This window comes from Coptis chinensis, chromosome 6 (genome assembly GCF_015680905.1).
Source record: "Coptis chinensis isolate HL-2020 chromosome 6, ASM1568090v1, whole genome shotgun sequence".
Classification (NCBI taxonomy): domain Eukaryota; kingdom Viridiplantae; phylum Streptophyta; class Magnoliopsida; order Ranunculales; family Ranunculaceae; genus Coptis; species Coptis chinensis.
This window is the reverse complement of record NC_141461.1, coordinates 64,359,391-64,502,801: the sequence shown is the minus strand read 5'-3', so window position 1 is coordinate 64,502,801 and position 143,411 is coordinate 64,359,391. Positions and strand designations below refer to the sequence as shown.

The window sequence follows — 143,411 nt, the reverse complement described above, 5'->3', positions numbered from 1 at the left end:
CACTATTTCGCTTCATGCTCCACACGTTCTTCATTTTTTCTCAGGCGTTTCCGGCATAAACACTCCATCGGAGGGGTCGCGGTAGGAGTGATATCCTCATAAAGTTATCATGCACGCGTGTAACATAAGCTTAACTTCGGGATATCGACCTCCAAGACCGACCGCGGAGTAGCTCCTCGAGAACACGTAATGCGCGGCTGTAGTTTAACTTCAAGACATCGACCTCCAAGACCCCCGTGAGTAGCTCCTTTAGGGGTAAGTGGTGCGAACAAAGATGTCTCCGATGCGAACACATGGCCGAGCATTTAACGCCTCGAATAAGGTCACCACCAGGAGTAATCATTACCAAAATCTTACTTGTACTTCCCACCACCGGGAAAGAGGGGCGACCGCGCCAACTCCCAATCATCACATGACTTATAATATAACCAGCCCAACACTCATTCACGATCTCCACCCTACACGTGTGCAAGAGACACACGTGTCTCCCGGATTGACATTTCCTCAAGCCTATAAATACCACCTATTTGAACTACGTCGGGCCTGATTCCTCTCTCCCCTGAAAAGAAAAACCAACAAGAGGATACGTAGGCAGTTCGCTCATAAGCGAACTCGGTCCCTCTAGAAAATCTCAAACCTCTTCCTTCTCCCCTCGCAAACACTAAGGAAAACCAAAATACACCTTTACAGGATCCACAGTTTCTAAGAGATTGTCATGGTATATCAAATTTATGAGTTATATCAAATTTATGAGTAATGCCATTGACCATAGCAAAAAGACAGATAAAGATATATATTTGTACTTGTACAAGAGCAGTAATTGAACTGTCACAACCATGAATTAAAGTATAAACACCACCTCCATACATACATAATAAGAATTTTGTACTCAAAAAAGTTTCATTAAATTAGTTAGTTCTCACGACAGAAATTTTGTCCTTAAATAATGTATTGTACTTAACTACGTATTAGGGAACTTCTCAAAGGGTTGCATACTATTGTAAGACCTGATACCAATCTTTACCAATTCATCTCGCCACTGACATTGTTTAGGCAATTTAACTCTGGGTACAACCAGAAAAGATTGTGTTGAAATCCTTAAGCAGGCATAGGATCATCGAGTGCACTCACTCAATTGTGAACATAGTTTTCAAAGGTGGCCGAGCTTTAAGTTACATACCTACTAACATTACGATGACAAGAAGTTGAGGGTGGTGAGTTGAAGCAACCTTCATTGTGAAACTGGAAGAATGGTTCATTCAATTCCAAGAAGTACGCTCAAAGCCATGGTTCTCAATGGAATCAAAAGTATTACAAACTTACAATAGACGGAAGCTTTACCTAATTCAAATTGAAGGCAGAGCACCATGATACACAGTATAACTTTTAGAAAATTTGTAAACAGAGGTACCTCGACAGAATATACACATGTAACTGTCGTTGTTCTTTAAGAGCACTTTTAATTATTTTCAGTAACTTTGATGTGTAAACCATTTGGAAATGCTATCCCAAGAGTCTGAACTATTTCTCCTCCCTTGATATTGGTCCACCTAAGAATTTTGCAAGGTTAAAGTACTGCTATGTGAATGTTTACACATTCAACGAACCAATTTTACAGAGCACTTTAGGGAAAGTTTTACCTGTATTTCGTGACCAAAAAATGGAGCACCACAGATATTTGCAGCTTTGTGTACTCTGAGCCAGCGCATAATCTCATTCCGCCACCGAAAGGCATGAAATTCTTTGATGCTGTGTTTGATCCTTGGCCCTTTTAAAGGCAACAACAAGAAAATATTTAAAACCAGCTTTGTATTAGTACTGCTATTGCTTATACATATACAAGCAGCAGTCCAACAAATACACTTGAAAAGGCTACAATAAGCACCCACCTCCCATCGCCATGGATTGAAGGCAAGGGGATCTTCGTACTTCTCAGGGTTCAGATGAATGGCAGGAGGGCAGACCACGATTGCCCAACCTGATGGAATTGTGTATCCTGTTGAAATGAATCATCCAAAATGCAGTATCATAAGGTGACTAGTTAATAGTCTGCTATGGCATGTAATGTGCTCACAGTTCCCTTTCAAAAGGGAACTTGATTGCAGGCTTGCTACGGCTTTCATTTGATTAGAGAGATCCTCTTAAAACACAAAAGAATAAAAAATGAAACTGCTAATTTTCTGGATGGTTCACTTACCGCCTACTTGAATATCTTTTGTAGCTCTTCTAAAAATCAACGGAGCAATGTTTCCAAGCCTAAGTGTTTCATCGATTACCTGTGTATAAAAAAGATGAAAAACGAACCAAATTTCTGTTAGACCATGTGACATTATACAACATGAAATAGGATAGATGTTATCTCAATATTTCTGGACTCACATGAGATGTGAAAGTCATGGATTTATATTCATTCCATGTGATTTGAGAATTCACATTTTGCCTGCATCTAAGAATCCTTTCATGTTCATTCTGGAGGGGGAAAAGCCCAACAACAACAACAACCAATACTTCAAATCAAATCGATCAAATTGATCTGACATGGCTGGCAGAAATTTATTATTTGAGAGTTGCAGAACCTTTAATTCCTTCAGCACCACGGGGTGTTCTGAAATAAACTTGATTGCTAAGGTTAGAGCCAGAGAGATTGTCTCAAAGCTGGCTAAAAGAATTGCGAAGACAAGATAAGCTGCCCCTTCTACATTAAAGACAGGTTCATCTTTTTTCATCTCCTCAATGACAACATCAAGGAAATCCTGATGTTGGCTACCGGGAGAATTAAATCTCTCCTCTACCATATCCTTGAGTACTTTCATAGCCCTGCCTTGATCCTGAACAAATTTAGAAGTCAATACCAATTAAGTCCACAGAAAATTGAGCTATGTACACAAAACAATAGACTATAATTAGTACCTAGTAATACCTTGAGACACTTATGGTATGCAGTCCCAGGGACGTTCAATGGAAAGGCCATGAGGCCTTGTAAGAACCCAGTGAACATGTCCTTCAAATTTTCCAAATGATTGTTTGGATCGTAACTTAGTAGTTTCTTCGAAGCCAAACCGAATGCCATCTACCAGTTATAATGTAACAATCAATTAAACAAGAAAAAACAGCAATGGAATAAGAACAGTCTAGGAAGCATAACTCACAGTTGTAGTGACTTCTTTCACTTCGATGGAAGCCTGTTTAGACCAAATGCCAATATTTCTCCGCGCCATCTCTTCCATTTCCATTAGAAGTCTTTCCTTTTGTTTCTCCGTACCAAAGTAATCCAAAACCATGTTTCTGACGTACTTGTGAATATTCAAATTCTTCTTCTCAATAAGGTTCTTGAAATAATCCAAGAACCATATATATAATTCAACTGAATTACCTTCTTGTTGAAAGATGAAATGACTAAATTCTGGGTCTGTGGATATCACAATTGGCCGTCGCGCTAAATTAGTCTTGAAAACTGGCCCATATCTGAGTAATAAAAAGGGGCGTCATCAACGCGTACACATTGTTGATTCCACTCAAACTTCACATATATATCAAATATAGTACTTTAAGGTACAAGATAGATCAACATAACTTTGTAATGTTTAATACTAGTGAATGCCCGTGCCAGTCGGCACTCTAGACGCATTGCTTTTAAACAACACCCCAAGAGAGACCATCTCTATGGTAGCATTGGATCGATGATATAACCATTTCCAACAGTTTTATACTTCATAATCATTTCATATGCATACTCAAGTGAGTTTAATTATTGCAATTCTATGCATTTCATTTATCACAAACCAACTCATTACACATACCCTTATACATTCATTAATTCAATACATATCAGAATGAGAATGATGAAAATAAAGGGAGAGAGTCTTCAATTAAGAGCATCATCATTTTTTTTTAAAAAAAATAAAAAAATCCAGCAGAGTCTCCTTTGTATTTTCAACATTTCAAAAAACCTAAAATCTGTCATAACCACGAAAATCAAACAATACAATTCTCATAGATCAACCATACCAAAATATATAACTTCATATTTATACATAACACAAATTACTTCTAAAACTAAAAAGACAACTCATTAAACATTAAAGAAGACTTTTGCATAATTTTTCACGGGGCTAATTCTAGTAACGAAAGGGAAAAATAAAATAAAATAAATACTCCACCCACTTATCGAAGTTCCTCATTTCTCTCATTCTCCTCTCTATGCACATCGTTTCACACCATTCTCGCTACCATATGGATAAATCCGCCATGGAGCAAAGACTACAATCATGTCATTTGGGAAAAAATTATGGCAATTTAACTTGGTACACCGCAAACAAACCACATACACATGATTTTTTTAGACTTGATACATTTAGCATATTGTTTACAAAAAGAGATGGTTTTCAAAATAAAATAATCTCTATTCTTATTTTTTAAGTATCCACGCTTATCATCAACAAAAAAAAACTATCATAAAACTTACATAGCATATATATGGATACAATATATTATTTATTTTCTAAACCAATAAAAGTAACATTCTTTAATTTCTCACTTGCCTTTTCTCATTGGTATCGATGTCCTTAGAGAAGAACTTCGGGTATCGACATTTGTAGTACAATTTTTCTTGCATTAGGTGGAAGAAAACGGATATTCTTTTGAAGAAGTACATCCGGACATGGCCACATAGAGTTGCCCATGGTGAAAACCGGTGTCCTCAAATCAATGCCAACATATTTCAATCGACCCTTGCGACTTATTAATTGTCATGGCATAAGCTAGTCGAAGCGTGGGAATTGTCGTCTTGATAGTTTGAAAGGCAACTCTGCATTTGAGGGAGCCGAGATATTCTTGGGATGAGTACCGGATTTCCGGCTTTCTCTCCGGTCAAAATTTTAGCTTGAAGGACTTTATCGCACATTGAAGCACCATAAGTCGTGTCCCATTGCAAAGGCCATCTTTAGGTGCTATGTTCCCGAAAGCAACATTATAGGGCATCGGGTTTTAACTTGAGATTGAAAGGTGGTAAGCTAGAAAGGGTCGAGGGAGTTTAGAAACTTCGGTGGGATAGTGAGCCCCACTTGGATTATCAATATCATCTTCGATGATTTTATCTGCCGCCAAATACTCAATGCTTCACCAGAAACAAATTGATTGCAACCTCATTAATTGCACTCACATCATCATTACGGCGGCAAGAATAGTGCGTCGGTTAAGAAATTTGGAGCGGTGTGTCCATAACATCCAATTGGGGATAGGCGAGAGAAGATGAGTTCTTGGATATTGGTACATTTGCGTATTCCATTCGCAATTGTACGCATTCTTTGGGATTCGAACCAATCTAAATGAATCAAAGCAAAAATGAATTCATTAGTTTCTAAAATAGTTAAGTTTATATATGGAACTAATGGAGAAAAAAAAACATTCTAATTAGAAGGCATTAGTAGCACACCTCCAACAAAAAATCGGCGAATTCGACATTCTCGGACTCTGCCATTTCAAGCCGCATGTTACGTACCAAGTGCAAAACTTCTAAATAACTCCAAAGGTTTACCGTAGTGATGCACCAACAAATTGCTCTCTCGCCTAACGGTATAACAGCGGTGTTTGTCGAAAATCACCACCAAGAAGCGTAGTGATACCACCAAATATCTTCTTGTTTCCACAAATATCTTGAAGTGTTCTATCCCTTTGCCTCAACCACGGTATCTATGTTGCATGGGCACCTCGTCCCAAACAATTAGTTTTGTTTCTTTAAATAGGTCGACAAAGGTCGAATGTTTAGTGAAGCCGCCAAAAGTGGTATCCATCACATCAATTGGAATTTTAAATGTAGAATGGCGGTCGTCCACCGCATAATATGCAGAGATGCAATTCGATGATGCCACCATGATGACAATAAGACCCGTCTTTGCGGCCTTTGCAATTGTATTATACAAAAAGTTTTCCCTGTACAACCGCTCCATTCAAAAAGAAAAGTTTGCCCTTGTCACCATATCTTGAATCGGTCCACGTGAAATTATAAGCATGAAGTTGTTCGGCATTAAGGCGACTCACATCAACTCGACCCTCTTCTCCTATGCCTTCATCTTTGAAGTTGGCGTTGCTCCCAAATGAGCCTATTGCCAACAATTTTGCTCCAATCCTCCTTTTGCTTTGGCATGGGCGGGAAATCTTCCAATGTCTTCCCAGATTCTAAAAGGATTTGTTCCACCAGATATAAGCCGTAATCTGTTATTTGCTCATCGGTTGGATCGGGATGTCGTGCTTTGTTGAAGCCGTGTGTCAAGATCATCACATATACTTTCGATGCAAATTTGCTCCAAAGTAGATCCGGTAAGTAACGGATGACACTCTAAAAGAATTACACAAAACAACCTCCGTAGTTGATATCCGGTTTTCATTATCGCCTCTTTCTAGGCATTGTATCCACTCATCATCGACTTCCAACCAGCAGGGGCAATACATGCTTCTTTGTATGTAATTTGTACACGGTATCACCAACTTTATAAAGATATGCAAAGGAGGTAGGCCCTTTTACAACGATGAAAGTAGCAAGCGTAGATAAAACCTCTCCCGGCATTGGGGCTTGCAAAATACATCCTACCAATGGAAGGTCCCCGAGTCCTAGGAGTCCACTCTTGAGAGTCTTTGTGAAAAACATAGTGTCTTGGAAATTCTTGATAGGTAAATGCTCGTGCATTTGGATCTTCAAAGACAACACTTAAAGAAAAGTCCGGTGTTGAGGTTTGGTCTCCGGCTCGGGCAAGAATTGCATCCATGGGCTCTTTGCTATTGAAAACAACCCTATGCATGCCTTCCAAATGAAGCCAATCGTTGGACACTTGGAAACTCTTTATGCATTGGATTCTGAAATAGATGCCATGCGCCTACGGTTGGTCCAATGTACCTTGCATCGATATATTCTTTGAATCTCATCATTTGTTCCCCGCCACCACCTTGTTGCTTTGTCATAGCCTTTGTAGATGTACTTGTTAATATATTTAACAAATTTTTGACACGATGCACAAACTTCAACATTGATATGGCGGTCAAACATTTCGCACGGATATGCATTGTAGGGAACAACATCTCCATTATCAACTTTAACCATTTTATTCCTCCTCTTCACAAAATATTTCTTGCCGATTCGCGCCCGGTAAATGGAGTACCCTTTTTTATCCATAATTGTTTCCTCCACAAACTCTTTTGGATAGGCTTTGGTGCATCGACCATTTTCCATACATGAAGCACTTTCGGATCTCGATCACCACGGGGGCCATGAACCATGCACTTCTTCCGCTGTTTCAAACAATGCGGGGGGGGGGTGTCTGGAGTGCAGGAATCGCACATACAAATTTATCCACTTGCTCATTTTTTGGATCTTGTCATCATGCGCGAGAAATAAAAGGCAATGCATGTGTGGAAGACCGCTTTTGAAATTCAATGGTATAGACATATGCAACCACCCTACCCGAAGATATCATTCTTCAAGATTTCTTTCATAATTGCTTTTCGTTTTATTTCGAATACCGTTGCAACTATTTCAGGGCGAAATTGTCGAAGTCACGGTGTTCCTTGAGCGCATCTTTAATTTCACGCCAATTAGGGTTTGCGATCCACCGTAAGAAAAATATCCGGGTGCTTATAGTGCCTGGGGTGATAGCCATTGAATCACGAAAAATCTCGTACATGTGCCTTGGACTTCCAACATGCGAGGAAGGCAAAATGAACCGTTGGCCAATTTGATCGGGGACTTAATCCCTCAAGTGCAACATCGTCAAGCACTTGTACACATCCGAAGCGGATGGTGTCTTGATTTAGTCTAATGTATCGCAGACGGTTCTCGCTTCATATGCAGCCCAAGCATCAACCAAAAATTCATGCAACAATTTACACCCTAGCAAGATGGATGAGTACTTCGTGGGTCGTTCAAACAAGCGGTAGGCGTAATACAATAATTGGGTGAGTCTTGCATTACTTGGAGCATTTCTCTTGGCCCCACAACTTCAAATCGGGTGACCAACCCAAATCCCCATAAGGAAAAGAAGAACATAATGCAAAAGGCAAATAAAGCGGGATGGCATTCGCTTATCCGTTCCAACTCATGCCCCCTCCTCGAAAGCGAAGTACAATATCACGCATGGCATCAACCTTACTCCCATCTCCGTGCAATATCACCGCAATCTCATCGGTTGTCGGAAGATTGTACCTTCGTCTATCCAACGCGGATCATAGTGTAGATGGACCGGAACATTGTTATTCTCGAAGCATTTTCGATTAAAACCTCAAATGCTTGCTTATAGATATCACAAAACTTGTGGAGTGCGGAAGAGTTTCTTGTACGGTTTTCAACACTTCTCTTGACAAATTCGGGTTGCGATTGTAGCGGTGATCCAAAGCGACTAGGGGATCATAAATATAAAGTTGCGAAAACTTAGGTTCCATCCCCGGATCGGGCAACAATGAACCGATTTGGTGCCGCGAACTCCCCATGGATGAATGAATGAGGTTGGACCACGCCCATGTAACACACGATCGTTAAATTTGCAACCAAGGCGGTAAAGGCATTACACACATTATATTGCGAATCGCTCCGCGGAATAATCTTGCACGTTTATTAGATCCTTCGAATAAAGATTTAAGTGCCAAAGGCAAATGGAGAAAGAAGCGGTAGCTTAACTTTTCCTTTAATGCTTGACAAGTTCCAAATAAAGGTCGGTTCGCCTTGATTTTGATAACGTTCATCTTTCCAATGAAGGGCGAACAAAATGGACAGAGAACATCCATCTTTCCCGAGAAAGAAAGTGGCGATTTGGAGCGAGGAAGCACATGGGCTCTATGAGGATTAAGAATTTCTTCTTCACTTTCATCAAATCCGGTCATATCATGATCACTGCGCAAAATAGACCTATGATATATCACGCTTTTACGGTATGTTGAAACCTAACAAAAGAGTGAGAATTTAAGCACTTGACTTACATAGTGTTATCCTCACAACTTTGCATTGTGACATCTTCCGTGATAGATGAAGAGGACCCAACCGCAGACGTTGACCTCGTTTTCTTAAAGGAATCGATATGTAATCGGGACATAACGTCTTTTCCCTCCTCCGTCTTCGATTTTGTTGTGCTATAGTCCTTTGATCGATATCTTTTTCTCTTGAAGGCGTTGTGCAATAGATCTCCGATTAGGAGGTGCAATAGAAGCTTTGGTGGGAGGCACAATAGATAAGAGATTGGGGAGCCGCGGTAGATCTTCGATTAGGAGGCTTGACGGAGATAACACATTAGGAGCTGCGGGAGATAGTCGATTAGGAGGCACAATGGATAACCTATTAAGAGCCGCAGGAGAGCTTCGATTAGGAGGCACGACGTGATAACCTATTAAGAGCTGCGGGAGATTTTCGATTAGAAGGCACAACAGATAACCAATTCGGAGCCGCATTAGATCTTCGATTAGGAGGCACAACAACAGATAACCTATTCGGAGCCGCATTAGGTCTTCGATTAGGAGGCACAACAAATAAAATATTGGGAGTCGCGATTGATCTTGATTAGGAGGCACATATACCGAGATTAGGAGACACAATATTTCTTCGATGTGGAGGCACATATACCAGATTGGGAGGTTCTGCTATGGAATTGACTGGGTGAACTAACGATTCCCTTCCTCTCTCTTCAATGCGCTCTTTAACCATGATTGCCTAGGAAGCGTCAATTCGCAAAAATTTGGAAACACACAAAGTTAAAGAATCAAAACGGAGCTCTAATCAAAGAGCACAGCGAAGACTCAAAGTAGTAAATATAAAAAAAGGAAACCAACCAGCAATGCTCGTAGACTTTTCACACTGAAGTAAGACCACCAGTGGAACGAAGTAAGAAATTGCCTTCACTTATACGAGCGGTCAATTTAAATAAAATCACTTCCTATTAAATAAAAGGATTCTCCACTTCCTATTAGATATTGAAATTATAACAAATTGGCAAGAGTTTGAGTTGTCGAGATATATCTAGGAATTAACAAAGAAAATTCTAATTCTAATTAAGTCCACGTAAGGCGTTTTATCATATCTAATTCTTTCTAGCTATTGTCAAAAACACCCATTAGCACCAATGACCCAAGGAGCAAGGGTTATTTCTTTTCGGATTACATCCGATTTTATGGCGGCAGTCCAGTCTTTTGGTAGTGGGCAATACCAAGTACATGATATTTATACACTTACAATGCCTGATAATCATTTCATCAAACAGAGGCAGGCAAACTTGTATTGCCCACTACCAAAGTTACCCACAATAAACGCAAGAATGATTGGAAGACATTAAGGTGGACCTCCATGGCTTAACAAATGAGAGGGTCCTTACTCAAAGGGCTACATATTCTGTCGAAGACACATTTAAATGAAATACATGCATTTTAAATGAAATACATGCATTTTAGAGTTTCACGCATAATTAAAGATCATACGTTAAGGGGATTAAATTATGCACAACGATACACAAACCCAAATAAGAAGCATACCTTAAAACGCGAAGGAAGACTCCTGAGAAGTTTCACACGTATACAAAGCCCAATAATAGTAGCCATGCTACAATGTTCAACAGTAGGCGTAAAGGTAACCCTGTGAATTGTACACTTATCGTTAAACACTTGAACATACAATACACAATTTATTAGCAAAATACAAAGTACAGTAAATTATACCGAACATGACTATTCTTGTCATTGACTTCAACTGCATCTTCTGTAATAACTTTCAACTCTTCCAATGAATATGGATGCTCGAATATGGTTTAAGATTTAGTTAAGGACTTGAAAATAAGCATAAAACATTTATTAACATTAAATTGAATTATTAAAAAATAAAATAGGATATCAAAAACTTCTAGCTGATCAATGGCTTCTGGAGAGTACTCGTCTTCTGTTCCAGGCCAAGAGAAAAATCCAATAATTTCTCCATCGGGAAAAAGGAAACGATTCGCTAGGAAGAGGTTTTTCCAAGACAGATTAAACAAATAAGCTAGCAGGGGTTGTTAATTAGATTCTGAACTTGTGAAGTGTTCATGGTTTGACGTTGTACAGTTCTAACAATATCTTTAGATCACATCAGTGTAGAGTACAAAGCAAAATCTTGACACAATACGCAGCCACATGTAAAACAATTTGCATAAAATTTTGAGAGCATGTCAAGTGTTTTTCAACTTGATTCCGTGAAGTCTGATGATCAAAAAATATATGTCAAAACATGACTCATCATCCAAAACCATATTGATAAGAATACAACGGTGGTAAACGTACACTACAACAGCCAAATACACTGAAAGTGTGTATATACACCTTAGTGAGTTTTTCCAATTCACCCAAGATCAGGAACACTTGGTTTTGATGGCTTATTTCTGTTTTTTTTGGATAACCTTTGGTTTTTTTTTTGGATAACTAAACCTTTGTCTGAGGCAGTTTAAGTGAGAGCCGTTCTGTCTCTTTTCAAGAAATTAAAATGAAACCGCATCTCTACCATTAGATCTTGGTCAAACAGATCTGGGCCGTTCTTTATTATAGTTTTGTCCTGTAGTGGGAAAAAAAAACCCTATCTTATTAGATAGATGTAAGCTAAATAACTGACAACTGTGTTACCTTTTAATCCTACTTTTGATGAAAGGGTGAATGTCGAACGACGATTGTGATGTAAAAAGGCAAAGGGTTTCTCCTACTATTGGCAACCCCATGGAACCAGGAGGGAGTTTTCCATTAGAAATGGGATTCTTCCATCTATACACCCAATGAGTCGTGCAAACAATGACCAAAGCTAGAACAATTACAAAAAGAGACCACATCTCTTCTGAATGCAGAGATGGTAAGAGATGCAAGGAAGCGAACAGTAATAGAGTATGGTTTGCTGAAAGTTTGAACAGAGATACTTAAACACAAAATCTGAAATAGACAATGTTTTAGTGCTTGGCTTTGTCACGACCACCTAGGAAGAAACAAAGAAAGTAAGAAACTTTGACTACTTAAGTAACGCATTCTCCAACTACTACAATAGTACAATCCACATTCAGTGTTCCTACGCGCACTCCGAAGTAAAAAATATTTGTACTCATTTTTCCACGAAAAATAACACCGTAATGTTTATAGGCACCCCATATCTCAACTTTTAACCACTCTAACAAATGAAGGGGGAGAGGTGGGGATGTAGGGCTGTGAGGAGGGAGGACTGAGGAGCCGAGGATAGGGTGTTGGGCAGTGGCGCCATGGCGGAGCCAGGAATTGTCTCCAGGGGGCCTAGTAATTAGTACAGTGCGGAACCTAAACAAGCACTTGTTTTTTTTTACACTGGAACAATATACACTGAGTATACATGGTAAGCAAAATAGCTATGCATCTGAGAAGACAAAAGCCTTTGTATTGACAAACAAAGTAGCACTGTGGACTTAACACAAGTACTCCACATAGCCACTGGTGTTGGGTGCATTGTTTTTCATAGCATAGCTTCTAACATTATTTCGGAAGCCCGAAATGTTGTAAGAAATGAGTGGACAGGACAGTTCCTAAATCTCAACAAGATATATTTAAGATGCATTCTAATAATTCACATTATTAAATTTTATAATGCGTTTATTAAGCAAGAGAAAGAAGCTCCCAATGCGCAAAAGATCATATAATATTCGACTTACAAAAAAAACCAAAATATATAGAAAATAAAAACCATCAACAATTTAGCAAGTATGTATGTACATAAAATTTTCCGTTAACAACGTCATCATTTGATCTCTAAAACATGCACGCGAGCATTCATTTCCCAATATCAATGCTGGTATAACATTCGCTGTATAGATCTACTGAACATCGCCTACTGAAAATTGGAACTTCCGGATACAAACAGGGCAGAGCCTACCTCCAAAGCCCAAACAACAACCACTTGAATAAACAGACCCTCACTGAGCAAACTTCACGGCCCACTGAAGATTGGACCACGACAAGAAAGCATTATTTTGATATTTTCTAGTTATTTTCAACGTCAAATTCAAAGATTACCGCCAGGACCTTTTTGAAGTTAGTAAAACCGAAGACGTCACGTCAATTGGATGGGTACTTGGAGATGTTAATGGACCGGCTCAGGACTAAAATTCGTTTTTAGAAAAGATCCCTACTAGACCCAGATTCTACGTTGACTGGATTTGTTGGATCTGCCTAAATATCGGTATAGCATGCATTTAGCTATTAGCAAGGCCCAAAATATCACATTGAATTCGGTGAATATTTCGATATATTTAAAACTGATATATATCAGATATATTAGAAATATCAGAGATATATATTTTTTGTTGACCAATTAAAATTTTGTTTTGTGTTGATATATTAAAAATATCATCGATTATATCGGAAATATTATCAATATATCGGTCAAAATCAATAATATTTGGTCAAAATCAATAATATCGGTCAAAATCAATAATTTATATCGTATATATCAGTCGATATATATTATCATATCAGAAATTATAATATATATCAGAAAAAAAAAATTCAATATTCGATTGAGATATATCAAATATATCCATATTCATATATCCAAAAAACAATATATATCGCCCATATTTTAGCGATATTTTGGGCCTTGGGTGTTGGATTTGGTAGTTTTTTATGGCCTAACTAATAATTGGATAAAGAATCTTCATAATACTGTCCTTCGCAAGCTATAGATTGTTTATTTTTAGATTCCCAATAAGTTAGGATTCTATGAGTTAACAAATTTGACCTACTTTAGTGCATATACACGATTCTGTTAGTTAAAGATAATAACGAATTACGGATTAACAAGTCACACGACTCTTTTCCAGTGACATAAATTGAACTCCTCTTTCTCCAAACTAACACTTTCCTTGTTCTACATTAATTTCGTCTCTCAAAAATATATTTTTTCTACTTGTCTTCCCACAATGAGTGCGCTTGAAATCCACTCTCAAAACCCAGGAACTGGAGAACAAGGTTCCAAAAACATGGACACTTATCTTGATGAAAGCAAACTAGAAGCAAATCAACCTAATTCCAAAGGGGGGACGAAATCTAAGAAGCTAACAATGTTACCTCTTATGTTTCTAATTTATTTTGCAGTTTCTGGTGGTCCTTTTGGTGAAGAACCAACAGTTAAAGCAGCAGGTCCTCTTTTAGCTATTATTGGTTTTCTTGTTTTCCCATTCATATGGAGTATACCAGAAGCCTTAATAACTGCTGAACTTGCTACTTCTTTTCCTGATAATGGTGGTTATGTTGTTTGGGCTGACGAAGCTTTTGGCCCCTTTTGGGGCTTTTCAGATGGGTTCTTTAAAATTCCTTAGTGGTGTTATTAACAATGCTGCTTATCCTGTTCTCTGTGCTGATTATATGAAGCGTCTTTTCCCAATTCTCCAAAGTGGTATGCCTCGAACACTCTCAATCACGGGAGCAACATTGGTATTATCTTTTTTTAATTATATGGGCTTAACCGTTGTTGGTTATGGTGCTGTTTCTTTGGGTATTATTTCTCTTTTGCCGTTTGTTCTTATGGCTTTTATTTCAATACCCAAAATTCAGCCTCGACGTTGGCTTACATTGGGCGAAAAAGGAACGAAAACAGATTGGACTCTATATTTTAATACTTTGTTCTGGAACTTGAATTTCTGGGATAATGCAAGTACTTTAGCTGGTGAAGTTGATAAACCGCAAAGTACGTTTCCTAAGGCATTGTTTTCAGCTGGGATTTTAACATGTCTTGGATATCTAATTCCTCTTTTAGCAGCAACCGGGTCATTAAGTGTGAATCAGAGCGTGTGGGACGATGGGTATTTAGCAGAAGCAGGTTATCTGATTGCAGGTAACTGGTTAAAAATTTGGATAGAAGTAGGTTCGGTGTTGTCTTCAATTGGATTATTTGAAGCACAGTTGAGTAGTAGTTCATATCAGCTCTTGGGTATGGCTGATTTGGGAACTTTGCCTCGATTTTTTGGGTGGAGAGCACGTTATTTCAATACACCTTGGATTGGGATCTTGGTTTGTACTATTTTTACCATTGGTGTATCTTATCTGAACTTCACTGATATAGTATCTTCGGCAAATTTCTTATATAGTTTTGGAATGATTTTGGAGTTTGCTTCATTTTTATGGTTGAGAAAGAAGTATCCAACCATGAATAGACCTTACAAGGTGCCATTGGGAATTCCAGCGTTAACTATTATGTGTTTGATACCAACTGGGTTTATTATCTACGTGTGTTGTATTGCCACTAAGATGGTTTATTTGATTAGTGGTTCACTAATTCTTCTGGGTGTTGTTTTGTACTGGTTAATGACTGTAATCAAGTCTAAAGGTTGGATGGAGTTCACAAAGAAGAATGATGATACTGAAGTGGAACAAGAAGCGAAATAATTGAGGGATGTTTATGTGTTTTTCTTTATTTTAGTTCTAGCCAAAGGCATTACATTCTCTTATTTGATTGTGAATTAATTTTAGTGAATACTAGCTTCTTCTTTTTTTGGCTAGAGTGAATACTGTTATGAATTGTGATGTATTAGGGTATGCCCGTGCCTACGGTCCACGAGTGGCGTCGACGTGTCTGCGGCGCTACCTCGACGCTCGACCGTGCCGAGCAAGGCAGGGAAGTTCATGGGTAGGAGCATTACAGGGCAATCAAGTGCCTCCAAGAAGAGTGGCACCAACACCCCAGTACCCCAGTAACAGTTATTCAAGAAAATGGAAGTGTAAAGCAAGCTTAGCCATTGTCCATATAAACTCTGGTTTGTCTGCCTTTGTATTTGAGAGGGATTTGTAATTTTTTTTTTATGTAATATCCTTCCCAAGTTTGGATTCATTAACTTGTACGTAATTCCCGCCCCCTCCCTAACCCCTATCCTTCCCAAGTTTGGATTCATTAACCTGTACATAATTTTTCCCCGCCATATTTGATGCTGAGAATTCTAGTATCTGCACTCCAACTTATGCAGTAATGGTACATGATTGTTATAGTGTTTAATTTGTAAGGAAAAATAAAATGGCAATGCTTTGTTTTCTTCCTTTTTCAGCTTTTTAGTGAAGGGTACTTATATACCATGTCTAGCAAGCCGGGATGTGTCTCTGATGCATCTTCTCCTAGTTTATCAACCAAATATGTGCATTTTTTATAAGCTGACCGAGCACAGCAATGATAAACGAAGTTTTCTTGCCTTGGTTTTTCTTCTTAAAGTTATTGCTACATATATTCATAATTCATGTTAGACATAAATGAAATACAGAAGGGGAATACATGGGTACATGTCAAATTGAGCCCACTTGGAGTTCTATGATTTTATCACAGATTTTTGGGGCACACACATACAGATGAACACACACCTTTGTGGTGGAGGAAACATATACGGTCAAAAATCATTTCTTTGTTAGTTTAAACTCATAAAAAATAGAAATTGGGAAGAACGTGTTGCATTTGCTTCAAGCATCTTACAGAAGTAGCCGCAGACAATATGTACAGTCAAAAAGCAATCCTTCTTAACAGTTTTACTTTGGTTGTGAGCTTCAGAACCTGTACCTTCAGGCTTCAGATACTTCAACAGGTTATTTTTGCTTAGAAACAAATCCAGATTTCGGCCAAACTTGCATATGAAAATAGAACCTGTCAAGTCTCACAGTTCAAACCAAAAACCAACTTCATTCTAGTGCCTCTTTCACCATAAAAAAATTCTAGTGCCTCTTCAAAGGAAACTAAGACGTGTGAATATGAATACTACGGAAGCTTTGCATCACGACAGCAGCAATCTGCTGAAAATTTCCCAGACAGGGTAAATTGCACCATACAAAGTCACTTCTAATATCCATCAACCAAAACCAGGCGGGACATCGGGATCATCATCAGCACCATCACACGGTGGCTCACTTTTCACAAAGGCGACAAAACCGGGTGGAACACTTAGATCATCGTCCACGGGGAGACAAGATAATCGATTCTCGATGCTCCTTTTCTTCAATACCCGGTTGATCATAGGGAATAACCGGTCGCACATCCTCCTTTTGTTCTTCATTGCCATTGACTTGCCGATTATTCCATGCGAGAGCGATCGGTGCTTCATTTACGCCTTTGGAAGGCAAAGCAACTGCTCGCCGAGGGGACATAAGTAGCAACAGAATAGTTATTTAAAGCTTCCCTGTCACCTAGAGTAGGGTCTCTGGGGGGAAGATTCCGTCACCTTTGGATTCAATAACCTATTATATACAGATTCTACCGTGTCGTTGATTTCACTTTTCATCCCATCAGTTGATCTAATCACTCCCCACAACGCATCAGATACGCATCAGATATTTGGCCCGTCATTGTCTTTCTGTAAATAGCATCACATAATGGTTAAATCCTAAACATCATTCCATCCAATCATAAAAGAGAAACATGAAGTCCTACAACAAACACCAACAACTTATTATGTACTTCCGGATGAAGCAAAAGGCTGTATGCATATATTCCCATTGTGAACCTACCAAATCTATTCGTGAATGGCATTAGAAAGTTGTCTAGGTTTAAATTTCTCAGCTCCTTCACGATTAAGTGCTGCCGATTGCCTCACTGTCAAGACAATATTATTCCACAGTTGTTCCTGGCACAATGTAACGAAATTCCAACACATCATAAAATTAATAATAATTGAATTAAACCCTAAGAAAGAGGTGGGGTAAAGAAGTTACGTTTTCTTTGAGCTTTTGAATGATCTGGGTTCTTTCGGCACATGATATAATATCTCAACTGGTTCAGAGCAAAAATCAGTAGCTGAACCACCGTCCCACCTGTGTGTTTCACAATTAAATACTAAAAAGATTCAACAGTAGAACAAATTATAATGAACAAATAGAGATCCAAAAGTCAAAGGAAAACGTATATAAGAAGAGGAACCAAAAATGTGAGCATACTTCTCAATCAAATCAACTAGGTTTAATAGTTCTTCTCTAGAACATGCTATATAATGAAGTCATCGAACACGGTTGTGAGAACACCATTTTTCGCCCATGCCATATGAGCTTCAGATAACTGTGGAGAAAAAAATGTCGCTGCAGCAGAGAAATAACAGCAAGCCTGCTTTTGCCTAGCAAAGTTTAGCTTGTCGAAACGATTTTCTTCAACCCACCTGCCCATTTAAAACAATGTTCTAAGCATTTTTGCCCAAGCAATAACATTCTCTTCGAGACCGCATGCATTGTTTGAGTTCTTTGCGCTGTATTATTCTAGGAAATAATTGTTGTCAACATTGATAGGCCTGACACCACCAAAGAAAGTAATACTTATGTAATGTGGTCAACTCACCAATTATGCAAACTAAATTCATGGAAAACGAAAAAATATGCCTGAAATCTGAACAATTAATAGTTGAGGCCTTGAGGGTGTTCGCGTCTCTATTGAAAACAAATACCGCTCTTCGTGAATTCATTGAAAATTCCAAGATTCTTATTAACATTTGAATAAAGTTAAGGGTTAACTAGTATTACCCCTCCACTAGATGAGCACTATATGGGAAATTAGGGTCTTTCCTAAACACACGGTCAACTTGGTTTGACTGTTAACTTTCAAGTCAAACAATTGAAAATTACACAAATGTCTTTATTGTTTTCAAAAAGAAAATATTCAATTTTAATTAGGTGGGGGTATTTATGTCATTTTTCAGTTATTTAACTTGAAAGTTAACGGTCAAACCAAGTTGACCGTTTGTTTAGGGGGGAGACCCTAATTTCCCATCTACTCATCTAGTGGGGGGGGGGAATCCTAATTGGCTCATCTAGTGGGGGTAACACTAGTTCACCCTAAAGTTAACTGAAGAAACGCCTATAGAACTTTTGTGGGAGAAGAAAAAGACAGGCGCAGGTCGCGCCCTTGGCTAGGCAAAGTCGAGGGCAGGGTGCGCTCAATCGAATGGAGGTTCGTCAAGGCAAGAGCACAGATTGCGCCTTGCCCAAGACTAATATGAGCGCGGGTTGCGCCCTAGTCGATTTTGACAGAGATTACTGGATTCATATGTTTTCTATAAAGAAAAGTCTTCAATCCTTTTAGAAACAAAAGACACAAATATGCACTCATGTTATGCTATATAAACACCTCTGTAACACAAACCAAAATCAATCAAGCAAAACCTTTCTTCTCACGTGGACGTAGGTTGCTGCATTGGCACCAAACCACTACAATTCTTGTGTGTTGTCTCTTTAATTAGTTGTTTAATTCTACATGGTATTAGAGCAGAGCACTTAATCTCTTCTCTAAATCAATCTAGATAAACACAATACACTATGTCAGATCTAAAATCAAACCCAAAGTCTGCTGTTACAACAAAGACTGATTCTAATCCTGATTGGAAGCTGACATCAATTCTCTTGAATGGAACAAACTATATACCTTGGTCTATGGCTATTTCACTATCGCTTGGTGGCAAGAGGAAATTAGAGTTCATTAATGGTGCAAAGGTGTGTCCTGCCATTGACGATGCCGAATATGAGAATTAGGTTTCCAATGATCAGCTTGTTTGATCTTGGTTACTCAATTCTATATATGGAGTCTACTATTGCTGGTATTTTTACTTTCTCTGATTCTGCAAAGGAGATGTGGGATTCAATTGAAGATTTATACGGAAACCAGAACAATTATGCCCGTGTGTTTGAACTTCAACTCGCAATCAGTGCTTTGCAACAAGGTGAGAAGACTTTTACAGAACACCTTGGGAATTTGAAGAAATTATGGGATGAGTTAAACATATATCGTCCACACACCACAGATGCTAAGACTCTTTTGAAACGGGTTGAAGAGGATAAAATCTTCACAGTATTTTGCAGTCTTAAACCAGAATATGAAAATATGGAAAGCAATATTCTAATCGAAAACACTCTTCCATCAGTTGCTGTTGTTTGTGCAACTATTCATAGAGAGGAAACAATGAAGAAAACTATGAACTCCGAGGTAAAGTCCTCAATCTCTGAATCTATTGTATTACTTGTAGAAAACGATTTTCGAAAGAAGTCATAGGGATTCGAAAAAGGTAAGGGAAAAAGGGAACCGTCTCACTGTGATCATTGTGGAAAGAACTGGCACACCAAGGACCGTTGTTGGGAATTATATCCACATCTTAAAAAGGAAAATGAACTGTCCAAGAAAGAGCATGTAGCTGTTGCCGAGACATAAATGTCCAACTTAGATATTAGTCATCAGTTGAGTCAAATTCTCCAACAACTCACTAAGTTCATGTCATCTAGCAAAGGTCAGTTTGCCTCAACTCATGTGTCAAAGGTAATTTACATGCCTATTTTACTATGCCAGAAAATAGTAACTCATGGATAATTGATTCGGGGGCTACTGGATCATATGGTTAATTTCCCTGCCTCTGTCCATAATTTTGTGTCAATAGCCAAGAGTGACATAATATTTCCATAGCCAATGGCTCCACCATTCCCATTCTAGGTAGTGGTCAAGTGGATTTTTTTTTTATCAAAGTCTCAAGAGTGATGCTCTAGTTGTTCCTTCGTTCCCTGTTCAACTTCTATATGTTGGAAAATTTACCAATTCTTTAAATTGTGATGTCATTTTTTCTCCTAACTCTGTCGTCTTTCAGGATCGAAAGTCGAAGAGGACGATTGGTGAAGGAATTTATTCCAATGGACTCTATTTGTTGAAGTCGCATAAAAAGGCGTGTCAAACTAGTGATTTACTTGAGAGTCAAATTTTGCATAAAAGACTTGGGCATCCATCTAGTCATGTCCTGTCAAATTTGTTTACGCATGTTTCTTTAAACTCTGATGATGTTTGTCAATTTTTAAACAAACTCGTTTATCGATCTTTTCCAAACTCGAATTCTATGTCAAATAAGTTGTTTGAGTTAATTCACTCTGATTTATGGGGACCTGCTCCTGTTAATTCTTATGATGGCTATAAGTATTTTGTGTTGTTTATTTATGATAAATCTCGTGCTACATAGTTATATTTATTAAAATCGAAAACTGAAGTTGTGACCGTTGTATCACTACACCATATCTGTTGAAAAAAGACACTTTTGGATGTCGTTTTTCCAAAAAAAAGACACTTTTGGGTGTCGTATGGTGACCCTTTTTTTTTGCAGTCTTTTTTTTTCTACAACACTTGACAAGTGTCTTTTTTTTTCATTCATTTTTTTAAAAAGGCTGAATCAGGGCCAAAAAATGCCCCTACAGTTATGTAGAGCATCAGTAATAAACAGACATCAATAATAACAAATTTGAAGCGTGCAGTAATAGACAAAGCCCAGTTCTCATCCATCATCAAATGGCTAATAGAAACAATTTTATAGCCTACTCAGCGACTCAGCCTAATAGCAACAGTTAAAAGTTCCCATCAAGAAGTTACTCAGCTCCTACTAACAAACCATCGCAGCTTCTTTTAGTACTATTACAACAGAAAACTCAAAATAGAAAACTCAACCAAAACATTTAGTCGTTAAATGGTACTAAGTTCAGGATATCCATCCATAGAAACAAAACAGAAAATAGTGTATTCTTCTAGTACCAATTGCTTTTAAGATACATCAGATCTTGATGGAATTCTCCATCCTCGACTTCCCGCCTCAACCTGAAACAGATAATAAGATTTCTTTAAAAACAGAACTCTTTAAATGCCTGAGACTGAAAGAACAAAACACTAGTGACAACAACATCTGAAAGAAACTGCGCTTGTTAAAATCTGAAAGAAAATGAATGTAGAGATGCAACCGCTGATCATTCAGGGTTAATGGGTTCTCTGGAAATTGAATCCCCTGGGCAGAAATAAATCTTATCAAAGAAATATTATGAAGAATCAGAGTGCAAAATTGGTTTAAAACATTACAATCTCAATACAGACACCAAACAGACTTTTTCTATATCTGATACATGATTAAATTGAGTTCTAAAGTCAGCTGTCAGAATGGTGCAATTGCCGTAGGGTCATCTGTTATCAAGTTACACACATACACTGGGTTGGATATGAAGTTACGGTCGTGGACAACAATTTTGTAGCACATTCCACTAGGCTGGCGAGTAATCAGCGAAGCAGTAATTGCAAAAAGAATGTGGGCAAAGACGTGGTGAAGTTGGTTCTCCAGACAGTGTACAAACAGATGCACTTGTGAGAAACACAAGTTGGTTCGGAACGGCAGATGCCACTCCTCCAACTCTGCCATAAGCCCAATCTTAAGCTTGTCTTCCCAATAGAATATCACTTTTCATCCAATAAAATTTTCCACTGAACCAAAAAGTCCATAAGAATCAAAACAGTTTACATGCAACAACTCTCACGAGCATGCAAATTAGCAAACTATATCCCTCCGCTGTCCATGAACTCAAAAACTAGTTAAAAGTAGAAAAACTTTGATTCTCTTACAGGGTTCAAAACATCGATGGTCTCCTTCGATTCAGATTCGACAAACTCCCCTCCAATTAGATTCCTTAATCTCACCTTTATATAGAAACATAATTGAAATTGAATCCAAACACAATAATAACAACAGTTTCCTTAATCTCTTTACTTGGCTTGTAGCTTCCCTTTGAACCATCAGGCATATGCTCCATACAATACATTATTGATTCCTCGACAACGTAACGCTCAGCAATACAACCTTCAGGATGTGTTGGATTCTTTACATACCTCTTGTAGTCTCTCATCATCCTAGTACAAATTAACAACATATATTACTCATATCAAATAACAAAATATAGATAGCTCACTCATAAAACTTACCATTCAAAACATACATCCACCGACACCAAACAGGTCCACAAAGTTCTACCTCTTCCGCCAAATGCACAACAAGGTGCATCATGATGACAAAGAATGAAGGAGGAAAATACTTCTCAAAAAGCGACAACGCTTCAATCACTCTTTGTCTAGCAGCTTCAAGCTCATCGAGGTATATTTCTTTGGAGCAAAGGATGTTGAAAAATGTTGACAATTGTCGGATTGCTACTCGCAATTGCTTATGTTCTTTAAAGCAATGCATGAGTAATAACGGCAAAAGTTGTTGCATCATTACATGATAATCATGCGACTTCAAGCCTTTTAATTGAAAATCTTCCTTGCTCACCCGTTGCTTCCAATTGGAACTATATCCTATAGGTACCTTTAATGTGGCTAAGGTCTCAAAGAACAATTTTTTTTCAGATTGGGATAAAGTAAAATCAGCCTTTGGTAGCAACAACTTATTTCCCACTTCTTTTGGCCACAAGTGTTGCTTTATATTCATCTCCTTCAAGTCTAAGCGTGCTTGCAAACCATCCTTGCTCTTGTCCATTTCCAAAATTGTCGCAATAAGGTTCACCGACCACGTTTTTCTCCACATGCATTACATCCACATTGTGAGGACTAAACAAGAACTGTTAATCACGAAAACACACAAATTACAATGATGTATAATGATGTACGACAAACCAAATTAAGAAATGGAAAATTAAGCTACCTCCCAATACGGCAAGTCAAAGAGTTTTGATCTTTTTCGACCATGCGATCCGCCCTCATCATCAACATTTTTTCCCTTTTTCTTTTCGTGCTACCTTTCCATAAACCGTTTCAAAACTTTCCACTTTGCTTTTTACCTCGGAACCACTCAATCTTCTTGGAGCTTCCCCATGTTCTTCCTTCCCATCAAATGTTTTTTTGTAAGCCTAAAAGGATGATCCTCTGGAAGAAATCTCCTAGTGCCCATATATGCATTCTTATTCCCATGTTTTAACCTAATTGAATATGTCTTTTCGCCGCATGGAGGACAACCATAATTTCCACCCGTCTTACAACCCGATAACATGCCAAACGCAGGGAAATCATGTATGGCCCACAACAAAACTGCTTTCATAGTAAATGTGGTGTTACTATGAGAGTCGTATGTTTTGGTGCCTGTAGACCACAACTCATTCAACTCGGAGATTAGGGGTTGCAAATAGACATCAATGTCTTTCCCTGGACTACTTTTCCCAGGTATCAACATGGACAACATAATAAACTGTTTAACCATACAAAGAGATGGCGGGAGATTATATGGAACAATCATAACAGGCCAACACGAATAAGAACTATTAGAATGAGAAAACGGATTAAATCCATCTGTCGCAAGTCCCAGACGGACATTGCGTGGCTCAGCAGAAAATTCTGGCCACTTTGCATCAACTGTGCTCCAATTGAGAGAGTCAACCGGATGTCTCACTCTATTTTCGTCAACCACGGCCCTCGAATGCCATGTCATGTTCTCCGCAATCCATGGAACACTAAAAAAAATATATATACATATATTTCATTAAAAACTGATTGATTCAAAGGGTAAGAAGTAAATGCGATAACGTACAAGTATTGAAGCCAAAGCCTTACCTATACAATCTTTGTAACCTAGGTATTAATGGGAAGTATCTCAAGACTTTTGCTGGTACGGGTTTAGCCTTTTTCTTTGTCTCAGAAGATCAACAGCTTCAACATTCTTCCATCTGCTCACACCACATTTAGGACACTCTTGAAGAGCTTCAAGTGTTTTCCAATACAAAATGCAATTATTGGGACATGCATCGATTGTTTCATAGTCCATACCTAAAGATTTAATCAGCCCTTTAGCCTCATATACAGACAGAGGCAATGTATTATCTTCAGGAAGAATATCTCTTAGCGTATCCAATAATTCTGTGAAGCTATTATCGGACCACTGATGTTTTGTCTTGAGGTTCATCAACTCAACTGTTACTGATAACTTAGTCTTTTCTTGTCTGCATGAGGAATATATTGGTCTCTTCACATCCTCCCACAAATTATTGAACTTCATCTCCTTTTTTAAATTAACTGGATTTTGGTTACATTGTTCATTATGGCAATCGACATCCACATTTTCATCCGAACTAATCTCATCCGAACTTATCTCATCCGCATTGAAATCTTCATCCGAACTAATCTTATCTACGCATTCATCCAAATCATCAAGTTGGACAGTCCTAAGCTCTTCATTCACAAAGTTAATTTCTTGAGGATGGGTATCTTCGGGAGAGTTATGAGAGGATGAACCAAAAGGTTCAAAATTCCCAACATTGTTTACAAATGACTCCCCATGAAAATACCATGTAGTGTAAGACTCATCAAATCCATAACGAACCAAATGAACAAAAATGGTTTTTGGATCAACCATTCCACGAACATTGCAACACTTGGCACACGGACAAGAAGACCAAGTTCCTTTTCCTAAACTATCCCTCATGAATTCAAGGAATGATTCGATTCCATCTAGATATGCATCACTCCCCACTCGATTCCTTCATCCTCTAAATGCGGGCGTGACAAACTCATCCCTACTTAATGCAATATGTAGATAAGTACATATTATTTCACAACATTATGAACAATCAATAACTAAAAACAAAATAATAAGTTTTCATTATCCATTTAAACTCACAAAAACTCATGAAATTTTCGCATGCTCATTCAAAAATCCTCAGTTAAGTGCATGGAAACTAATAAAACATGTCAAAACATCAAAATAAAGTAAACCCAAGTCGGCTAAACAGCATATGCCATTATCTATTCTGAAAATACACGACAAACAAAATAGTTACACTAACAATTCTGAGTTGGATTATCTGCCTATCAACTTCTGAAGTTGCTTCTCTCCCCCATCAGAATCGTACCATGGGATTCCAACTCAGATTTGGCAGTACATTGAGGATTTTAGATTATTGTATCGGTTTGTAACCATTGTAAAACACTAATTATTATGAATATTGCTAGGTGTGACATTAATCTGTAATGTGATTTTAGTCAATGGAATCATATCGGATGTAAAGATTCCATCGATTGACTCTTAAAATGGGAAATATCAAGGCAAATATCAATGGCTTCACACTAACTCTTAAGAGACTAAGACTTCCGGTTGTACAAACCTGAAACAAACCATCGACCCACTTTATTGAGTTATTCCACCATACTAGACACCCCATCGTTGGAAAGAATTAATTTTCCTTTATTGTTTTTATACGAGGGTCGGGGTTGCGAAGTTCCCCGAGTCATAGAGATGTAGAGAGGCGTATGGATAAAATTGGAAAGAAATCCTTCATTGCCAATTTGCCATTCATTTTCATTGCAAGCCTTCAAAATATTATTGAGTTAGAGAAAAGAAATGAAAAGAAGATATAGAAAGACATACTGTGGGAAGATATTGCGAGCAACACGAAGTCCAATAGCCACTCCCCTAGCACACACTGAGCAAGGAAATTATAAAAACAAAACAAGCGTCGCGAATTGTTCGCAAGGAACCGCTTCACAATTAGGATAAGCTTTTGCAGCAGCAGATTCACTATATGCACCAGGCAGTCCCTAAAAACACAAAAAAAAACAATTTAATCTTAAATAAACACATCCTAATTATTTCCAACCATTTAATTTCACATATAATATATATATATATATATATATATATATATATATATATATATATATATATATATATATATATATATATATATATATATATATATATATATTAACACAGTAAGCAACTTCGAAGAAGACGAGATCCCGATTAATCTGAACTTCGACAAATCCGTTCTCGATAACGGCCCCAAAAAAAAAAAAAAAATGTGAATAAATCAATACCGATAAAGATTATATGAATTAATCTTTAAAAAACGTTAAAATCTAAACGAAATCGCTTAGATCTGATAAAGAGATTGTAGATTTGATAAAGAAATAATTGAAATTACCTGAAGAGATTGTAGATTTGCTGAAGATAGCGATTTGAGGATCGATATGAAGATTTTGAGAGTGATTTTTCTTATTTTGAGAGTGATTTTTCTTTTGAGAGTGAAAAATAGGATGAAGAGAACGAAACAAGTTTTTTTTTTATTTTGGTGAGAGAGAACGAAACAGGTTAGGAGTGATTTTTTTTTTTTTTTTATTTTGGTGTGATAATGTGATCCGACGCTTAGAAGAGTTCAACGACACGTGGTGGGCGTACTCACACAAAGACAAAACAAAAGTGTCGGTAGCTTTGTCTTTTTTTTTTAAATCTGGTGTAGTGTATCAGCCTAATTCATGACCACCAAGACGACAGGTGTTAGGAACCGGGGCAGCATAATGTAAGAAGGAGAAGGAGCACAAGATCCAGTCCGCGGAATGGATAAGGGCCGCGGAATCCTTAAGGGCATACGGGTCTGTGGAGTGTCGTGGCCCTAAAGGGATGCTAAATAGGGAAAGGAAGAGCAGGAGCACAGTAGCCAGGACACGTTACCTAGAGAGACAGGTGGACAAGTTGCGGGCGTGGGACACGAACGAAGATCATGGGATAGGAGAATGGTTAGAGAAGACAGAGCGGTTAGAGGATATATAACGAGAAGAGAGAGAGAAAAAAAAGAGTGAAAAAAGAGAGGGAGAGAAGAGAAAGGAGAGAAATAGAAGGTTGAGAGGGTAGTGAGTTCATAGGTTGTAATATTGGAGCATACATTAAGCGTCGTCTGTGGAGAAAGAGGGGCCTACGATCAAGTGATTGATAAGAAAAAGGTTATAGGATTGCAACAATAGCTAAGAAAGTAAGAGGGAGACCTAGAAAAATGAGGGCTGAGGGTGTTGGAGAAGAAACTATGATTGTGGAGATGGAAGAGGTGGAAGAGGAAATTCAAGATGCTGCGGGGGAAGCAACCAGGCTGTTATAGGCTGAGAAATGAGAATGATAGTTTGAGAAAAGAAAGAGAATCCACTTAGGGAGAGGAGGATATAAGAGAATCGGATAATAGTGAGGTGGAAGGCTAGCAAGAGGAAGCGCGTCATAGACCAAGAGGCGATCTGGGGGAAGGCATCACAATGGAGATGGTCCAAGCGATGATTGAAAAGGACAAAGAAATGAATAGGGTGGCGGAAAGGGAAATTCAAGGGGTGGTGAAGAAAGTGGTGGCGGGGATTAATCAGAATCCGTTGGCAGATGCTGTCTGGAATTCCAAGGTGCCCAAGAGGTTCGCGCAACCAAGATTTGAGAGATACGAATGGAAGGGTGATCCTATAGACCACCTACACCATTTTAGGTAGCAGATGCCGCTGTGGCAAGAGAGCAAATATGATGGACTCTGCTGCATGATGTTTCCCGCTAGCTTGAAAGGGGGAACTTCGGACTGGTATTACCGGTTGACTTCGTAGAGTATAACCAAGTTCGAGGAGTTGGAATAGGCATTCGTAGACCATTTTATTCACCAAAAAGGAGGGTAGTGGATATTGCGGATCTGTTTAACGTCAAACAGAAATCCAACGAAACGCTTAGGGAATTCCTATGTAGGTTCAAGGAGGAGACTCTGAGGGTGGAAAGTCTGGATGAGCACACTGCAGTCATCGCTTTCCAGCATGGGCTAAAGCCGGGAACTAGAGTCCACGAATCTGTATCCAAAATCGAGGTCACAACTTTACATGCACTGTATCCAAAAGTTGAGAAGTACATACATTATGAGGATATGTTACAGAGAAATGCCAAGGAGCCCAGGAAGGCAGATAAGTCAGTACAGAGTGTAGAACAAGATGAATGGAAAGATAGAGGTAAGGCTACGACAATAGAGGGGGGATCTTATAGGAAAGAGTCACGCAAATTAGAGAGAGGCAGAGACCAAGTTAGGAGGGACATCCGCGAAAGGAAACCATATCGCGACATAGAGTCCACACCGTTGAATAAACCATTGGAAGAAATCTTGCCACTAATTAAAGGGCTGCAGTATTACAAAGGTCCGCGAAACATCCCCAGGGAATTAGAAGGTAAGCCGTTCTGCGCTTATCACCAGATCAGAAATCACACAACCAATGAGTGTTTCGCGTTGCAATGGTTGATCGAGATAATGATAGAGAAATGATTGTTAAGGGAATTTATCAAGGAGGTACACCCAGTTGAAAGAGCACCGGCCGTGGCCAGAATCCTGGGTACAATCAATGTCATCTTTAGTGGAGAGACATTGGGGAGGAATGCTCACAGGGACAAAGTAAGAAGGACTACCAGCTTACAGCAAATAAATGAGGTTTCGTGTGTTCCGCGACCAGTACCAGGGGCCGCCATGGGGGACGAAAGGATAGAGTTAACCCCAAAGGATCTGGAAGCAGTAACCGCACCTCACGAGGATGCATTGGTGATTACGGTAGCAGTGGGTAATTACATGGTGAAGAGGGTTTTGATAGACTGTGGGAGTCAGTGGATTTGTTGTTTAGGGGCGCGATGGAGGAAATGTGCATTGAAAAGAGGCAGATGAAGCCCCCAAGGACGAAATTGTTTGGATTCAACGACAGCATGACCGAGCCCATAGGGGAGTTACTGCTACCCGTAACTGCGAGACCGGTGACTGTGTTCACTCGTTTCATGATAGTGGACGCCGCCTCACAGTACAATGCGATCTTGGGAAGAAGATAGATTCACAAAATGAAAGCAATTCCATCCACGTACTATTAGGTGATCCGCTTTCTAACTAATGGGGGAACATATGAGATAAGATGGGACCATGTTGTAGCTCAAAACATTCACCAGGTGGTGGTTAGAGAATTGATCCGCGCACTAGAGAAGGGAATGCAAGGGGAGGGTGAGTCCCCGACATAGCAATTACAGTCTGCGATGTCCAACGAAGAGGTGTCTGTGAGGGGGAAAGACGCTGGATGAGACTAAGGTCGTAAACCTGGGTAAGGGGGAAGAAGAGAAAATGGCGTCTGTGGGGGTTGAGTTGCCAAAGGTTTGGAAGGTGAAGTTACATGCTTTGTTAACAGAGAACAGTGATGTTTTCGCGTGGTCGATAGAGGATTTGGTTGGGCTGGTTTCGGAGTTTGCATGTCACAGGTTGCATATGCGAGAAGGTGCAAAACCCGTCAGGCAAAAGATGAGAGGAGTAAGGCCGCAGTATGCACAAGGAATAAGAGAGAAGGTGTAGAGGTTGAAAGCGGCCAGTATAATCTGCGAGTGTCAGTTTACAGAATGGCTTTCAAACATCGTCGTGGTTCCCAAGAAAAATGGGAAGGTGAGAATATGCGTCGATTTCACAGATGTCAACCAACAGTGCCCGAAGGATTGTTACCCCATGCCACGGATAGATGAATTGGTAGACCGAACGGCCGAGTTTAAGTTTTTCTCCTTCATGGACGCCTCGATGGGGTATAATCAAGTGGTAATGTACGGACCGGATCAGGAGAAAACCGCGTTCATAGTAGAGGGAGGAGTGTACTGTTATACATGAATGCCCTTCGGACTAAAGAATGTAGGGGCAACTTTTCAAAGGATAGGGGAGAAGATATTTGAGTGCAAAATCAGGAGGAGTATGGAAATATACATAGATGATATGGTAGAGAAGAGCATGACTGAAGAGGAACATCTGGAGGGATTGAGGGAAACCTTCGCGATACTGTGGAAATACAAGCTGAGGTTGAACCCTGAGAAGTGCACATTTGGGGTGACATCTGGAAAATTTCTAGGTTATATCGTCACATACCGCGGCATCGAAGCCAACCCGGACTAGATCAGGGCGTTGGTGGAAATGCAATCACCACAAAATGTAAAGGAGGTTCAGAGATTAGTAGAAAGAATCGATGCTCTCAACAGGTTCATTTCCAAGTCATCGGATAAGTGTAGGTCATTGTACCTGCTCTTAAGGAAGACAACTGACTTCCAGTGGACTGATGCATACGAACGAGCTTTTCAAGAGTTGAAGGGTTATTTAGGAAAGGCTCCTATCTTGTCGCTACCGAGGCAAGAGGAAAAGTTGTATTTATACTTGAGGGTGTCATATTACGCGATTATTTTTGTGTTGATAAGGGTGGTGGACAAGGTAGAAAGGACGGTGTACTTCTAGAGTAAAATCATGTTAGATGCAGAAACCAGATACAGCAGAATCGAGAAGTTTGTGTTGGCCTTGGTGTTTTCAACATTGAAATTGAAGCCTTACTTCGATGCACACTCTGTGGTCGTGGTGACCAACTTGCCTCTTAAATAGGCGTTGATGGCTGACAAATCAGGGAGAATGTTGAAATGGGCAGTGGCGTTGAGTGCCTATGACATTGAGTATCAAATCAGAATAGCGGAAAAAGTACAGGCTATGGTAGAGTTCTCCACCGAAGACCCAACCTAGGGGGAAGAGATAATCATGGAATGGGAGGGAGATGTCAGCCATGACCTTTTAGACCCTTGGGACATAAGGAATGGGTGGAGTGTGTTCGCAGATGGGTCTACGACTGATACCGGGAATGGAATTGGAGTTGTATTGGTTACCCCAGAGAACAATCGCCTAGAGTTGTCAATGAAGTTGGGTTTTGCGGCTTCTAACAACGAATCAGAGTCTAAAGCGGTGATAGCTGGGTTGGAATTGACCGTGAACCTGGGGGTGAGAGAGCTTACAGTTTACTCCGATTCCAACTTGGTGATTTGTCAGATGAACGGAGAATTCGCTGCCCGATGCCCCAGGATGGTGAAGTACCTGGATGTATTATAGAGAAAGGCTAATAAGTTTTGGTAAGATCTGATTCGCTTGTCTAGGACACAGAGAAAATAGACATGCTAACGCATTGGCATATGTGGTCGTGGTACTTCCTGGGTCCGAAGGCAGATCTATTGAGGTCAGGGTGCTGAGGAAGCCAAGTACCTCCGAGAATGAAGAGGTTCGGGTGACCACGGAGGAAGAGCCAGGATGGATAGAACCTATAAAGAATTTCTTGTCAGGGATAGAGATCGGGGACAAGCGAGAGAGAAGGAGAATGGAACAGGAATCCCAAAGATACCCTTTGCTGGATGGAGACCTATACAAACGAAATATCAACGGACCTTTGTTGAGATGTGTAGGGTCGCGGCAGGCACAAGAGATCTTGGGAGAGATTCATGAGGGGGACTGTGGGAGCCATTTCAGCAGGAAGAACGACTGCACATCGTTTGTTGTCCCAGGGGTATTTCTGGCCACACATGAAGAGAGAAGCAACCAAGTATGCCAAGAGGTGCGAGAAATGCCAAAGATTTGCGCCACTGATACATGCTCCAGTTGAGCCCTTGCATAAAGTGTGTAGTCCATGGTCGTTCGTGATGTGGGCACTTGATATTGTAGGGCCGCTACCGATGGCAAGTGGTAATCGACGGTATATGCTAGCAGTGACTGATTATTTTACCAAATGGATAGAGGGTGTGGCGCTCCAACAGATTAAGGAGGAACAGGTGAAGAAATTCCTGTGGGAGAATATAATATGCCAGTTTGGGTTGCCACATACTATAGTTGCTAATAATGGGTGTAACGCCCGTATTTAAAATACGTAATTATTTATTAATTAATTAAATTATTTATTTAAAAATCGGCTGGATTGGATTTGGGATACGCGGGCCTGATTTTTGGGCCCGAGTCTGTTTTGGGCTTGGGTTTCAAACCCAAGTATATAATCACATTGTTCTAGAGAATAGGGTTTTAAAGAGAATAAAAAATAATAAAAATGGAGGCAGAGCTAGAAACTCGTTTGCTGAAGGGTGGAGCGCAACGATTTGGACTAGGAGGATTCGTGGAGCTGTTAAGACAGGTGAGTAGAGTTTATCTCTCACCACTACTAAAACTATGATTTTCGTCTGTTTAGTATTTATGAATTTACTGTCGAGTGTTTCCGACCAGTTTTTATAATTTTAGTTCTGTCGATATGTTTTTGATTTTAGTCGAACTGCTGAAGCTCGATAGGCGTTAATGGCGGCGAGCCAAAACAAATAGTTGCCCTGTATACGATTTGGACTGTTTGTATACGATTGGAAACTGTTAGATATTAAATCTTTTGGTTGATTAAGGGTTGGACGTCGGGATTGATAATTGGGAACTGTTGGAGCTTTGTAGAGGTCGTTAATGGTAGATAAAGCCCAGGAGACAAAAATCGTCCTGCATAGTTTTACCTCTTTGTTTTGTTGTAGTTTTTAAACTCCTTTTGTTATGAAGTGTTGGGTATAGGGTATTGAATGTGGATGGTTGATTTGATGATTGGGTGGGCTGTTGGAGCTTGGAAGGAGACGTTAATGGCGTCGACAGTTGTGAGCCTGGAGGTTCGGTTTGGGTGTTGATTACACTCCAAAGGTTTGGTTGTGAGGGGGTGTGTTTGAGTGGGTGAGGGAAGTCGAATAAGGGTTGTTGGAAGCTTTGATAGGCGTTAATGGCGGCATGAAGATTCCAGATCCAGTTTTGGTTGAGGATTTTAAATTTAAGAATTGAGTTTTTGGCTTTTAGTAAAGTTGTAGGGTTTGTGTTTAGGAGTGATTTCGGTTGGTTGAAATAGGAGATGGTGGTGGCCAAAAATTTGGGCTGGTGGTGGTGGTAGCTAGTGAGGAAGAAGACCTGTTGGTAGGCTTGGGCCTTGGGCCCGGTTTTGGATTAAATTGGTTGGGCCAAAAACCTTATTTTGTTTGGGCCTTTTCTAATTGGTTTTCTTTGGGCCGAACCAAGTTAAGTTTTGGGCCAGTTCTCTTTGTTTTGTTTTGGGCCGAAATCTAGTAGTGTGTTGGGCCAGTTCCAGATTAAGTTGTGGACCAGTTTTGGTTTAGTTTGGGCCCAATTTAGGTTAAGTTGTTTGGGCTAAAACTAATTGCTTTTCTTTGGACCAGTTTCAAGTTAGTTTTGGGGCCGGTCCATATAACTTAAAATGGATCTAATTGAGTCTTTAAATGTTCGGACTTTTCGGGTTCTAAGGTTTGGGATTGGCGGTTGGTAGAACCATTACCTTAGTCGGGGAGCCCACGAGCTATGCACATTGACCTTTGCCCTTAGCCATGAACCATGGCTATGACCCTGAACCTGTTGAACATAGAAATGACAGTTTGACTTTGACAATGATGTGTTGACTTTGACTTTGACCTTGACTTTGACCATTGACCGTTGACTTTGACCGTTGACTTTGACCTTTGACCGTTGACTGTAGAATATTGACTTTTTCCAGTTTTTCACATATTTTAGAATATGGACAAATGTAGTAATAAAATATTATCGAAATTGTATAACCTTGTTTGTCATTATCTAATTAAGATTTGACGTGAGTAGTACGTAAAGCATATAATGTTTGACACGTAACAAAAGGGGAATTTTTATAGGACTTAGATATATACGTTTTTATGAGAATTAAATTATATACGGACTTAGATTCATAGACTTTAGATTTTTGGGATTTGATTGTGGACTGTGGACTGTGGACTGTTTAATTGTACTACATTTTATGTTGTAAATTGTATAGACAAATCAAATGCTAAAATGTTGTGGAAGCTTGTATAAATTTGGTTGTCGTTATCTAAAAAAATGATTTGACGTTGATATTGTGTATATTTTGACACGTGATGAGATAGAAACTTTAGGAGATATAATATTCCTAAAACGCTATAAAAATGTATGCGATACGTTTGAAGCAATTGTGACGTTATATAATAGGTTGGGATATATATATTAAATGCAATAGTTTTGGAGAAATAAACATATAAACACTCCATTATTATATATGTGAGATGCTACTAGGAGGTAGTAGAGTATTTGTGGATATTTCCCACGGGAGTGTGGCGTAGTGCAATAATATATTGGCACGTGAAAGAATGAAAGTAGTTATAAGATATAATTGAGATATTTCTAAATATTGTGGCTTAGTGCAATAAGATATTTGACCTACACGTGATATAGTGGAATTATTATGAGTCATAAATGTATGACACTTGAATAAATTACGTAACGAAAATCCTAGAACCTAGCTACCACAACTCATGTGATTTGCCCTGTGTGGCTGTGTGCAATTTGATTGGCCCTTCTAGCATTTCAGTGAATCTGAATGGCCCTTCTGGCGTAAGTAATGTGATTGGCCCTTACGGGCGTTTCGGTAAAATTTGAATGGCCCTTCCGCATAGCCGAATAATTAAACTGATTATTCCGTTCACAAAATAGAACGAGACGCGTGATATTTTATGTCGAATAGTGGCAGTACTTACATAATGGCTTTCGTGTGAGGGTTACCTGGTGTGCGGCATCCCACTCAGGGTAGTTACGCACGGAGTAGTTCATTATGTAAGGGGAGGCATGTGGATGTACATGTTCGGCGTTGGGAAATGATTGTGGTAGCCAAGGAAACTAGGTAAGACATAGATATGACGTGATTTTAGGGACACATAAAAGAAAGCCTTAATTAATATAATTATGGTAATATGTTGGTTAATGATATATCTTTAGATATATGATTGTATATGCCTTTCTTTGAAGGGTGGGTCAAACTAATTACTTGGCGAGAGCGACCACTCTATGATTAAGCATGAAATGCGAAGATTATATAATATGCTTTGTTGGTTATTTGTTTTAGTTAGAACCTAAAGCCTCGATGGAGGAACTACATGCCTTATTTATTATGCATTATAGTTTGTTGTGTGGTTAGTGGGAAGTTAAAGAGCCTCGATGGAGGAACTACCCCGCCTTAATTATTATACTTAAGGATGTTGTATTAGTCGTTGAAAGTTAAAGGCCTCGATGGAGGAACTAATTGCCATATGGATTGTGTATATATATATATATATATATATATATATATATATATGTAAGTATATGTTGTATTTTAGGGCTACTCACACCAGCATTGTTTATAATGCTGACCCGATTTGCATGTTTGCTTATCGGGTGTGTTCATTAAATGAACATAGTTGATAAGTCTTGACAGGTTTAGTGTGGAAGAAGATTGGTTCTTTGCTTTCGTGGTTTTGCGTTAAGCGTCGCATTTCAAGATAGGCTTTGTTTTCCTTTGAGGTGATATAGATTTTCAGTTGAGATAAGGTTATTTGCATTTTCATTTGTTAATTTTTGTAATGAAGAGGACTTTTGTTTAAGTTGAAATTTTTATTGGTTTTTAAATTATCTGCATATTTAAACTGTTTATGGGTTTTTGGAAGTGGAGAGTGCGTCACACCTCGGAGATCGAAGAGTCGGGAACAAATAATGTTTTTTCCAAATTCTGTCGAAATTCGGGGTGTGACAATGGGACTCAGTTTACAAGTGGGAAGGTGCGAGATTTCCTCCAGGTGTTCAAAGTAAAACAAGGATTCGCGGCTCCTTACAACCCAGAGAGGAATGGGCAGGCAGAATCCTAGCTCCAACAAAACAATTATGGATAATTTGAAGAAAAAACTAGAGGATAAAAAGGGGTCTTGGGCAGACGAGTTAAATCATGTGTTGTGGGCGTATCGAACCACGCCGCGAATATCCACTCATGAGTCGCCGTTTGCCATGACATATGGGGTAAAAGTGGTGATTCCAGTAGAGATGGTGATGGCCACAACTCGAACAAGAGCGGTGGAAGAAGGGGCCAATGAGACTATACTGGCCGCAGATTTGAATCTTATGGAGGAAAGGAGAGACATAGCACGCATCAGACTGGAGGAATACCATAGAATATTGCAAAGACAATATGATAAGAGTAAAGTCGCGGCAGTTTCAGGTGGGGGATCACGTTCTGAGGCGAGTAACACGAGCAACAAGAAAGGAGATGGACGGAAAACTAGGGCCTAACTGGGAGGGGGCCTATACCGTGGTAGAAAAGGGGAGTGCAGGAACATATCGGTTGCAGACACTACAGGGAAAAGACATTGCGAGGCCTTGGAACATCAGAATATTGAAAAGTTTCCATGAGTGACACCATGTACAGTGTTTGAATCAATGACAAAGACAGCGACTTCTAGAGATGTAGTGACAATTTATGATGTTGTTTATGTTACATATGTTATCAATGAATAGAGTATGTAAGACTTTGTTCAAATGTTGAATTACATTTTTGGCTGCAAATGAGGAAAGAAATTGACCAAGGACGATGAGGTCCAAATCTAACTTAGAGGAAAACTGAGCTACCCCCAAACAGCTTCACGGCTGGAAAGGCTAGCGGGGGGGGGAGCCCTTCACGGACAATGAGGTCCGAATCCAACTTGGGGGAAAACCGAGCTGCCCCCACTTGGGAACACATCAGAGATAGCACCAGGGGGAGGGGGTGAGCCCCCTTTGCGAACGACGAGGTCCAGAACCAAATGGGTGGCAAACTGAGCTGCCCCCACCTGGGAACACATCAGAGATAGCAGGGGGGGGATGGGCCCTCCGCGGACGACGAGGTCCAAAACCAAATTGGGGGCAAACTAAGCTGCCCCCAAGTATCTTCGTGAACAAGACAGGATTATTGTAGTAAGGGGTGAAAATTGTTATGCAATATGATAAAACACCTTGCCAAAGAGATAACAAAGTACGTACAGCAAACCCATTGGCTAAAAATAGCAAAACATAAGTGATTGCCCGCTGGGACCACCCAGAAATACGGGATACAGAGTATGCATACAAAAGGTTTGAAAGCAAAGTATGGCCAAACTAAGTACATGGAAAACTATCTCTAAACTACTGCTGATTGGCCGCCTCTTTCGGATTAGTATCCTCAGCTGTGTCTTTTTGGGGCGTGCCCTCAGAGGTTTCCACCACCGCGTCATCGGCCACTAAGACAGTATTGAGATCTCCATTAGGCGTCAGAGGTGAGGCAACGGAAGGACCAACGGCAGGGATAGAAGTGGAGGAGGGCAAGGGGATAAGTCTCCCAGCAGCAGTGAGATCTTCTAGCTGACGTTGTAGCTCCCTGGCAATCTTCTTTTCAGCCAATTCGCAGAAGCGATCAGATGCAACTTTCAGCGCTTGCTCAAGTGAGGCTTTTTCCGCCACCTCATTGGCGGCCTTCTCACCATCCATCCTGGCTTGTAGTTCAAACATTTGCTGGCGGAAAGTCTCCTCCCCGATCTGGTGCACCTTGTGGGATTTGATAGCTGTGAGACGTGCATCATCGTAGTCTTTCTCCAGACATGCGTAACTCGCTTTCCAGCCTTCAGGCTCGTTAATCTCCTGTTTCACCACACATAGGGTGCCCAGGGTGTTGGTTAAACAGCGGATGACGTAGCCTACATCCAAGCTTAGCTGAACATAAATGAGCGGTTAAGTAGGTTGCAAACAAAAAACGCCAAGGCAACAGGGGAAATAGACACACATTTTCTCATCCAGTGTAGATGGAAGCGCGGTGAGCAGCAAAGGTCCCAAAGTCGTCGTAGGCCTGGTCCCGGGGAAGATGGGGACTGAAGAATAGCGTGGTAGCCACCGCAGCGTTGTCCAGGGCCTAGTCTCGAGTGGTGACCACTCGATCCCTCGCCTTGAAGTTAGGACGCCATACTTCAGGTCCAACTAGGATAGGATCCTTGCCTGGGCAACGTGTAGGAACCCGCAGTGTCGCGTAATGGTCTTTGGGGGCGGGGAAGGGGGGCGGCTGAAGTCCCCATAGTTTTGCATTTCTTAGCTGGCAGGCACTTTGTCGCAGAGTCAGTGTTTCCCTCTTCTTCGTCATTGTCCCATAGTTTTAGCTTGGTGACATCCATGTCTGGGGGTTGTAGAGGGGAACCGGCAACTTCAAAATCGTCCTCCCAATCAACAAGGGAAGAGTAAGGGGCCGCGGCACCTTGTAGGTTGCCCAAAAAAGTCTCCGCAAGGTGAGTGTGTGATTGATCGAGTGGCCGCAGCTCTTTTGGCAGCAGCTTGGGAGTGAGAAAGCTTCTTGGTGTAGCCCCTCCTTTTGGTCTTAGGGGGGGGAAGCTTTGGGCAACCTTTCCTTGGGAGGAGGCAGACGATAGAAAGGGCCCTGGTACTTGCCAAAGTCTTTGAGAAACGGGTCTAGGAGAAGAAGGGTGCCTTTCTCCGGATCAATACCTAGAACGTCGCACTGATCACTACCTAGTTCGCGGAGTTTCTGGAAGATGTTTGAGGATACACCGGCGTATAGCTGTGAGTGCGAGTCTGGTCTCCAACCTGTGCCCAAGAAAGTTATATGGGGTTAGCGATGAGAATGTGAAGAAGAAACATAAGTGGTCTGACTACACTTACCGCTCGGGAGAAAATGTAAATGCCTCAGAGAGATTTTAGTAAGAAGGTCCGCGGACAGGAAGCTCCCAGACACATACAGCGGATAGTGGTGCCATACTTTGTCGGAAGTAGTGATGTTGAGAACAAATGACTTCTTCCGCGGACGGCTACAGAATGATTGGTAGCCTACACTCCCAAATTTGGTACTCTTCTTTATGTAATAGTGGGCGATCATGTCTCAGAGTTAGATTTGGGGGGAATTGGTTTTGTTATAGAAGTTAGCGGCATACATAACATGCCAGAAATTACCAATACCCTGGCATGGTAGAATATTGAAATGGTTGCATACCTCTACATCTAGTAAGGACAAGGGAAAGCACAGATCGGCCACTATCTAACCTACTGTAACGACAAGAGTTCCCGGCTGAGGCTTGACCAAGTGAGGGAATTGAGTAACCCCAGACACATGTTCCAACACCACGTTGTCCGGGATATCATAAGCCGCCTTGACCGCAGCTAGATTGGGTCGACGGTAATGTGAAGGAGGCGGAGGGAGTTTAAATGATCTCCCAGAGGTGGAGGGGACAGCGATAGGGCCATCTAAGTCCGAATCTGCGGACTAAGACCTAACAGTGATGGGGCTACTGGACCTAGATGAGGGGGACCTAGATCTGAGGGATCTAGCGGCGGATGAGCTTGCTGACTTAGAGGCCGACATGGTGCAAACAGTACAAATTGTATAATTTAAAAGGTGAAAGATCTAAATTGCACAAGTGGGAAGAATCCACGGGTCACCAGCGAATAGCAAAGCAAAAATGTATAATAAAGATTTGAAAGAAAGAAGAAAAAGAAAACAAACCTTGTTCACGAGGCAGCAGCGGGCAAAGAAAAAGGTGGTGTTGCAAACTAGTGCAAGAGTAATGGAGATATGACCGGGAGGAAGGAGAGGAGTGAAAAATAATAAAAAAAGTGACTGAACTAAAAAGAACAAAGGAAGAGTGGAGGTTGAAAGGAGAAGGGTGAATGAGGAAACGGAATGGGGTGGGAGAGAAAAGGAAGGGTTTAAACGGGATCCGAAAAGCTAGGGGCACCAAGGTAATTTCCTTGGTGCGAAAGTGAAAAGAATCGGAAGGAGGGGGCGATGGGTGGCGTGCGTGGATGGGTAAAGAACGAGGCATCGGTTCCAGTAGGCCATCATGATCTGTGGAAGCGTGCCTCGCACGTGAGGCATGTGGAACACGCAAACAGAGTTAGGGTGACATGTGGCAGTTAGGAGAGGACACGCGCCGGCCTGGAAAGGACACAATACCCGGACACCGCGGCTTCAGTTGGCGGAGGTTATCTCAGCCCCTGAACCAAGGGTCCAAGGACCGAGAGGGGGCATTTGTATCAGCCTAATTCATGACCACCAAGACGACAGGTGTTAGGAATCGGGGCAGCATAATGTAAGAAGGAGAAGGAGCACAGGATCTAGTCCACGGAACGGATAAGGGCCGCGGAATCCTTAAGGGCATTCGGGTCTATGGAGTGTCGTGTCCCCAAAGGGACGCTGAATAGGGAAAGAAAGAGCAGGAGCACAGTAGCCAGGACATGTTACCTAGAGAGACAGGTGGACAAGTTGCGGACGTGGGACACGAACGGAGATCATGGGATGGGAGAGCGGTTAGAGAAGATGGAGCGGTTAGAGGATATATAAGGATAAGGGATAGAAAAAGAAAGAGAGTGAAAAAAGAGAGAGGGATAGAAGAGAAAGGAGAGAAACAGAAGGTTGAGAGGGTAGTGAGTTCGTAGGTTGTAATTGTCACACCCCAAATTTCCAGACAATATTTAAAACAATTATATTCAATTATCTGGAAACCCGGGGTGAAACAAAACCCAAAACCCTGTTATCAAACACGATATATACAAAACTGAAATCAAAAGAAACCTAAAAGGAACAATCTTTAAATCACATTATTAAACTACAAAGAAACTAACCAACTCTATTACATCGTCTCAAAACAAAACCGTACCCCCGGAAAATCTTAAACCGTAAGACTCCAAGAGCAACTCCAAACCGCGTGTCCTTATCCACTTTGACTCTACCATCTATGTTCCCAAGAACACACCCACATTGCAAAAAACAAAGCAAACATGGGTTAGCAAATTGAATTTGCTGGTATGAGTAGACTAACAACAAAATATATATAAAAGTCTTTCAAATTAATAAATATAACATTACCAACCATTTCAACTTGGAAGACAATATAGTTCCGTTTTCCAAAACGGTGTGTAGTTTCTTCCCAAGTACGATTTCACCCCAATATACAAATTCCAAGAATCTCATATAACAGTACTCATCATTCCCACTTTCCAAAATAACTCACAACATAAATACCATTTACATTCCACTTATTAAATGCACATATGATAATCTAATTAAATATGAGTTTGGTATACCTACCTTTAAAGCCCAACACGCCGCGTCTTAGGGTAGGATATTTCGTCCCTCTGTAAAAGATTAATCGATCCTACCCTCCCATAAAAGCGAGTTAGACATCAATAAAATGCTTTATCTCAACCAGTCAAATTTCCATTCATAACCAAACCTCATTTAAGACATTTAAGTCTAATTGATATAACCTAGTTCGTCCCGCATATTCGAGGAATACCACTTATCATAATACCTATATCAAGGGTAGTCATTCATATGACATCATTACATCATAAAGTTTCTACGTGCATAACTATAGATCTCAGACTATCACAATTCATTAATATTTTCAGAATAATATATCACGTTATAGTTATTTTGTAATCACATAGAAATCACAATCATTTACTAATATTATTCACAGTCACACTTCACATCCATAATATCACACACTTCATATATTTTTACTTAAAAACCACTCGTCTACTTATGAGAACGGGGAAAATATCACACCCAAGGAGTACATTCATCCCGTGTGAGTATCAACTCATACAAACCACGTATATCTTTCTCATAAGATCGAAAACATATACATCATATGCAATAACTCCATCACACGAAAAATCAATATTTTTACTTTGCTTATTAATTATCTTGTTGACTCATTTATTCAAAGACACAGCCCAACCTTTAGTTCCTACTCCACGATTTGCACTACACACATTTGCCAAATCACACATATCCGTGTGCCTCACTCACACCGAGTACCACTACATCAAGACATATGTCCCAAGCGGGATATAAGCCTCTAGAAAACATACTTTCATCTTGTAAACTCGAACTTGTGAGTCCACGACCATCTCGGGCTTTCCATACACACAATCACAAAGCCTCATTTGGGCATAACAAAATATCGGGTCATTCATGGCACATTCAATGAATACCTTGGGTCATTCCCCCACATTCAAGGAATACCCATCATAACACTAACGGGCCATTCATGGCACATTCAATGAATGCCCGAAGTTATTCCGCCACATTCAAGGAATACCCAAACCTACATTCCGTACATTCAAGGAATACGACCAACCCCCAAGGCGAATACCTTAGTTCCTCTCTAGGCAGTCAAACTATTGGGTCATTCATGGCACATTCAATGAATACCCATCTATCACATGACATCACAAGTCATAATATCTCATTACCAAATCCTGAGGCATGGAGAGTTCTAAAGATGTGGGCGACACATTAAAACATTATTATCACTTATAATTATACTAGCATTACTTATGTCAAAATAGACCACACATGCAGAGAGTCATTTTCGCACGTCAAGGCAAATCAAGCACTTAAATATCATTGAATGTTAACAGACTTATAATCAAACAAATACAATTTATCTAACTACACTCATATATACAATATCGTAAACAAATAATTCATTAGCCCAAATTCAAGTCCACACACACTAATGTCCAAAACATATCCACATATACTAAAGTCTATATTCATATACAACTTCTATCTCACACATATATATTTATGTAGTCTCAAAATAACAGTAATTTCTAACACAATCACATAGTTATCACACAAACTAATATATATATTATAGATATAGTGACTGCACTTGTACATAAGGCTGCCTACGTATCCAATCTTTTAAGATTAGAATCAAGTCTTATGTAGCTCTTAACCAATTCTCCAAATATTTTAATAATCACGATAAAATAAAAACATATAGATATATTTTCATTCCACACCAATATCTTCACAATAGTAAGAATATATCGAAAGTATAATAACCACTGACCATCTAATGCCATCATGTAACCACCCAACTATATCTATTTTAAACTTTAGCTAATTCTAACAACCTTGCTAATCCGTGCCTTGACAGACAACCCACCATTGGATCTGCCTAAAATTTGTATATGTCATTTAACTGGATATCAAGAATCTATGGATTAAATTTGAGGTCAATCCGATAATAGGTTGACCTCCATCTAAACAGAAACAAAGGACTGCACCCATCAGTTTTCTGGTGTAGTTTCTACTACGACTAGTCCCATTAATGGAAGCCTCGACAGATATAAAGCCATTGGATAAATCTAAAAATCTAATATGGAAGACTAAAATATGTCAGGAAACTATAGATTAAATTTTATACAAATCCGAGTACTGAAAGGTCACCATCTAAGAAGAAACAAAAGACTGCACACTGCAGTTTTTCTAGTGTAGAAACACTACAACCTATCACGCTTATGCGCACCTCTACAGAAATCCAATCGTTGGATCTGTCTAAAATTGTAATATGTGAGACTAAAATGTGTCAGAAAACTATGGATTAAATTTCATACAAATCCGAGTATGGAAACGACACCATCTAAGCAGAAACAAAAGACTGCACACTGCAGTTTTTCTGGTGTAGAAACACTACAACCTGTCACGCTTATGCGCGCCTCGACAGAAATCCAACCGTTAGATCTGTCTAAAATTTTAATATGTCAGACTACAATGTGTCAGAAAACTATGGATTTGAGAGACATCCGTGTGCGGAAAGATCTCCATCTGAACAGAATTAAAAGACTACGCAGACAACTTTTCTAGAATGGTGTTTCTGTTAATTGTTCATCTTCTTCACAAAACTCTATACAATTTATTAATGGCTTTATCCTCCCAATATACAATGCATATGATCACACATAACAAACAACTATGGAAACAATAAAAGAAAGAAATATAACTCACCTTATTAAGTCTACAAGATGTAAACAACTATGAATATCAATAGTGCGGTGAGCCCAATACTTTGCATTCCCTTTTTCTCTTTTCTTCCTCTTCCCCTTCTTTTTATTGGAGGCTAGGGTTTTGATTTTGAATAATCATATTTTTACAGAGAAAATTCGCATGTCTTCTTTATTCCATGTTTTAAGTCTATTTAAGTTAACCTATGGGCCTCCAATGGGTCTAAAAACACCCAAAGTCCATACCTATATGAATGGGTACATTTTAACAATGTTTTCAAGCCCAAAATGATTATAAAATACCCACATAAGTTCTAACAAACAATTCAAATAAAAACATGAACTTTTTTTTTTAAATCAACAATAGCTAAACAAATTCTAGAATAAGCTAGACTTCATAATATAATAGTTATTTTCAATCAAATAATTTAATTTATGTTGTTTAAAAATTGGGGTTGTTATAGTAATATTGGAGCATACAACTGTATTCAAAGATTTTCATACTATGATTAATAATCAGTTTGGTGCAAACATCAAGATGTTTAGATCTGACAATGGCACTGAGTTTTGTAAAGGTTTGTTACCTGAGTATCTTCGTAGCCAGGGAATAATTCATCAAACTAGCTGTGTTGGCACACCTCAGCAGAATGGCGTGGCTGAAAGAAAGAACATACACCTTTTGGAGACCACTCGTGCTCTTATGTTGGGCATGAATATTCCTAAGCAATATTGGTCTCATGGCATCTTAACTGCTGCCTATTTGATTAATCGTCTTCCCAGTCGGGTTCTTGGTTTTAAATCCCCATTAGAAGTGCTCAAATCTAGACTGCTAGATCTCTCTCATCTGTGAGTGTTTGGGTGTATTTGTTATGTGCATCAGCAAGCTATTCATCGAGATAAATTTGATGCTCGAGCTACTCGATGTGTGTTTGTTGGTTATTTATTCTACCCACGAAGGCTACATATGTTACAATCCGCGACAAGGCTGGTTTGTTCTCTCGTGATGTCCGATTTATGGAATCTGAAGCTTTCTTTCGCGATTCAGCTATGCCTGGGAATCGGTCCCAGGGGGAGTGTTTGGCAGATTTGGCACCTCTCCCAGCTGTTTCGACTGATTTGGCTCCTCTCCCTGCAGTTGGTGAAGGCATTGTTCCTGTCCCAACGGTTGGTGAAGGTATAGTTCCTACCACTGAATAATTGGGTTATACTGAAGCTGAGGGCGGTGCGCGCTCTGGTGCTCCTCTAGCTCCTCCAGTTTCTAGACAATCTGAACAAGAGAGACGACCTCCAGTAAATCTCAAGGATTACTATAAATCTGATAGAGAACTGCATCCTCCAGTGACTCACAGAAATTTTTATTCTTTGCATGATATTTCATATCCTCTATAGGAGTATATAATGTATGCCAATATCACTTCACCTCATCATGCTTTCTTAAGTACAGTCGATGACGTGCAAAAACCCAAGAACTTTAGAGAAGCTAACTCTCATCCAATATGGAGAAAGGTGATGCAAGAAGAACTTCGTGCTATAGACGAGAATAAAACTTGGGATATTGTTATGCTACCATATGGAAAGAAAACTATTGATTGTTGGTGGGTGTTCAAAAACAAGTTCAACAGTGATGGTTCCTTAGAGTGGTCTAAAGCTCAACTTGTTGCAAGGGGATTCACCCAAACTTATTGTCAGGACTACAAGGAGACTTTTGCATCAGTTACAAAGATGAACACGTTTAGATTTCTTGTATCTCTAGTTGTAAATCAAGACTAGAAATTATTTCAGATGGATGTGAAAAATGCATTCTTACACGGAGATCTTAAAGAAGAAGTGTATATGAGCATCCCACCTGGACATCCGAAGGAGACTAAGGTTGGATTAGTATGCAAATTAAAAAAGGTTGTCTATGGACTTAAACAATCTCCACGAGCATGGTATGCCAAGCTCAATTCTGTTCTAGCTATGATCGGCCTTAAGCGAAGTGATGATGATCCTTCCTTATTTGTTAAATCTAGCAGGTCAGGCTTGGTTATTGTTCTTATTTATGTTGATGACATATGTAACGCCCGTATTTAAAATACATGTTTATTTATTAATTAATTAATTTAATTATTATTTAAAATTTGCTGGATTGGATTTGGGATATGTGGGTCTGGTTTCTGGGCCCGAGTCTGTGTTGGGCTTGGGTTTCAAACCCAAGTATATAATCACATTGTTCTAGAGAATAGGATTTTTGGAGAATAAAATAAAATAAAAATGGAGGCGGCTTGTTTGCTCGAGCGTTGGAGCGCGACGACTCGGATTATGAGGGATTAGTCGAGCTGTTTATTATTGTGAGTAGATTAGTTTTTCTATTTCACGTATAATTTTACTGTTCAAAGTTTTCGCTCATTCTTCGGTCATTATTGTTTGTCCTATCGTTGTTAAACACTTGTTAAAATTGTCGTTGTTAAAGATTGGTTAAACTGTCGAAACTCTGTTGAGGCTAGGAAATCGACATTGAACTGTCCAAGCTTTATGGGCGTTAATGGCAGATAATGCCCAATAGCAAGAAATCATCCTCTATGTTTATTTTGAACTCTGTTGGGGTAGTGAACCCTTACTTACTGATGAGGTTAGGATTGAATGACGTTGGGTTGATGTTTGGTTTTGGGTGATTGAGTGATGTCGGGGCAGTGAAGCTTGGAGAAATCATTAATGGCGTCCCCTGTCATAATGTGGTTGGAACTTTTGTAGTTTTGCTTGTTTGGTATTTGTTGGTTTGATGAATTGTTGGTTGTGGATGTTTGATTGAGTGTTGTAGAGTGGTGGGGGGGCTGTTGAAAGCTTGAAGAACCATTAATGGAGGTCGAAATTATTCTAGATCTAGTTTTAAAGAAGATATGGATTGAATGATTTGAGGGTTTCGGTTTTGTTAATGTTGTGGGGTTTTCCCCCTAACCAATTTCGGTTGGTTATTTTTGGGTGGTGTGTGGAGATTGTGGTGGTCGATTTTGGTGGTGGTGGAGGAGAGAACTGTTGGAGAAGATAAACAGTAGGTCGGTTTGGGCTTGGGCAGAAATGTTTTAGTTTTGGTTGGGCCGAAATCTAATTTCAGTTTTTGGGCCTTAGCTTGTTAGTTGGGTTGGGCCAAAGTTCTATTATTTGGTCTTGGGCCTTAGTTGGTTTTTGGGCCCGATTTTAGTTTGTTTTGTTTAGGCTTTTTTCCAATTAGTTTTTGGGCCAGTTTCTAATATTGCTTGGGGCCAATCCATAGGACTTAATAGAGATCCAAATGGGTCTTTCAACATTTAGACTTTTGGGTTATAAGGTTTGGGGCTTGGGCTTAGCTAGTGGGTCCGAACCATGACCTTAGCCATGAGCCCATGAACCATGCACCTTTGACCTTAGCCATGAACCATGGCTATGACCATGAACCTGTTGAACATAGAAATGACAGTTTGACTTCGACCATGATGTGTTGACTTTGACCATGACGTGTTGACTTTGACTTTGACCGTTGACTGTGGAATGTTGACTTTTTCCAGTTTTTCATATATTTAAGAATATGGACAAATATAGTAATAAAATATTGTCAAAAAGGGTATAATTTGGTTGTCAGTATCTAAAAAAGATTTGACGTTGATATTGTGTATATTTTGACACGTGATGAGATAAAAAATTTAGGAGATATAATAATTCCTAAAACGCTATAAAAATGTTATGCGATACGCTGGAAGTAATTGTGACATTATATAATATGTTGGGATATATATATATATATATATTAAATGCAATAGTCTTGGAGGAATAAATGTATAAACACTCCATTATTTTATCGGTGAGATGCTAGTAGAGTATTTGGAGATATTTCCCACGGGATTGTGGCGTAGTGCAATAATATATTGGCACGTGACAGAATGAAAATGGTTATGAGATATATTGAGATATTTCTAAATATTGAGGCTTAGTGCAATAAGGTAATTGACCTGTACATGATATAGTGGAATTATTATGAGTTATAAAGGTATGACACTTGAATAAATTACGTAACGAAAATCCTAGAACCTAACTACCACAACTCATGGGATTTGGCCCTTCTGGCGTTTCAGTGAATCTGAATGGCCCTTCGGGCGTAAGTAATTTGATTGGCCCTTCTGGCGTTTTAGTGAATCTGAATGGCCCTTCGGGCGTAAGTAATTGGATTGGCCCTTTTGGCGTTTCAGTAAAGCTGAATGGCCCTTATGGCGTAGCCGAATAGTGGCTTGATTATTCTGTTCGGAAAATTAGAACGAGATGTGCGATATTTTATGCCGAATAATGACAGTACTCACATAATGGTTTTCGTGTGAGGGTTACCTAGTAATGCATCCATTTCGGGGTAGTTACGCCTGAGGAGTGGTTCATTATGTGAGGGAGGCATGTGGATGTACATGTTCGTTGGGAAGCGATTGTGGTAGCCAGGGAAACTAGGTAAGACATAGATACGACGTGATTTTAGGAACACGCAAAGAAAGCCTTAATTAATATAATTATGGTAATGTGTTGGTTAATGATGTATCTTTAGATAGATGATTGTATATGATTTTGCATAAATGTGGGTCAAACTAACTACTTGTGCAGAGATGACCCACTCTGTAATTGAGCATGAAATGCGGTAAGTATAGAATATGCTTGGCTGGTTATTAGTTTAGTTAGAACCTAAGGCGCCTCGTGGAGGAACTAAATGCCTTTGTATTATTGTCGGAAAGCTAAGGCGCCTCGGTGGAGGAACTACCTGCCTTAATTATGATACTTAAGGATGTTGTATTAGTTGTTGGAAGTTAAGGCGCCTCGGTGGAGGAACTAACTGCCTTATGGATTGTGTATGTATATGTATAAATATATGTTGTATTTTAGGGCTACTCACACCAGCATTTTTATAATGTCAACCGATTTGCATGTTTGTTTATCGGGTGTGTTCATTAAATGAACATAGTTGATAAGTCTTGACAGGTTTCATGTTGAAGAAGGTTGGTTGCTGCTTGTGGTTTGCATTAGTGTCGCATTCAGGATATGTTGTGTTTTCCCTTAAGGTGTAATAGATTTTTAGTTGAGACAAATGTTGTTTTATATTTTCAGTTGTATTTATAACTAAAGAGGGTTGAAAGGAGATTTATAACTTAATCAGTTTTGTAATTTTTTGTAAGGAAGAGGACTTTTGTTTAAGTTAAAAAATTTATTGGTTTTTAATTATCCGCATATTTTAACTGTTTATGGGTTTTTTGGAAGTGGAGAATGCGTCACACCTCGGAGATTGAAGAGTCGGGATTAATATTGTTTTTCCGAATTCTGTCGAAATTCGGGGTGTGACAACATAGTTATCACAGGTGATGACCATATCGAGATTTCTAAGCTCAAGGAGTTACTGCACAAGAAATTTGCCATCAAGGATCTGGGTATTATGAAGTACTTTCTTGGGATCGAAATTGCTTATTCAAAAAGAGATATATTTCTAAACCAAAGAAAGTATGTGTTGGATCTTTTAAGTGAAGCAGGAAAGCTGGGGGTAAAACCATCTGATTCTCCAACTGACAGTGGAGCCAAGTTGGACAACACCGGTGATCTTCTTACTGACATTGGTCGATCAGTATCAGTGATTAGTTGGTAAACTAATATATTTAACTATTACCCAACCAGATATTTCTTATGCAGTAAGCTTGGTTAGTCGTTTTATGCATGCTCCAAGGACTCCACATATGAATGCAGTTTCTAGAATACTGCAGTATCTGAAAGGGTCACCAGGCAGAGGTATTTGGATGAGGAAAAATGGGCATACATCTATTACTGCTTATACAGATGCTGATTGGACAGGATGTCCAGTTGATTGGAGGTTTACTTCCGGCTATTGTACCTTTGTGGGAGGTAATTTAGTCACTTAGAAGAGCAAGAAACAGAATGTAGTAGCTCGTTCTAGTGTAGAAGCTAAGTACAGGGCTATGGCTTCCACCGCCAGTGAAATCATATGGCTTCGGACACTTCTGAAGGATTTGTGTTTTGGGTTGCATTCGCCAACTGCTCTTTACTGTGATAATCAAGTTGTTATGCACATTGATGCAAATCCGGTGTTTCATGAGAGAACTAAGCATATTGAAGTTGACTGTCATTTTGTGCGTGAAAAAGTACAGTCTAACATTGTCACTACCTCCTTTGTTCGAAGTGACTAATAGCTTGCAGACATTTTTACCAAGGGACTTCCAGCTTCCAAGTTCCATGATATTTTCTCCAAGTTGGGTTTGCTGGATATCTTCGCACCAACTTGAGTGGGAGTGTGGGAGAAGAAAGAGACAGGTGTGGGTCATGCCCTTGGCCAGGCAAAGTCGAGGGCGGGGCACGCTCAATCGCCTGGAGGTTCGTCAAGGCAAGAGCGCGGGTCGCGCCTTGACCAAGACTAATATGAGCGCAGGTCGCGTCCTAGTCAGTTTTGACAGAGATTACTGGATTCATATGTTTTCTATAAAGGAAAGTCTCCAATCCTTTTAGAAACAAGAGACACGAATATGCACTCATGTTGTGCTATATAGGGGTGTGCACGGGTCGGTTCAGGTCGGGTTTAGGCTAAAACCAACCACCTAACCGACCCTGTCGGTTTATGTAATAAAGTAACTAAACCGACCCGACCCTATGAACTCAACCGACCCACAACTGACCCGACTAGATTATCTCCTAACCGATACCCGACCAAAATCGACTGTCGTTCGGTTTAACCGATTATAACCAACCCAGCCCCAAATTCTGATAACTGTTTTTTTTTTTGGCTAATCCCAAATTCTGATAACTTGTATGTTATACCAACAATCGCAAAAACTTGTGGTCTTCGATGTCGTCGACATCTTGGAATTGAGGCTTCTCAGCCTGTGGTGATCTTGAATCGGCAATTTTGGTTTTTGAGAAGATTGCTCACCCTGATAACGTTTCTTGGAATGCCATAATTGTTGGATGTGTCTATTATGAGTATCACAACTTGGCATTGGAACTGTTGGTTGACATGAGAGGGTCGGGACTCATTCCAAATATGTTCACTTTATCAAGCATTCTTAAAGCTTGCACTGCTCTGGAGGTGAAAGACTTGGGTAGACAAATACACTCTAGTTTGCTCAAAATGAACAATAAGTTTGACTTGTTTGTGAGCATTTGGCACTTGGGCTCATGGATATGTATGCCAATTGCAATCTCATAGAAGATGCCAAATTTGCTTTCAATTCAATTCTAAAGCCGGATTTAATTGCGTGGAATGCTATGATCTCAGGATATTGCTCAAAAAGGGGATGATAAAGAAACTGTATCCCTCTTTTTTGAGATGCATAAAGAAGGACCTGGTTTCAACCAAACCACTTTATCGACAGTTCTTAAATCCATTGCTTGCTTACAGATCAGGGACATGGGTAAACAAGTTCATGCCCTATCCGTGAAGTCAGGTTTTGAATTCGATAGTTATGTTGTAAACAGCCTCATTGATGCCTATGGGAAATGTAGACTTGTAGAGGACGTGGCAAGGATTTTAGATATGAGCAAGCCTAACTCGTTGTCAGGCCACACACTCTCTCCTTGAGCTTTCCACTTTGGGAGCTCAAAATGGAACTCAGGAGGTATATCATACATAAACACTTTCAGAGGTACCTTACTGGATTTACATATCACGTACCCTAGGCCCCTAGCATTTTCTTGAGGAGCAACTTCTCTATCATCTGCATTGTAAGAAGGGTTGTGTATGAACCCAGTTCATACCCTCTCACCTTACACCTCTCTCTCCTCGATTTTCTCTTGACGACGATAAGTATTCGTGGTTTTCATGGATCAGCTGAACCCATTTGGTTGCCTACGTACCTCCTTCAGGGAGGATCAAGCTGTGTCGTAGTTCTCCTCTTCCCCCTTTCTCCTCTTTCTCCTATTTTATATATCTTCTAACCACCCCTCTCTCTCTAACCGCTAACCACTCCCTTATCCCACGATCTTCTTTCTAGTCCCACGACCACTAATTGTCCAACTATCTCTTGATATATCGCGGCTTTGCTATCATACTCCCGTATGCCCCTTCACTATTCTGCCTCCCTTTGGGTCACTGAAACCACACTGGTCCCTATGCCCCTCCAGATTCCACGCCCCTTACATGATTCGCGGATTGGATCATGTGCTCCCTCTTTCTCCTACCTTACGCTGTCTTGGTCCCGAAGACATGTCATCTTGATGGTCATGAATTAGGCTGATACAGGTTGTGTATCGACGATAATTGGATATCATTACCGTATGGCATTTGAGAACTAACGAACTGTACTGCCATTGTTTCCAATCACTGAAAATAGTTTGGAATTAGGAAGCAAGCGGTGGTCAATAAAATGATGATGCCCTGTCAAACGAAAGACGAAGAACCGCGAATTTACTTCAATAATTCAAACTCCTATATCCTCATCAACTACTAAATGTACTCAAAAAAATAAAAAACACACATCAACCAAAACAACCTCAACACTCTGTCAATTCACAACATGATTCAAAACAACTTTTAATCCATGTTCTGTAAACAACATCCTCAATGCATTACAGCATAACAAATACCATTCCCCTAACAAAGATATAACACTGCAAATACGATACTTCAAGTCTGCAAAGTGCAAACTATTTTACCACTTTTAACAGTTTTAAGTTTCAACAAACAACAAGCGTGGAGAAGGTTGTTTTTTAATATAACTTACTATATAACCAAAAACTAATAACATCCACAAAGGCTAAAACTATCCACACAAGCCACAACTATCAAAACAAAAGCTATCCACATGATCCACATCTATCTGCCTATCCACACCATCAAGCTCTAAGCACAACTGCATTTCATAACAAAAAATATATATAATCCAACTTATTCAAGTTCACAAATAGACATAGTGAATGAACTTCACAAAAAAATAAACTTAAAAACCTGATTATCAATCAATTCTCCGCAGCATTAGGCTCAGAAGAAGTCGATCCAAATAATTCTGCAAAAAAAAAAGAACACAAGCATATACATACGTAAGTCGAACTACACAAGTACATATTTTAACATAAGAAAATAACGATAGACTAAACATTGCAATGCAAATTATTACCTCCATCTAGTTTATCATATTGTACGATATCATCCATTGACTGTCGAAGATTAATTGGAATTGATGGAGAACGAAGCCAATTTTGTGCACAAATAAGGGCTTCCACCGTGTTAGGAGCTAGCGAACTACGGAAAGGGTCAAGTATACCCCCGGTGCTAAATGCAGATTTCGGAAGCTACGGAAGATATCGGGGCCAAAACATCACATGCAACAAGAGAAAGGATCCGGTACCTAGAAGAGTTGATCTTCCACCAACCCAAAATGTCAAACTTATCCCCACCAACTTCATTAGTTTCAGCCAAAACCTCTCAACCTCGGACTTATTCGTAAGTTATCTTCCTCTAGCAAGTGTTCTTTGAAATTCGATTGGCTAGTATAGTAGGATCTTGCTCATCATCATCAACATCCATTCGGCTTGTTGTTTGGCTCACGTTAGCATCAATAGGTGGCTGATTTGAAGAAGGATAGTGCCCAACATACCACTCATACAACGCCTTGACCAAAGCATCTTTCACTTTTTTGCTTCATCATTAGCTTTAGTTTCTTCATATAATTTGTTTGAAGGAATATGACACATACTTCATCTTGAAGCGGGGATCAAACACAACACCAACATATAACAAAATGTTAATCTTATCCATATCCCAATACTTATCAAATTTAGTTTGCATACACAGTGCCATTGATCTCAAATGTGCATCCTCACTTCCATTAAACTGAATCAATTTCTTCTGAAGAATTAGAATTTCACTAAAGAAATTATTCGAGGTAACATAACGAGAACCTAAAAATCGCAATGTTGCCTTATAGAAAACTCTTAGAAATTTCATAAATAATCTAGCACTATTCCAATCAGTTAAGGTTGGAGGCCCTTTGATCTTGTCATCATCAAAGTAAAGGGTGTACTGTGGGTTTTCAAGCTCCAATATCTCAAAGGCACTTTGGAACTTCTCAGCAACTTCTAACATCATGAATGTCGCATTCCATCTAGTTGCCACATCTAAGCATAAAAGTTTGGTGCTCTATTTGTTCTTCCTTCACACACTCCTTGAACACGCCAACCTAGATGGAGATGACCTCACATACCTCACTGCCGATGACGCTTTCAGAAAATAGCATCATTAACATCTTTCAGGCCATCACAAACAATAAGATTCAGGATGTGAGCACAACATCTCATATGTAAATACTTATGTTCCATAACGGTGTCTTTCCCAAAAAAATTTCTTTTCTTCAAGTAATCAATGGCGACAGAATTAGAACTTGCATTATCAACAGTTACAGTAAAAAAGACTATGGACACCCCAATTAAGAAGACATATCTCTACCATCTTTCCAATGGTCTCACCTTTGTGATTTGGAACTAGACAAAAATTTAGAATCCTTTTTGTAAGTTCCAATCACTATCGATGAAATGAGCAGTCAAAACCATGTAATTTAAGTTTTGAATAGATGTCCAAGTGTCAGTTGTTATACATATTCTATTACCATGCAGAAAACTCCTTAACTTGCTTCTCTCCTCCATGTAAAGTTCGATACAATCTCTACCAACTTGAGTCCGATAGGGCAAATTTGTGAACTTGGGCTGTATAACCATCACAAAATGTCAAAACCCTTCACCCTCCACAAAACTAAATGGCAACTCATCAATAATAATCATTCTAGACAGAGCATCTCTACAAGCTTTAAAGCTAAAACTAACAGCAACAAGCTCTTTATATTTGAAAGACAATATTTGTTGTGATTTATCAGCCACCACCTTATTGTTAGGATTCTTCTTACATACTCTCATATGACTCAGCATATTAGAAGTTCTACTACCTTTCGAAGCACAATCATAACTAACAGGGCAATAATTACATTTGGCTCTTGGATTTTTAGGATCACAACCCTCTATCTTATGAAAATGATCCCAAGCAGGGGAAGATGAGGATTTTCTTTCATTATCTGCCATAGTAGGATCGACCGTATCCGTAGGATTTTTGACAGTTGACTGTAGAGATGGACCATCACTAGGAACCTCAGTAGAAGTCATCTAATAAAAATGACACATATTAGCAATCGAGATAAAACAAAAAGTCTGTGACAGATCGATAAATTTAGCAAGTGTGAAAGACTGAAAGTGTACTCATTTATATTTAATTATGGGAAGTGGGGAACCATGTGACAAATAAATTGAATAGAGATATGTAGTCAATGAGAAAGGGGCCACCATTTCATAAAGAAAGGAAATAAAATAATAACTCTTTAAAAGTTTAAAGTGACAATATGACCACTTGCTTTTGTAAACTAGCTCAAATCAAAACAAAAAACTTTGTCTAGATTTTGATATTAATAAACCAACTTAGAATTCAATGAGATATCAATGAGAAAGGGACCAACACTTGATTTCATAAAAAACAATACCCCCAAGGCCCAAAGCAGCTAATTGACTAATACATTCACATCCAATCTTTCACTGTCGAATACCTTAAAAAAATATTGTGCTTGGTAGTTGGGACTCTGCCTCTTTGAGTTGTACTTACTTTGATAAGAAACTACAAATACGATACTTCAAGTCTGCAAACTATTTTACCACTTTTAAGTTTCAACAAACAAGTGTGGAGGGAAAAGCAAAAACGAAACAATAATAACTTGGCCAAACTTCAGATGTGGGAATATTGTTGTAGAAACACGCCATCAATGCTTTTGGCTCATTTAGATGTTGTTGTTAATTCATTAATTAGATTGGTCTACTACTCTACTGTTTTTGAGAGAAACACAGAAAAAAAAATAAGAAAAAAAAATAAGAAAGAAATAAATAAACCAATAATTAGTTATTACCTTTGTTAATGTCTTGATGGTGATGACTGATGGAAGAGTGGTGGAGGAATGGTGGCGGCTAGACTGGTGGGGGGATGTAGCGGCTCAGCCCTAGTTAATGGTTTTTACTAATTGGTAGTTTCACTAGTTTGGTACGATACATTTCTAATTTTCTACTAATTCTAGTATATTAAGATATTGCGGATTGGGTCGGTTATTTTTAGGTATACCCAATCTAAACCGAGCACCGAACCGACCCTGTCGGTTTTGCAATTTAACAAACCGATCCGAACCGTCTTAAATGGATAATTGACTCGTGTGGCTCGGATCGGGTCGGGTCGATCGGTTTAGTCGGATACATCTGTTTTATGCACACCCCAAGTGCTATATAAACACTTCTGTAACACAATCCAAAATCAATCAAGCAAAACATTTCTTCTCCTGTGGACGTAGGTTGCCGCATTGGCACCAAACTACTATAATTTTTGTGTGTTGTCTCTTTAATTAGTTGTTTAATTCTACAACTTTCGAGATCGCACAACTTGATATGATAATCTAATTTTTGAAGAAGAACCACGAATTCAATCTTGTAACTGGAGCATTATCTGAGAAGAGAAAAAAAAATCATAATCATCCGGCTATAAGAATTCAATTGCTTTAAGTACTGAATTGTATGCCGAGATGAATGAATAGTTGTTTTGGGTTCTCGACATGATGAGAAAAGGGGTGGGAGTGGGTGGGAATGATTAACAAAATTAGCTGATAAGAAGCTTTTCACAAAAAGTTAGACGGCTAATTTCCCCAATTTTCATATCAATCGTGCAGAACTCTGGTGGCGAGTCTGCAACTTGGTTAAAGAGATTTGGCATAGATTTTCATGTGCATTTGAAAGTGATAACATCCTAGTGCATTGGCCAGTTGTGTATTTTCACTATTCCTGTCCCCCCCCCCTTCTTCAACAATATATAAGACACGCACAAACTAGTGTGTGGAATTACTTGCTTTCTAGCTTGTAAATGTATTTTAGATATAGGGATATCAAATATTCAAACCTGATCAGATCAGTGAGTGTTTAAGACAATTTGATGCTATTTTGAGGATCTAATATTATAAATTCCTCTTCTCCACACATTTATATAAGATTTTATTTTCCTGTTTAATGAATGTTTTGACTTTTTGATTGATCCTAAAACAATGGGAAATTGGATTCCGTCTATGTATCGTTAGAATTGATATGTATTTATTGTTGACATATATGAGCATCTAATATATTAATAGATTCATATCTCACATAAATTCAAATTTATCAAAAATTTGCAATTTAATATAGTATCAGAACCGTTATTGATTTCTGAAAAGTCTCCGGTTCAATTCCTACAAGATGTTCAGTTCTTCTATATGTGTATTTCCAGTGTTGACATATATGAGCCTCTAACAATTTAACGTTTCTTAGTAGTGTTACTAGTGTACCAAGAAGAAGGCCGCCGGAGGATGAACTTTTTGGACTTTATTTGAGAATTTGAGGTCAACGTTTAACCAAACTGACTATTTTGAGAAATGCGGATTCCAAACAATAACTCGACCAAATTCTAGATCAAGATATTTAAATGAACTTATAAGCACAAAATTGATCTAAAATCCAATACACCATTAACCTTTTAGGCTGGGTTGGCTTTGATTGGGAAAATGAAACCATAACCAGACTTGGGTTAGCTTCGATAAAGAGGGTGGGTAACTCTACCAAAAGCACCTCCAAGATACATTGTAGATTTGAAGTCATGGCTGTTTGAACTTTCGACCCGTGGGTCAGGTTATCTGGTTGTGTGGGTAATTAGGCCTTATAAACCATTAATCAAAATGAGCCAATGCCCAATTCTAGGTCCAACTGCTTGGGCCAGTTTTGCATCCTCGATTCCTCGCATGATGTCTGATTGTATACTTGTATGTGTGTATGTATAACAGACTAACAGTGTCGAAAACATCACCCATTAGGCCATTAGTGTACAACCACATCCTCGCAAGATATGGTTCTTGAGCTCACTGGTCTGAGTTCGTGAGGTGACAAATGCAAACTTACTAACAACATTAGCGTGGTAAATGCCAAAACCGCCAACACGAAAAGGGAGTGCAGACAAATGACATTTGAGAACACAAAATCCAGGGCCATTTGAGAATATGATATCATGTAGAGCTTTTACGGAGGGAGTAAATATAATAATGCTCAAATAATTCAGCCGCCGCTTCCCTGAATTTCGTTGATGGACATGTCCGGACGGTCGAGATAAGTTTAGCTAGCCCTATTGAAACTCATAACAATGCCAATTCACATCGTTGATCCTAATTAAGTTGAGGTAGTAGCCAACTCATAACTCATATGCATGTTAGACTACTATAAAAATGATGCATTAGTTCCAACTCATCTATTGTTTTTATCGACGATGAAATCTTGCAAACAAAGTGTTTTTTTTCGGATACGAAGTATGATGATCTATGTTGCGCGACATTCTGACTTCATGTACCATCTGTGCAACATAAAGCAATTCTTTTGTGTTTCACTTAACTTTTCTGTCCATCCGACAATACCCTTCATTTTGAGTTTTTACGCACTATTACAGCATTACCTGTCCACTGTTTTTGGTCATTTAATACCTGTCCACACTTGTATGACCTTAATTCATTTTTATTACTTAAACTGATCTATCAAAACTTGATGGACCCACTATTTTTACCAATCATGACATAGGTTTGGATAAGCTGATAAGCCAAAAAAAAGATATGAAGAAAGAATCAATGGTCCGCCGACGTTTATACAGCAAAAGTTCGCTCTATCCGTCCACGTGTCAACAAGCTACTTCGAGTTTACTAACTTCAGCTGGATACTGTTGTACTAGACGACAATATTTACATCCATTTCTAGTGGGACCCATATTATCCATAGTTCCATCAATCCATCCTACGTTTTTACAACTTGTCAGGTGGGTTTGTTTTTAACTCTCTAAATATTTCGAAAAAACAAAAACAAACTTGGTCATGTTCTGGACTTCTTCTATATACATGCGGTATTCGACACGTGGCATTTGATTATTGCTTACTTATTAAACTCGGAGATCCTCTTGTTTGTCTATAAATACCACATTTCAGTCTGAAACTCAAGAAACACAGAAAGAGAATCGTCTTGAAAGACAGATGGAAACAATACCAGGTCTACCAGAAGAAATCGGTTTTGAGTGCATGACTCGATTTTCATACACAACTCACCAAATAGCTAGCCAAGTTTGTCGTCGTTGGAGAGAGATTCTAGAGAGTAATGAGTTTTACAAACAAAGAAAGCAATCCGGGTTTACCCATAAACTAGCTTGCCTAGTTCAATCTCTTCCGGTTCAACCCGACACGAAAATTCAAAAACCCACTGCACAACTATCTTATGGGATTACTATCTATGACCCGAAAAATACGTCATGGGCGCGACTCGACCCGATTCCAAAATACCCATTTGGGCTTCCTTTGTTTTCTCAGTTAACTTGTGTGGAAGGCAAGCTCATTGTAATGGGTGGATGGAACCCAGTGAGTTGGGACCCTGTTATGGACGTGTTTGTTTACGACTTCACGACTCGGGAATGGCGACAAGGCAAAGATATGCCGTCGAAGCGATCATTCTTCGCTTCCGCAGCATTAAATGGACAGGTCTACATTGCTGGTGGTCATGATGAGAACAAAAATGCATTAAAATCAGCTTGGTCATACAACGTCATAAATGACGCCTGGACTAAATTGACGCAGATGAATGAAGAACGTGATGAATGTGAAGGTGTGGTGATTGGGAATGAGTTTTGTGTCGTTAGTGGTTATGGAACAGAGGAACAAGGAAAGTTTAGAGGGAGCGCTGAGTTTTATGAACTGGAAACGAGTCAATGGAGGCGAGTTGAAGGGGTGTGGATAGAAGGAAAATGTCCGAGGTGGAATGTGGGTGTGAGTAAAGAACATGAGACTTTGATTTGCTTAGCTGAGTTAGACTCAGCGGTGCGAGTTGGAGTATGTGGAGTTGAATTTGGTGAGTTGACTCTTGTGACTGGCTCGGCTTACCAAGGTGCTAGTCAAGAATTCTACATGATTCAAATGAAGGAGGGGGAAAAGTGTTGTTTGAATAAAATAGAGATGCAAAATGAGTTCTGTGGCTTTGTTCAGTCAGGTTGCTGTATAGAGATTTGAAAACTCGAAAAGTGTAGTTTGAATAAAATAGAGGTGCAAAATGAGTTCTCTGGCTTTGTTCAGTCAGGTTGCTGCATAGAGATTTGAAAACTCTTTTAGTTTTCTTTCTGTAAATTGTAGTACTCTTTTTTATGTAATTATTTCAAGAGGTTTAATTAGCCTAGGCCTTGTTTATTTGACTTATAATTATTGGCGAAATAACAATCCAAAACAAGTTGCCTGTAGTGATAAGAAGGGCGCTAATTATAATTATTGACTTATAATTATTATCTTTCTGTAAATTGTAGTACTCTTTTTTATGTAATTATTTCAAGAGGTTTAATTAGCCTAGGCCTTGTTTATTTGACTTATAATTATTGGCGAAATAACAATCCAAAACAAGTTGCCTGTAGTGATAAGAAGGGCGCTAATTATAATTATTGACTTATAATTATTATTATTGGTGATAAGAAGCAAAAATCATTGTAAACAGAAACCTCGTTCAACGATTAATTAGCGCGCTGTTTGAAAGAAAATAAATAATTAATTAGTCACCACATTTGACGGGCATATGCATCGAGCCATCAAGAGACACGGTAGTGTGGCCTGTCGATACATATCAATATCATTAGAGGTCCCTTTTGCTCTCAAAAAAAAATCAGTAGAGGTCACATTTAAAGTTAATCTACAGACAATTAGAGATAACATCCTTTTTATATCTTATCTGTTCTTCAATTTGCGAAAACAGTTCAGCTATGTACTGTTTGGGTACTCTGAGTTCAACGTGAAATAGACTATATTCATCCAACGACCAAAATATTACCGATATATATCAGTATTTTGGTACACCGACATCGATATTTCTGACATATATCCACCGAAAATAGAATTCTTTTTTTCCGATATATATCGGAATTTCCAATATAAAACTTTATATCACCAATATAATCGATATATCCGATATTTATGATATATATCGATTGATTTTTTGACTATTTTTTAATATAAATCCGATATTTCTAATATATTTCCAATATATCCGATATTTTAATATTTTAAATAGTTTGACTAGTTACCAAAAAATAGATATATCGATATATATATCGGGTTTTGGGTACACCGATATATTCATCGATATCGATATTTTGGGCCTTGTATTCATCCACAAACAACATCTTCTCATTGGTTCAAACACTTTGTTTGGCCTATAAACAGTTTTTTTTTTTTGAGGGGCAGATAAATAGTTTTAAAGGCAGTCTCTCCACCAATCAACACGTGAGGTCTTGCGGACAACAAATAATTGTATGTCCACAAAATTAATCTCTTCATTTTATGAGTTGTGACTTGTGACCATAGTTTGTGATTCGAACGAAACTTGAATTCCATCCAAAATTTCGGTTTTTTCAAAAACGAATTCGAATATAGAATCCAAATATTTGAAATTCTGAAAATATCCGAAATTCCAAATATAATAAGGATTGAAATTTAATAAATTTCGAATTTTGGATTTGTCGGAATTCCAAAAATTCCGAAATTCCAAATTATGCTTGTGACTACATTCAAAAGCATAATAATTCCCTCTACTTTCTTGAGGAGTTTCGGACTGAAGCAATAGAACATATATTTCTTGTGGTACTGCTCTACTTCCTATATTTCGCAATTCCTTTTTGTGATGGATACATGATCGTGGACGCCGCCATGCTTATTCTATCTTATCTTTGAAGTTGGAAATAATGAAACTGTGATGTCAAACACCGACGTTATCGATCTAAATGGATAAGTGAAAACTGGGATCAATTTTTTTTTTTTTTTTTTTTACGAGAGGATCAAATTTTGTTAGTTGACAAAAGCAATGAGTGAGTAATATCATGTTATTGTAAGCTCTTAGTCATGATCACTGAATTATCAATAGCAACGACTAGCATTGGATTCAAAACCAATTGGCCATTGATGAAGGCAATATACATCATAGTATACCATATTGGTATGTCTAAAAGTATGATGTCAATTACCTTAACCCGCCGCCCCTCGTGCTCAGCTATTAAGCAACTTGGATATATCATACTCGAGTCAGATGAAAGTCATGAAACCTTACGTGAGGAAACAAAATTTATATGAACAAGTCTGCCCACGAGATAAGGACATTGATAATTGATATGTCAGTTGCATATCATTACTATCTACTGTTGTTACGAGTTTATGACTGATATTTGCTTTCTGGCAGGAACCGAATTGCTCAGATCAGTTGATCATGCCATGTTCATGTTTATAGTGGTGGGTATGACATACTATTTAGGTTGGAGAGAGACTTGCAGATCTGAGTTTACTCAACGAGTAATAACTAATAACTCAACTGAGTGACTGACCATGCATAATAATGGCCTAGGTTTTTACCAGCAAAATGCCAATAATAATTACCTAATAGAGTATCCGATTGTCTCAACAGACCGGGCGACCATTACTATTTTCAGGCGTACTGCAATGTCTGTTTTTTTCCTATGGTAGTCCAAAAGTACGATGGCCACAGAAGCCAGTGATGTGATAATTCATTTCCCAGTCAATTGTGCTCCTGTGCGGCTGTGCATCATCTTTTGGAAAATCTGCAATTATTTGAAAGCGAGAGGCTGGGAGCAGCCCTAGTGCATGGCCGGTTGTGTATATTCACTATCTCTGTCTCTGTCCCTTTGCCCTCCTTAAACGGTACTGGCCTCTATGCCCGTGTATCCACACGTATTTTTTGTTTCTCAAAATATGGCTGGGTCTCCTGATGTGATAGTTTTTTTTTTTTTTTTTATAAATTTGCCCTGTGAACATATTCTATTTGCACATTTACCATGGTCAAATTACCATTTTACCACTCCAAAAAATAATAATAAATCACGAAATTAAGAAATTGTCACCGTAAAATCACAAAATAACGATTCTACCACCGTACACAAAACAGTGGATCTGTATCCGTTACAAAAGCAGAAATGTCATTTCTTATTATTAAAAAGCATTTTATGACATTTGTCAATCACTGGTGATTTATTTTTGGCAAAAAATAATAAATTATTAAGAAAAATTACTAATTTACCCTTATGATAACAAATCACTATTCCTCAATCCCACATTTTTCTAATATAATAAGATATAATACACGCATAAACTATTGTGTGCTTCAAGATTTGTCAATATAGTTTAGATATATATAGGATTCAAACCTCATATCAATGATCTAATATTATAAATTATTCTCCACATATTTGGATAAGTTTTTTTTTCCCTATTTCATAAATGTTTCCACTTTATGATTGGTTCTCAAACGATAGGAAATAAGATTATGTCCATTGTATTTTGAAAAGAATTGGAGATTAATTTAGTTTCAGTTTGGGTCGGCAGATAATTATAGTTTAAGGACAAACCGGGTTGACTACTGCTGAAAAACGATATTATTCTCATTTAAGTTTTTATCAGTTAAATCAAAATCAAAATGTTGTGGTCAGTGGGAAAAACTCCCACATTACTTTTCAATTTTGTTTTTGACCATCTCAGCACACTCACATTTTATGTTAAAACTAACATGAGAAATTTAATTTATTTCATATTGTACATATGCATAGTGATGTTTGTATGTTTGTTATATACACACATGCATAATAGTGTGTGCATGTGTATATATGTGTGATATATACATCCATAATAGTATTTGTATGTGTGTTATGCACTTGTATAGTAGTGTTTACACATGTATAATAGTGTGTGCATGTTGATATACACATACAATGCATATTATACATGCATAGTGGTGTTTGCATGTATATCAAAAAAGATCATAATTGGTATTAATAAAAAATAACTTGTTGACGTCAACCTGAAAATGTTCTTATAGCGAAATTATTAATGATAGATGCTGATGTCAGCCCGTATTTATCATAAACCCATAATTATTGTTCATCCAACCCTAAAATCGAAATTTTTAGTCAATTTATGTATTTGGGCCTAAATTTATGATCCAACTTATATGCAGAATTGATCCATTAAGGATTTGTTTTGGGCCATACACTACAACGTCAAGAATCGAAATCCTGCATTGTTGGGTCTGTTCTGAGTGGATTGTGAGAGCCTTCACATCTTCTAATTATCTTAAGGGATGGATGGATGTACAGTCGTACAGACATATCACTCTATTAGACTGTTACTGACTTAGATCACCCATCTGAAAAGTTAAACACTACGTAGTTTTGTAATCTCCAACTTAAACAATCCATAAAAATCATTGGATGCACATCCATGAGTTGGAGTAAAAGGAATTTGCATGCCTGGTCTCCAATCAATACCTACCCGGCAGATGATTAATCCAGACACTTTGATTTTATGTACACTGAAAATAACTCGTCTCTACAATTTTACACAATTAGGACTAAAAACAGAAATGGATATACATAATTAATCTGCCCCGGCATACTATAAACTTGACTGCCTTTAACTGTTTTCAGTAACTTTGATGTGTAATCCATTAGGAAATACTATTCCTGGATTCCTGACTATTTCCCCTCCCTTGATTTTAGTCCACCTGAAATAATTCCAACATTATGTTAAAATGTTGAAATATGTAGGCAGTGCTATCAAATTTTGTGCAAGCTGAAAGTTACAAGGCACTCAAAGTTACCTATATTTCGTGACCAAGAAATGGAGAACAACTGACAGTTGCAACTTTGCGAATTCTGCTCCAGCACATTGTCTCATTCCTCCACCAAAAGCCATGAAGCTCTTGGATGCTGTATTTGATCCTTGGCCCTGAATTATGGTAGGGAATCAGGATAGATCGAACTTCAGACTTTGTACTAGTAGTGTATTTAAGATTCAGGAATTGTTTCAGAAATTACTGCTGTGATACATCAAAGCATGACACACCTTCCATCGCCATGGGTTGAAAGTAAGTGCATCTTCGTACTTTTCGGGGTTCAGGTGAAGGGCTGGAGGGCACACCATGATTGTCCAACCTGCTGGAATTGTGTATCCTGAGAATGGAGAAATATCCCCAATTCATTTTAACATCAGATATAAGGCCTAGTCCGAGATTGGCTTAGTGTTTTTTGGTACAAGCTAGCTAGGTATATCCTTCCCATGGGGCCATAGGCTCAGAAGGGCAGATTGATTCCTATAGAAATAACTAGCCTTTAAAAATCTAGTTCTGACAGCTGAGACTTGAGACAAATAGTGTGATCAAGATTGGGACTTTGAATAAGCCAATGATTGCCAGTTGGATGCTCCGTAAGATGGTACTAAAGCAAGTTATTTCAAGATTTGCCCCCTAGAGCCCATGGGTACTCCATGTCAGTAATGAAAATGAAAGTCCTCGTGTTAGGCTCATGTTACGCCGCAAGTTAGGGGGCGTCAGGGCGTGTCGAGATATAAATACTTAAATAGGCCCACACCAGGAGTTTTAAGCCTTGCCTAATGATATGTAAATAAATCCATTTAAGTACTACATGAATGATTTTGCCACTGATGCACTTACCGTCTACATGAATCTCTTTTATAGCTCTTCTGAGAACGAATGGGGCGATATTTGCTAGCCTAAGTGTTTCATCAATAACCTGTAATACGATATAGCCATATAGGTAAGAACTTATCCACTGCCGATTTGACGGCTCCTTTTGTGAAATACATGCAATATTTCAAGACTTATACACTTACATGAGATGTGAAAGTCATAGATTTATACTCATTCCATGTTAGTGAAGAATCCACATTTTCCCTGTTTTTCAGTATCGCCTCATGCTCGTCCTAATAAGAGGAAAAACCAATAACAACCAAAATGAAATGAAAAATTGTTAATTATTAACAGTGGGAAAATAGATGGAAAATTGGAGGACGACAAACCGTTAATTCCTTCAACACTGACGGGTGTTCGGAAATAAAATTAATTGCTAAAGTTAGTGCCAAGGAAACTGTCTCGAAACTGGCAAAGAGAATTGCGAAGAGAAAATAAGCAGCACTTTCTACATTATATAGGGGTTCCTCTTTCTTCATCTCTTCAACTAAAACATCAAGGAAATCTCCATGCTTCTTAGTAGAATAGAATCTCTCATTCACCATGACCTTGATAAATTTCAAAGCTCTTTTTGTCCTGAACATGGTTAAGAAGCCAGCTAAATTAATGTCACCTTAATAAATAAACTGAAAGCAAAAAAGATATCAAGAACAAGTTAATTAGTACATACCTTGAGACATTTATTAAAAACAGTCCCAGGGATATCAAGTGGAAAGGAGATGAGGCCTTTGAGAAAGGTTGTAAACCTATCTTTCAAATTCTCAGCATGCATGGATGGATCATAACTCATTGTTTTCATTGAACTAAGACCAAATGACATCTGCAGAAGTTAAAATGTACGTTTTCGTCAACAAATTAAAGAACAGAGAACACAAACGCTCAAAGGATCTATAAAATGAGAAAGAGTATGGAGCTGAAGTTACCGTTGTAACGACTTCTTTGACTTCAACAGAATCTTGTTTAGACCAAATGGCCAAGTTTCTCCTTGCCACATCTTCAATTTCAAACAGAATCTTCTCTTTCTGTTTGTTAGGACTGTAGTGATCCATAACCATGTTTCTGAGGGACTTGTGCATAGCACCAGTTGACGTTGTCAATTTATCCTGCCCAATAAGTTTCATGAAAGAATCCATGTACCAAAATACAACAGATTTTCCTTCTTCTTGGAAAATGAAATGGCTAAATTCGGGGTCAGTCGATACTACTACGGGATGACACACCAAATTAGTCTTAAAAACTGGGCCATATCTGTATAAACAATAGAATAAAATGTGTTAAAAGTGCACACACATATGTAGAAGTTAGCTATATATGTTCTGTATGCGTGTGTAACCTTTTCATCCTATCTTTGATGAAAGGAGGTATATCGAAAGACGTCTGAGATTTGAAAAACTGGATGGTTTCTCCAAGTACTGGCAATCCCATGGAACCCGGCGGAAGTTTTCCATTACATATTGGATTGCTCCATTTATAGATCCAATTTGTCGTCCATACAATCACGACCAGAGCAACTAAGCACAATGCAAGAGGCCACATCTCTTCTCAAGTTCTCAGTGTGTTGAAATGTTGAGCAGAGAAGAGACTAAATTTTGTATTTCCTCTAGAAATGAAAAGTACTTATATAGGTTGCCACACTACATGAACCTAGAGTTTGGAGGTAGGACCTATTCATTAACAATTGGCAACTATTATGAGCCAAAAATTTAAAATTTAAAAGGAATGCAACCTATTTTAACCTCAAGTGAAGGTCATCCAACGGAATCCTTAATAACAACTAAAAACAAAAGCATGCTGCGTAAACTAGCTATTAAGTTCATTGTTATTGTCCTACTTTCTTTAATGTGAAAATTGCAAAGCTTTAACCTGTAGGTTTTGCGGCTAGGTATATCATATACGTGCTAAGAAAAAGACTAGCATACCCAAGCAACTAGTAGGACAACTTCCAACTAGGTATCCAGCTCAGTGATCGAACTTGATCTTCTAGGATAGCAAGGTTGAGGTATTAAATGAGATCGCTAGCTTGAAGATGACATTACACCCCAGTTGGAGTTTTCGATTCGATTATTTACTAGTGATCATTAATTTATTTACTCACAAGATAATTGTCCTCAGTAACACAGTAACTATCTTTTCCAACGAGCCCAGACCCACTTATCATTATTCCTCGGTGGTTTCAAGAAACCAAGCCCTCCAATCTGCCATGCACCTCTTTTCCATCGCCAAAACCAAACACCATCGCGCCGAAAGTATTTTCCTCCTGTTCTATCGAGAAGGAAAATCTCTTAGCCTAGGTTCCAATATTTCCTATCAACAACTTCTTCTTTTTTTTTTTTTAAAAAAAAAAAAAAAAAATTAAGCTGGGACTAAGGCCGACCCCCACCTGTTATTATTGCAAAAAATTAAACCGTACAAGCCTCCCTAAGAGTTATATCATTAAAAGGAGGAAAACAACCACACTATACCGACAGGCTTCAAACCTAACATACATAAGATAACATCATAGTCATCTTACAGTCGAGCCTAAGAAAGTAGAGATAGTAGTCTTACTTCCTAGTCATGATTTCTTTAACAATCTTAGGATGATCTTTCCTAAGATGAAAAACGACTAAAAAGGGTATCGGACTTTACAAGTTTTGACAATATGAAGACTAGACTATTTTTTCCGTCAATTTGAGAACCAATTTTTTTAATTTTTGCAATGTAAGAACTAGTTACACATGTAGTCTAAATTTCTCACACGGTGTTTCATAATTCACAAATTACATACATTGTTATACACCATGCTAACATTCTACAACCTCATAACCATAGAAATTAATTCGAATTGTGAAACACCGTGTGAGAAATTTAGATGTCATGTTACACATGTCCCCACATTGCAAAAATTAAAAAGTTTGGTCCCCAAATTGTCTGAAAAAAAAAATTTAGTCCCCATATTGTCAAAACTTGTAAAGTTCAATACCTTTTTTAATCATTTTTCGTTCCTAAGAAGAAATTTTCGCAAGCACAACACACATAAGTGAGTCCCAAAGTATCATCCCAAAACTCTTATATACACTTATTTTGTTTATTTGGATTGTTTGCACGCAATTGTTTTTCTTGATCCTGCATTTGTAGTTTTTGCTTACAAATTATTAGTGACTTTCGAGTTCTCGATGTTAATTGATCAAATTTTGTATTCGTTACGTTTTGGCAATTGTAAAGTTTTCGATTGATTTCAAAATAGATCTTTGAAGAAATTTGGGCTAGTATACTAAGCATGAGCAAACAAGGTTTGGGGGCATCGAGTTTGTCATGGAGTACGGGCTGCAAAATTTGGACGAGTCATTTTCATATGTGCAGATTTAATAGCCTTGTTCTATGCTTGATGGTGGTAGGGGCTATGGTAATGTGAATATCGATCAAAAAATTCTCAAGTATGGTTAATGTCATCGTGCATCCGATTCGATTGAATATAGGTATTGGGGGGCGGTTTGCCCCTAAGCTCCATCTTCGGCAACCACTTCGTAAGGCGTTGTATGCATTTTCGAACAACCCGTGGCGATTGTGGCACCAAGAAAATGTCATCACTAGCCGGGATTCTAGGGGGGTCATATGGATCATGATCAACAATTTGAGTTTTCAATGCATCTAAAAAATGTCCATTCTTGATTCCAGATTCATATATAAAGACCCTGTTGGGAGATTTCACTAGAAAGTCACACCTCAATCTAGTTACTTTCTATCCCAAATGATTTCAACTTGGAGCTCACACCAAGAAAATCACCCACCCAAGACTTTGGTAGTTATCACAACAAACTCAAATAAGCAAAGCCACTAATTTATCATCACCCATAGCAAGCAAACAATAAATAAGGAAGTAAATATGCAAAGAGACACAAAGATTTAGGTGGTTCGGTAAATGTTACCTACATCCACACAAGAGCCAAGTTTCCTTTATAGCAAAGATTGGAGAGTTTACAAGAGGTATCAAGAATCAAGAACAAGAGGCCTCACTCAAACCCTAGCTCAATAGAGCTCCCACAATACCCAAGAAATGAATCTCAAAGTTGTCTCAAACCCTAATCTATTTCCTTTATATAGGTGTACATAGAAAAAATGGGAGAAAAGGTTTGGGGCGAAATATCGACAAATCGTTGAAATTCGAAAAGTTTGAACTCTAAAGCTTGCTTTGGTGAGATACCGGAGCTTTCATATTACCGGCGGTTCCACAGCTCAACAATCTCCCACTTGGAACCTTCGAGATTCTACATGCACATCACATCTCAATTGTAACAACTCCATCCAATTCCAATTTACTAAAGAAACACTCAGCTCATCTATCATGGTCTTCAAGCAAGAAGACCCACCGAGGTTGAACACAACTTCAACTTCTCAGTAGGCACGGTCTTGGTCAACATATCCGCCGGATTCTCACTCCCGGATCTTCTCAAGTGCCAAAACCTCATCCTCTATGTAGATCGGATAAAATGATACCGGAGACCAATGTGCTTGGTCCTAGAATGAAAGGCGGAATTCTTAGCAAGATGTATAGCACTCTGACTGTCACTGTGTAACACACTTCTCTCTTGCTTCATCCCAAGCTCTTTCATCAGTCCCTCGTGAAACGGATCATCTCTTTGCTTGCCTCTCAGTAGCGTCCACATACTCGCTTCGTGGTGACAAAGCAACAATCTCAGAATCGAGAAATCCAACTCACTGCAGTAGCACCTACTGTAAAGACATAACCAGTAGTGCTTCTTCTGCGATCTACTTCTCCTGCAAAATCGGCATCCACATACCCTTGCAGGTTCACAACACCCCTTCCATAACATAGGCATTTTCTCAGATTACCTCTCGGATATCTCAATATCCACTTCACGGCTTCCCAATGTTGCTTGCCAGGGATTATACATAAATCTATCTTGTGACTCCCCACCGCTTGGGCTATATCCGGACGGCAGTACAAACCATGGCATACATAAGACTTCTAATGGCAGAGGGTGATGGTACCTTAGCCATGAAGTTTCTTTCCTCAACATCTTGGGAGAGTGTTCCTTGGACAACTTGAAGTGGATCGCCAAAGGTGTGCAAACCGGTTTCTCAGACTACCCATGTTGAACCTCTTCAATACCTTCTCAATATACTCACTGAGACAACTGCTCGAATACCTTTATGCCTATCTCTTCTCGATCCTCATCCCTAGAATCTGTTTTTAGACCCAAGTCCTTCATAGAGAACTCACTTGCTAACTTCTCTTTCAATCTCCCAATTTTCACATATCGAACTTGCTACTAACATATCATCAACATATAGCAACAGGATGGCGTGGTGGAGTCGAACCTCTTCAAGTAGCAACAATGGTCGGCGTTGCACTTATAGTAGCCATTTCCTTGCATGAAGTTATCAAACTTCTCGCATTACCGCTTGCCTAGGGGCTTGCTTTAAACCATACAAGCTCTTTTCGAGCCTGCAGATACCATTTTCTCTTTACCCTTCTTGATGAAACCCTCTCGGTTCTTTGCATGTAAATTTCCTCAACTAGGTCACCATGGAGGAAGGTAGTTTTAACATCCAACCGCTCAAGATACAAATCTTCTCACGCTGCAACAATACTCAACACCGACCGAATAGTATTTGGGCCACTGGGGGGAGAATATCTCTCGGAAGTCGGCGCCTGGTTTTCACAAAAACCTTGACTACTAGCCTCGCTTTGTATCTCTGGGAACCATCATGTTCCTCTTTGACTCTAAACACCCATTTGTTCTGTAGAGCCTTCTTGCCCATGGGTAGTTTGGCTAACTCCCACGTGCCACTAGAGATGAGGGACTTCATCTCATCTTGCATAGCAAGCTCCCACTTGCTTGCATCACTCACCTCTAATGCTTCATCATAGCATTGAGGCTCGCCACCATCAGTAAGTAGCAAGTAATTCACATAGGTGGAGGGTGGATATCTCGTACTCGGTACATGTGGCCTGGATGTCTTCCTTGGGGGACGAGGTGGAGATGGACTCGGTGGTGTAGTATCCTCATTATTCTCTGAGTCACTACTACTGTCATCCTCTGACTGTGGGGCTCCCACTATACCGACTTACATCAAGTCTTCCAACTCAACATACTGTGCGGCTCTGCGTACCCGATTCCTTGGTTTGGCTTCATCTCGTCTTGTACATCACCTTCTCATTAAACACAACATCTCTACTATTTAATGATTTTCCGATTTTGATCATCCCAAAAGCGATACCCAAAATCATCACCGCCATAGCCGATGAAGGTACACTTTAGTGACTTAGCATCAAGCTTGCTTCTAGCTTGGTCACTAATGTGGACATAGGACACACAACCAAACACCTTCAAATGGGAAAGGTTCACATCCTTCCCCCTCCCACACTTCCTCCGGAATCTTAAAATCCAAAGGTAATGATGGTCCTCTATTGATCGTAAGTAAGGCCAGGGTTAACACTTTCTACGCCCAAACTGCTTGGGCAAGCCCGCTCAAGTAATGCGATACACCTAGCTCTCTCTGTCAATGTTCTATTCATCCGCTTCTGCAACCCCATTTGGCTGGAGGTGTCCCCTCGCAAAGTCTTTTCCATCTTGATGCCATTGTCGAGACAAGATTCTTAAAACCTGAATCCTCATACTTCCACCGTTGTCGGATCTCAACTTCTTTACTTTCAAGCTTGTCTCATTCTCAACCATGGCCTTCCAAGTCTTGAATACTTCAAATACTCGACTTGTGTCTCAAGAAATAGACCCACACCTTCCTAGTATGGTCATCAATGAAAGTCACAAAATATGACTTTTCCGCCAAGTGAAGAGACATTAGGCGGCCCCGGACATCTCAGTATGAATCAACTCAAGCCTTCTTGCTTTCCGGTCCCGACCCATTCTCTGAAAACTCACCCGCTTCCTTTCCAAATACACAGTTCTCACGAAGTCAATTTCGGTCGATTTGAAACTTTGAGAGTTTACCGGAAAGAGTGAAGGATTTTCATTCCTTTTCACTCATGTGACCAAGTCTGCGGTGCCAAACATTCGGATCCTCTTTGCCATGTGCCACGACAATCGACTCACAACCATGTGCGGTCATGTAGAAAGTACCATCTTTCTTACCATTTGCAACAATCAATGAACCGCCGGAGACCTTCCAAGTATCACCGGTGAAGATCGTAACAAATCCTTCACTTGCCAATTGCGGTGCCCGAAATCAAATTCTTCCTCAATCCAAACGTGTAATCGGCGTCCCTCAATAACCATGACGAGCCATTCATCTTGACACACCCTTGCCGACAATGTCACAAGGTTGGTCATCACCGAAAGACCGTTTCCAAGGTCACCGCCGGTGTAGTTCTCAGGAACTCGATGTGAGGTAGCATGGAAAGATCGCGGAATCAAGTACCCAAGACTCCTTCTTGTGCTCCATCGAACATATCAAAAGCGTCATCTACCATCTCAACAACATTAGCTTCTTTGATTCTTTTCTTGTTCTTATTAATGTTGTTGTTGTTTTTTGGTGCCGGACAATTGGGGCTATAGTGGCCGGCCTACCACAATATATAGCACACCACTTCACTTATGTCTCGAGGGTTTGTGTTCAACGCTTTGCAATTGGGGGCTTGAGATTTCGATCTCCCCTCCACTTCTTCTTACCACGATTCTGTTTGAATTTCTCCCCTACTTTCGATTGCTCAATGCCAGGCCCGAAGATGAAGGACAATCCTGTCTCGAATTTCCTCGGTTAGTACCATACTAACAACGTGCTCAAACTTCAACTTGGTCATTCATGAGAGCCACTAATAGCCGCGAATTGTAGCCTTCCAACTTGGAGGCATTTGTCCAATATCGCCTAAAGCTAGCACCTCATCACTAAATGTAATCTCAACCGACTCCAATTGATCCTTAGTTTGGTTGAATTCATTTAAGTGATCCTGAAGGATGTCCCTCCGACATTCTCATACTAAATAGCTTGGTGATCAAATAGACTTTGTTCATGTCGGGGTTGTTCATACATCATAGTAAAAGTGCCTCCATGAGAGAGACTTCCACGTCTTCTCGAGGTCTTAATATTGAAGGCTACCGGAGCTTGAAAGACTCAATCGGATTGTGGCCAAGGCCTTTCTATCCTGCAAATCCCATTTGTCTTGCGGAATCTCCTCGGGCTTTCTTATCAACGCGTTTCCATCAAATCCTTTTGATAGAGAGCGTCCCTCAATTTGCATCTTCCAATAGCCAAAGTTTGTTCCATCAAACTTCTATCCTGTAGCTTTCTTTGTCGGGGTCGTCATGACTTTCTTGAATCAAAACCAACAAGCGAGAACCCCGGAGGAATTTCCTCAAACACCTAGCCTCCAATGCTAAAGGTGGAGTCTTTTTCCTCACACACCCGTAGCTCATTATTCTGATCCTCAGTATTCTCATTACCACTTGTTGGGAGATTTCACTAGAAAGTCACACCTCAATCTAGTTACTTTCTATCCCAATGATTTCAACTTGGAGCTCACACCAAGAAAATCACCCCACCCACTTTGGTAGTTATCACAACAAACTCAAACAAGCAAAGCCACTAATTTATCATCACCCATGCAAGCAAACAATAAATAAGGAAGTAAATATGCAAAAGAGACACAAAGATTTAGGTGGTTCGCAATGTTACCTACATCCACACAAGAGCCAAGTTTCCTTTATAAAGAAAGATTGGAGAGTTTACAAGAGGTATCAAGAATCAAGAACAAGAGGCCTCACTCAAACCCTAGCTCAATAGATCTCCCACAATACCCAAGAAATGAATCTCTCAAAGTTGTCTCAAAATCCTAATTTATTTCCTTTATATAGGTGTACATAGAAAAAAAGGGGAGAAAAGGTTTGAGGCCGAAATATCGACAAATCATCGAAATTCCGAAAAGTTTCAGAACTCTAAAGCTTGCTGGTGAGATACCGGAACTTCATACGCTCGACGGTTCCACAGCTCAACAGACCCTGTATCAATTAATCAGAGACTTGTTCATGCTTGATTTATGCATTTACTTTTCATTGAATGTTATATCTTTTAAAGTTCAATGTAATAGTATAGAAAATGGACAATTATTAAAGTATTAACAAGCGTTAGTACTAGTACGGAGAAGTGCTGTGAAGCATGCACAAAGTAAATAAACTCACTTGCTGTGAAGCATGCCATCTCGCATGAGTTTTATATCCCAAATTGCCAACTACACCTACTTCTAATGTGGGAGCTTGTGTGCAATGCATTGAGGATCACCATCTTAATTATACTACATATCCACTATTCCCAAAGCATAGATCAAGTCAGGTCCATTAGTCCGTCTGTACTTTTAAACTAAGGAATCAGTTTTTGGGCGTCCGCGTAGAAGTGCTTCATAGACTCATAGTATTTAGGCACTGAAACATAAATATAAACCGATAGCAAGTAAAAATTCATAAATCATTATTAACTCAACATATCCACGATTCCACGCATAATCACGAAAAAATCATTTCCTATGAATCTATGATTTGTCGATATCAGATGGCTGGTTATTAGACATGTCCTTCAGTGGCATATTAACTCTTGTAATTTTGCACTTTGCCATACTCAGGTATATTTCTGCCATTTTCCATGCATCCGTGTCGTTATTTTATGATGATGGATAACGGTAGGTGGTAGTGTAAATTTGTACTTTGTGTAAATATTTGCTTCATAGGCAAGTTAAGTACATATATACATACACAAATTAAGGAAGTTTGTCATTAGAGAAAACCAAATAAATATTCATCAAGTCATCCCATCAACCGAAGCATACCATGGAAAATCATTTTATGTTCTAAGAAAAGGTTAATACTCGTCACTAACAATCCTAAAAGCATAATAGTGACGTGCTACAAATTAAATGAACTCAAAGGCAACAAGGAGCTGGTCTCGTACCTACCATTTAATTTTAATTAACCCTATAAATGGTCTTTCATGATACCTGTATTTTGCACCATTAAGTTTTATTTTCTTTGGTATTTACACTCCAAGCTCTCACCCATTTTTAATCAATGGCTCCAGCTATATCCGAATCACGGGACCTAACAGAGTTCGTCGCAAAACAGGGCAATGGCGTCAAAGGACTTGCAGAAACAGGTCTAAAAAGTGTTCCAAAGCAATATATTCAACCACTAGAAGAGAGAATGGACATGCAAAATGTAGTAACACAAGAGTCCATACCCGTGATCGATATGTCCAAATGGGATGATCCCCATGTCATGAGATCAATCTGCGATGCAGCCGAGAAATGGGGTTTCTTTCAGGTTACTAATCATGGGGTGCCAGTTGAAGTTCTAGAGAATGTTAAGGAAGCTACCAAGAAGTTCTTCGGGTTACCAGCTGAGGAGAAAATGATGTACACCAAGGAGAACTCACTTACGAACAACGTTCGATATGGAACCAGTTTTGTTCCTGAAGCAGAGGAATCCTTGGAGTGGAAAGATTACCTAAGCCTCTTCTATACCTCTGAAGAAGAGGCTTATGCATTCTGGCCAAAAGAGTGCAAGTAAACAAGCAGAACTTTATTTATAACATCCAGAAGTCATAATAATTTGTGTGTAGATAGGTCTGACTTACTATTAAAAACTTAAAAAGTAACTCGATGGGTTCGGTAGGGTACAAGTGGATATCAAATATTCGAATCCGATTCGAATTGATTAAAAAAAAAATCGGATATTATCCGAAAATTTAGGATATCGGATTCGGATATGGATTCGGATATTGCCATATCGCATCCGAAAATATCCGATCGATTTAAAAATTAATAGTTATTATATATAATTTATTTATTTATTTATTATTGTATAAAATATTATATAAAATTATAAACTAATACTATAAAACTATAAGAACAAAATAATAATAATAAATGACAAATATATATATATTTATAATAGTTTTTATAGTGGTAAAATGAATTATTCAAAGAAAATAAAATTTTAATTAATATTAATTTTCAGATCGGATTCGGATAAATTTTTTAATATCCGTCAGATTTGGATTCGGATTCGGATCCAGTCATATCCGAATCCGAACCTATCCGTTTGCATCCCTAGGTTCTAGCAAAGCTCATTTCGGGCCAAACCAGACCATTAGGAACCCTAGTATTGAAGTAGTGTACATTTGTAAGTTAAAAGGCTAAATGATTGTCCAATTACTGACTAATACATTCATCTGTTTAAATCAGGGAGCATGCACTGGAGTTCATAAAGGGTTCTGAGCTCCTTATTAGGAGACTCTTAGAAGCTCTGATGGAAGGACTAAAAGTAATGAGTATCGATGCGACCAAATCATTGGTGTTGACGGGTTCCAAGCGTATCAACTTTAACTTTTATCCTAAATGTCCTAACCCCGAACTCACTGTGGGAGTTGGCCGCCATTCAGACGTATCCACACTCACTATCCTCCTTCAAGACGACATAGGAGGCCTTTACGTGCGAGGAATCGGTGGCAAGGGCTGGATTCATGTCCCTCCCATGACTGGGTCACTTGTCATCAATGTTGGAGATGCATTACAGATTATGAGCAATGGACATTACAAGAGTATTGAGCATCGCGTAGTTGCAAACGGAAGCAACGACCGGATCTCAGTACCTATATTTGTCAACCCACGGCCTCATGATACAATTGGCCCATTGCCAGAACTACTGGAAATGGGGGAGAAGCCAGTTTATAAGCAGGTTTTATATTCAGACTATGTTAAGCATTTCTTCAACAAGGCCCATGACGGGAAGAAGACTATAGACTTTGCAAAAATATGAGTCTATTCTAAACTGAACAAGGCATCGGTACAAGTATCTTATAATAAAAACTCAATCCACCTAAAAAAGCTTTATTCCAGAATAAGTGCCTGCCAAGGTGTTTGTAAGCAGTTTCTTTTCTCAGGTGTCATCCCTCAGAAAAAGTTGTATTAAGAACGAAATAAATTTCTTCTTACTTTCGATTAATAAACTGAATGTAAAAATTGAAAACTTTACTCACCTCCATCTCCTTGCTTTTTATGTCTTCGTCAAGTATGAGCTATACATACTGTCTTTGCAGTCAACAGAGATACGGAAACTGCCAAAATAGTTACTCATTCATTTACAGGCATGATACTGTTATCCCTCAAGACCCGGACAAATTCAAATTTCGAGTACGATACAACTTAAAAGCCTACTGCCAAAGTCACAAGATGGCCGGCTAAGGGGCAATCACAAAGAAATAGCTGTCTTCCTGATCAGCTCAATCTTCAGCCTTTGTTTTTTTTAGTTCCATGTTGTAATATTTCTTTCATTTATTCCGATAAATGGTAAGGGTTCTTAGCCCCAACATTGCTCTACTAAAGCCTACTGTTGAGAGACAATTCCCGCTTCAGCTGATCCCGCAGAACTCTCCTTAGTAACTTGTTTGAAGCAGTTCGAGGGAACTCCGAAACAATCTTAACATAGCTCACCTGTTTATGTAATAATGAGTACAATACTTGTAGGCATGAAATGCAATTCCAGAATGAACTTTAAGTCTTTACCCAAGAAATAAATGATACCTTGAACAAAGGGTTGAGGTTGCTATGAATGGCTCTTGAGAATTTCATCTTTAACTCCTCTGGTTCACAACCAGGCTCTTTCTTTTTGGTACAACGAAAATTGCCAATTGTTCAGGTCCACCACTTACAGGTGTAACACTAATTGCAGCTGTCTCGAGTACATTCTCGTCAGCTTGGTCGCACACACGCTCAATCTCAACTGAACTAGTCTGTGCAAGGAGTACCCATTAGATTGGCTTCCTTCTTTATAACTAAACAAGATGAGAGCCAGAATGCAGATTACCTTAATGCCACCAAGGTTCATGGTGTCATCAGCCCCCTGCCCTGTACAACTAAGTAACCTCCAACCATCCTCTTAATTATATCTCCATGTCTTCTAAGATGCTGCACACATTAATTATATTAACTACACAAAAAACCCAGTAATCTTTCAACTTTAGATGTTGTTCCTAGTTATTCTTTAATGTATAGGATATGCTACATTCTGTATAACAATTATGGAACCGTTGGAAAGATAAGAGACGTGTTCTTCTGAAGGCTATGAAATGGACATGCCCATGGTACATATACAAGCTCTTAAAATCCTTTGGTTAGACTACTTAACATGAGAAACAATGAATAAAACAAGTTCATGCCAGTTAAGACCATACATAAGCTGTGAAAGTAACAGCGTAATAAGAAAGTTTGTTTGAGAACGAATCATAGCCAGATATCGTACAACCACTAGACGTGCAGGGGAAAGAAGTTCATAAGAAATAAACTTTCTACTTCGCATGCTTTACATGTAATTATCGAGATTAAGTGATTGAGAAAGACAATGTATGATGCGTACCATTCCCTTGTACATTGGCATTCCCTTGAAATAAACCTCTTCATGATCCGCATTTACCAATCGATCTGTGGCTCCCATATATATTGGAAATAAGCCCACTTCTCCAACACAAGGTTGATCATTTGGCTGTCAGTTTGATGAGGCATTGTAAATCCTTCTTGAAGTATGACATAATTAATACGATTAAGCTACCAAACCAAAAGCTAATTCTCACATATGCATTTCCGTTTTCAAAAAGGATGACAAACCCTGTTGTCATTGATGCTGCGCTGAGCGCCTCCAAAGCTTGAGGCTGCAGCAAACTTCCTTGAATATAAGAAGATGAAAGTTCTGTACCTCCACAACATTCAATGATAGGTTTGTAATATGATCTTGAAGAAAGCCATAGGTCATCATCAACATTAGATACCTCCCCAGTAGAAGCAAATGACCTGCACAGGAACATATTAGGTTTCCAGAACTTATTGAAATTCGTTATGAACAAAAGTTTAGGGCCATTAGGTTACTTTATCTTTGTCCAATCAAGGCCTTCCATACGCGTGTTGTTCTTCCAAGTTTTCACTAGGCTTGGTACTGTACCCAAATGAGTGACCCCTGCATCCTAAACATGTATTACAGAACACAAACAATAAAGGCATTCATGTATAGCAAGAAGAATGACATTTTAAGGGAAGTAATAGGATAATTTGCATGTTGGTGGCCGCTACCTGAATAAATTTTCCAAAACCTCGATCGAGAGGAGAGCCATGGTAAAGGGCTAAAGCGGTACCAGTTAGAAAGCATGAATAAAGTAAAATTGGTCCCATCACCCACCCTAAATTGGTTGGCCAACAGAAGACGTCTCCAGCTTCACAGTTACAGTGAGCCCATGAGTCAGCTGCGCAACGGATGGGAGAAAGTTGTGTCCAAGGAATAGCTTTCGGTTCTCCTATAGGAAGCCATACGCCATAACAAAAGGAATAATTTGTTAGATGCAATATAGCATGATAGAGGCTTGGCCAAAAAGTAAGTTTCATAAACATTTTAATACCAGTGGTTCCTGACGAAAACAAGATATTTGTCACAGATTCTATTGGTTGATAAACTGGATTGTAATAACTTGACCTGCAAAGACAAGGTTTACCTAAAGAAGGATTATTAGGTGTAAATTTAGATAACAATGAACAGCTTGCAACTCAATTTTGTCTAAAACATGAGCCCAAAATTTTCAATAAACCATAATGAAACGAGACGTTTTCAAGTAAGCCAATCTGAAGCAGAAATCTGTCGATTACTCGATTACCATCGAAGCTGATCAATGCGAGAAAGAAATTTTCCCCATGATAAGTCATGCTCCCTTAGTTCAGTTTCTACATCCTTTCCAACAGCAGGAACCACAATAACTTTAAGTGGATTGGTTTGTACAACACGACTGCAAGAAAAACAAGGTATGTTGCTATATTTTTTGACTGCATCGCATACAGCAATACAGACATTAAAATGAGGACTGCGATAAACCAATATCACAGCATAAGATGTCAATACAAGTTACCTGTACAAGGGAAATTTTTTGCCCCCTCTGACAATGAAGTCCTGGAATAGTAAATATAAGCATTGTTTTAAAATTGGAAAGATCAGAATGCAAACTGATATACAGCATAATAAATAGTCACAAGAAAAAAAAAATCAATCTCAGACAATCAATTTGAAAACTTTACACTACACTTTTTCTCCAAGTTTATCTCATTTTAAAAATGAGATCAAAAGAACTAGAGTATCAAGCCCTGAAATATGATCCACAATCTTACATTTCATTCTATGAAAGTCGGGATCATTTAAACCTTGAAGAAAATACAACTGATAGATTGTCTAGTAACGACTCCTAGAAAGCTCGCACTTCATATTCGAAAAGTACAAAATTTGATCTCTTGTCTCTGCCATTATGAAACTCACCTGGGTGAAGATGCCTTTTGCTTTGGACACGCGCAAGCGGGTTGCAATTTCCTTGGTGGCAAAGCTGTCTGCTATTGACACAACAACATATCCTGCAAGAACAATTGCCAAGTATATAATGACAGCAGTGACCGTCATTGGCATGTCAATTGCTATTGCATCACCCTTTGAGAATGTTGCATCGAGAGCATTGGCCACCATCCTATGTACGTATCATGTCACAGAAGCATAAGATCAAAGACTCAAACAACAGAAATGCCATTTAGGAACGACTAATTATTGTATCTGAAGCTTGCTTTAAATTAAACTACGCTATGGAAGTGAAATATACATCACTTGGTTTCTCAGTTCCTTCAGTGTCAAAGTATTGACAGGAGAATCATCAAAACCTTCATCCCTCCATACAACAACCACACTGTCATCCTGTTTTCGTAAGTTATTTGACGGTAACAGACAACATTCAGCAATATTTAAAACTGCACCCGGCATCCATGTTCCCCCATGCTTCGATTTGTCAGTGGTATCAAGCATACACTTGGGCTCCTTAAGAAATTTCACTGAAAGCTCTTTAAGAGCGATAGACCAGTAAACCTAAAAAATTAACCAATGATCATTGGTACATCGGCAAAAAAGTATTCAACCCGAACTACTAGACTGTGATTTATAAAAAATGTTGAGAGGATAAGGATTTACCTCTGGATGCTGAACAGAGAAATTTTGGAATAGACTAAAGCTTGTTACGGGATCTTTATAGGATTCCCCTAATAGCTTTGGACCATGAACTTCCATGACCCGCCCAAGATTTGTGAGTTTAGACTGCACACTAAAAAGATGAAACACCTTCAAATCAATCACAAACTTGGTCATGGAACTTAAGTTAAAATATTGATTCATGGTTTCATTCATATTCATTTGATCTTCGTAAAGTTTCCCAAACAGGTTCCAACCGTTTCACAATACTGCATATCTAAAATGTTCAGATACAAATACGCCTTAAAATGACATGATATGCATGTATGCTTATCAGTATTCCAAAAGCTTCTAGAACTTTAATTGATTGAAGATGCTCCACCTACCTACATACAATTCTAAAACGAGTAGTGGGCTTACCGAGAAGGAAACCAGTAAAGAGGTGGGCCATTAGAAGAAGCATCCCACTGAGAGTAGACACTGTAATAGACCAACTGATGAAGTCCATGAGGATGAGATGGTTGAAGCAGTCTTTGTTCACAAATTTCTCTCCATACTTCCTTTGCCTCTTCTGTACCTCCAACTTCAGTAATCGCGGCATTGAGTCTGTGGTGAAAAATTTCAGCTTCATGCAAAGATAATAAACCTGCTCTAACAATATCTTCAACTCCAACTTCACTAATCCTTCCATATCTACTTCCTTTCTCTCCCATGGTTCTAAACTCTCTCTCTCTCTATTGTGTAGTTTGTAATGTGCTTACCAATATTGTATTTGGCAATAATGGCAATATGGATGAAGTGCAAACGAGTAGTTGAGAAATAGCAAACGGTGGGCACTTGCATGCACGTGGTAGACTGGTAGGTAGGAGCGGCAGATTCCCATTCCTATTTAATTCAAACTACCGACTGAACACTAACCACCACCTCAAGGCGAATCTTCTTGGGCTGTACAACTGTATAAGCCACCAGGTCCAACCGTCCAAGTGAACCAACAACAATTTCGTTCAATCATTGAAATTCCTCCAAAACTGTAAAATGTAAGATCCATTGTACTTACCAATTAGTGGTTGCCTTCAATGCCTTGTAAGAAAATGATATTTAATTTACGTTTCACCGGATTCAGACTTGGAATTTAGAAGGTAAAATTAGTAAAATGCAAAATCATTGCAAATCAACTGTAATGTTAAGCTAAAATATGGTCAGTGCAACTCTTTAATGGTTGTTGTATGCCACAGCACAAGGGATTTATATTGTATACATAATTTGTATATAACTCATTCGTGCCCAAAACTGGATTGCATGATTGCACTATTACAAGTTTACAACTTGTACAAGAAGACCAAAACTAAACCCCAAATAGGTTGACAATTCAAAGGGAAGCATTTACAATAACTTTCTTATAAATCATTTAAAGTAGTTTAAATCCAAACCATACAGTAGTAGACAAATTGAGGCAGACGAAAGTAATGGCAGTCTGTCCAACTGGCTGCTGCTACATTGTGAAGCGAATAACTGGTTTCTTTCGTGCCGATCCTAACCGGTGATCCTTTTTAAGTTTGACCAAATGGTTAAACACTTTGACATACCGGCTCAACATCCTACCCAACTTCAAACCCTCCGCACTCCCTCCATCCTGCACACTCACTATTTGGAGTTGTTTCTCTTCTTCTGTGAAATGATGTCCAAGTGATGCACCTTTTCCTTCATTTTGCTTCTGCCATTGTTTTATCGGGCCTGCCTCTCCATTACTGTCTGTTGCCTTCATTTCTTCCTCACATATCGCAAGTTTCATTTCCTCGTTGTGGCCAACTATTAGTTCTGCCTCCCCCTTACTGTCTACCGCCTTCACTTCTTCCTCTCCATCGATAAGTTCCTTTAAACTACTCCTGTGGTTCACATCTTCCTCATAAACTACATTGGTGAACATCTCTTTTTCCAGAGACTCACTTCTTATGCAATCCTGAGGACAAATTTCTTCAATCTTCAAAGATTTTCTGGTCCTCTTTGACATGCTAAGGTCATAGTAGCGTTTACTTGGATAGCATATGCTTCCCATTGTCAAATATGGAGCTCATTCATTTCAAATGACTCATCTCTGTTTATCAGTGAAACAAAGCCAAGAGGACAACGAAGTTTGCTTTGAAAGGAAAAGTTTTTGCTTGCTAATTAATCCATAGTTATGTTTAAGGTTTGCATAGCTGTGATGTCTGTTTCAGGTCACTTTATCATACCACACATCAAGCCTTTCCATACCAGTACTAGCTAATTGATAAAGGAAATGTTACCAATAGCCTATTTCGGTAAAGGTTCTAAGACATAAAATCCACATGTATACAACAGTAACTGCTGTACGTAGAGCTGCAATTTGGGCAGGTTGGTTAACCATACTGAAAAAAAAAAAAAAAATCGATTGCGTTTCCAACAATTATTTCGAAATTGCATGTAAGAAATCAAACTCTTTCAGTAACTTTTTCTATACGAAAATTTAACTGTGTTGATTGTTCTCATATTTGGTAACCTCTAGCTACAAGTCCTTACATGACTGCAATCTTTAGGCGGAGCAAAATTGGGTGGATATACTATCTAGCAGTGGAACAGAACAAGAATTGCTGGTATCAGAAAGGCAACCTCAGAAACCTGCATTGTTGTACTCCTCGCAGTCTCAGGGCTAACAGGTCCAAATGCTGAAAAAGGAGTGATTGCCCCACTCCTGCCCGATCTAGAACTGTTTTCAACAGATAAAAATTGAAGCATTCAAGTAAGTAAGAGTTGAATCAAGACAGGAGCAGATCTATTGGGAAAAAAAAATGATTAAAATACGCACCTTCCGGCAAATACACACGAACCATGACCTGCATATCAACAAAAATATATAGAAAAAAACTGTCAAATGGCAGGATTTCCAATAGGGCAAGATAATCAGTAATATTAACACTGAATGAATGGGTGCTTATGGTGGATACTAAATGATGGTTTTATTACTGTTATCTTTTTCGCATTGTACACAGAGATTTTCTCAACCTATTTTGCATTTACTAATGAATATCTACTTGCACCAAGCGAATAAAAAAATAACAATAAGAAAGTTAAAAATAAATTAATATAAATCAGGAATGAATATATGCGAAAAATGTACTGAAAAAGAAAAGGTGTATGGTTGTTGATAACAGTCTCTGCATTCAGCATTCACGAAATTTCTGACAACCCGAACTGAGTACACTACACGTCTACACCTGAAGTTTGCCAAAAATCAAATATAAAGAATACAGAATTTGGCCTTTCCAGTTATTTAAGACACAACAGCAAGTCAACAATTTCAAATGTTGAGTGCAAGGTGCAAGTGTTGAGGATCTCTTAGTTTCACCCTCCATACCAATCAAAACAGTTAATAACTTATCTAAAATTTTAAGACATTATAGACATCACCTTTGATGCTTAACATAGAGCAAATAACATGAAAACTCTTCAAGGTTTTTGAAGGACCCCAGCCTTTGCCTTTCTAAAAGATTTCTAATAAGCATGCACATTATGATGGAGAATGTTTTTTGGGACAATCTAACCAGAATTACAGCCTGGGCAATATCTTCGTTTCTTCCTGTTTTTTCAGAAGACTGAGACATGGCAGCCCGTGTAACTAAATCAACACATCTGTCATGATACATAATTTAAAGATCAAGAACTATAAATATTCCTGCTTTTCATAATAGATTCTAACAGATGCTAGCCCAGTGTGCAACACCAGCGCTGAGTCTGGGGAGGGTGGGATATGCAGCCTAACCCCTGCAGTTGGAGATGTTGTTACCAGGACTCAATCCGTGTCCGGGCCACAATGGGGATTGGTTTTTAGATTCTAATTATTAGTAACCATAGTGAACTTGCTGCTCCAAAAATCACAGACTCAACTTCCACTTTTTCTTTTCTTCCTTATTTCTACATCTTACTAAAGCGAGAAACATCTCTATGTTTTTTCTAGTCTTAACGTGGTATTGGATAACTAACATGAGGGTGTTAAACACACACACACTTGGGACTTGGGAGTCAACGAACCTTTGAGATCTTTCGGGATTCCATATGTTTGAGATCCTCCTCACGCAAAAGTAAAAGTAAAATCACAATAACAGAAACAATAATACTAATTACTCATCCATCCACTTTAAAAATGCATGCTACACTTCAAAGCTAAAATCTTCAAGTATTTCGCCACTGAGACGTCAGATGTCTCACATAACACCAGAGTCCAACACTGAAAATAATACTCTTATTCGCTATGTTACATGAACACGCCATATTTTAATATGTGTTGGATATGATATCCGATATGTACGTGTCGACACCTCATCTCTGCATCGGATATGGACACACATCCGTTTTTGATGTAACTTAGTTGATTAGCTAAATAAATACTGAATTAAAATATAAAAGTGCAACTTACTGGGATCAACATCGGTGAACATTGCGGTACCACCAAAGTCACATGTCCCACCAGCACTCTGCATTTTATGGTAATAATCATTGTAAGCAAAAGAAGCATGATTAGGAAGAGTGTCAGGCTCATAGCAAGGACGCCCCTCTTGAATGGCATCACAATTAGCTTTCCCAGGCCCACAAGCCCAGTCCAAACCAGCTTCCAAGGAACTTGGATCTGCATCTTCTTTCGCAGTGCAGAACACACCCTTTGATGAGTTCCCAGAAATTATACCTGAATAATTCAAACGAAAAGGGTACACTGCAGTTCCATTCGTATACAACATGCCCCAGTTCTTCTTAGATACGGGACCTGGCCGACTGTCTTCATTGAACAGCTCATAAATGTAAGTGCTGACAGGTACTGACGGCTGGCTAGGGGGGCCTGAATTATTGAGCACCCGGCGGATCAGATTATTGTTGTAGGCTTCTGCATTCTCTATAGTGGCAGCTGGCTCATTGGTTCCACCAAGCCAAGGCCATCCTGATTCTGTCACAAGAACAGGAATCCCAGAAAAATTGAGTGCTACCATGGAGTAATAAACGGCATCAACCATCGCATCAAACATGTTGGAGTAACGGAAGACAGTGTTGGGATCGACGATCTGTTTGATTGAAGAAAGTGGCTGGAAAAGAGCGTACTCAATCGGAAAAATACCATCTCCGTCAGTGTAACCATAATAAGGATACGCATTTAACATGTAAAAGGATCCTGTTTTCTTCAAAAACTGGAGGAATTGGTATATGGTAGAGTTCCATGTGGAATTGAAGATGGCTGTTGAGGGAGGAAAAGGCCCATCTATCACATACATGGATTGGGGACTCGAAACTTTGACCTGGAAACTTAGATTTGAAGCCACAAGAGCATGATGAAGGTGAGTCATTGCCGGAACCAGCACGGAAGCAGCATGTGGAATTGTAGTTAAGACCTCACTGCCAACAGCAATTGCTGTGATATTAGTTGTCGGCAGGTAAGCAGCAACATTATTATTTATCCAAGCTGCTGCTACTGATGGGGACTGTCCAATCCCTAAAACATCTTCGTTGGTAACCCCCACCATTACTTCAACCCCAGTGTTTGCCAGAGCAATCAGCATGCGACGATCTGCATCAAAGAGTCGAACATTAGTGATCTTACGAGCTTTAAGGATTGACACCACATCCACAGGAACTGGCAAGTTTCTTGATTCAGTGCCTATGTTTATTCCAACGAATGCACCTGGGAGTTTTGAAGAATATGGATTAGTATAAGAACATGGAACACTAAAACCATTTTAATACGACAGCAGACAACGGAAAGAGAGCAGATGAATGTGATGCATATAAAAAAAATCAATAATTCAGTAAGACTGTCCGTCAAATAAACTCAAAATCCGTTTGAAACATGTATATGAAACTGGTGGTAACGTGTTCATTCCCGCCTAATTCTTTGATGTATTTGGAATCTCAAATATGACTTTCTAGCAGAATAGTTAACATAACACTCCAATATGGTAATAGGTATGCGTAGTGTAAGAACATGTCGTCTGATATGCAATGTTATTAGAATCACTGTATCAAAAGTTCAAAACCATTGTATTCACATAACTTCAAAAAGAGATTATAAGTGCAGTTGTGGTAATATTCTATAATAACATTTAGTACAAAAAGGTTCCATCCAACAAACTTAAAGCAAGTTAAAGCTGTTGATCCAGATAATAAGCACTAGGTAATTCACCTCCTCGCCGATACCAAAGAAACTGAAAACTATAGATTCGAATTGAATACCTGAAGCATCTGAAGAGATACAAATTAGGAGAAGAAATAAGATCTTTCCCCATTTTCCAGGTGACATCTAGTGCAGAATGCTTCAGTCCCAACCTTCACAGCAGTTCCTTTGTGTTTACTGGGAAAAGCATGAAGAACACCATAATTCAGCGGGAATCAAAAAACCAAATGCAGTTCACAAGCAAGAAGTAGGATATGCAATTTAAGTAGTGGGCAACTGAATAAAACTTAAAAGAATTATAAAGAAGTGTACCTCTAAACTGAACACAAGTGGCCAACTTCAGTTCCTGCTTGAAAGCAAAATCATTTCAAGTGTCCTACGTCTTGAAGCACCAAAGTCACTAACAACAGCTGGAACAACTTGACAGTGCTATTACTTTCACTTTCTGTGCATTTTTTTACAAAAAAGTAATATTAATACTCTTTGATTCTTCACTTTCTTTGCTGTTCATTTTCAACTCAACAGTCTCAAAAAGTAATGAAAAGTCGTGGGAAAGCGTCACCCACGAAGTCCAAAATCAGCTCCGCTTCATAATAATGAACAAATTTTTCGAAAATCTAGTGGTGCCATTTTGTCTCCCTGGAGTCCTGGACGACATGCTCCGGGGTCCTACACAGGGTCTGGTCGGGCCTGGTAAAAGGCTGGAGTTGGTAGGGTCGGGTTTAGGTTTTGGGTTAGCCAATTGCCAAACCACATACCAAGGTCGAGTGCAATAAAGTCGCAAAGTGGCAAACTGGCAACTTTACCAACTAATAAATCCAACATTCATAGCCCAGTGTCTAACTGGTTATGCGCGAGAAAGAAATAAAATCTTACTTACTCAGTGGCATTTGTTTTGATGTTGGTAACAAACTAACAAAGCATCATCGAACGTGTGCATGCATGCCAAACACTACAGTTTATGTATAGGGGCCCGCCTTGCAAGTTCTGCAGCTTAGAAGTTATCAGCTCCTCAAGTTTGATCACAATAAATATCCTCAGCCTACTCCCGGCCCCAAATAGGGTAGAATTCACTGTTAAAACAAGTCAAGATCATTTCCGACCCATGTGGGTAGTTGGGATAATGTAGGGTAGTACCCTAAAATTCGTTTATGGATTGGTGGGGAAAACTTTTCTTAAGCCGTTCAGTTGTTTCACTGGTCAGCCCAATCCACCCATGTCTATATTACAGAACCATAGTCTAAGGTGGGATAAGTGGATAACCAATCGATTGTCTAATATACTTAAACACAAAATCGATCTCAGCACAACTGAATGGAAACCCTGTTTAGTAGCAAGTCACAGAATATCGGTGGCAGTGCAAATACGCTTTAGACAAGTTACAAACCAAACAGACAAGTAATCTTGAGCTAGTATATCCGCTCGTGTACTTCATACAAAAAACAAAAAATTTCCCATAATTGCAATCTAAGACTTTGTCTACTGACTTGGGGAAAAGGACCTTTCTCCACGTGCTCTTGTGCAATCTTCGGGAGATCGGCTCCTACTTCTCGAGTAATACGAAGGGCTCCTTGAGCCATATGGAGAGCGAGAATATGATCGCCGGTACCTCCTTTCATCTGGTGAAACTGACCTGTTCAGAATACATAAGGAGACATTAACCAAGAGAACCATTTCAACATTCGATACATAAGAGAGAGAGAGAGAGAGAACAATACCTTCGGATGGGAGATGGAGAATAATAGATAAGGCTACGAGAACGAGATCTAGCATAATGTGGTGATCTTGAATAACGGGAGGAGCGTGAATATCGAACAGGAGACCTGCGGTCACATACTCCACCACTGCCAACAAGAGCATGGCCACATAAGGAACATTTTTCCTCTTTAACAAATAAATTTTTCTTAGGGAACCCATTTGGTTTCCTTAATGACATATGATTCTCAGTCTTAACAATACAACTAATAATGTCAAAGCTGTATCTGAACAATCAAATAATCTCAGGTAGCAGAAACATTTTGTATGTCCACATATTCCAGGCCCAAAATACCCCTTCTATGAGAGTAAAGGAACTTTTTAGTGTCTGTTTGGCAAACTGTGGAAAGGAAAGTAAATTATGCCTGTTTTTTTTTCCTTTCCTTTCCCTAAATTTTTTAGGTCTGGACCATGGACACAAAACCATTTCCATTTCCCTAGTTTTGTTTCCGCACGGAAAGCAGCCTTTCCTTTCCATGGGCAAACAAACAACAAAAAAACTATGGAAAATGTGGACCACACCTCTTTTCCTTTCCTTTCCTTAGCATTTCCTCCATAACAAACAGGCCCTTATAGTTGTGGATGATTCCAAAGATATATAGGCATCTTTTGATAAAGAATTTGATTACAGAAAGTCGGAAACAGCCACTGTGACCTATATGGGTCACAGCAACTGCAAACCATTACTTCTTCTTTGAGAATCATAACCAACATAATCTCCAAGCACTCTCTGTTAATCTCCAGGCACACTCAATGGTGCATAGTTGGTTCTGACCAATACAGGTAACAGTCACTGTGACACTACCATCACTCTGGTAAATAACTAACCTGGGACGAGTTCATATTCTGCATAATACTACCAGAAGAAACGCTTTATGTTGCCCATAATTCCCAGGTCTATGTTTGTAGCAGTACTTTATTCATGGCAAAAGATATTTAAGGAGCATGTATATTTCGAGCTTGCTAAACATATTAAAACTAAACTTACCATAACCCTTACAGAAATTCATAGTTTCGTCATGAAAGACACTAAATTCCAAAACCTTCAAGATTCCCCGGCTTCTTATTCCTGTTATTTTCCCAAATTACATCTACTATAACCAGGTGGTGGATATATTAAGTGACTCAAGTTGCTGTCTTAAAATGATGCCAATGAACAAGAGGAGGATAGTTCATTAGAAGAAAAAAGAATAACCTTCCAACTAACTGCCCTGTAAACTCTAACTGCTGTTTATGCTATAGTTAATGAGAGGGAATTTGAAATAATAGTAATAGTGATAGTAATAGTAAAATTAATAATGTAATAACAAAAGCATAGAAGGACATGAGTTATCATATATCCTCATGTAAGGTGTCACATATTCATGTAAAGAGTTTGCTCCTTCAGCATAACAGTTGTTCTATGATATACCTAATGGGCTATATATGCTCATACATCACAACTCTTGCACAACACACTTGTCGAACAAATCATGAACCAAAGCAACACACCTAGGAAAATACAGAATCAAAGATAAAAAAAGCATAAATCCCAAGTTTACCTCTGTCGTTCCCTTGCCCTCATCTCACCAGGTTTCTTTCTGTTCTCCTCTGCAAACACAACTGTCAGCTCCGGCCATGAAGAACTTGTCCATCCATTTGATATTTAAGCTTCTGCAGCATCATCAGGATCCACATATTGAACAAAACCAAAGCCACGTGGCTCCCTGCCACAAAGCATAATTTAGCAACAATAAGAAGTTTACATAACCACACACACACATTACTGAATCAACAATACATATGAGCACCAAGTAACTTTTCATGCTAAGTTCACCAGAATAAGCCTGGAATATGGGAGGGTCCAGAGATGCACAGTCAAGCTATTAGTATTTTATTATAAGTTCAAAAGTAAAAGCAATCATCCACCGCTGACCTTGCAAATGCAGTGTTTAAAGATAACTTCAAGTTCTTCATGACATGAACATCTTCATAACCCTTTCTTCTCATCTTCACATAATTAACATCATCACCAACAGAACTCTTACTACTCAACTCTTGTCTTCAGAACTTTATTTTCACTGTCCAATCTCAAGATTTTAAAAAATGCGCATCCAAGTAACAACACAAAAACAGTACTCCATTAAATAAAAAATTGTGATGTGAATCCCCAAACAACCAGCACAAATATAACTTGTATGTATGTGGGTCTGCGGGTATGTGTAAGAAATAGTTTTTATTTATATTTACAACAGAAAAGATGCAACAGATTCAGATAATTCCACAAGGTAAAAAATATGGTTACCCAGTGTAGTAATCTCGAGGCAAGTAAACGTCTTTAACATGACCAAATTGCTGAAATGGCCTGCGGAGGTCTTCTGGTCTGCAGTACTAAAGCTAGATTAGTAGGAAAACAAGGATGATATATAATAATATAATGTACACACACAACTAACCTACAGTCACGACGAATGTTTCGAACTAAAAGACTAGTAGGAAGATCTCTACTATAACGACCTCTCCTTGGTGGCGATGGACTGTAGCTGTAGTTTCTACCCCTCATTTTTTAACACAACAGCAGCAGCAACCTATATCCGATCCAGCCCAACCAAAAAAAAATTGTTAAAACAATGAAATCGAGGATAAGAGTGTGGAAATCGAAATTGTGTGGAGAGAAGAATTGAACCTACGACTAACCTTCCAACTATCTCAAACTAATCTTTTTATGGGTCCTATTACTGCCGGACCCCAATTTGTGTTGGGCAGACCCCGAATTGGGCCGAGTTGGGCTGGAGTCTGCCCATTGTGTTGGGCACAACTTGGACTTGTACACCCCCCAAACTAGATACCCAAAAACCGGCAAACCCCACAAACACAAACATTCCATTTCGATTTAGCAATTTCTCTTCAAACCCTTCGACCAAAACCCACAAACACTCGATTTTGATTTCCGATTTCTGCTTCAAACCCTTCAAGCTCGACCAAAACCCACAAAGACAAACACTCGATTTTCATTTCGCGATTTCTGTTTCAAACCCTCGATCTCAATTCAATTAACAAAGTACGGAATTATCAAACACAAACTCTCGATCTCAATTCAATTAACAAAGTACGGAATTATCTCTTCTCTTCAAACACTCTTTGTAACTGTTCATCACTACACAGAGAAACTCAGTTGGTGTCTTGGAAACTATACTACTTCTGTTAAAGGTAACTGTTCTATCTTTCAATTTTTTTTATTTATTTTTTTTTTATAATGTTATGTTTGAGCGGGTTATATAATGTTATGTTTGTTATATAATAGAACAGTTACTATAAGACACCCATTTTTCAATTTTATAGACACCCATTTTTCAATTTTATAATGTTATTTTTGTTATATAATAGAACAGTTACTAGACACCCATTTTGTTATATGTTTGTTATATAATTTCAATGTTATAATGTTATGTTTTGAGTTACTTGTTGCTTTCCTTAGTAACGCTTTTTGATAAAATGGTTGAGAAAAAACTGTGGTTTCTTGGGCAACTATGATTGGTGCAAAAGAACCCCCGAAATGATTTTAACAAGCCCCCGAGATGGTGTCTTTTTTTGTTGTTATCCTTATTGTATGTTTCTCGATTACCTTATTAATCTACTTTGTTTACGTTATGGGTAGTTATGCTATTGGAAGAATGGTAATTATTTGACTATTTAGAAGTTAATATGGTTTTAAGTAATCCATTTTGCCTTGTACTAGAAATAGACACATGCCACATTGATAGGTTTCAAATAGACACACCCACGACCGGACCAGAAGCACAAGGAACATTTGCATGCGTGGATAGGAATGACCGTAAATGTAAGTGTTGTCATTCTAAATCACATATAAAAAGCAAATATAGGGCACGCCGTGGTGTGAGATTTGTAGCGAAGCTTGGACCATTTCTATGAAAGCATGATTGTCTCACATTGTCTTGTAAAAAAATGTTGAAAATCAAGCTTCATATGTTGGATTAGCACCGTAAGGCCATGTCAAAACAGCTTTCCTATCAAATAAATTTTAGCGTGACTTGCACTTAAAAAGGAAATCATGAAGGAAAAACACGTCACACACATATTAGGAAGCTAGATATAGGTATCCGAACTATTATCTTATATCTAACGGTACACATTCAGACATTAAAGGACACACATGTCTTAGGTGCACATGGAGAATTTTAGGGCATTGGTTCGAAAGGATTGATGCACATTTGATTCTTCAATTCAAAGGATTGTTTTTCCTATGGTGTTAGTCTGTAGTCCGTAGAGGGAGTTCAAGGAGATTACTTTTAGGTTTATGCAATTTCTTTTTTGGACTAAAAGGCCGGAGAAGTTTCTGAATTTGTCACTATGTTTTGTTAGTTCTTGTGTCCGTTTGTTGTTTTGGTTTTAGCTTTTGTTTGTAGTGGGATATCTCGTCTTATAATCTTGTAAATATCCGCTTTATATTGCTAGTGTATGTGCTTTTGCCCGGTAGGTAATTATTTGACTATCCACGATGCAAATGTTTCTAGTAGTGAATAGCACCTATTTAAAGTAGGGGATGTAGACTTTGCCAAGAATCTCCTAAAAGTAGGTTCCCTTTGAATTTTTCTTTTTGTTTAAGAATTCCTCTTAATCGCGGAAGCCATCATCATGCATGCATGCATGAGAGGGATATTGTAGTCACAATTGTGCTTCCATGTTTGGTGCCGCTTTTACCGCTATATATGAAATTATGGAACAAATAAGTATAGTGAATGCCTCCTATTTTTAACTCCTATTTATTTTGTAGCAATGCCTCGAACAAAGAATGTGAATGTGAAGAATGTAGCAAAAAGTGTTTTCACGGGTGCTAAGAAGTTGTTAGGTGGGGGGAGTAGTAGTTCGGGTCGCGAGGAGCCTGAGAAAAAGAGAGAAAGGGCAACAACTACCTCGGCATCAGTCCGTAGAGGGGATCGGAAAGCGGATGATCCCAGTAATATAGTAAGTGGTGTAGAGTTAGGAAATCAAAAGAGAAGAAAGCAAACAGTTATGAGTGATGTAGATTTAGATGTAGATGTAGATTTAGATTTAGATTTAGATGAAGATGTAGATGTAGATGATGTAAATATGGATCGTGGGAAGAGTGTAGTTGTAGGTGATGATGAAGAGGATGATAGTGAAGAAGATGACGAAGAGGGTGTTGATGACGCGGAGGATGAGGAGGACGCGGAGGATGAGGAGGACGCAGAGGATGAGGAGGAGGAGGATGATGATGACGATGAAGTCCCCCGGAAGTCTCGCACTGCACCTCCAGGAATGAATATTGTGAGAAAGTCCAACAATGACTTGGAGTTCCAGAGAGGTGTTTATGGAGGTGGCCCTCGTGTGTCACATCTGTTATATGACTATGCGGTGCACGTGGCTCGCGATATTTGGGAGGGGCAGGTAATATTATTATATATTGTCTATTAGTATTTAAATTTTGTATTACGAAACCTTGTGCATACATTAATACTAAGTTTTTGTTGTTTTAGGGGAGAGAGGGGTGTGAAGTGTCATGGGCACTGAACAAGTTGGTACAATGGGATATCGCCGGAGAAGTGTTGGGGACCGTTTCTAATTTTCATGTGGAGCTTCAAAGGACCGGCTTATGTGCTCGGGTCTTAGGTGTATATAAGCATCGATCCTGTGTTCGTCTCGCGTTTGTGGAAAGGTGGCATCCGAGACCAACACGCTTCATATGCCGTGGGGTGAGATGACAATCACGTTGACGATGTTTCCCAACTCTTAGGAGTTCCGATCGAGGCAAAGCAGTTGATCGGGGACACCGATTTGACTCGAATGCATAAAAAGACTCTCCACCAAGGTCTTGGCATACCCATGGACAAGATAGATGCGGAGATGAAATCCAATAAGTTCACTTCCAAAGTTAGGATGGATTTCTTGATGAAGCATTTCTTTGGGAAGCGTGACGGATGAAGATTTACGGGATGAAAATGGGGTTGTTGTGGAAGAAGGCGCCAACCCAAAAAGAGTTGCGATTTGCTTTGTGAGAGCTTATTTGTTGTTTTTTTTGATGTATCGCCTTCACCGACATCGCCTGAACCGGTAGCTTCCCGCTTGTTATCCGAGATCGCTTATGAAATTTGCCGAGATCGAGACTACGCGTGGGGTGCAGCCTTTACCGGGCTTACTTGTATTGTGTCTTGGGACCGCCACAAGTGCCAAGGTGAAGGGTGTTTCGTGCTATTTCACTCTCCTACGTATTAGTTTTTGTTTTTTTTTTTTCAATGTCAATTTTATATATCTATTACAATATTAACCGGGTGTCTATATTAATCTAGGCATGGATTTATGAGTACTTCCGGTGTTCGTGCCATTCCCAAACGATGACTATCGGTTGAGCATGTCGCTACTCATAAATATTCGCCATTCGGTCTTTTTATGCTAGCAACAAATGCGCGTGATGAAGCATAGCCCGGCGATGATTGATAATATGACTTGTACCGATGTAAGCATTTTGTATATAAATAGTTTTATTTATTAATTGATATTATTAGTATGTGGTTAATGATTAATTTCCTCGATCATATGCTATTTGATAGGTTGAATGGTATCCCTATGTCAAGTCCGAGCTATACGGGCCCGGTGGATGAAATAGCATTTTTCGAGGGATTTATATGCTTTCTTGATAATGTCGAAAGCAAAGATAATGTTTCGAGGGGGTCAGTCGGTTTTGGTCATATGCAGTTTGTACCTTCAGATCCCCCAAGACCAAAGACCTCGACGAACTACTTCCGGACGCTGGCAGATGCGATGTGAAATTTAATGTTCATGGTCTTCCTATTGGAGTAAATGGCGTAATCACTTGATACAACTTGAACATCGAGGACCCATTCCGCCTTATCCATGGGAGTGTGTTAGTAGATACATGAGTTGGTATGAAAACAATAGCCATATTCGAATGATAAACCCCGATCATCTTAATCTCTACTCCCTACGAGTCTTCCATATCATAATCCGGTGAGTTAATACTTTACAACGTTAGTTTTTTTGTTTTTATTTTGTTTTGTTTTGTTTTGGTATTTTATAAATGTAAATGTATATACTAATGTAGTTTTTCGTTTTAATTTTGACAAAGCACCCGTCGTTGATGAAATTTCTCGCTTGCTCAATCAAGGCCCGCGAATTGGGTGGATCGCGATTCGTGACGATGCACTGAACGAAGTTCATGGAGGCATACAATTTGACCCGTGCAAGTTCATTGGCGGACGATATCGTTAAGGAGCATTGGATTTAGCAATGTTGAGTTTGGTTAGTTTAGGGTTTAGTGTGTTGAGCATTGGCACTCTTGTTGGAAGTCTTGTTGGAGTCCGGGGTGGAAATGTGTTATAGAGCTTTGAGATCGATTGAGTCTTTCTTGAGTCCGGAAATGTGTTATAGAGTCTATGGTTTATCAGGTTGTTGTTATGTTTACTTATGCTTTTGTAACAAAGATGCTTATAGAGAAAAATCAAGTGATAACATTTTATTGTTCTTTAAAACTCGTAGAGATTTTGTGGGATATGTGGAATACTTGTTGAATCTAAGTTTGTAATCTAAGTTTCATATTCGACTTCGATTTTAAAAGCAGGTTTGAATCTAAGTTTGTAAACTCGAGATTTTGGGATATGTGGAATACTTAAGTTTGTAATCTAAGTTTGAATCTAAGTTTGTAATCTAAGTTTCATATTGGAATTCAACCGCAAAAGAGAATCGAAATCACCGCTGGAAACCGATGCAGATTCACCGGATTTGTTGTCTTTGATAGAAGATCTACTCGAGGCTGTTTATTCTTTGGTACATCACCAATTGGATGGGGTTCAAGGAAACAAAACACAGTGTCTAGATCCTCAACAGAGGCAGAATACAGAACACTTGCTACAACTGCTGTAGAAATATTTTGGTTGTGTACATTGTTAAAAGACCTTCATATATTTCTGCCAAAGCCACCAGTTATGTGGTGTGATAACTTAAGTGCAATTGCGTCCAGTATTCCATGCAAGGACTAAACACATTGAGGTGGACTTCCATTACATTAGAGAACTCAAATACAAGTGGTGGGAAATGTTGTAACTATTTTCTGTTTCTATTCCCTCAGAACTCATTTTACCAGAATGTTGTTTCAGAATACAAGTGAAATGTTTTTCCAAATGTTTTGTTACAATTTGAAATAGAACAATTGGGACTAAGTCCAAAACGGTGTGGCCACACCGGCCCAAGAGGCAAAAAAAAGAAGTCATTTTTTTTTGCCAAGTTTTACTTGAACGATATGGCCACACCGTTTGAGACTAAGTCCAAACGGTGTGGCCACACCGGCCCAAATGCCAAAAAAAAGAGAATTTACGAAATTTCGCAATTTTGAACTCATTCAAAGGAAAGTTGGTGACTCAATTAAACTACCATCCATCTTGAATAAAATATTTTGCTTTACAGATTGTGAACCTTCTATCGAGCTTTGTATCTTGGCTGACGCCAATGCTATTAATCATCGTAATGAAACCGCGAATGGATTTGGCGATAAACCCAATATGGAGATTAAGGAAGGTTGGTGAGGTCAAATTAAATGCTAGGTATGAGGCAATGGAACCGAAAAAAGAACCGGTTAGTGATATAAAAAGCATGAGGTGCATTCACGAAGCTTTATACGTAATGCAAAGACCACAAAAGAATGAACCGGTATTGCCAAAAGAGCTACGGAAATATGGAGATTAGAGAAGGTCCGCTCAAAACACAACAAATTCTATAACCGTTGTCGCGCTCTTTTTGCCTCTATAGCATTCATGGCTATATTCAATCTACCCGGCCAAGATTTTTGCACCTTGGACTCGATGTTGGAAAGCCAACATTGCCGACAATGTTGGGTTTCAAGTGTTTTTTTGCTTTTTAAATGCTACATCTCTGCTCATATCTCTAGTCAAAACGTAACCTTTGTTACAAGAGTAAACAAGCTAATGTGGGCAAGATGCCTTAGCACCCGTGGTGCTTTTGCACTATATTAGATTCACGGGTTGAGGAATGGCGAGGGAGATATTATTAGCTTCTTCCATTAAGAACAAAAATAGACAGATCAGATTTTTATGAAGGAGATGAGCTACGTAAAGACCACTCATATTCACCTTAGAACCCTTTATCCAACCGAACTACACCGAAAGGCCTCTAATACAAGATTACAGATCAACTCGCAAACTTGATTGACAACAACCTTGAACAAGAATTACCTTAGCATACCGCACAAAGCACGTTCGGTTCAGATACAATATGTCAACTGGAATATAAAAAGTATATACCATCGATTGCAAAACTCAAGCATTCTTAGAACTGCTTTCATTTCTAGAATTAAATAAATTTTCCAAACAAATACAATACGACCATATAAAGATTACACCAATGATCATTTTGCCGCTTTTGAGTGTTTGATAAGCCAATCAATGACATCGCTCTATGTTGATCGAATCCTTGCATGAGATCATGTAGCAGCAGACTTCTCTATCTTTGATGGACTCCTGACCCTTATCTTTTTTTGGCATTTGGGCCGGTGGCCACACCGCTTGAGACTAAGTCCAAACGGTGTGGCCACACCGGCCCAAATGCCAAAAACAGCAAGTCATATTTTTCCAAGTACTAGTTTTCAAACGACATTGGCCACACCACGTTTGAGACTAAGTCCAAACGGTGTGGCAACATCATTCAAATGCCAAAAAAACAGAATTTTTTTGCCAAGTTCAAATCTCAAACTACATGGCCACACCGTTTTGATTCTTAGTCTCAAACGGTGTGGCCATGTCGCTTTAGACTAAATACAAACGACATGACCACACCGTTTGAGACTAAGTCCAAACGGTGTGGCTACACCGGCCCAAATGCCAAAAAAACAGCAAGTCATAATTTTGCCAAGTTTTAGTTTCAAACGACATGGCCACACCGTTTAAGACTAAGTCCAAACGGTGTGGCTACACCGTCCAAATGCCAAAAAAACAGAGAATTTTTTTTGCCAAAAGTCATTTTTTCCAAAATCAAACAAACATACATACATCCATACAATTAATTCGACAAAAAAATACCATCAAATTTAAGAAAATTGTATCAAAAACAAAATTACAATTCCAACCACATGAACATTAATTACATAGACTTATTCCTAGTCAACATCTATTATTGGTATTTCGGCCCCATCATTAGTGTGTGTGCTCGCCTTCCAATACTAAATTGGGAATGTTCAACGTCAGAATTGCGCTTTGTCTTGCTTTGTAATGCAAGATCCCAACTATCTGCAATTAAATGTCGAGCTCTACTTATCTTCGTGATCGGTTTTGGAACCGGACAATCATCAACAAGTTCAACATGGACAAAATGACATCCCTCAGACGTAGTTGTACCCAACACTTTCTTTACTCTCGTGGATTTGCTTGGGTTCTCGGTGGCAAAATAAGATGGCAGTATACATACTTCCTAAATGTACGAGGATCTACATTAAATCTCAAGCAAATAGATATCCAAAGAAAGGGCATGCTCATCCACTTACGAGGGGTGCCCAACCGCATTCATGGAAATTGTAGGTTTCACGCACCTAATCTCACCGCGGAGTGTACAATGTACATGCGATAGGGGAGGTTGTCATTAAGTTCTTGTAACAACTCATTTTCATCCACGCACGACCACTCTTCCCGACTTCTTCCTAATGCAATGCACATTGCTCTATAATTCAAGAATTGCCATCACCCACAGTGGTCATCCACTTTAACAATATATTTGTGCAGCTTTTGGAATGTCCAAACCGTAATGTCGGCCCCTCAAGATGCCAATGTCCAACTTTTGAGGTGAATTTTTTAGAAGAGTTATTCCGTGGGTGGTTGTTTTAGGTGGTAAAGGTGATTTTGAGAAGAGTTATTCGTGGTGTGGTTGTTTTAGGTGGTAAAGGTGATTTTGAGAAGAGTTATTCCGTGGTGTGGTTGTTTTAGGTGGTAAAGGTGATTTTTGAGAAGAGTTATTCCGCGGGTGGTTTTTTTTGTGTGGCAAAGGTGGTTTCGGAGAAGACTTCTCCGCAGTGGGTTTGGAGTAGCTTGGAATTTATGAGAAGGCTTGGAATTGAATGCGACATATCTCGATTATTTCATGATGAGACCCACTCTTCATGCTCACGTTGGGAATGTTCAAAACCAGATGAATCTCGCTTTTGAAGAGTTCTCATCCTGGGTTGGAAGCTTTCTCAGCTACTACCTTTAGGCCGACCTTTGGTTTTCGGCCTCATGAGGTGGTTCTAGCCATGTAGTTTCGCGTAAGCAATCTCCATCGGTTTTCTAACCATAACCCCTCTCTTCTTCTTCGAAGCCATTTCATACCTTTTCATAAACATATCCATCGGGTCTACAATCGACCAACACTCCAACCATTAATAATTTGAAAAATGTATTTGAGTTTTCCAAAAGGGATCGATAGCACTCAAAGATATGGAACGTTTTGCTTTTTGAAGTTCAATGATTTCGCGGAGCACATGACAATCCATGATCGGGCGCAAATAATAACCCACACAAATGAACTCGAGTCTTTAGCAAAGACGGCCTTACGGGTATCTAGTTCTTCATAAAGCAAGTCCAAACATTTTCTTGAGACCAGGTTTCGAAGTTCAATTTAAAAATAAAGGAACGGTGGTGGTGCCGGGTTACAATCGACTCTTCTCGAACGCATTCTAATCTCGGGCAACCGGATCTCTAAAATCGGGTGGATCAAGTAAAACATACTTAGAAAATCATGTCCGTTTGTGTTTCCTAGAACACGCTTTCACCCGAAAGCATGAGACTCTTCGACTTATTGGTCGTTGTATACTCCCAAAGTGAATGTGTTGATCCGTCCAACAACATACTAATCGATCCTTGTAAGGCAACCAAGTCTCGCAGATAACTAACAAAAATGGAGTACTCAACCCTATAGTGTTTTTCCAAAGCAAAGAATTTACGGTTGAAGATATCCTCACCCCTCGATTTCACTACATAATCGCTCCACGAACCGGCCTTTATCTACTAGTTCTCGCGGGTGGGAAAAAAATCATTGCATTTCCGAAGGACGCACATAGAGATATGCCATCTACGAGATGCTTGGCGCTGGCGTCAGAAACACAATATCAGCAAGACCCATCAAGGCCAAGTCCCCGCCGTCGGACGATCACGATGGCCTTTCTTCACCCAAAGAAACCGTTAAACCGACGAAAAGCCCACTCATAGTCTATCGCTGTTTGGATTGGAGCAACACTTGACGATGACCGCGGAAAGACTTCCGTGTTGAAGTCACCCCCACAAACCGCATAAAAGGCCACCGATACTTATTGGTTTTGTAGGTCGCTATTTCTATGATGAAAACTTTTGAAAAGTCCGAGCCATTTTAACACCGCCCGGATGGGCCCATAACAATCCCGTTATCTCATCCCAGATTCATATCCCTCTCACCTCCTCGAAATAATGGTTTTCTGCTAACAACTCACGCTAATCTCGTGATTTGCGAAGCGACATCGCTCATATCCAATGTCCCTCACCTTGTGCCCGCATTGTAGACTTGAAATATGCTAGATAGGTTATCGAAACCTATGTCCGATGGACTTCAAAACTTCTTTAGGTTTAACTCCATTTTGAGTCATCTCTCGACAAGAACTCGAATTGTGGAACAAATACCGAGTAGCAAATGCATGTCCTTCAAGGGTGTTCGCTAATGGATGGTTGTGAACACCATTAAGAATCGACAATTTTCCAACTATCGACAATGCCGCGTTGGAAAATACATCTTAACTTAAATGGACATCCACGCTTCATGGTTCCCGTGATTTCTCTTATTAACTTTCTCTCGCTTTTTGTGTGAACGATACACTGAACTCTCGCGATTCTAAATCCATCCTTGGTACTTTCGGTTCCCGTTAGCATTCTCGCGACTTCCCAATTACCACAACCACATTACATTGTTTTCCCCGAAAGCGGTTGCCCAACCAATTACGTCACTACGTGTATGAAATACCTAAAGATATGAAAGAAAACAACAATCAATAAACTAATATAATTTCATTTAGAAAAATAAAACAAGTGAAAACAATGCCTACTATGTACCTCTTCTTCCAGAGTAAATATTTTCGTTGTATCCATTGAAAGCGGTTGAACATCATCCACGCCATTCGAAGTTTCCAGAGTTCTCAAACGCACCAAGGATCCTAAATAAACAACAGTTGTTAATTGATGTTTGGCTTAAGTACCAAATGCCACAAACGACATGGCCAAAAGATTTGAACTTGGAAAAATATGACTTTTTTGGCATTTTTGTGGCTACACCGTTTGACTTAGTCTTAAACGACATGGCTACACCGTTTGGACTTAGTCTTAAACGGTGTGGCCATGTCTTTTTAAGACTAAGTCCAAACGTGTGGCCACACCGTTCAAGACTAAGTCCAAACGGTGTGGCCACACCGTTCAAATGCCAAAAAAACAGCAAGTCATATTTTTTCCAAGTTCAAAACTCAAACGATATGGCCACACCGTTTGGGACCTAGTCCAAACGGTGTGGCCATGTCGTTTGTGACTAACTTCAAACGTTGTGGCCACACCGTTCAAGTCGCAAAAAAACAGATAAATCGTTTTTTCCAAATTCAAATCCCAAACGACATGGCCACATCGTTTTGGACACAGTCCAGATGGTGTGACGAGACCGTTTGGTGTGAAATACAAACGACCTAGCCGCGTCGTTTAATTACTACATGCATAATTATTACATGTATAATTATTACATGTATAATCACTGTACACATCAATAATTCCTACATGCATAATTATTACATGTATAATCACTGTACACATCAATAATTCCTACATGCATAATTATTACATGTATAATCACTTTACACATTAATAATTCCTACATGCAAAATTATTACATGCATAATTACTACACATGCATTATTACATGTATAATCACCTGCATACACATCAATAATTTCTACATGCATAATTATTACATGTATAATTACTACATTCATAATTACGTTTAATTTAGATTTACCTTATTCTTATTAAATGCATCATCATCCATTCCTCTATTTTCTTCACTTTGAACTTGTTCTACATTCTCTTTTGAATGGGGTCACTTGGAACTTGTTCTATATTTTCTTCTTGAATGGGGTCATGATGCATTACATTTTCTTCGTCATCTTCATGTTCTAAAATGGGGTTGGGCTCTTCCATTAGTGTTTAGTGCTAGGGTTTAAGAGTTTAAGGGTTTAAGGGTTTATGGTTTTTTATGGTGGAAGATAAGAGAATAAAAGAGAAGGGTTGAAAAGGTTGCAACAAGTCAAATTCACTTTGGTTTGGGGTCTGCCCAACACAAAACAACTTTTGGGACCAATGGCACATTTGTAATAAGTGTTTTAATTTTTGGGGTCTGCCCAACACAATATGGGGTCCGGCAGTAACAAGTACCAAAAAGAAAAGAGAAAAATAGTATACCCGGCCGCATAAAAATAGGAAAAATAAAATAAAGAAAAAGACCTAAAATCTAATAAACAATCACCACTGTCTCTACTCTCTCACCGTCTCTGCAAGAAAGGAAACAACACCGTCACTCCAAATGAAGTCTCTCAAATCAACTGGATAGCACGTCTCTTTCTCTCCTCTCTCACCTCGTTATTCTCTCCTAGCTAGTCTAGCTTACTTGTGAGTTTTTCCCACCCTTAAATCTAGAATATTTTAGATTTAGAATTTCTAATAGTTTTGGTTTTAATTAATAGTTTTGTTTTTGATTAATTGGTTAGGGTTATATTTAATTAAATTCAATTTCGATTGTTTGTTGAGATTTCGCTCCAGTGCTGAGATTTCTCTATGGATTTTGAAAGCTAGGGTTTTTAAAATGTCGTTACTGCCACTAGTTGATCCTCGATCATGAATGTCTTCTGTAATAACATCTTTTCAGAGGGAAGTTGAGAGGAACAAGTTCCGAGACCAGTTCAACTATGTGGACCAAGAACTTGCTGCTGCCAGAGGCTGTGAAAAGGACTTACAAGATCAACTACTCAAACAAATCAACAATTCTTATGAACGAACTCAGAAATAATTCAAGTCTTATAGTGAACTTGAGGTAATTTTCAGATGCCATCATTTCTAGTCTGCACATGGCATATTAATTATATATATATCTTGTAGTACAGGTGAAGTTCCAAAAACTAGTTAGCCTTCGCAAGAAAGCATACTCTTCAGAAGCTTCAGCTAAAGAGAAAGCAACTTTGCTTGAGGAAAAACTTAACCATCTTTCTGCCACCATAGAGAGGGAGAGAAGACATCTTAACAATGACCTTTAACAATTCAAGAAAGAGTCCAAGCTTTCCATTTCTAGAATAACTGCAAATGTGAGTAACTGCAAACATTGTCGTATTCATCATTCTGTTGCTTATTATTGGATATAGCTGATTGGTCTTGTTCTAGCTTGAACAGATGCAATGCATAGCTACTAATGCAGAAAGAGAATTAGGCCTTCTGAAAGAACAGCTGGGAGATCTTAAGAAAGAGCTAGATGAGGTCATTGTTCTCTCCTTCTGTGTTTAGATATATTCATTGCATTTGGTTGATTTATATCACGTTGAGTCTCTTTTGTGGCGTCCTTGGGCTAAGCTAGAGTTTCTTCATTCGGACAATAAATTGGAGGGAACATCAACTTTATAATTGACTTCTTATCTGGTTACCAGAGGGGTATCCTCACCTTATGGAATTTTATATGTTTTAATTTTTGGCTGAACTGAGTTGAATATTTTTTGAATGTTGCGGATGACAGAATGTTATAAGTCCTATGTCATATTGTGGTAATCATGTTCCAAAACATATCCCAGTAATGCCTAATCATTTCCAAGTACTATCCTTTGTAACTGATTTAATGTCTTAATTATGACTCAATTATGTCTTTATAGGCATGAACTGTATGACAGCTCCAGGTTGTTTGTTAATTTTTATTCTGATTTCTTCTACAGTGTTGGCATCAGAAATAGGAAACTGAAAAGAAGCTTTTTACTTTCTCATCTCCGTCTAATGAAGCTAACTCCACAGAAACCCTTGTTTAGAGTAAACATTTTTTAGTTGCAAGCTGCTTGAGGGATGTTTAGAGTTGCTTTTGTTTATGACGGGAATTCTGCAACTTCTTTGTATAAAATTGAGTGAATTTACTCATTTTTATTTATTGAAAATTTGTTGCTTATTGCATATTAAAAAATAATTGATGTTATGGTTGCTTTCTTTTAGGTTTATTTGTTGAATGGTAGTAGGAAAAAAAAAGGTGAAGGATGAGAAGAAAAATTGTAGTACAATATCATTTAGCTTAATTTATATTAGTGATCTTGGAAAAACAGTCTTTTTGCACGTAAAGTAAATGTCGAATACAAACACAACTATCGATTTTTATTTTCTTGCAACGATCAAAACGTTGCATATAATACTAAAATTTTAAATTTATTTTAATTTTGTCGACGATAGAAACGTCACTAAAAACACAAAAAATTCAAAATGTTTTAGACTTTTAATGATGGTAGCAACGTTGTTAATAACACCATTTTTTTTTAAAAAAAAATTTGAATAAGTAGTGATGATTATAATGTCGCTAATAACACTCAAATTTTCAAAAAATTTGGATATTTACTGACATTAAAAACGTAGCTAATAATGTTTTAAGGACGATAAGTTTAACAACGTCGCTAAAAAGAACATCTTTTGCGACGTTATTGTATAGAGAACAAGAAAATGAGTTAGCGACGAAATGGAAGCAATGGCGACAATTTGCATCGTCGGTGAATGTCTCATATTTAGCAACGTTGTAAAATCGTCGCTCTGTATCTTTTCCGACTATATCATTACCTACGTTGGAGCGACACTCCAAAAAACGTTGTGAAATATATTTAGCCGCTTTTGCAATATTCCGTGACACTTTTTTTGTCGCCAAAGACCTTTGTTTCTTGTAGTGGTGATGCAACTACCGCGGCTCAACTATTTTGAGCGTAAGAGTGCTGAAAATTTCAGTTCTATTATGCCATTGATTTAGATACACATGGTACCAAGAATTTATTTTGGGTTGATGGAAGGTCCCGGTCTAATATGAGTATTTTGGAGATGTTGTATCAAAATGATACAACATATCGAACTATCGCGCATAATATGCCTTTTGCCCCTATTAATCGAGTCAATCACCATATGCAGTCCATTCAATTTGGTTGTCGCGTTGTTGCTTGATGAGACGTAAGAGGCATTCGCGGTGGTTGTTTAAATGGATGGCTTGTAGCCATGGGTGGTCTTCCCCAATTGCAATAATCGCTGACCAAGATAGAGCGATGATGATTGCAACAGCTTGCAAAAGTGTTCCCTACTACTACCGACATCGTCATTGTCTTTGGCACATAATGCATAAATTTCAAGAGAAGTTGTCCTTTATTAAAATTGACACATTGTTAGTTGAGCTGAAATCAACTATTTCTTTCTCTTTTAGGATTGTTGATTTTGAAAGAAGATGGTGTGCAATAATATCAAAGTATAACTTGTCTGATGACAGAGATACATAAGATCCGAGATAAATGGGTTCTAGCTTATGTCAGTGACACATTTTTTGCTGGCATGGATACAACTGGGAGAAGTGAATTGAATCAATGAATGCTCATTATGACCAATTCGTTAATTCGACAAATGACTACATCGATACTGCTTTGTCCATGGTAATGTGAGATGTTTGAAATGGATCACCATGAATGAAAAAGATCTTGATTACCGCTCCGAGCATAGTTCTCACATTGTAGCTAAAAATGCTTTCCTCCTCCAGTATGCTGCCAAGGTCTATACGATAAATGCTTTCAATAGATTTAAGGAGCAATTAGAAAAGGTTAAGTTGGTGTACAAAATTGATGGCGAAGAGATTGACAACAATGGAAGTTTAAACTTATATGGTGAAATTCGAGAGACCAAAGACTTTCGTGATCGCTGGGAAAATGAGTTTCAATAGAATAACCTTAGAGGGTGAGTGTGAATTAATGTAAGTATTTTCATTTTATGGGATTACTTTGTGGTCACATTTTAAAGATTTTTCAATGCTATGACATTGATAAGATTCCAAGCCATTTTATTTTGAAACGGTGGATGCAAAAGGCAAACACGATAGAGCGTGTTTTGACGGTGGACTAGTGACCGACCATGAAAACCAACGACCTTTGAGAGTTGCTCATTATATCAAGGTTGCTTCTCAAGTGGATTATGATGCATCAACTAGTGATGAGACTTACGCATATTTTATTGATAAGATGAGTGAAATGGATAATGGAGTTTCAAAGCTCAAGGAAACTATTAGCCAAGAAGATGTCGTAGATAATGAAGAGCCTCAAGTTGATACCTCACAGGTTTTGTTTTTTGTTCATTTGTTTGTTTTTACTTTTCATTTGTTTTTTGTGTTGAATTTCTTTTGAATCTTTGAATGATTGAAATGTTATTTAATTTAACATTCAAATCTTAATTTCAGCTATTGATTTTGAATCCAAACATTTCTCAAACAAAAGGGAGGAAGAAAAACGCGGAAAGACTAAAATGCCCTATGGAGATAGCCCTAGAGAATCCCTAAAGATTGTGTAGATGTTGTGGAAAGATTGCTAAGCACAACTCGAGAAACTGCCCAGAAAAGAAGTAAGAGCGGACAACTATATCACTGGTGTTGACTGTCATGGGTGTTGCTATGTGTCTATATAGTCAGGCTGTGCTACGGCCAATGTGATGGACTGCCATAGTTTTTTTGGATGGGGAGAATAATGTACTTTATCATGCCCGTTAGATTTTTGTAACTTAAAAGACTAATGTTTACTGTCATAGTTATCTATGCTATGGTGGTAAATTGGATACTGTTGTCCATTAGGTGCATGAGTTGTAGACTTGGCCATTAGATTTTTGTAAATGACTATTTGTGATCATTTTATGTTATGAAGTTACTTCTTCCAAGATTTGGGTGTTTACTGACATATTTTTATGTTATGGCCTTGGTACTACATTCCTTGTACTACTAGTAGCAATGTTGCTACATTCCTTGTCTGTGTTTCAATGATGCTCTCTCAATTGTTCTTTCTTATGACATTAATCCACAAGAATTGGTCGACAAGGAACAAAAAATGACACTATCCAGCTTAAAAGTTCCTGCACTCCCGATATATAGAAAATAAGGTTTTCTTTTAAACGGGCTGTTTATTTACGGAAACATTAAATAGTGTCTTGAGAAACTTATATAGTGTCTTGCACAACTTATATAGCGTCATTTATAAACTGCCTATGAACAAGTTAATAAGCGTAAATTAAAAAACTGTTCAAAACACTATATAAGTTGTTCAAGACACTATATAAACTGCCTCCACAAACATGTCTGTAACAAGTTCGTTAAGAGAAAGCCGGCCTGAGAAAATCGTATAGAAAATAGCATGGCTTTGACTTATTTTTTACTGATAACAAAGCTTCCAAAGCTTCAAGTTTACAAAGCTTTCAACGTATACAATGAGGACACCTTAATCAAATACTTGAAGCTACACACAACAACTACCAAAAGACAGACCAATTAAGAACACTTCAACACCAAAACAATAAATTTTTTTGAATTTCAGAATGACTAGCTAGCTATCTTCGTTGCGACAACTGAAGCTTGAGTCATAACCGTACTAGACGTTCGAGTTGGTGGAGAATAGTTCAATTGTCATAGCTTGAGTCATAACTCCATCAAAGAGACATTCTGGTTACTAACAAACTACCACACCATTGACTTATCATCTTTGAGTACATCTAACCTGCAAATAAGAAAAAAAAAAATTTTAATGCAAATGTGAAAAAAAAAAATCAAATTAATTGGTACAATTAATACAAATAATTGTTTGTCTTTCTGATTCTATCTGAAATCTTCGTCCCTGACTCTACGAGAAATTTTATTCTTTAGAAAAACAAAACCCCAAAACCTAGATGAGAAAGGTACCTTGTTTGGTTTAGCCTTGAATCCCTAGATTTAAATCTTGTCCAAAGCGATTTATGGAGAGAAAACGAAAGAGGTTTCAGGGTATCACTATGAGCTCGTGAGAGGGAGAGAGAGAAGAAATGCTGAAATGGTTGCCTGGTTTCCCCACGGTGAGGAGAAAGAGAAGAAATCGGATGATTTTTTTTGGGTTTAATTAGTTAGTTAAATTACGTATCTGCCCCCGGCCATATCCTTTGTTGTTTAAATTACGTATCCATCGATTTGGTTAGATTTGGACGATCAAGATGAGCTGTAGGATAGGCTGTCAATTAGAGCTGCAAATGTAGCCGGACGGCCGGACTCTATATATATATATATATATATAAAAGTAGACCCGTGTATACACACTGACTCTTTTAAAAATTTACTCAACAATCATAACAAAATGTGATTCCTGTTTTCGTTGCTAATCTATTTTAATTTCCTAACAAATTGTTTTAATCAAATCTTAAAAACCCGTTTTAATTTCTTAACAAATTATTTTAATTAACAAATTATTTTAATCAAGTCTTAAAAACCCGTTTTAATTTCTTAACAAATTGTTTTAATTATGTTTTAAAAACCCGTGGTTTTTTAATTGGGGTAGGGATACCATTTTAATTTGGAAATAAATAGTTTTTATGCTACTATTTGAGTTTTGGTTTTAAAAGGAAAAGAGATTCCCGTTTGAAGTTGAATTCTAAAAAGAAAAGAGTTTCCCGTTTTAAGTTAACTATTAAGTTGATGACGTGGAATTTTAATAGAACTTGAAAAATACCCTTTGTGGAAGCTTTAATATATATATATATATATATATAGGGGAGGGATTGAGCCATATGCACTTTATCCACATTATAGGCACAACTAATCCCATCTATCTTTTTGTTTCCAATCCAACAGATATGACTTAAAGTCGGGAGGGATGGAGCCACAGGCACTGTAGCCACAATATAGGCATAACCAATCCCATCCATTTGTCTGTTTCCAATCCAACATATCTAACTTAATGTCAATTCATAATCTGATTTTGCAATAACGTGAAAATAAGGATGGATAATTTTGGGAAAAAAATTTGACCGAAACCGAAAAACAAAATCACCTAACTTAGATCAATCTATTTCTCTATGAACACTTTCTTCTCAACTGAAACACTTATCTCTCTCTCTCTAAAATCAAAATACACCACCACCACTCCAAAATACTAAAGGAATGGGCGACTTCATATTCATTGATGAACTTGGAGAGCAGGAAGAATATGGTTTAGGTGAGCTAATGTTTCAATTTTATTTTCGATTTCATAATATAACTAATCTCTTCCATCAACAAATACAATACTATGTTATTGTGTACCATGTTTGTTTTTTTTTTTTTTTTTTGTTTTTATTTATAATTGACGTGGCCACATTGAAATTGCAGTACCCGAGCCTTGTGAGGCATGTTTTTCCTTTGTTCAACCTCCGGAGTTTGAAGTGGAAGTGGATATTGTGAAGCCACCATGTTTGGGAATGTGTTTTGAAAGTCTTGAGGTTGCAAAACAATACTATATAGACTACGGAAAATCGTTTGGGTTTAGTGTTGTAATTCAAAGCTTGGAAAAAATCATTTTCTCATTCGGATGAAGTTAGTAGTTGTCAAATGACTTGCGATCGTTTTGGGCTTTATATAGATCGAGGAGGCAGAAATAAGAATGTGGATGGAACTAAGAAAGAAGTGAGAAAAAGAAACACAAATACAGTTAAATGTGGGTGGCTTGCTTCAATGAGGGTGACAAAGCAAAATAGTTGAATTAATGTGGAAAGTGGTGAAATTTACTTGCGAGCACAATCACAACTTGGTTAGTCCGGCAAAAAGGATGCGTATGCCTGTTAATAGAAATATGCCTGTTGCAGCTAAGATGTTGATCAACTCATTTCGTGATGGTGGTGTACCTGTGAATAAAGTTGTTGATATACTTGATGGAATACAAAATGGTTTTGATGATAGGGATTGTTAGAATCATTTGGGCCCCTCGAAGGAATACAAGAAACCTGTGAGAGGTGATGCTACTGCAGTGCTTAATTTTTTCAAGAAGAAGAGTATAGAGGATCCTAATTTCTGTTATGTAGTTCAGATAGATCATGAAGCAAGGGCCATTAATTTTTTCTAGGAAAATGGTCGGTCGCGTACACAGTTTCAGTATTTTGGTGATGTGGTTTTCTTTGACACCACATATCGCAAGAATGTATATGAGATGCCATTTGAGTCGTTTATTGGAGTTAACCATCATATGTAATCAATCCAGTTTGGTTGTGCACTACTTTTGGATGAAACAAAATATTCTTTTCAGTGGGTTTTTGAGACTTGGTTTGGAGTTATGGGTGGGCGTGCCCCATCTTCAATTATCACAAATCAAGATAGAGCTATGACTAAAAAAGTCTTCAAAACAAGATAAAAAAAAGTCAAAATTATAGTTGAAATTGTCGATGATGGATTGTCGAAAGAATTTGAACTTCATTGTAAAATTAGATGAATGCATGGTATTAATAAATTATTTCAAGTTCTTTGTAGTAATGGTAAGTTATTTAGTGAAGTTATTGCTTCAACTCTCTTTATGAAATTGTAATAGTCAGTAGTCATTGTATATGTAATGCCTAGTTGGGATGTATTTCTTCAGTTTAGGTTATAAATGTGCTTGGTTGTAATTCTAAGTTACTGCTTTTTTATTACTGTTTCTTTAGTTGTTACAGCAGCAGTATAGGAAGCCTAAAAATGATGAAGCACTCATAGCATATCAAGTTGATAGCGAAAAAAATATAAAACTTGCAGTTGATATGTGCTCCTAGCATATCAGCAGCAGTATATATGTGCTTGGTTGATAGTGAAAAAAAAACTTGCACTTTTCTTTTCAATCTGGGAAACTTGCACTTTTTTATTTATTTATTTTTTTGAAGTGGAAATTTATTCATAATGATAACGAATTTTACAAATAATTAGGACAAGCGTGCAACAAGTTGTGCCGCAAGTCCTTTTTGAATAGCAAATCCTATCCTTCTAAAAACAAACTCGTTAGAACCAGCTGTCATAACGGTACTATCCATAACTTTCTAAAGTCGCTTGAGGAGCTCAACAGACTGTTGTTCCAAGAAACCGAAAGTGTCAAAACTAAACGGAATGAAACAATACTGATTAGCCCTGCAAGCTTCCTAATGCATATCCATCTTCCCTGTTGCTGCCCTCTTAGCTGCTTCTCCCACCTCAAAGCCACCATTCCCCAACCCTACTAACGGAGAGACTCCAGTTACATCAACACATGCATGTTTTCCCTCAGACCAATTGTAGATCAAGACATTTGCAGGCCGAAGTGTCGATCTGCCCTCATTCGGATCAGTGAGAAAGTTAATAGGAGCTTCTTTCTTCACTTGTACTCCAGCCCTCCAAAATGCATCACACAGAATGTCTCTAATATGATCATGTCGGTATTTAAAACCCGAAAAATGTCTACAATGTGCTGCATGGTCCCCATAAGCATCTAATCTACTTTTTTTTGCATACAGGGCAAAGACCACAACCAGAGTACAGAGGAATCATAAGACGGTATCGAAGAATGGCACGATACTCCACCTGTGACATACACTGTCCAAGTCCCTCCATCAGAATAGCAAGTAGAAAATCTTTTGCATGTTCCGACTGCAAGCATCCAATGCCTGCTTTCTGACGAGCAGATAGCTCAAACTCCCTCTCAAGACTAACAACCATCTTACCGTAGAAAGCTTCCGCCAAAACTTTTTGTGGTTTTGAGGGGACGGTAGCATTCATAGCCAAAGAATCAAGGTCAAAATCGGAAAGACAGAGATGCAATGCACTGGTAGCATCATCAAAGATCTCACCCATAGGCACTAGACCACAACTCCTAAGAATGTGGTTCTGAAGCTCTAAAGTCTGAAAATAGGAGGCCACAAAAGCAAAAGTAGATACATCAAATGCACAATAGATACCTAACCCACCAAGGTGTAATGGGAGCGTTTCTAAATGCCAATGCAAATCCCCGAAGCCAGGACTATCAGAAACTATAATACCCTGCAGAACCATGAGAAGGTGCTAATCAAAAGTCTTAGCTGCATCCCTAAAAAGAGATGGTGGACAAGTATGAATCGCAAATACCAACTTGGAAAGCCCAACACACGCTCGTAAGAGTGCTAACTCACACTGTGGATCCTCCAATATAGCTAAACGGTCCATTGAAGTCATAGACTTTTCAACACGCTTGCGAGCAAGGCTCATGACAAAAGAAGAATCAGTGCTGACTACCCCTCCAAGCAACCTGACCCCCATATGAGGTCGGGATAAATCTGAAGGACTGACCATTTTTTTTTAGTCAAAGTCTTTTGATGACTATTTCTTTAAGTTTTCCAAATAGTTAAAGTTTTAGCTCAAATACTAGATTCAACTCTTAATGTTAGTAACTTAGTATTGCTTGTTAATTATCAAGTTGCATGGAATATGTTTTTGATACAACTTATCCATTTAATCAAATTCAGGGGACAGAAAACTGAAAAGTCTTTAATAAACTCCATCTCATCTCAATGAATCTCAGAAAACCCCACTTTAAGAAAAATCTCTACCTAACTTCCATGCATCTAAATAGTCCTAAAGCAGCGTCTTATTAATAAAGCAGGTTCTATATTAATGCCACTTTTCACCTTAAATGCTAAATATGTCAACTGGACACAAAGATTCAATTATATAAAAAAGAATATACTATAAACCCAATAGAATCTTCAAAAATTCCATTAAAGCAAAAAAACAAACAGTACAAAACAACAGAAGATGAAAAGGACTCACTACCTATAAAGGCAAAGTAGGAACTCTATGAGTAGCAACCAACCAAACCAAACCATACAAAAACAATATGCTCTGACAAGTTTCCAATATTCATCAGTACATGTTTCCAATATTCATCAGTACAAAAACAATGCTCTTACCGGTTTCCAATATGCATCAGTACAAAAACAATGCTCTAACAGGTTTCCAATATTGAGCTCCGAGAGATATGACAAATAAAACACAGTTGTCAGATGTTTTTCCTCGATTCATCAGTGGAGAAATTACACAAAAAGTTAAACAAAGCCAAAAAAAAAACATAGAAGATAAACAATCCAATGGACTTAACAAAACTTGAAGCTCCACGACTTCATAAACCAACTGATGCATTAAACTTTGACTTTTTATATCACACTAGCAGTCGTCATTTGTGTCCTCATCTTCGTTCTCCTCCTCATCCTCGTCTTCATCATCTAACTCTACATCTACTACTGCAAAGCAAAAAGAATGGAAAATGTCAAGTTTTAAAGGCAATTGTGATAAGATAGAATAAGGCTTAAGGAAACATTATACTTACTTGGATTGTTGTTCTTTTTGTTTGGATTTTCATGACAATTTTTGTTGTCATGCTTAACACCAACTTTGTTACAAGATGTGCATCGATCTCCTCTCCATCTTTGCTTTGGCTTTTGCACATGCTTGTTCGAGACCCTATTTTATTCTACCACTGTCCTTGGTTTTCTTATAAATCTTCACAACTTTTTTTCTTCCTTTTGTTTAAGAGATGTTAGGATTCAAAAGTAAAACTTGGGATAGGTCAAGTGGCGGTGTTGAGCTATCATTAATGGTGCATGAATTAACAACAAAAACACCATTATCAATTTCTTTTTTTTTCTTGAGCTCCATTGACAGGTTTTGTAGTCTTTGCAACATTAGTTAGTAAGTCTCATAAGTTTCCGTAGCTTCATAAACCAACTGATTAGTAGCCAATTGAAGTTGAGCAGTTCTCAGTACCTCAGAGTTCTCATGGCCACTTACTAATCCACGGTCATACTCAGCTCTATACTTATTTGCACCTTTCATCCATCTCTTAAGAATAAAGTGCTTAGGAATCTCAATATCACTACTCCGAAATACCTTTATGAGGTGTCCACAAGGTATCCCCAGAAACTCAAAAGTTTTGCATTCACAATTACCTTATTTTGTTGTCGGTTTGAAATTCACCTTCCATTCACGCTCGTCACCTTTAACTCGTGACTTATAAGTGTAAGTTATGGTGCCATCAGTACCCTTTTCATCATCATGCAGGACATACTCGGCTTCATCTAACTTGAATTCTTGCTTGAACCTATCATACACATTCCTTGTATACACACTTGCTGCACTCTTCAAGAGAAAGGAATTGCCGCCTACAATCCAATTCGAGTGTTCAGTAATATAATCTTATTTTTTTTCTCTTTCAACAATCCTCAGCAAACACTTATCATTCTTCACTACAAACTACCTAAGAGTTGTAGTAGATATGAAAAAGTTCTTGTAAAAAGAATTCATACTTTCAGAGTGCCTAGTAGTTGAAGTGCCAGCATAAAAAGTATCCAAGTGATAAACTAGAGCCCATTTGTGTCGAATCTTGTACATCTCTTGAAGCCATTCATTCTCCTCTAACTTAAAACTAGACATCAATTCTGCCACCTCTTTTCAAAAGTATCAGGAATAAATATTTGCCAAATACATTTTTTGAATTCCTTTTTGAATTTTGACTTCCTATAATAATAATGTTGAAGTTTTTCAGGGAACTTCTTCATAATGTGCCATAGGCAGAATCTGTGTCGAGTATTAGGGAATACCATACCAACAATTAGAGTCATAGCTCTATCTTTATCTGTGATAATTGCAGATGTGGCACGTCTACCCATAGTTCCAAGCCAAGTCTCAAAAACTTAGTGAAAAGAATCTTCTGTTTCATCCAAAAGTAGTGCATAACCAAATTGGATTGATTGCATATGGTGGTTAACTCCATTAAATGGCGCTAATGGCATCTCATATACATTCTTGCGATATGTGGTGTCAAAGAAAACCATACCACCAAAATACTGAAACTGTGTACGCGACCGATTGTATACCCAGAAAAAAATTAATGGCCTTTGCTTCATGATCTATTTGTACTACATAAAAGAAATTAGGATCCTCTCTACTCTTCTTCTTGAAAAAATAAAGCACCACAGTAGCATCACCTCTCACATGTTTCTTGTATTCCTTCGAGGGGCCCAAATGATTCTAACAATCCCTATCATCAAAACCATTTTGTATTCCATCAAGTATATCAACAACTTTATTCACATGCACACCACCATCACGAAATGAGTTGATCAACATCTTAGCTACAGTAGGCATATTTCTATTAATAGGAATACACATCCTTTTTGCCGGATGATAAGCACCAAAAACTGTAATACTAAACCCCGTAGAGACATAACATTTTAGTTAATTATGTGTTTAATAATCATGAAATAATTATATTTTCGTACTTTTGCAGGTTTTCGCAGTTAATGTGAATATAATGATAAAATCTGCATCAAAGTACGGGAATACTGTGCATACTTAAAATCTTCCCACTCAGCCCCAGTGAAGCCCAACAAAGCCAGACTAGAGTCGAAGATTCCAAAGGGTCAAAACCAGTGTAGAACGGGACCACATGTAAAGAAGCATCAAACTTTCGAAGCTTACATCTTTCAAACCTGGACGCCGATTTCGACAAGTGAACTGCTAGAATGACCAGGGCGACGAGCTTTATGCAAAACGAAAGTTGTAAAAACACCAAAATCCGGGACGCCACTGGACACAGTATGTGGACTCACTCTGCGGGCCCATAAAAATGATGAGTCATGATGCATATACAAGTGGCAAGTTATGGACACTTTTGTGACACCTTGCAAGAAAAGACAAGACAATAAATTAAATGCACGATTAGATGGTTGATTAGAAAAGGGTGAAAAAAGTTTGGATGTTTTGAAAAGAAAAAAACAAACTTTGTTAAAAAAATTTGGATGTTTTGAAAAAGGAAAAGACAAACTTATAAATGTGGGAAGGCTTCACATGAGATTCCCATGGGATTTATATTTTGGATGTTGGAGAAAGGAGGGGGAGCTTCTTGCATTTCATTTTTGTTGTTTACAATTTCATACTTAGTATTTTCTCATTTTGAAGCTGTTGTATTAGATTGGTACAAGAAGTCTTAAACTTCTAATAAAATCTATTTTCTTCAAGTTCAATTTCTGGCCAGTTCTTGCTTTGCTTCTTTTCACTTTTTCATTTCATACATGCAAGACATAAAATCAATCCATGGACCATGAGCTAAAATCCTTCAAAGGGGAGGGTTAATGATGCTTATGTGAGGATTAGGCTGTAATTTAGTAGTCCAGAATCACTACTTAGGGAATAGGGTTTGATTATACCTCCGATCCCAAAATGACTGAGTCTGACCAAGTTTGGAGTGCTGATACTCTAGACCAGTCTAGTGCGAGACCCTATGGTGGCCGTTAGCACTCTGGTTTGTCCACCCGGTGTATACTTAAACCAGGAGTTGAAGTGATATTCTAGAGATGGAATGTTAATTCAACTCCTCATGCTAGTGAGATGAACTCAGAGATGAGTACGTCTTACTAGGGATCGATACTCGACGCCATTTCGGGTTTGTCTATGAACTCGAGACGGATTAGAGCTATAGTGATAAGGTACTCTAAACTTTTGTAATTGACCTTGCATAATTATGATTAACCTTCTTCCTGTCTCTCTCTCTCTCTCTCTCTCTCTCTCTCTATCTATCTATCTAGTTTATTAAGTAATCAATCTTTGTAATTCTAAGTTAACTTGCATTCCAAGTTTTAATTGAGTAACACAAGAAATAACAAAGTAAATTCTACTCACTAATTCCCTTGAAGCTGTAAATCCAGTTGTGAACCTTGCCTAGTCCTAAGGTTTGGACGATCCCTTACTCGATCTATGCTACCGACCCACGTGAGTAAGGTCACTTGATTAGCCGGACGTTTTACGGACTTTGGACTCAAAAGAATAAACCCTAAAATCACTGATTATCAAATGGTGCCGTTGCACGCCTAAGGACTCCGGACATTTAACATAACAATTGGAATACATCATTGGACAATCCCCCTCCCTCTCCTACCATCTCCTTTTTTTCGATTCTTCCTTTATTTTGCGATTCTAACGTTTCTCTTAACTACTCGTAGCAACTTTTATTTTTCTGATTACAGGAACCTGTGAACCAGATCGGAATTCTCATCCGTAGAACATTCTAAGAACGCTGTAAGAAGTTGAAATGCTGCATTTATCTCATAGTCTCGGATGAGACTTTGACTGGTTGCGAGCGAGACTGCCCTGGAGTATCAACACTCCAGTTTTCAGGCCCAAGTCACTTCCCTTCTCAATGCTATTTTGGACTCTCTAGACTTGTTTATCTAACTTCTAGTAAGTGCACAAGTTAAACTCGTTTCAGGAGTTAATTCGGTCGCTTAATTCTAATAGGTGGAGTTGCGGGAAGCTCCAGGTTTCACATTCTTCCACTCCTCAAACTTTGTCGAGGAAATTATTTGATTGATTGCTATAACTTGTTTTACATCGGATATTTGTATGTTGGCATGAGAACTCTTTGCATATATAGAATTTTTCCCGAGTATGTGTGGTTCGTCATTGCATATTGACGTTAATATGGTTAATATGATTCAAATATATTTGGATGTCTGCATGATTTCAACCCGCCTTCTTAGATTATTTTTGTATGTGTATGTTACATCCATTCACATACGCGACACTACTTTGCATGAGTTTGTTCTCGATATTCCTCTACCTCGCATCTAGTTGCACATATAGGTTATATTTTATGTATGCGTAGCTATATATTATTGCATATGTAGGACGTGTTTCTATTCACGTATGAGTAATAAAGGGTTGCATGTGTAGCTTTCCTATGTATAACTAGCATATGCTAATTGCATGATTAGTCATCTATTTCGGCAATTCTCGTCTTTATTTGCATGTTTCGTAATCTAATCACATGTTTAGGCTACATATACGGTTGCACAAATATATTACCTATGTTTTCCTCCCTTCTCCATACTACATTAATTACGTAAACTTAAAAAAAGAAAAAGAAAAAATCATAATAAGAAAATTTCATCATAATTATAATAATAATAATCGCATAATATACCATCATCAATCATCCTTCTATTCCATCAGTGTCTAACAAACTTGAAAGATTGAGGTTATCTAATTAAGGAATGTGCTAGCATGGAAAACCTCCCTCAAATCTCTCATGTGACCTGGCTGCTAGAATATTCACACGTTATCCTAGCTTACCTGCTCACGTTAGCAATAGCTCAGGAGAACGTGGTTCACCTCATTCATTCCGTAATTACTAATCTTCATGTCATAATTCATTCCTTATGAGCCTAGAATTAAAATTTGTTTTTGCATGAGACTACGGTTTGGTACTAATAAGGAATTAGAACATACATATCGTCATAGGAAATACGATAAACAACTGCATAAGTTATCCCCTAGACATAGTTCTTCCTCCATAAACCAACATCGTCAAGTTCGTATCTCAGTTGCCATTACCTCCCATAGTTATGGCCTAGGAAAATCCCACAGTAGCGAAACCCCTTTTGGACTTCTATACTGCCTTACATGAAGGACCTGCTTCCTCCATTAAACTCGATGAGATTGCATGTGATTTTCACATTCCGCCAAACATTTTCAAATTGTTACCTATTTACCATGGTCTAGACCATGAAAAAACCATACAATCACCTTCGTAGGATCCAGCAAGTGGCCACCACTTTCCACCATCCGACCGTTACCAATGAACAAGTCTTGCTTAGGCTGTTTCCCTTCACCTTAGCTGATAAAGCTTCAGTTTGGCTCATGGGCTAAGTGCCACAATCCCTTGACACATGGGCCAAGCTCGTACAAGCATTCATAATAAAGTTCTATACTCAGAAGAAAACTACAGAGATGCTTCAGAAGATTCAATTCTTTCGCCAACATCCTCATGAATCCTTTAAGGAAGCATGGAGCCGATTTACTGATATGCTTCTCAAATGTACCTATCATCAACTTGACACCGCTATCTTAGTCCGGTCATTTTTTAATGGTCTCTCTGACCATCAAAAGGAAACACTAGATATCATGAATGGCGGCTGTTTCATGGACAAAGGTGCTATTGAAGCATACACTTTTCTCTAGAAACAGGCTTCACTAAACACCCATTGGGGTAGCACTGATTCTTCAAGATCTTCTAAAGACACTCCTACCAGAATTAAAAACTCTGATCGAGTCCCTAACCAAAAAGGTCGATGCTCTTTCGGTTCAAGTGAATGATCAAAAACCCAAACAAGTCATGGCAGCCAACACTTCCCCATGTCTTCTTTGCTTAAGTCTTGAGCACTCCGATTCATATTGCCCTTTGGCATACGAGTGGCTACCAAAATTAACCTGTAAATAATAACCGTGAACTTGTTCCTGCTGCCCCACTAGTACAATCTACTGCCGATAAAATGGCTGAAACTTTACTGACTTATATGAATCAACAGTCTCAAATCGTAACATCTATCTAACAATCTCTTCAGCTGTTAGCACAGGATAAAAGTCAAAAGGGCGTGTTTCCTGGGCAAGCAGTTCCCAACCTTAAGCCCATAAACACTGCTTTTGAACTCACCAATGTACCAGGTACTAGTAATCCCAGCTAGGGTGAGGTAAATGCCATCACCACCCTTCATTCGGTGAACCATCGACAATCACATACGTATGCCAGACATTCAACCAACGGAAGCTGCGGCTGACATTCTTCCAACTCCTACCTCGCAACCTATATCGGACGAAGTTGTTCCTTCCAAATCTATAACCACGTCCCTGGGGAAAGATGCCACTGATCCATGTGCGCGATTCCGCCCAAAAGCTCCGTTCCCTTCCCGTTTGGTAAAGAACAAACCTGATGAGAATTTCGATGAGATCCGAGAAACCTTCAAAAATTTGACCATAAACCTACCTTTTCTCGATGCACTTAAGCATTTGCCCAAGCATGCTAAGTTTTTGAAGGACATGTGCACCACCAAATGACGAATGAATGTTCCTCAACAAGCATTCCTCACTGAGCAGTTTCCCTCCATTACTGCTACAAATGGTTTGGTTAAATAAAAAGACCCAGGTGGACCAATTGTGCCATGGACGTTGGGCGACAAGTATACCGCTACCGCCCCTAGGAGCGAGTGCTAACTTACTTCCATACTAATTATTCAAGCAGTTAGGTCTTCATGAATTAAAACCTACCAGCATAACCTTGCAACTCGCGGGTCACTCCATCAAGTACCCAAAGGGCATAGTAGAAAACATCCTAGTCAAGGTCCAAGATTTTTACTACCCAATTGATTTTGTTATTCTAGATACCGAAGTTGCATGTGACTCCATTCCTATCATTTTAGGACGTCCATTTCTTGCAATTGCTAACGCTCTCATCAATTGTTGGGATGGTTAAATGACAATGTGTTTTGGGAACCTTTCTGTAGAAGTCAATGTGTTCAACTTAATGAAACAACTTCCCGATCCTGACATTGAGGGTGAGATTATCATGGCTGATAGTCTGGCACATGAATATTTCACAAACTCTTTTCCCGCAGACAATGTACACTAATTTCTTTCTTTTGATAATCCTGAGTGTGATGATGACTCATATGTTAAGGATGTCCACACATTATTAGAGTTAGTACCACTATTTGACCCTATTGTTGCGTTACCAACTGATTCAGAAGAACCTGACTCGCTCTTTTCCATTGAAGAGGTAGCCCTTCACGAATCCTTGATCCCCAATCCTCCAACTCTGGATTTAAAACCTCTACCCTCTGATTTGAAGTACGTGCATCTCGATCCTGATGGTAGTAACCCAATAATAATTTCTTCCCACTTGACTACCGACAAAGAAGCACATTTGATTCATGTCATTCGTGAACACCGCTCCACTATTGGTTGGTCCTTAGATGATATCAAAGGAATACACCCTAGTGTATGCACACATCGTATACATCTAGATGATGGCACAAAGACATCACGGGAACCACAACGTCGCCTTAACCCCACCATGAAGGAGGTGGTGAGGGAGGAAGTTTTACGCTTACTTGATGCGGGTATCATATACCTGATAGTGTTTGGGTTAGTCCTGTCCATGTTGTTCCCAAGAAGTTCGGCATTACAGTTGTGCGAAATGAAAATGATGAATGCATCTCCACTCTCATTCTAGTGAAATGGAGAATTTGCATTGCCTATCACAAACTTAATACCGTAACACGTAAAGATCATTTCCCTCTTCCATTCGTTGACTAGATGTTGGAACGTTTAGCCAGTCATGCTTACTACTGTTTTCTTGACGGCTATTTCGGCTACTTCCAAATTGTCATCGATCCAGCTGATCAAGAAAAGACAACTTTCACATGTCCTTTTGGAACCTTTGCATACAAACAAATGTCTTTTGCTCTTTGGAATGCCCCTGGTACTTTCCAACGCTGCATGCTTCACATTTTCAGTGATATGGTGGAACGTTATATGGAAGTCTTCATGGACGGCTTTTCCATTTATGAAAACTCCTTTGATGACTGCCTATCCAACCTTTCTAAAGTGTTAACGCGTTGTGAAGAGAAAAATCTGGTACTTAATTGGGAGAAGTGTCATTTCATGGTTACCAAAGGAATTATTCTAGGTCAAGTTGTTTTGAAAGATGGGATAGAGGTTGATAAAGCTAAAAATGTTAAAATTACTTCTTTACCTATCCCCCGAACAGTTCGAGATATCCGTGCCTTTTTAGGCCACACCAGGTTTTACAGGCGATTCATTCAGGATTTTTCTAAAGTTGCTCGACCCTTAACCAATCTCTTGCTTAAGGATGTGGTCTTCGACTTTAATTTCAATTGCAAACAAGCTTTTGAAACTCTAAAAATCACCCTAACTACCGCTCTTATCATTAAACCCCCTGATTGGTCTCAACCATTCGAACTGATGTGTGACGCTACCGATTTTGATATTGGAGCCGTACTAGGCCAACGACGTGATGACAAACCCGTTGTCATTTACTATGCTAGTAAAATTCTTAATGACACTCAATGTAATTACATGACAACTGAGAAAGAGTTCCTAGCTGTTGCCTATGTTTTGGATAAGTCTCGCCCTTACCTGGTCGGATATTCAACCATCGTATATACTGACCATGCCGCACTTCGATACCTACTTGCGAAAAAGGATGCGAAACAAAGATTGTTCTGTTGGATCCTTCTCTTGCAAGAATTCACCTTGGAAATGAAAGACAAGAAAGGATACGAAAATTTGGTGGCCAACCATTTATTAATGCTGGTTGGTGACATTGATAGTAATTTTGATGCCATCTGTGATTCCTTTCCAGATGAGCATTTGTACTCCATTTTCTCCTCTCCATGGTACGCGGATATCGTTAACTACCTAGTTACTAAGGAAGTTCCTTCCTCTTGGTCACGCCCTGATCGTAAAAAGTTCTTATCCACTATAAATTATTATTTCTGGGATGACCCCTACCTCTTTAAGTATTGTTATGACCAACTCATTCCTCACTGTATTCCCGACTGGGAAGACACTGACGGTTTATCTTTTTGCCATGATCAATCTTGCGGTGGTCATTTTAGTGGCAAGAAAATTATGGCTAATGTTTTACAATGTGGTTTTTACTGGCCTACCCTTTTTTGCGATGCGCACGAACATTGCAAAGCTTGCATTCATTGTTAGCACCTGGGTCGCATTACCCAACGCAATATGTTTCCCTTAAATCCCATTTTAATTGTTGAAATTTTTGATGTTTGGGGCATTGATTTTATGGGACCTTTCCCTATTTCTCAAGGTTTTCTCTACATTCTAGTCGTTGTGGACTATGTGTACAAATAGATTGAGGCACTTACATGTTACTCAAATGACCATAAGACTGTCATGAAATTTGTAAAAGAAAATATTTTCTCTCGTTTTGGTGTCCCCAAAGCTATCATCAGTGATGGGGGTACACATTTTTGTAATAAATTTTTTGGGTTTTTAATGAGGAAATATGGAGTTACTGACAAAGTTGCTACTCTGTATCACCGACAGACGAGTGGCCAAGTGGAAGAGTCTCCAACAGAGAGATAAAGTCCATTATGGAGAAAACTGTCAATCCCTCAAGGAAAGACTAGTCTCTCCACTTATCGAATGCCTTGTGGGCATACCGAACGGCTTTTAAAACACCTATAAGGGTGTCTCCTTACCACATCGTTTTTGGAAAACCTTGTCATCTGTAGGTTGAACTTGAGCATCGTGCTCTAAGGGCCATCAAAAGCCTCAATTATAATATCAACAAGGCAGGCGAGAAGCGAAAACTACAATTAAATGAGCTTGAAGAGATTTGGAGTGATGCTTATGATCTCTCGAAATCCTACAAAGCTAATATGAAAAGAGTGCACGACAAGCACATTTTGCATAAAGATTTCAAAATTGGCCAAAAAGTTTTACTTTACCACTCTAGATTACACATTTTTTATGGTAAATTGAAAACACGATGGTCTGGTCCTTTCATTGTGTTAGTTGTGACCCATTATGGGGAAATCTCTTTGCTTAATCCACAAGATAACATCGAATTTCAAGTAAATGGCCAATGCCTCAAACATTACCACGAGTTACGCTCCCCAACTGTTGATCAGACTCTTCTTCAGGATCTAGTCTACATAGACTAGATGTTTCATTTGGTGTACTCAATCTTGTTTTTCTGTAGAGGGTACGTCATTTTGGTAGCCGGTCCATCTTCTATTTTATGATCTCAAAATTACTTTGAAGTGTGTGGTTGCAAGCGTCGGAGCTGTAGTCCACAAAAACTCTATTTCAGAATTGAATATAAATGTTTTTTGAAACGCGAGCAAAGGTTCCTACTGGTAAACGATGGGTTCCAAAAATTTCTCCTTCTTATTTCTCCACTATTTTCTACTTTCTTCCTACCCACGTTCAAATCGTCATTTGGACAAAGTCTCACCCCTCTCGAATTAGACAAGGTCGCATACTTTTGCTCATCGACGACGTGTGTGCATAATGGGGTGGTGTATGCATTGTCAAACCCCTAATTGCCCTGGTTTTCAGCCGCTTGGTGAAGGTGTTTATTATAACGTATACACTTGTTTGACACCAGCAGCTCGAGATTAACTTCACCAGGTCGCTCCCCCCGCCCTTGGGCTATTTTGACACTAAAATTTTACGTCGCGGATGGTTACCTCTATTACATCATAAGGAGGCAGTTTATTCTAAAGAGTTAATTCTGTATTTCTATACACACGGTTATTTCCAAAACGGGCAATTCTTTGTTCGTACAAACGGATGCGAGCGCGTATTGACTTCGGAAATCATCTCCGAGGTACTTCAAATTCCCATAACGAGGGGTACACCTTCAGGATTCACCATTCGACAATATAAGACATCTAATGTTTGCAACTATCCTTTACGGCGAATACAACCGGAAGAACCGTATTATTTATCAGCGATCCTTGCAGAAGAACCAATTAGCTGTGATCCAATGGCTAGCCTATAATGTGCTCAGCACATCTAAGACTTCCGAAATAACAAAACCCTTCCTCCATCTACTTTGGGTCCTGTAGACTAAAAGCAATGATTTTTGCATAATTTAATTTCTCTAGAACGCGATTGTACATGCCAAGAAAAAGTCAGCCCCTTTGCCAACCATTGTGACACTTATCATGGTGCGTTGGGGTTTTCCTATTACCCCTCTCAGAACAGTTAACATTCTCACCATTCACTCCGTCTGTATGAACGGTTTTTGGACTCCCGACGTTGCAAAGAACCATGACGGTGCAGAAACCGGTGAAGCTTTTTCCTCTGTCAACATCTTCACTGACAATGCAATACACAACGTATTTAATCCTATGGAAGACCTTCGTTTAATTCACCAAGGACTAATGACTTTATACACACGACAAAACATCATCATCACTAGTCTTCTTGAATTTCATGACCTTCAGACAATGCACGACGAGGAACAAGCACAATTCTTGCACAGCCACAACCAATTCTTGGCAAATCACAATCTCATAATGGTGAACCAATCTGAGATTTACCAGACACAGAGTGCACTATTGCAACAGGCTGTTTCGCGGATTGACTTCATCGAGAATCTTATAAATGGATTTCTCCCACCTAAGGATCCTCGCCGTTACTCGGGCCATGACACAAATTTCCGTTAGAATGTTAGTTCTTTGTCGTTTTCTATTTTTTAGTTTTTTCTTTAGTAACCCTAATTAAGTGTAGTGTAATTTTTCTATTGTAATCAATGTCATTTGTTTTCACTCAGTCATTTCCATCATATTCTTAAAAATTGGTTTATCTTTGTCTACAGGTGGTGTCTTTCATCACACGTCTTATGCATCTCCAATAATGGAACCTCCAAAGATCATCCCTGAACAGTCCTTCCAGGCTTTGTTGGATTCTCCTTCATATGGACTTCATTTTAGAGACCTTATTACCTAAGCCGGTTGGTCCTCCCTCGTTCTGCAACCTGAGCAGACATACTCTCTAAGTTTAGCCACTTAATTTTATGATCATATGGAGGATACAACAACATTTAATGGTGCACCTGGTTTATTTTTGAACGGATTCGCAATCCGTATGGGTAACACCAGACATCTCTTTTACGAGCCAACAGTTGCTATGACCTTGGACCTTCCCTATCAAGAGCCCACCCACACTATTTAATACATCATACATAACTCCTTTAATCCTACTTTTGGGAAGATTTTGTCGGCCTCTACGGTGATGGCCACACCCGAGTGGTTGACCATAAGGAACTGGCCGATGGCCGGACAAAACAATTCCCCTAGCAAGTATGACAATGAATGTCGGGACTGTCATGAGTGTTGTTTATCCTTCTGAGCATCGTGCGTGTTGATTATTGTATGTATATTAACTTGAATTTCAAAGGAATTAATCCTCGTTCCCCCGCTAGTGAGATATATAGATATATGAGATTAATTAATGGAACAAGCCTTTGTTACTGAGTTGTTGTAGTATAGATGAAGTTTGTGAGTATCTTCTTTGGAAAACTCTCATGAGGTTATAACTCGTCCACTAGGGAATTCTTAGTGGTTTAAGGCCTTGTTGCATACGGTCAATGCAACCGCACTCTGCGAAATGAGACTTAGTTTTGGACAACACATTTTTGGTCACTTATCGTTTTAATGTCTTTTCTTTGCTTGAGCACAAGCAAAGTGTTGTTTAGGGGTGGTGTGATAAGCACCCAAAACTGTAATACTTCCCCGTAGAGACATAGTATTTTGGTTAATTATGTGTTTAATAATCATGAAATAATTATATTTTTCTACTTTTGCAGGTTTTCATAGTTAACGTGAATATAATGATAAAACCTGCATCAAAGTACGGGAATACTTTTCATACTTGAAATCTTCCCACTCAGCCCCAGTGAAGCCCAACAAAGCGTGACTAGAGCCGAAGATTCCAAAGGGATAGAACCAGTGCAGAATGGGACCACATGTAAAGAAGCAGCAAACTTTTGAAGCTTACATCTTTCAAACCTGGGTACCGATTTTGGCAAGTGAACTACTAGAACGACCAGGGCGACGAGCTCTACGCAAAGACAGAAAGTTGTAAAAATGCCAAAATCCAGGCCACCACTGGACACAGCACGTGGACCCACTCTGTGGGCCCATAAGAAATGCTAAGTCATCATGCATAGACAAGTGGCAAGTTATGGACACTTTTGTGACACCTTGCAAGAAAAGACAAGACAAGAAATGAAATGCATGATTAGAAAAGAGTGAAAAAAGTTTGGATGTTTTGAAAAGAAAAATACAAACTTTGTGAAAAAAATTTGGATGTTTTGAAAAAGGGAAAGACAAACTTATAAATGTGGGAAGGCTTCACATGAGATTCCCATGAGATATATATTTTGGATGTTGGAGAAAGGAGGGGGAGCTTCTTGCATTTCATTTTTGTTGTTTACAATTTAATGCTTAGTATTTTCTCATTTTGAAGCTGTTGTATTAGGTTGGTACAGGAAGTCTTAAACTTCTAATAAAATCTATTTTCTTCAAGTTCAATTTCCAGTTATTCCTTTGCTTCTTTGCACTTTTTCATTTCATACTAAGCTGCCTAGTTGCCTAGTTGGTCTGCCCTAGAGCCGGTCTTGGGTGTGGGTTTGCCTTAAGCCTCTAAATATTTCAAATATATATATATATATATACTAGAATTTAACCCATGGCGATGCCACTCGCAAACAGTTGAAACTAAACACATGTCCAAATTTATTATTTTAGACCAAATTCTTTGGAAAACTTTGCCCGAGTTTCTCCTGTTTTTGACATTTAAATTGACACATGTTTGCGTCATAAATAATTTTACATGGAAAAATGCCAGGTTAGTTGTTTATAATCTACAAAAATACATTTGTCACATAATGAATAAAATGTCCAATAAAATTAAATAAAACTAACGTGAAACATTGTGCAACTTAACAAAAGAAATTTTGAAGAATTATTGCATTATAATTGTAAGCGATAGACATATAAAGTTCAATTCAAAACGATCTTCTCGTCAGCGAAATACAATTTTAAATTATATTTTGAAGTACACTAATAGAGCACACCTAGAGGTAGACTCTCAAGAAAAATAAGAGCTACCACATTATGTACTACATGCCTAGCAAAATGATAAATATGAATAAGCTACTTGAATAATGCTCTTACTGGTTAGCCGTATAATACACATGTAATTTAGTTGTTGTCTAGTATTGTATTATCCTAGCTAATATCTGCTATCAAGCCTTTCCTGTATGCACAAAGTATTTATTCTCTTTACTTCAACTGTCAAACCGTAATCCACATCATCAGAAAATAATTTGATCTTGAGAATTGTACCAGGTAACAAAATAAAGATCATTTTGTACAGGTAACTGAGTCATGCAGCTTCAGTCATAACATCTAAAGTCATTTGTATACTAACTAATCATTATGGCAGTGTCCTTCTAAACATCAAATACACAAAAAACTAAAGCGCTTACTAAAGACTATCATAGCAACGTCAATAAAAACATTGCACAGTGATAAACACCCAAAACTATAATATTAAACCCCGAGAGACATAGCATTTTGGTCAATTATGTGTTTAATAATCATGAAATAATTATATTTTCGTACTTTTGCAGAGTTCCGTAGTTAACGTGAATATGATAATAAAACATGCATCAAAGTACGGGAATACTATACATACTTGAAGTCTTCCCACTCAACCCCGGTGAATCCCAACAAAGCCTGACTAGAGCCAAAGATTCCAAAGGGACAAAACCAGTGCAAAATGGGTCCATGTGTAAAGGAGCAGCAAACTTCCAAAGCTCACATCTTTCAAATCTGGACGCCGATTTTGGAAATTGAATTGCCAGAGCAACCAGGGTGACGAGCTCTACTCAAAGACAAAAAGTTGTAAAAATGCCAAAATCTGAGCCGCCACTAGACACAGCACGTGGACCTACTTTGCGGGTCTACAAGATGATGAGTCACTAGGGACAGGCGGCAAGTGAAGGGCACACCTTGGTGACACCTTTCAAGAGAAACGAAACAAAACCTTAAATGCATGATTTGATATTGCAAATAGAGAAAGGACAAACTTTGTTAAATACAAAGTTTGGTTTATTATACAAGAAAAGGACGAAAAAAATGAAACAAGGTTTTGTTTGTAAGAAAAGACAAAATGAACAATAAAGGAAAGGGAAGGGCTTCACATGAAGGGGTTATATATATATGAGAGGGAGACCTTAGACCTAAGTTTTTAGATTTTAGTTTTAGCTTTAGATTCTTGCAATAGTTTCCTTCCGTTGTATTTCAGTCTCTTTCTAGTAGCTTTTATTTCATCATCAAGTACTGTAAGTCTTTTAATTTAATAAGATTCATTTCTTTTCAAGTTAAATTCCTGTTCTTTATTTACTTGTTTAGTGTATACAATAAGATCAATCCATCCATCATGACCATGAGCTAAAATCCTCACAAGGGGGAGGGTTAATGATGCTCATGTGCGGATCTGGATTGACACTTTAATGTTCCAGAATCACTACTTAGGAATTAGGTGTAGATTATGCATTTGGTCCCAAAATGATTAAGATTGTCCAAGTTTGGAGTGCTGATGCTCCAGAACAGTCTCGCGAGAGACCCAAAATGTCTCGCGCAAGACCCTATGGTGGCCGTCAGCTCTCTGATTTGTCCAGCTGATGTAGAATCGAACCAGGAGCTGAAATGATATTCCATAGATGGAATATTAGTTCAACTCCTTATGCTAGTGAGATGAGCTCAGAGATGCGTGCATCTCACTAGGGATCGATACTCGACGCCGTCTCGGCTTTGTCTATAAACTCGAGACGGATTAGAGATATAGTGATATAGTACTCTAATTGTTGAAACTGATTTTTTCATGAGTTCGGTTAACCTTTCTCCTGTATCTTTATCCATGTTTATTTTAGGTAGAAATCAATCGTTATTATTTTATGTTACTTGCATTAATGTTAATTTATCTAAACTTGAGAAATAACCTAAAATCCTACTCACTAAAAGCTGTAAATCTAGTTGTGAACCTTGTTAAGCCCTAAGGTATGGATGACCCCTTACTTTACCTATCCTACAAACCCACGTGAGTAAGGTAACATAACTAATCGGACGTTTACAGACTTTGGACTTCGGACTTCAGACTAAAAGAATAAAAACCCTAAATTATCGTTTATCACCCAGCATAACGAAATGATCCTTATGACAATAGCAATCCTTACAAACGTATAGAATTTAGAAGACATTTTAGAATACAGTTGTGCATACACGAACGCTAATGTATTATCATGCCACTTAGTATATAATATTTTTGCATTTACTTGGATCATCTAATATAATCATGAATGAGTAACATTGCAATACACTCAAACCAACACGCCTAAATCAACGAAAGTTGTTTGCAACAACAAAAAAACATGTGTTGCAACAATGCCATAACTCAGTACCCCGTTCCCACCACTTGAATGAAATCTTTGAAGAGGAGAAATGATCATACCAGAAAAGAACAACCTCCAATGAATTGAAACAATAAGATGCTGCTAAAACTCTAACTATATACCATTAGCCATGCATCCTAGAACTTTGTTGCTATTTGTTATGTATAAATTATGGAATTCTTAAAGACCTGATAAAAGGAGCTGAATTGAAATAATGAAATGAGTTCTCAGATGTCGAAGAGATGGTATAATCCACCTCAAATGTCCAAATACTCCAAAATGAAATAAAATTCAATCAACAACTTTAACAAAGAACACATATACCCTGAGGTGGCCTCCAATGTATTCAATTTGAAAGATTAAAATGCTTATTTACGACAAATTAAATTGGCTGAAACTTCATAATTACATGTCAAAGACGATACATAGGACACGCCGCTTATGCATGGAGTTAATTTAGATAGTAACCAAGGACACCCAGGTCATGCATTCACCTTCCAATATCAACCATGAAATGTTAAAAACATATAAATGGAAAAGTTTAGCTATTTAGCTGAACCAATAAAATTTGCGGACAAAAAATTCAACCCCAAAAGTATTCAAAATAAACCTCAAATTTAATAACAATATTGAAAGTACCAGAAAGCAGTGCCCCTAAAATCCTAGAAAAGGTGAATGTAAAGCTCTCCCATTCACCTTAAGCCCTTATAACTTTGCTTAAAAACTGAGTTGTTTTGTAGGGCGAAGGGTTTTTAAAAATAAGGACTTTTAAAATAAAGTTATTGAAGAACTATCCTGCAGGTTTCTAAATCAATAATTCCAAGACTGTCTCCTAAATTGTAGGATTTTAATTTTAAGAAAGTTTAACTACACAGATCCCGAGAAAATCAGTAATTATGCAAGGAGTCAATTTAGATAGTAACCAAGGACACCTAGGTCATACATTCACCTTGCAATATCAACCATGAAATGTTAAAAACATATAAATAGAAAAGTTTAGCTATTTAGCTGAACCTATAAAATTTGCGAACAAAAAATTCAACCCCAAAAAATATTTGAAATAAACCTAAAATTTAACAACAATACTGAAAGTACCACAAAGCAGTGCCCCTAAAATCCTGGAAAAGATGAATGTAAAATTCCCCATGCATCTGACTCTGACAAAAGCTTGAACGAAAGTGTCTTATAAGGTTTGTAAGAAAAAAATCAGTACTTCCATTGCTGATCTTGGGGACTCGAGGTCACTGCAATGCAATATGAGATAGAAGCTAAACAAAATTCTTCAAGATTGTATTCGCAATCATACACTACAGAATTGTCAACAACGTTATCAAGAAAATTTACTGACAGTGCAAAATCAAATCACTTGGGTAATCCTTGTCGTGTTAATGGTATTAAAAAAATGAGGGTGATGCATCTGGGAACTCACACATAAGACTGTAACTTTTATAGAATGTCATTCGAAAAAAAAAAAAAAAAAAAAAACATAAGGAAGAAAAATAGGCATATCTTTAAAGATAGCATCTACCAATATTTGACAAACATGAGGGTTTCAATAAGCTACCAGCTCATTCTAAAGCTTAAAAGATAATTGCAAGAGAATAAATGACTAACTTACATATTTTAATTAATTTTGAACCTCCTACAGCTCCTTTTCACTTTTTTCTACACAAATGTAAGTCTTTGGTTCATATTTTTTCTGAAGTTTTAGTGTGTCAACAATCTACAATGCAATACATTACATAGAACTATTCTGAATGCATCTCCCATGCTAATTGCAGCTGTCACGTTAATATATTCCAATATATATAGTGAATGTTCATCTCGATACAATAGATTCCGTACGTACAAATCTAGAATGCACATATTATCAATTAGAAAAAATATCCTGAGGTATAACAATTTGAGCGACCTCACATGGTAACTAAGCATTATTATAATCCAAGATTTCAGCAAATATCAACAATTTTTATTTATTTTTAACTGGAAAGAAAGAAACCAAACAGTTTTTTTTTGGCATAGGAAATTAAAAAATCGCAAACAAAGAAACAACATTAATTGAAAACTTATATTAAGCAATGGAAATACAAAGGGGCATATTGGGGTGAGTCATTATTTGGAAGAAGAATACGTTATGGAACTCAACAATGGAAATAGAAGAGGAATATATAATGAATTACTTGTTTAATTTATGTTCGATGATCACATCTTTGTGCTCAAACGTGAGAGGGTGAGAAGAGGAGTGTGCCACAAGGTGTTAGGCTTACTCGTGAGAAAGAAAAGGGGGTTTTGTCATAGAAAGAATAAAGGGCGAAGGGTTTTTAAAAATAAGGACTGTTAAAATAAAGTTAAGAACTATCTTGCGGGTTTCTAAATCAATAATTCCTAGATTGTCTCCAAAATTGTAGGGTTTTAATTTTAAAAAAGTTTAACTACACAGATCCCGAGGAAATCAGTACCACTACTTAAGCCCTTATAACTTTGCTTAAAAACTGAGAAGTTTTGTAGGGCGAAGGGTTTTTAAAAATAAGGACTCTTAAAATAAAGTTATGGAAGAACTATCCCGGGGGTTTCTAAATCAATAATTCCTAGACTGTCTCCTAAATTATAGGATTATAATTTTAAGAAAGTTTAACTACACAAATCTTGAGGAAATCAGTACTTATGCATGGAGTCAAATTAGATAGTAACCAAGGACACCTAGGTCATGCATTCACCTTCCAATATCAACCATGAAATGTTAAAAACATATAAATAGAAAAGTTTAGCTATTTACCTGAATCAATCAAATTTGAGAACAAAAAATTCAACCCCAAAAATATTCAAAATAAACCTAAAATTTAATAACAATACTAAAAGTACCACAAAGCAGTGCCCCTAAAATCCTGGAAAAGGTGAATGTATAGCTCTCCCATTCATCTAACTCTGACAAAAGCTTGAACGTAAGTATCTTATAAGGTTTGCAAGAAAATATTAGTACTTCCATTGTTGATCTTGGGGACACGAGGTCATTGCAATGCAATATGAGATATAAGCTAAACAAAATTCATCGGATCGTATTCGCAATCATACAGTATAGAATTGTCAACGACGGTATCAAGAAAATTTACTGACGGTACAAAATCAAATTACTTGGGGTAATCCTTGTCATCATAATGGTATTAAAAAAAATGAGGGTGATGCATCTGGTAACTCACACATCAGACTGTAACTTTTATAGAATGTCATTCGGAAAAAAAATAAAAAAAATAAAGGAACAAAAATAAGCATATCATTAAAGATAGCATCTACCAATATTTGACAAACTTGAGGTTTTCAATAAGCTACCAGCTCATTCCAAAGCATAACAGTTAATTGCAAGAGAATGAATGGCTTACTTACATATTTTAATACATTTTGAACCTCCTACAACTCCTTTTCACTTTTTTCTACTCAAATGTAAGTCTTTGGTTTAGATTTTTTCTGATAATGCCTCAACAATCTACAATGCAATACATCACATATAACTATTGTGAATGCATCGCCCATGCTAACTGCAGATCTCACATCAATATATTCCAATATATATAGTGAATGTTCATCTAGATACAATAGATTCCATAAGTACAAATATAGAATGCACATATTATCAATTAGAAAAAATATCCTGAGGTATAACAATTTCAACGACCTCACATGGTAACTAAGCATTATAATAATTCAAGATTTCAGCAAAAATCAATAATTTTTATTTATTTATTTATTTTTAAATGGAAAGAAAGAAACCAAATAGTTTTTTTTTTGGCACAGGAAATTAAGAAATCGCAAACAAAGAAACGACATTAATTGAAAACTTAAGCAATGGAAATAAAAAAGGGCATACTGGGGTGACTCATTATTTGGAAGAAGAATATGTTATGGAACTCAACAATGGAAATAGAAGAGGAATATATAATGAGTTACAAGTTTAATTTACCTTTGATGATCACATCTCTGTGCTCAAACGTGAGAGGGTGAGAAGAGGAGTGTGCCTCATGGTGTTAGTCTTACTCATGAGAAAGAAGAGAGGGTTTTCTCATAGAAAGAATACAGGGCGAAGGGTTTTTAAAAATAAGGACTCTTAAAATAAAGTTTTGGAAGAACTATCCTGCGGGTTTCTAAATCAATAATTCCTAGACTGTCTCCTAAATTGTAGGATTTTAATTTTGAGAAAGATTAACTATACAATTCCCGAGGAAATCAGTACTTATGCATGGAGTCAATTTAGATAGTAACCAAGGACACCCAGGTCATACATTAATTCACCTTCCAATATCAACCATGAAATGTTAAAAACATATAAATAGAAAAGTTTAGCTATTTAGCTGAACCAATAAAATTTGAGAACAAAAAATTCAACCCCAAAAATATTCAAAATAAACCTAAGATTTAATAACAATACTAAAAGTACCACAAAGCAGTGCCCTTAAAATCCTGGAAAAGGTGAATGTAAAGCTCTCCTTTTCATCTGACTCTAACAAAAGCTTGAACATAAGTGTCTTATAAGGTTTGCAAGAAAAAAAATTAGTACTTCCATTGTTGATCTTGGGGACTCGAGGTCAATTCAATGCAATATGAGATAGAAGCTAAACAAAATTCATCAGGATCGTATTCGCAATCATACACTATAGAATTGTTAACAACGGTATCAAGAAAATTTATTGATGCTGCAAAATCAAATTGCTTGGGGTAATCCTTGTCGTCATAATGGTATTAAAAAAAAGAGGGTGCTGCATCTGGTAACTCACACATAAGACCGTAAATTTTATAGAATGTCATTCGGCAAAAAAAAAAAAAAAACATAAAGGAACAAAAATAAGCATATCATTAAAGATAACATCTACAAATATTTGACATACTTGAGGTTTTCAATAAGCTACCAGCTCATTCCAAAGCTTAACAGATAATTGCAAGAGAATGAATGGCTTACTTACATATTTTAATACATTTTGAACCTCCTACAGCTCCTTTTCACTTTTTTCTACTCAAATGTAAGTCTTTGGTTCAGATTTTTTCTGGTAGTGCCTCAACAATCTACAATGCAATACATCACATATAACTATTCTGAATGCTTCTCCCATGCTAACTGCAGATGTCACATCAATATATTCCAATATATATAGTGAATGTTCATCTGGATACAATAGATTCTGTACGTACAAATATAGAATGCACATATTATCAATTAGAAAAAATATCCTGAGGTATAACAATTTGAGCGACCTCACATGGAAACTAAGCATTATAATAATTCAAGATTTCAGCAAAAATCAATAATTTTATTTATTTATTTATTTATTTTTAAATGGAAAGAACGAAACCAAACAGTTTTTTTTTGGCACAGGAAATTAAGAAATCGCAAACAAAGAAATGACATTAATTGAAAACTTAAGCAATGGAAATAAAAAAGGGCATACTTGGGGTGAGTCATTATTTGGAAGAAGAATAAGTTATGGAACTCAACAATGGAAATAGAAGAGGAATATATAATGAGTTACCAGTTTAATTTACCTTGGATGATCACATCTTTGTGCTCAAACGTGAGAGGGTGAGAAGAGGAGTGTGCCTCAAGGTGTTAGTCATACTCGTGAGAAAGAAGAGAGGGTTTTCTCATAGAAAGAATAAAGGGCGAAGGGGTTTTAAAAATAAGGACTCTTAAAATAAAGTTATAGAAGAACTATCCTGCTGGTTTCTAAATCAATAATTCCTAGACTGTCTCCTAAATTGTAGGATTTTAATTTTAAGAAAGTTTAACTATACAGTTCCCGAGGAAATCAGTACTTATGTATGGAGTCAATTTAGATAGTAACCAAGGACACCCAGGTCATACATTAATTCACCTTCCAATATCAACCATGAAATGTTAAAAACATATAAATAGAAAAGTTAAGCTATTTAGCTGAACCAATAAAATTTGTGAACAAAAAATTCAACCCCAAAAATATTCAAAATAAACCTAAGATTTAATAACAATACTAAAAGTACCACAAAGCAGTACCCCTAAAATTCTGGAAAAGGTGAATGTAAAGCTCTCCCTTTCATCTGACTCTAACAAAAGCTTGAACGTAAGTGTCTTATAAGGTTTGCAAGAAAAAAATTAGTACTTCCATTGTTGATCTTGGGGACTCGAGGTCACTGCAATGCAATATGAGATAGAAGCTAAACAAAATTCATCAGGATTGTATTCGCAATCATACACTATAGAATTGTCAACAACGGTATCAAGAAAATTTACTGACGCTGCAAAATCAAATTGCTTAGGGTAATCCTTGTCGTCATAATGGTATTAAAAAAATGAGGGTGATGCATCTGGTAACTCACACATAAGACTGTAACTTTTATAGAATGTCATTCGGCAAAAAAAAAACATAAAGGAACAAAAATAGTCATATCATTAAAGATAGCATCTACCAATAGTTGACAAACTTGAGGGTATTAATAAGCCACCAACTCATTCCAAAGCTTAAAAGATAATTGCAAGAGAATGAACATCCGGAAAGTTTTTAGGGTACATTGTCTCATACCGCGGAATAGAAGCAAACCCGGACCAGATAAGGGTACTGTTGGAAATGTCGTCTCCACAGAATGTGAAAGTGGTGCAGAGATTGGCCGGGAGGGTCGTGACTCTCAATAGATTCATATTGAAGTCCTCGGATAAATGCCGACCTTTGTACCTACTCTTGAGGAGGACGACCGACTTTCAGTGGATCGCTGCATGCGAAAAGGGCTTTCTAGGATTTGAAAAAGTATTTGGGAAAGGCCCTGATCTTGTCGCACCCAGGGCAGGGGGAGAAGCTATACTTGTACTTGAGGGTATCAGAGTATGCAATCAGTTCAGTGTTGATAAGGGTAGTGGACAAGGCAGATAGGCGGTGTACTTCCAGAGCAAGACTATGTTAGACGCTGAAACAAGATATAGTAGAATTTAGAAGGTTGCCTTGGCTTTGATCTTTTCGGTGCTTAAATTGAAACCGTATTTTGATGCTCACTTGGTGGTAGTGGTGACTAACTTGCCACTGAAGCAGGCCCTGAAGGCGGAGAAATTAGGGAGAATGTTGAAATGGGCAGTAATGCTGAGTTCGTATGACATTGAGTATCAAGCCAGGACCGCGGAGAAGGCACAAGCCATGGTTGAATTTCTAGCCGCTGATCCCACCTGGGGGGAGGAGATGATTATAATCCAAGATTTCAACAAAAATCAACAATTTTTTTATTTATTTATTTTTAAATGGAAAGAAAGAAACCAAACAATTTTTTTCAGCACAAGAAATTATTAAATTGCAAACAAAGAAGCAACATTAGTTGAAAACTTAAGCAATGGAAATACAAAAAGGCATATTGGGGTAAGTTATTATTTGGAAGAAGAATACGTGATGGAATTCAACAATGGAAATAGAAGAGGGAATATATAATTAAGTACCTGTTTAATTTACCTTTGATGATAGCATCTTTGTGCTCAAACGTGAGAGGGTGAAAAGAGGAGTGTACCGTAAGGTGTTAGGCTTACTTGCGAGAAAGAAGAGGGGGTTTTCTCATAGAAAGAATAAAGGGCGAAGGGTTTTTAAAAACAAGGACTCTTAAAATAAAGTTATGGAAGAACTATCCTGCGGGTTTCTAAATCATTAAATCCTAGATTGTCTCCTAAATTGTAGGATTTCAATTTTAAGAAAGTTGAACTACACAGATCCCGAGGTAATTAGTAAAACTACTTAATAAGCCCTTATCACTTTGCTTAAAAATTGAGTTGTTTTATAAGGTGAAAAGTTTTTAAAAATAAGGACTCTTAAAATAAAGTTATGGAAGAACTATCCTGCGGGTTTCTAAATCAATAATTCCAAGATTGTCTCCTAAATTGTAGGATTTTAATTTTAAGAAAGTTTAACTACACAAATCCCGAGAAAATCAATACTTATTCATAGAGTCAATTTAGACAGTAACCAAGGACACCCAGGTCATGCATTCACCTTCCAATATCAACCATGAAATGGTAAAAACATATAAATGGAAAAGTTTAGATATTTAGCTGAACCAATAAAATTTGCGAACAAAAAATTCAACCCCAAAAATACTCAAAATAAACCTCAAATTTAATAACAATACTGAAAGTACCAGAAAGTAGTGTCCCTAAAATCCTGGAAAAGGTGAATGTATAGCTCTTCCACTCACCTGACTCTGACAAAAGCTTGAACGTAAGTGTCTTATAGGGTTTGCAAGAAAATAATTAGTACTTCCATTGTTAATCTTGGGGACTTGAGGTCACTGCAATGCAATATGAGATAGAAGCTAAACCAAATTCAATAGGATAATATTTGCAATCATACACTATAGAATTGTCAACAACGGTATCATGAAAATTTAGTGACGGTGCAAAATCAAATTACTTGGGGTAATCCTTGCCGTCATAATGGTATTAAAAAAATGAGGGTGATGCATATGGTAACTCACACATAAGATTGTAAGTTTTATAGAATGTCATTTGGAAAAAAAAAAAAAAAAAAAACAAAAAAAGGAACAAACATAGGCATATCATTAAAGATAGCATCTACCAATATTTGACAAACTTTGGGGTTTTAATAAGCTACAAGCTCATTCCAAAGCTTAAAAGATAATTGCAAGAGAATGAAAGACTTACATATTTTAATTCATTTTGAACCTCCTGCAGCTCCTTTTCACTTTTTTCTACTCAAATGTAAGTCATTGGTTCAGATTTTTTCTGAAGTTCTAGCGCCTCAACAATCTACAATGCAATACATCACATATAACTATTCTGAATGCATCTCCCATGCTAACTGCAGATGTCACATCAATATATTCCAATATATATAGTGAATGTTCATTTGGATACAATAGATTTCGTACGTCCAAGTCTAGAATGCACATATTATCAATTAGAAAAAATATCCTGAGGTATAACAATTTGAGCGACCTCACATGGTAACTAAGCATTATTATAAGCCAAGATTTCAGCAAAAATCAACAATTTTTATTTATTTATTTCTTTTTTAAATGGAAAGAAAGAAACCAAACAATTTTTTTAGGCACAGGAAATTAAGAAATCTCAGACAAAGAAACAACATTAGTTGAAAACTTAAGCAATGGAAATACAAAATGGCATATTGGGGTGAGTCATTCTTTGGAAGAACAATACGTGATGGAATTCAACAATGGAAATAGAAGAGGAATATATAATGAAGTACCTGTTTAATGTACCTTTGATGATCACATCTTTGTGCTCAAACGTGAGAAGGTGAGAAGAGGAGTGTGCCACAAGGTGTTAGGCTTACTCGTGCGAAAGAAAAGGGGTTTTCTCGTAGAAAGGGTTTTTAAAAATAAGGACTGTTAAAATAAAGCTATGGAAGAACTATCTTGCGGGTGTCTAAATCAATAATTCCTAGATTGTCTCCTAAATTGTAGGTTTTTAATTTTAAGAAAGTTTAACTACACAGATCCCGAGGAAATCAGTACTAATACTTAAGTCTTTATAACTTTGCTTAAAAACTGAGCTGTTTTGTATTAACGTGTAGTAAACTAAAGTTTTCTTAATTGCATCTAGTGTATCTCAGTTAATATTCTTCTTAGCTTTCCCTCTTAGCACACTATGTCTAGTTATCTCCAGTCGTGTTGTCTACTAATAAAATATTTATACTTGCACATGCAAATGGAATATGATACGTTTTGGCATGGAAAACCCCGACTGCACTATGTAACAAACTCAATCATTATATATATGAATGAACAAAAGTAAATTAGTTAAGTTCAAGCAAAAGTTTCCACTCAAAAATGTATTATGTAAGTGATAACGAAAATCAAGCTGCAATCTGCAAGATGAACATGGGAAACTTTTCATAAAATATGAGACAACCAAATAACCATTTGTTTCATAATCCTTGCTATTAATATAACCTGAGTTCTTAGAAGTATAGAATTGTATCCGAAATAGCTTTTATATTCCCATGGTCCACAAATTTTGCATGAATAATTGACCCATTTGCAATCTCCTGCCAATTCTACTTGGATTTAACACCACCAACATTACCTGCAAAGTAAGGACCCCATCATTTTTTGTGTTCAACTTCCACACAATGGTTATCAACCTTGAATATTAAGTATTATATGAATTCAGCAAAAAAAATATCAATAGAAATACAAATACATAATTTGTTTAGTGGCTGGCGCAATGATAAAGAATTAACATGATTCACTTCTGCATCATAATTTGATGATATATTAATAGTAGGAATCAATAACCAAGGTATAAAATTACTAAATTGGTCTATCTAAGTGTTGGGGTAATTTATGATTGTGTCACCTTAAAGATTGCAAACCAAAGTTGATATTCCTAGTTAACATAGCACTGATAATGTCTCTTAGATGACCTGCGACATTCTATTTATTTTAGGCATTTTTACCTACTGACTTAAGATAATACACAATCATTTTGGAAAAACCCATGTTAAACTAAACAAAGTTCTCATCTAACCTTCAGAGTGTAAAGCCAAAGACGATGGTGCAATTCCAATGCAAAACCAGTAGAAGGGTCTTTGTGCTAAAGTGTGGAAATGACAACTCTTTAAAAAGTGAAATACAACATATATTTCACTAATAAATCATGCCTATAGTGTAATATCTATAAAATTTTACTTAGGAACCCTTGCCTTCAGCACACGGGATATGTGAGCCTCAAGCCTAGGACACAATGAACTAAAGTCAACACGCGGCTTCAAGTACACCTCTAGAACTCAATTGCATCCTCCTAGTAGGGATAGCAGTGTTATAAACTTGGCTAGTAGACTCTCACATGTGTACAACCTATTTAATACATTATTTGTATAGACAATAATGTAACACTAAAAAAAAAAGGCATACCAACTGCAAATAGGTTATGTTACGCAAGATATGTGAAAAGCTACCCGAGTGAGCGCACATTTTTGTCAAAGAAACAAACTTTTAATTGATATCATCAGAAGTCAACTACATATTTCAGTCATGGAACTAAAGACTACTAAGAATTGCAGTCATGGAGCCAAAGTCTCACTGAACTTTCAAACTGATATGGATATAGGATTGTCACCCATGTACATTAATCACAAGGTAAAGGAATAAATTCGAAATGAAAAATAGGTTCAGACCAAGATATTATATTTCAAATGTGGGTGCATTCAATGAAAAGGCAATGTCCCTGAAGCCTGAAGATATCAATGATAGATATTCTATGCCTTATTTTCTTACAGTTAATCTACCTAATTTGCATACAACATGATAAGAATATTGTAGTAGCCATATTCATGGAGGGAGCATGTGTGTATTGGGCCTAGGGAATATGCCCAAGACCATACTATGCCCCATGAAGTAAACCTAAGATAGGGATATAAAAGGGAAGAGAGGGATAGAAAAAGGGGGAGAGAAGAGGTGGGAAGCAGCTCATAAGAGAGGTAGATAGGGGGGAGGGGGGAGGAGTGAGAAGTGAACTACGACGGCTTGATCCTGAAATGGGTACGTAGGCAACCTAATTGGTGCAGCCGATCCAAAATAGAGCTCTAATACGAGTAAAGTTAAAGGTCAGGACATTTGGGTGCGACAAAATGGCCGTCTGTGGGGACTGAAATAAACATTCTCTCCCAACTCACTCTGCGGCTATAAATGAATTAATGAACACCGCTGCCAGGGGAGAGTTGGAAGACTGGGAGGTGCTCCAAAGCCCAGAAACTAGTTTCGTTATTTCAGGGGATTCTAAAAGCTTAATAATAAGGTCAGACTACTTCATTGTTGATTCCAATTCTCAACTCATGGTGTCGGAATCAGGCTCTAAGGAGGTGGTTTCACCTAAAGTTATCGACTTTGAAGAGAAACAAGACTTGAATTGTGAAAATAATCTGCCTAAGGATTTTGGGTTGCTTTCTGAATAGTCTAAAGGGAATAATAATGAGTTGGATTGCGAAAA

At 38.2% G+C, this 143,411-nt stretch overlaps 13 protein-coding genes and 4 long non-coding RNA genes across 21 annotated transcripts; 6 read left to right on the top strand and 11 right to left on the bottom strand.

The window, feature by feature from the left end:
- Nucleotides 1-1,215: 1,215 nt before the first annotated feature.
- On the bottom strand, nucleotides 1,216-12,278 carry LOC147493944 (cytochrome P450 87A3-like). 2 transcript variants are annotated; one of them, XM_086566121.1, is made up of 9 exons: nucleotides 11,617-11,975; nucleotides 3,150-3,465; nucleotides 2,921-3,070; nucleotides 2,577-2,828; nucleotides 2,380-2,469; nucleotides 2,198-2,276; nucleotides 1,890-1,996; nucleotides 1,641-1,768; nucleotides 1,216-1,550 (listed from the first exon to the last, which is right to left on the bottom strand). In XM_086566121.1, the coding sequence occupies exons 1-9, from the start codon at nucleotides 11,814-11,816 to the stop codon at nucleotides 1,460-1,462; spliced, it is 1,413 nt and encodes a 470-aa protein (XP_086422247.1). In that variant the 5' UTR covers nucleotides 11,817-11,975; the 3' UTR covers nucleotides 1,216-1,459. The 2 variants fall into 2 exon arrangements, with proteins under 2 accessions (XP_086422247.1, XP_086422248.1); XM_086566122.1 differs by lacking the exon at nucleotides 1,890-1,996 and having other exon boundaries at nucleotides 11,617-12,278.
- A 1,409-nt stretch (nucleotides 12,279-13,687) lies between these two features.
- Nucleotides 13,688-15,827, top strand: LOC147493943 (putative polyamine transporter At3g13620). Its single transcript, XM_086566610.1, has one exon. The coding sequence runs from the start codon at nucleotides 14,242-14,244 to the stop codon at nucleotides 15,385-15,387; it is 1,146 nt and encodes a 381-aa protein (XP_086422736.1). The 5' UTR covers nucleotides 13,688-14,241; the 3' UTR covers nucleotides 15,388-15,827.
- A 444-nt stretch (nucleotides 15,828-16,271) lies between these two features.
- LOC147493942 (uncharacterized) lies at nucleotides 16,272-18,432 on the bottom strand. Of its 2 annotated transcripts, XR_015199122.1 has the most exons (5): nucleotides 18,299-18,432; nucleotides 17,908-18,122; nucleotides 17,686-17,784; nucleotides 17,482-17,597; nucleotides 16,272-17,327 (listed from the first exon to the last, which is right to left on the bottom strand). It is a non-coding gene; the product is annotated as an uncharacterized LOC147493942 (long non-coding RNA). The 2 variants fall into 2 exon arrangements; XR_015199121.1 differs by lacking the exon at nucleotides 18,299-18,432 and having other exon boundaries at nucleotides 17,908-18,241.
- Nucleotides 18,433-19,272: 840 nt separating this feature from the next.
- LOC147493941 (uncharacterized) lies at nucleotides 19,273-20,141 on the top strand. The gene is made up of 3 exons (XM_086567983.1): nucleotides 19,273-19,446; nucleotides 19,580-19,882; nucleotides 19,977-20,141. Exons 1-3 carry the CDS (start codon nucleotides 19,273-19,275, stop codon nucleotides 20,139-20,141), a joined length of 642 nt encoding a protein of 213 aa, XP_086424109.1.
- Nucleotides 20,142-21,196: 1,055 nt separating this feature from the next.
- On the bottom strand, nucleotides 21,197-26,369 carry LOC147493940 (uncharacterized). Its single transcript, XR_015198863.1, has 2 exons — nucleotides 26,148-26,369; nucleotides 21,197-21,574 (listed from the first exon to the last, which is right to left on the bottom strand). It is a non-coding gene; the product is annotated as an uncharacterized LOC147493940 (long non-coding RNA).
- A 26,575-nt stretch (nucleotides 26,370-52,944) lies between these two features.
- LOC147493939 (zinc finger BED domain-containing protein RICESLEEPER 2-like) lies at nucleotides 52,945-54,070 on the bottom strand. The gene is made up of 4 exons (XM_086567982.1): nucleotides 53,682-54,070; nucleotides 53,534-53,624; nucleotides 53,103-53,277; nucleotides 52,945-52,991 (listed from the first exon to the last, which is right to left on the bottom strand). The coding sequence occupies exons 1-4, from the start codon at nucleotides 54,068-54,070 to the stop codon at nucleotides 52,945-52,947; spliced, it is 702 nt and encodes a 233-aa protein (XP_086424108.1).
- A 638-nt stretch (nucleotides 54,071-54,708) lies between these two features.
- LOC147493938 (uncharacterized) lies at nucleotides 54,709-55,137 on the bottom strand. The gene has a single exon (XM_086567981.1). The coding sequence runs from the start codon at nucleotides 55,135-55,137 to the stop codon at nucleotides 54,709-54,711; it is 429 nt and encodes a 142-aa protein (XP_086424107.1).
- A 3,907-nt stretch (nucleotides 55,138-59,044) lies between these two features.
- On the top strand, nucleotides 59,045-60,337 carry LOC147493937 (F-box/kelch-repeat protein At2g44130-like). Its single transcript, XM_086565776.1, has one exon. It carries the CDS (start codon nucleotides 59,091-59,093, stop codon nucleotides 60,111-60,113), a length of 1,023 nt encoding a protein of 340 aa, XP_086421902.1. The 5' UTR covers nucleotides 59,045-59,090; the 3' UTR covers nucleotides 60,114-60,337.
- A 3,992-nt stretch (nucleotides 60,338-64,329) lies between these two features.
- LOC147493936 (cytochrome P450 87A3-like) lies at nucleotides 64,330-67,281 on the bottom strand. The gene is made up of 9 exons (XM_086567980.1): nucleotides 66,965-67,281; nucleotides 66,555-66,879; nucleotides 66,298-66,451; nucleotides 65,961-66,244; nucleotides 65,775-65,864; nucleotides 65,596-65,674; nucleotides 64,989-65,095; nucleotides 64,744-64,871; nucleotides 64,330-64,647 (listed from the first exon to the last, which is right to left on the bottom strand). Exons 1-9 carry the CDS (start codon nucleotides 67,165-67,167, stop codon nucleotides 64,557-64,559), a joined length of 1,461 nt encoding a protein of 486 aa, XP_086424106.1. The 5' UTR covers nucleotides 67,168-67,281; the 3' UTR covers nucleotides 64,330-64,556.
- An 8,313-nt stretch (nucleotides 67,282-75,594) lies between these two features.
- On the top strand, nucleotides 75,595-77,618 carry LOC147493935 (feruloyl CoA ortho-hydroxylase F6H1-3-like). Its single transcript, XM_086565771.1, has 2 exons — nucleotides 75,595-76,144; nucleotides 76,826-77,618. Exons 1-2 carry the CDS (start codon nucleotides 75,651-75,653, stop codon nucleotides 77,397-77,399), a joined length of 1,068 nt encoding a protein of 355 aa, XP_086421897.1. The 5' UTR covers nucleotides 75,595-75,650; the 3' UTR covers nucleotides 77,400-77,618.
- A 286-nt stretch (nucleotides 77,619-77,904) lies between these two features.
- On the bottom strand, nucleotides 77,905-82,443 carry AAE18 (acyl-activating enzyme 18). Its single transcript, XM_086565769.1, is given in 16 exon segments — nucleotides 77,905-78,073; nucleotides 78,164-78,252; nucleotides 78,255-78,372; nucleotides 78,447-78,479; nucleotides 78,482-78,547; nucleotides 78,996-79,121; nucleotides 79,210-79,426; nucleotides 79,502-79,596; nucleotides 79,703-79,923; nucleotides 80,026-80,099; nucleotides 80,278-80,406; nucleotides 80,527-80,567; nucleotides 80,928-81,129; nucleotides 81,259-81,518; nucleotides 81,621-81,750; nucleotides 82,038-82,443. Coding segments are annotated over 16 exon segments (2,208 nt in total). The 5' UTR covers nucleotides 82,331-82,443; the 3' UTR covers nucleotides 77,905-77,959.
- Nucleotides 82,444-82,511: 68 nt separating this feature from the next.
- Nucleotides 82,512-83,821, bottom strand: LOC147493933 (uncharacterized). Of its 2 annotated transcripts, XR_015198493.1 has the most exons (2): nucleotides 83,053-83,821; nucleotides 82,512-82,645 (listed from the first exon to the last, which is right to left on the bottom strand). XR_015198493.1 is itself a non-coding variant. In XM_086565774.1 (1 exon), the coding sequence occupies exon 1, from the start codon at nucleotides 83,671-83,673 to the stop codon at nucleotides 83,110-83,112; it is 564 nt and encodes a 187-aa protein (XP_086421900.1). In that variant the 5' UTR covers nucleotides 83,674-83,821; the 3' UTR covers nucleotides 82,845-83,109. The 2 variants fall into 2 exon arrangements, 1 of the variants encoding a protein (XP_086421900.1); XM_086565774.1 differs by lacking the exon at nucleotides 82,512-82,645 and having other exon boundaries at nucleotides 82,845-83,821.
- A 205-nt stretch (nucleotides 83,822-84,026) lies between these two features.
- LOC147493932 (glucan endo-1,3-beta-glucosidase 4-like) lies at nucleotides 84,027-88,452 on the bottom strand. The gene is made up of 5 exons (XM_086565770.1): nucleotides 88,102-88,452; nucleotides 87,849-87,966; nucleotides 86,050-87,300; nucleotides 84,442-84,469; nucleotides 84,027-84,342 (listed from the first exon to the last, which is right to left on the bottom strand). Exons 2-5 carry the CDS (start codon nucleotides 87,913-87,915, stop codon nucleotides 84,201-84,203), a joined length of 1,488 nt encoding a protein of 495 aa, XP_086421896.1. The 5' UTR covers nucleotides 87,916-87,966; nucleotides 88,102-88,452; the 3' UTR covers nucleotides 84,027-84,200.
- A 596-nt stretch (nucleotides 88,453-89,048) lies between these two features.
- SCL33 (SC35-like splicing factor 33) lies at nucleotides 89,049-92,250 on the bottom strand. Its single transcript, XM_086565773.1, is given in 8 exon segments — nucleotides 89,049-89,422; nucleotides 89,508-89,633; nucleotides 91,086-91,158; nucleotides 91,161-91,191; nucleotides 91,193-91,250; nucleotides 91,829-91,906; nucleotides 91,980-92,111; nucleotides 92,210-92,250. Coding segments are annotated over 7 exon segments (627 nt in total). The 5' UTR covers nucleotides 92,087-92,111; nucleotides 92,210-92,250; the 3' UTR covers nucleotides 89,049-89,268.
- A 348-nt stretch (nucleotides 92,251-92,598) lies between these two features.
- LOC147493930 (uncharacterized) lies at nucleotides 92,599-97,559 on the top strand. Its single transcript, XM_086567979.1, has 3 exons — nucleotides 92,599-92,733; nucleotides 94,319-94,833; nucleotides 97,233-97,559. The coding sequence occupies exons 2-3, from the start codon at nucleotides 94,321-94,323 to the stop codon at nucleotides 97,557-97,559; spliced, it is 840 nt and encodes a 279-aa protein (XP_086424105.1). The 5' UTR covers nucleotides 92,599-92,733; nucleotides 94,319-94,320.
- A 6,439-nt stretch (nucleotides 97,560-103,998) lies between these two features.
- Nucleotides 103,999-105,774, top strand: LOC147493929 (uncharacterized). 2 transcript variants are annotated; one of them, XR_015198975.1, is made up of 5 exons: nucleotides 103,999-104,231; nucleotides 104,488-104,652; nucleotides 104,723-104,920; nucleotides 104,997-105,089; nucleotides 105,536-105,757. It is a non-coding gene; the product is annotated as an uncharacterized LOC147493929 (long non-coding RNA). The 2 variants fall into 2 exon arrangements; XR_015198976.1 differs by having other exon boundaries at nucleotides 104,041-104,231; nucleotides 105,006-105,089; nucleotides 105,536-105,774.
- A 3,209-nt stretch (nucleotides 105,775-108,983) lies between these two features.
- Nucleotides 108,984-109,744, bottom strand: LOC147493928 (uncharacterized). Its single transcript, XR_015198950.1, has 2 exons — nucleotides 109,537-109,744; nucleotides 108,984-109,354 (listed from the first exon to the last, which is right to left on the bottom strand). It is a non-coding gene; the product is annotated as an uncharacterized LOC147493928 (long non-coding RNA).
- Between the last annotated feature and the right edge of the window lie 33,667 nt (nucleotides 109,745-143,411).

Bases quoted from the DNA above. Each gene is read 5' to 3' on its own strand.
- LOC147493937 (XM_086565776.1), top strand. From the start codon at position 59,091: ATGGAAACAATACCAGGTCTACCAGAAGAAATCGGTTTTGAGTGCATG.
- LOC147493944 (XM_086566121.1), bottom strand. From the start codon at position 11,816: ATGTGGTCTCTTTTTGTAATTGTTCTAGCTTTGGTCATTGTTTGCACG. The intron at 3,071-3,149 runs GTGAGTTATGCT...TATAACTGGTAG, and splicing joins TGAAAGAAGTCACTACAACT to ATGGCATTCGGTTTGGCTTC. The intron at 1,551-1,640 runs GTAAAACTTTCC...CAAAATTCTTAG, and splicing joins TTTTTGGTCACGAAATACAG to GTGGACCAATATCAAGGGAG.
- LOC147493938 (XM_086567981.1), bottom strand. From the start codon at position 55,137: ATGACTTCTACTGAGGTTCCTAGTGATGGTCCATCTCTACAGTCAACT.
- LOC147493939 (XM_086567982.1), bottom strand. From the start codon at position 54,070: ATGTTAGAAGTTGCTGAGAAGTTCCAAAGTGCCTTTGAGATATTGGAG. The intron at 53,625-53,681 runs GTATGTGTCATA...CTAATGATGAAG, and splicing joins GATCCCCGCTTCAAGATGAA to CAAAAAAGTGAAAGATGCTT. The intron at 53,278-53,533 runs GTGAGCCAAACA...TATCTTCCGTAG, and splicing joins AGCCACCTATTGATGCTAAC to CTTCCGAAATCTGCATTTAG.
- LOC147493943 (XM_086566610.1), top strand. From the start codon at position 14,242: ATGGTGGTTATGTTGTTTGGGCTGACGAAGCTTTTGGCCCCTTTTGGG.
- LOC147493930 (XM_086567979.1), top strand. From the start codon at position 94,321: ATGCCTCGAACAAAGAATGTGAATGTGAAGAATGTAGCAAAAAGTGTT. The intron at 94,834-97,232 runs GTGAGAAAGTCC...TTGTAATCTAAG, and splicing joins CACCTCCAGGAATGAATATT to TTTCATATTGGAATTCAACC.
- LOC147493933 (XM_086565774.1), bottom strand. From the start codon at position 83,673: ATGGGAAGCATATGCTATCCAAGTAAACGCTACTATGACCTTAGCATG.
- LOC147493935 (XM_086565771.1), top strand. From the start codon at position 75,651: ATGGCTCCAGCTATATCCGAATCACGGGACCTAACAGAGTTCGTCGCA. The intron at 76,145-76,825 runs GTAAACAAGCAG...TGTTTAAATCAG, and splicing joins TTCTGGCCAAAAGAGTGCAA to GGAGCATGCACTGGAGTTCA.
- LOC147493932 (XM_086565770.1), bottom strand. From the start codon at position 87,915: ATGTCACCTGGAAAATGGGGAAAGATCTTATTTCTTCTCCTAATTTGT. The intron at 87,301-87,848 runs GTATTCAATTCG...CAAAACTCCCAG, and splicing joins TATCTCTTCAGATGCTTCAG to GTGCATTCGTTGGAATAAAC. The intron at 84,470-86,049 runs GTAAGTTGCACT...GTTGATATGCAG, and splicing joins GTTCACCGATGTTGATCCCA to GTCATGGTTCGTGTGTATTT.
- LOC147493936 (XM_086567980.1), bottom strand. From the start codon at position 67,167: ATGTGGCCTCTTGCATTGTGCTTAGTTGCTCTGGTCGTGATTGTATGG. The intron at 66,452-66,554 runs GTAACTTCAGCT...TAACTTCTGCAG, and splicing joins TCAAAGAAGTCGTTACAACG to ATGTCATTTGGTCTTAGTTC. The intron at 66,245-66,297 runs GTACTAATTAAC...TTATTTATTAAG, and splicing joins TAATAAATGTCTCAAGGTAT to GTGACATTAATTTAGCTGGC.
- LOC147493941 (XM_086567983.1), top strand. From the start codon at position 19,273: ATGTCAGATCTAAAATCAAACCCAAAGTCTGCTGTTACAACAAAGACT. The intron at 19,447-19,579 runs GTGTGTCCTGCC...GATTCTGCAAAG, and splicing joins AGTTCATTAATGGTGCAAAG to GAGATGTGGGATTCAATTGA. The intron at 19,883-19,976 runs GTTTGTGCAACT...TATTACTTGTAG, and splicing joins CTCTTCCATCAGTTGCTGTT to AAAACGATTTTCGAAAGAAG.